The sequence below is a fragment of the Perna viridis genome, chromosome 8 (assembly GCF_037379345.1).
Source record: "Perna viridis isolate PV_CMFRI_1.1 ecotype Kerala chromosome 8, ASM3737934v1, whole genome shotgun sequence".
NCBI classification, from domain to species: Eukaryota; Metazoa; Mollusca; class Bivalvia; order Mytilida; family Mytilidae; genus Perna; species Perna viridis.
Genome location: NC_142452.1, coordinates 48132976 through 48271403, shown reverse-complemented (window position 1 = coordinate 48271403; position 138428 = coordinate 48132976). Strand labels below are relative to the sequence as shown.

Sequence of the window (138428 nt, the reverse complement as noted above, 5' to 3'; positions counted from 1 at the left end):
ATAACAGTATTATCCAATGCTATACTGTATTTAAGTAGCACTCAAGTCAAGAATCATGCAAAATGTGATACAAGAGGGGCGGATCCATGCAGGATTTTATTAAGGGGAGGCGTAATTACGAAAATCAGTATAAAAGGAAATCAGATTATGACATGTTTAATGAATGAATATGATAAATTGCCATGTTCAATACAATACTAGTATTTCTCAAATTAAGAAAGTTTTTTTTCTTTGAAAAACAGGGGAAGTCCGCCCATTAGCCCTGACCTGGATCCGCCCCTGTCCACAGTTTGAAAGCCTCTAGGTCTATATCGATTATTTTTTTCGATACTTTGTTTAAAATGTTTTAGTAAACAGAAATTAAGATGTGCCTTTTTTATATCAATCTTGGTCTTATGAGATATGAATTATACAGATTGTATAGTAGAATAAAAATTAAGGTAGTCTAAGATATCGCTGCAAATGATACTAATACACATTAAAAACTATTGGATTTTTAGACGTGAATAAGACAAGACAAATTTGAATGAATAAAATAATATATTTCATCCTATAAACCCATAAAGCAACTTAATAAGGAAAATAAAAATGCACCCTTTTCTATGTATATTACATATTACGGAATTTGCATGATTCTTACAGAGACTGCTACTTAGTTATATTGCTGCTACATGTACCAGTCCTTGTGGCAGTTTCAAAAGGGGTTTGGGATTGGAAACGCCCGTTATATTGACAAATTTTGTTAATTTTGTGCGAACTTAATGCTCTTAAAATCATATAAATCGTAACTTATTTATTGGTTTCAAAGTACTTAAGCACGACACGAGAAAATCAACATGCTTGAATACATCAAACAGTTCAAACTTTGAGACGTTTATTTTCAACAGAAGACACACAATTAGCGTACATATATGCAAAGAGAACAAACTAACATATGATTAAAAGGGAGTGTCTCCGCGTACACAAGTTAATAATTATTGTGTACTCGGAGCCTTAGATTCTCCATGTACACAACCAATTAAAATACTGTGATTTCATTGGTCAAGAACACTTTGTTATATAATGCACATGACGACTTTGACAATTAACTGGATAATCAACAAAATTTCTAACATCGTAATATATGTCTGTATGTCTAGGGTAATACACAAAATATTTAAGTGTAAGTGTTTGAAAAAAATCAGGCAAAATTTAGAAAATCAGAATCATGCATGTCAAAACCCCATTGACCTGACAATATGATTTCACTCGAGGATGCTTTCTTTATTTGAACAGACCATTATTTGATCTCTGCATCACTGGATTCGCTGAAATTTTTTTTCAATAGAATCTTAGAAAAATGAGGTTTTTGACAGAGTTATCTGCCCTTGATATGTTCATTTTCAGTGCATTTCAATGAAATTATAACTCAATGGTCCAGCATGATATGGAAACTGATAGTGCAAATAGTCAAATTACACTATCAAAATGACGTTTTTTTCATATTATGTTTCACCGACTGCCTGTTCCTTACAATGTCTGACACTTAATTATCATATTGTAATGATCGCTTTATAACATCGATGCACACCCAAAATCGAACATTCTTTGAAATAAATGTCAGAAGCTCCCATCGAAAATCTTTCAAAAAGATAAAATTTAAAAAAACATATACAGACTTTCCATTTGACTATTGCCTAGAGTTTGCCAGTTTGTAAAGTTATCATGCAACATGCGTCTTTTCGCCAGGAAAGAGTGAACATGTTCTCAAATTCAGCTTCTCAGCAGTATTTTTCTTTCAAAACTTTTAATTTCGAAATTGACTGAATTCAGTTTATTTTCGACTTCGTTTACGCTAGTTCTTTTGATTTTACGCACGTGAATGTCAAACAGAGGTTAAAGGGTCACATGTTTAAAAAACATTTTTTTTTAAATTGCAGGTAAAAATTGCATAGTTGAAAAGGTCTGATGTCTTTGTACTGTTGCTTGATACAGAATGTTCAGTAATACTTTTTTAACAGTTAATTCTATAACAATTAAACGTGATTTTATTTAAAATTTTGTGGTTGAAATTGACCTAGGCATCACTCGAAATCTTGCTTTGTTAAGCAGATATCATATTTTATAGTAGCATTCACAAGCATCCGCGATCAAGTTTCTACGCACAGACCATGGTCAATGGAATGGAGTGAAACGTGAAATGGAAAGGATTAAAAATAACCATAAAATACAAGGTTTATCAAAACCAGCATGCAAGAGAAATTTCGCATCTTTCATTTCATTTAAAAGTCCGTATAATAAGTTCACACTATTGTACGACATGTTTCATTGTACTTTTTGATCACGTGGTGACAGTCGAACGGTCGCCAACCATCCCATGCGAATTAATTTCTTACGTGACCTTAGGAGAAAAGTAATCTCACTGGTTCCCAGCTGCAGGTTAATATCATAAGTGACCCTAGGATCGCTATATCTATATATGTTTGTGAGAAATTTGTGCAACAAAAATATTACTGGGTTGCCACTTTAAGGAGAAAAGTTGCTGACGCTGAACGGCACGCCATTCGGGAAACAGTTTTACTACTTGTTTAAAGGTGGGTAACTTCACTAAAGCATCTTCTAATGCACACATCATTGTTTCTTCATAAATCCTGTATGAAAAAGTTTTGATTATCTTTGATTAAGTTTTTTTTCTACACCTGTGGCCGTTAATTATAATTAGTACCATTGCATCCTTCACCTTCATCAGCACCATGTCAAGTTCTGATTTGTTTTTAATTTGCCGGATTATTCCAAGACGTAGATATTAAACATATGTTCTTGTGCAGAAACGTACCATTATTTCTGCGAAAATGTGATGCTAAATTGTGGAAATACGATGCAGCATATATGAATATAACAGGTTTTGTTTTATAATATACCATTTAAATAATTATCTACGTCTGTAAAAAAATGTCTACTTCATGAGTACTGTTACATGTATTTGATACTTTTGAACAAATTGTGCCATTTTTTTTTCAAATACCTTGAAAGAGAACATCAACTTAAAATCATATGTAATAATATGAAGTACATGTATTATTTCAGTCATTCTATATTTTAAATTGACTTGACTTGACTTTTTATGAGCAACTCGGCGGGTGTTTCTAGAAAAGCAGAGGATGCTTACTCTACCGGAGCACCTGGTCCATGCTCCCAGTTTTTAGTGGAGTCCGCTTTGCTCATTTACTTTTGTTACTTTGTATGTATGATTTTAGTTACTTTATGTTCTTTGTTGTGTATGTCTGTTTTCCATGTCTGGTCTTTGTCCCTGGATTACATTCTTTTGATTACCGCTATAACCTTGGTTCCCTTGATTACTCTTAAATCAGATTTAATTTATAAAATATTGTAATCATGGGAAACTTTTTGAATCGTCAATGTACAATAATTGTAGTGTTCTTTGCACCGAGTTACGTTATGATAAATAGATAAGAAACTATAATTAGCTATTTTCTGATGCTGTGTCCTTTTTTTTGCTATTTACAACATGATTATAGTCATGTTACTAACTTAAGAATGTTTGAATAACATCAAAAGTATAGATATTGTATGTCGTACATATGTACCAACAAATTCTTTTTTACATATTGTTACTTGTTAACAGTATCAAAATCATTGTACATGTAACAAGCTCAGTTTCAATAATTATATTCCTATTGTTATTTGTTATCTTAACACTTAAACACATAACAATTAACAACACCCGTTGAAAAATAATGTGCAACATATTAGTTCTTGTCTAAGTTGGTAAAGATTTTATTCACCAAAAGTCTTCAGTTTATATTCATTTGGTATATTTCACACCAATACAGTTAATTAGAATGGGACTTGCTAATTCTCTGATTTAGCCATCGAGTGTGTGGAATCCAAAAGTGCTGAAAGATACAAGCTGTTTTAATATCCTTTTGAGTCTCTCAGGACTGTTCCTTATTGGGATTCTGTTAGTAACTGTACTTAGTACTGTAGAGGTGGCAGAATCCAGCCTTTGGGTAATCGGATAGAACTCAGAATATGTCTATACTACTGGTTGGGCTGCTGTGTTGATGCTCTTGCCTGATTGTTCGGTCATTTCATCTATGGTAATTAGACAGCAAAAAGGGAAATTGACATGCTTTGACTGGATTCAATAGTTGTTAAGCTACAAAAGCCTACAATGCACTTATATGACTTTGGGAGAACCCTGATTTTAAAGCCTTTTAGACATACATGTAGTAAAATTTGGTTCATTCCTATGATAAGCAGAAGCAAATACTTTGTAGTGAAATTAGTGAAACAGAAAAAAAAACATGGGAGCTTGATTTAACATGTACATTTTTAAATGTGTATCATGAAATCTATGTGTCTGAAAAGTTGAAAAAGTTATGGATATTTTCTCTCCCATTTGTTTTGTCTAGGTGTCATGACTGCTCGGTTTATAACCTTCTTTGAAAAAAGCTTTGTGTCTCACAGAGTAAAAATTTCAGCAAACAATCTGTGAGAGATGGCTGGCTAGTGATATACCCGCTTTCAACCACGTTATAAGGAAAATAAACAAAGTCTTCGGTAAAAAGGAAGTTGTTGTCGAATTATTTGTTCAAAATGGATCCTATCATACAGTCAAAAGAGGAAAACAAAAAACAAAAAACAAAAAAAAAACAAACTCATTTGTAAACACGAAGATGTTGTCGAATATTCCCAAAAATGGATCCAAGTAGAAAGCACAACTACAGAAAAAAATGTGTTGCAGTTTCAAGCCACTGTGATGAGTAGTTGCCGAGAAAAGCGCGACAAAAATGTCAATTTTCAAAATATAAAGTCAAAAAGACAGTCCTCCATTAACAGGAAGTTGTCGATTTTTATCGTACCATATGGCATACCTAAGTACGAATACAATGTGCTTAAACCTCAAGCTACTGTGATTAGTAGTTGCTGAAAAAGTTCGACGAAAAAAATTCAACTTGCAAAATATAATGTTAAAATAAGCAAAGTCCTTGGTAGACAGGGATTTCTGAAAATAGATCCCACCATATGGAATAACTACAGGAAGAATATATTAAAATTCCAAGCCGCTGTGATGAGTAGATGCTTAGAAAAGTGCACCGAAAATTTCAACTTTCAAAATATAGTAAACAATAAACAAGAAATACGTACAAGGGTAAAACTGTATACCCCTTCTGATTCGAAACAGTTACTTTCCCTATCTAAATATTATACGATCTATTTGTAAAATATGAACAGAGCAAACTATGAAGGCCTTCATGGACTCAGTACTTCAGTACTTTGATTTACATACAGTAATATTGTATATGTTTTCTTAGTAGTATGCAGGATCTGACTTGATGTTTTTGATATACAGATTATCTAATACAAGACACTGTCATAAAATAACTCATGCCTTCAATGAACTTGGCATATTTTTTACCGACAAACTTTCCAAAGCTATTTACTTTTGTTTGTTTTGCAAGTAAGAAAAAAAAACGGAAAAATAAACAAGTCCCTTTCTTATGGAATGCAAGGTAAAGAAAATATTCGTCGCATAAATCAACAGTTACTGTAACATAGTCGAGTTGATATCCTAAACTCAAAGAAAAAGTATATGCGGACACAATTTTGGTTGATAGTAAATAAAATGTCACTAAGCGACATTTTTAAGGTCTCATCGGCGTTCAGATTTAGTCGTTATATGAGGTATTACAAATTGAAAAATATGCAATTTTCTTCTTTTAACATTTATTCTGAATTTATTGTATATTCTTTTTTTTTTCATTTTTCATTGTTTTCTATACATATTGTGTATAATTCAGTTTCATCTTATGTCATCAATAGTGCTGCTATTCTTTTGATTTGAACCGAAACATATTCATTTAATTATTTTATTTATATTCGTTTTGAAGAAATTATATTATCTACATATACACATAAATATTCAGTTTTTATGAACATTAATGGAAATTTTTAAACAGGAAATTTCTTGTTTACTATAACGAGAATGGACATGGAGAATATGTCAATAGAAAACAACTCCACCGGAATAAATTTGTCTGCTCAAGGCAAACCATCGGTCTTCAATGAAAGAAGAGGAAACCGTCACACCACGAGGCAGGCTATCATAATAAATAGCTGTATAATGTTGTTAAACATATTAATCTGTAAGTTATACAGAAGTATCGATACATGTTAACAATGTTTATGGTCGTTAGTGTTATATAACTACGATTTCATAAGTTAAAGTCTACAGTACATTAATGGAGGACTTTCAGTTTTATGAGAATTAGAGTGTGGTGGATCAGTGAGAAACCAAAGTGATTCATTTATAATTAACGAAATTCAATTATTTCAATAATTTACAGGAAAGGTAAATTTGAAATATTAAAATAAAAGTCGTCTCTTTTATCATAAATCTTAGTGTTGAGATGAATTCGAGATGTAGGTTCTAAAAGATGTAGAACAAGCTGTTTCTGTAGTCTCCTTTATTTCGAGCTCTGGTGGATATATCAAATGTAACCATTTAACAAAAAGAAGGGTTATTAATGGACAATATATCATTAATATATCTGTATGTGAATTGAATAATACTTTTTTGATACAAATGAAACATAACAGGATGTGCCTTTTCCCTTTATTTTTAAGACAGGTGTATTGAAAAGACTAAACTAATTCGAAGCCTTTTTCTACTTTGTTCTAAATTTCCACATCATTTCCACGAAAATAAAAAAAAAGTCAAAACTGCACAGTTTTCTGTTATGATAAGGGTAGCAGTTGCTGCGCATTGTTTGCAGCTATGCAAACCAAATGAAAACTAATTACAATAAGCATCATTTTAATCTTAACAGTTTCTCAATTGACAAAAATGGTGTTTTCTGATTAAAGGGAATATTGCTTCAATTCAATATTACTCTTCTTTTTTTATAAGTATTTATTAAAACACTCGCGTCTTTACAATAACGAGCTTAATTTTTCTAGCCGGTAGAACATAAAGATGGCAGAAATACATCAACATCCAAAATCTGATTGTTTGTCATGTTATCAATAATAATCACTAATTAACAAATTGTAATACCATCAAAAGTATACACTGCATGTAATTGTTTGTTTCTACAACAGACAAAGACACGGATTACTGCTCGTTATATTTTACAAAGCTAGAGAGGAACATGAGTAATAATTTAGACAAAGAGAAATTTCGTTTGAATAACAATCCTTTTGTTTTATACATGTGACCAATTGTGAGCGTTACCAAATGACGGACTTTGTTATTTTTCTGATGCTTATTGACATCAGTATAAAACACATACCAAAGGTCTGTATACTCCAATACATCAACGTTAACCAAAAAGTTCGTTTTCCACTTTTGCGAGCACGCTTCATAACCTCGTACGGATCGAATTTCTCATGTCATTATTTTCAAGTCTTTCATTGCTACAAGTACCATCGGCTTAGCCTCACAACTGACTAAAGAAAATTTATATTTGGAGCCTACCGTACTAAACAATTGCTAACATCATTGAGACATAATGATTATAAGACAGCTTTCTAGTTATATGCTATACTGTATAGTTGGTTGTGTGGGTAAGTATTTTTCTTTTGGCAAGTGTTTGATGAAAACGATTTTAAAAAAAATTTATTTTAACTTTTTTCATCTCTTTTTCATTTCTTACTGTATCATCATCATAATTACCATATAATTGTCATTTTCATATAAAAATATACTCATTGCCATTTACCATTTTTATTCTGACTTTTGAAGACGTTACTGTCGCCTAAATATAGACGGACTACTGGACTAAGGTTATACGTCGAGATCTCATACAGTGCCTAATTTTTGTTTTCGATATCCCTATCTAATTGAAAAATATTCTGATATGACAGACAGATTGAAAATGGCGGATTTTCATTATGCCTTTTAATTATTTTTTCTATTGGTTTTCTTTTAAATTTATTTCAGTTGGTAGGGGCTCAATTTGGAACAAATCACCGTTTACTTGTATCCTTGAAATGAATGAAGTCTCCGGAACACTCGTTTTTAAATCATTAATAGAGTGTGTATTTAGATGTACCATTGCCTCTTCCGGATGTCAGTCTGTAGGTACAGCAACATAAACCAAAAGTGCACGTTTCTTTCTTCGATTTATCAAGGTTAAGTCCATATTCTAAACGAGATGATATTATTCACTTCAGCACACAGAGTAGAGCAGATTAGTTTTTAATATGCATACTTGTTTTTTTCTCTCTTCCGTTCTTAATCGGTGATTGAAAATGCGCATGACATTTTAACCACCGGGTGATGATTAAGTTTCGGTAAGAGATTTCCAACCGTTTATATTTTCCTAGCTTACTACTTATTCCATGAGAGAAACTTATTCTCCTTCAGTTTATGTTTGTATGCCTGAAAATGAACTCTTGTACTGCAAATCGTAACCCTGTGGTAGGCTTACTCCTGTATAATCTTATCTGTATTAGAAGTCGTATGCATTGTATGAAGTGACCAGTGCAAAAATGTAGCCTAAACAAAATAAGATTAGGAACCGAAAAAAATGTTTTCAAGCAAAGGAGTATTGACTTTTTAGAGTATTTCGGGGATTAGAACAGGATTTTTTGGTGAGATAATCAACCCGCTTCCACATAGTGTTTTGGTATATTGCAATACGAACAGACACTACAAAATAACCATCGGCTTTACAAAGTTGGTAAAATCAGTAGTCAAAACAGTATAGAAGATTTATTAATAATATTATGGTCTTTTTTCTTTTAACACCAGTTTTCTGTAACAATAAGGGAGAAACATGGCATAGAAAAACCCACAATTTTAAAGTTTGACCATCAGAATCTGGAGAAAAGACAATATTTCCAATATCATTTTGGAAAATTGAGTTATAAATTAATTGAAATACATTGAAAATGATTTGCAGGGCTGATGCCTTTGTCAAAATCCTTCTTTTTCTAATATTCTATTGAAAAAAAAATCTGAGCCAATCTAGTGATGCAAAGATCAAATAGTAATCTTTTTTTTTTCAAATTGAGAAAGAATTCTTGAGTGAAAATATATTTTCAGATGGTCTTTTTGCATCATAATTCTAATTTTCCAATTTTTCCTAATTCTTACAAAAACATACACTTAATATAAAAAAAATCATATACTAGTAATTAAGTTTCAATTTTATTTTGGGGGAAATTTTAACATATTCGTTTATGTTTTCTTGTTTTAGTTATGTCATTGGATTTTAATTGTCATTCTTTTTCGTGCTGCATATTGTTTACTCATATATCACTATTTATATACGTATATAAAGCGGAAAAAATAAGTCCTATTTTAAACACCGATTCTACTATACATGATAAATATGTTGTCGTACCAGCAGACAAAGCTCAAAACAACATTGTTTTTGTCTGCAAAACGTTTTATATCCAATGTTTATTATCAGAGGTAGACGTAGAAAATAATAGCAGTGATAAGACCCACACTGCAACCACTCTCTCCAAAAAAGATTGTGGAAAACCATAAATCTGTGCTATCCTCTTTTGGTCTCTCTACCAAGGACGATGATTGTGATTTACCGTCTATGTACTGAATTCCTAAACTTCACAAGAATCCATACAAACAACGTTTCATAGCTGAATCTGCAAAATGTACCACCAAACCTCTTTCAAAACTTTTAACTTCTATACTCACAACTGTCAAAGAGGGTCTACAGTCCTACCACAATACTTGTTACTCCCGTAGTGGTATTAATTCAATGTGGATCCTGAAAAAATTCGAAAGATCTTTTAGAGACAATCAGTTCAAGACAATTATCTGAATATAATAGCATTAAAACCTATGATTTTTCAACACTGTATACTTCTATTCCCCATACTCAGTCAAAATCCCGACTTAAAAACATTATACATCGTTGTTTTTCCAAAAAAAGATGGTACACCTAGATACAAATATATAGTTCTTGGTAGAGATTCCTCATACTTTGTAAGAAATAATTCCAAATCATCTTCCAAATATACAGGGGAAGATGTTTACAAAATGCTGGAATTTTTAATTGACAACATATTTGTCCAGTGTGGTGGATGTGTTTTTCAACAAACGGTCGGCATTCCAATGGGAACAAATTGTGCTCCTTTACTTGCTGACCTATTCCTTCACTATTATGGGGCTGACTTTATAGCTGATCTGATCAGAAAGAAAGAATACCGTTTGGCTAGATCCATCATTCTCAGTTTCCGCTATATAGATGACGTATTATCTTTAAACAATACTAATTTCGGGGATTTGATACATCGCATCTACCCAAAAGAACTTGAGATAAAGGGTACTACAGACACTGTGAAGTCAACCTCATATCTTGACCTACACGTAGAACTCGATGGTAAAGGAAAACTATTGACCAAACTTTACGACAAACGTGATGACTTTTCATTCAGAATCGTCAACTTTACTTTCATCTGTGGCAACATCCCTTCGGCTCCTGCGTATGAAGTGTTCATATCACAACTCATACGTTATGCCAGAGCTTGCCGAAACTACGCAGACTTTTTGTATCGCGCTAGAACTCTAACAAATAGGCTTCTGGAACAAGGTTTTGTTGCTACAAGATTGAAGTCATCACTACAGAAGTTTTATGGTCGTTATCATGAACTCGTTGATCGTTATGGTGTATCCATCAGCACCATGAGAACTGATTTGTTCAACGGGTCTTAGTTTTCCTTTCCTCGTTTGTCTACCCCGGACTTGACTTTTTATGAGCAACTCGGCGGGTGTTTCTGGAAAAGCAGAGGACGCTTACCCTACCGGTGCACCTGGTCCATGCTCCCAGTTTTTAGTGGAGTCCGAGTTGCTCATTTACTTTTGTTACTTTGTATGTATGATTTTAGTTACTTTATGTTCTTTGTTGTGTGTGTCTGTTTTCCACGTCTGGTCTTTGTCCCTGGATGACATTCTTTTGATTACCGCTATAACCTTGGTTCCCTTGATTACTCATTTTACAATGAATTCATAGATTATATGGATAACGTGTTAAGTGCAAGTTAGTATGATTTACGTCTTGAAACATATTTAGTCTAACAATTAATATTTTTTTAAAGAACATTCAATTTACATGAATCCGGGGAGAATTCAGAATTTAAGAGTGGATTCCAGAATTTTATTTCTGCTTATTTCCGCCCCAATTTTGCACAGACATTAACAAAATTGTGCCGGCGAAAGGATCGACGTTCAAAACCATTGACCCCTTTTTCCGAACAGCTCCCGATGATAAAGAAGAGTAATCAAGGGAACCAAGATACTAGAGGAAATCAAAAGAATGTAATCTAGGGACGTCACTTAAAACTAATAGCATTGACCAAATGCACCGGTAGTGTAAGCGTCCTTTGCTTTTCTAGAAACACCGGCGAGCAACTCATAAAAGAATCGAATTCAGCATCAAACATTGCAGATGATTGCATTTATATGGCAAACAAGTCAGATTCCTTGTATACAGCCAGGGCGTTGCGCGTATGCGTAATAACATGTGTTTAGAACGAAAGTCTACCCTCTTGCACGATGTATTTATCGAAACCAAACGATGCTTGTGTATCAGTAAAGATAAGAATGATTAATTTACAAATCATATATATAGTCATAATCATTCTGAAATATGATAAACAATTAATTGTCAAGAAAAGAACACATACGTATGATAATATACATGTACATGTATGTACATATAGAGGCTGCAAATTCAAAGTTTAGTTAATAATCTGAAATGGAATTGTACATTTTAAATGCAAATAAATATTTATTAAATCAAATTTAATAAAAACAACACATAAAATCTAATACAGACACACTTGTATTCGTCTCAGCTATATGCCTTAAAATACTGTAGCCCTGTAGTGGCATGATTACTGTGTAAAGTGTTAACGTATCAATTTCGGCGGTTGCTAATTTTCGTTTATTCTTTCAAGTTAACATATTCGCAGACATAATTTGTCCGGCTTCAAAAATGTTTAGCGTAATATAGCATTAAAATCTATTACATGGGTACTATTTTTGGCGGTTTTCTGTTCGACGCGAAAATAGCAAAAACTAGAACAACACGGAAATTAATACGTTAACAGTACCGTCATTTTTTTATTTATTAATATAGGGTAGGTATTGCCTAAACCAGCGAGCACTGTGACCTTTACCATATATATACCGTCTGTGCGAGACTCATAAAAATAATAAAGGAAATTACAATGGGGGAGGGGGGGGGGTCGACCCTGATGAAAATTTTGGCTTTGCAAGTGTAATATTCTTATTGACATTTAAGCAGCAAACAAAATCAATATTTCTATTTAAAAAAAACTGTCTTGTTAATTTATAGGGGAATTTTTTTTCAATAAATGAATAACTTGAACATTCCCCCCCCCCCCCCCCAAAAAAAAAAAAAAAAAATTCCAATCCCATACTCCCTTTCCCCTCGCTCTTAAAATGGTCAATAACTTTACAGCACTTCGCAATACTTTACATGTGTTATTCCTTAAGGGCACCTCTAGCAACTTCCATTTCAGTTTCAATCTTTACAAATATCGGAAATGTTACAGTTCTCCACGGATGGTGGGAATATTTTACATGTGACGTAAACAAAATTCAGACGAAAGCTGCAAATTCCAAACAAAAAAATGATTGCCTTTCCAACCTTTGAAAAGCTATGCTGCGATTTCCGAAGTTTTTTTTATAAACATAGCATTCACTTTCTTTAAATAATTAAAACAAAGTAGAAAAAGACTTGAAAACTATCAGAAAAGATGAATTTATTTTTACTGAAACGTAATCCTAACCCATATTTTTTTATTTGTTTGATTGAAGGAAATAATGTATTTTCTCCGCAAGGACAGTCACTTTTTGTTACTTCCGGGACATGACTTTTTTTCGTTAGTATATTGGGGAACCTTAAAGGAAATTAAGAAAGTACACGTAATAACCGTAGAGCTCACGCCGCTTCGCGCCGCTCGCTATAAAGAAAAATAATAATGTTCGTTTTAAGTTGATTATTATTATCATTGTTGTTGTTGTTGTTTACATCTTTCTGCAGAATTTTCCTGCATATAATCTTAAACTTATATTTACAGTAAAACAACAAAAATGTGGTCAGAAATAAATGTATACTTGTAGCAGTGTCAACTGACATAACGGTGTTTGATTAAATGAATCTCAGGTCGGTTCCCGAGATATTAATATTAAATTGTTTAACGATAAAGCTAATCGGTTTTTTGGTGTTAGCCAAAAAAAAAAAAAAAAAAAAAAACAACAACAAAAAACAAAAAACAAAAAAACAAAAAACTAAAAACAAAAACAAAAAAACAAAAACAAAAAAGAAACCAAAAACGTGGAAAGGTTTTAGGTGGTCAATCATATGCGCTTGTCTGACCATGTTTTTTTTTTCAAGTAGACGGGATGACACTTATATTAACATACATACTTTTGATAATGAAAATATATTTTGTCCACTTTGTAATTTAATTGGTTAACCACAATTGTCTTAAATATCGGCTGCATGCCACTTCCATTTGCATGTTTCCGCCATTTTCCTTCATTGCGATTCTCGGTTTAATTGGTCGAAAGAAGAGATTAAAATTAATACAATTTTGTTATTGAGACAAATGATTTGAAAATGTATTGTTTTCTGAGAAATAGTATTCAAATTAAGTATTATCGATTCATAGTTACTAATTCGAATCTTTTCAGAACCGACCTCAGTTTAGTTTTAATGATATGGATAGGTAAAGTGCTCATAGTGTGCACCGCGAACACAAGTGCCCGACAAACGTTGTGCAGTTGCAGAGGGAACGAATTTTAAATAAAGCTTCGGTTTTGTACTCAATTTTATCACTGACCATAACTTCACATATGCAGCGGGTTAATTGGAAAGAGCAACTGTGTTGAAATTACTGCGCACTTGACAATAAATTGATAGTTCACGGTTAACTTGAACTTTTTTTAGAAATTAAACTAAAGTGTTCAACACTATTTAACTACGATTTTATCAAAACGGAAACGAAACTTTATAGAGCTTTTATCAATATAATATCAACGTGTTATTTGTAACCTGAAAGATATGATTTAAGATGAGGGGACTTGACTAAGCTAAGGTTTGCTTTCAAACAAAACTTTACGACAAACGTGATGACTTTTCATTCAGAATTGTCAACTTTCCTTTCATCTGTGGCAACATCCCTTCGACTCCTGCGTATGGAGTGTTCATATAACAACTCATACATTATGCCAGAGCTTGCCGAAACTACGCAGACTTTTTGTATCGCACTAGAACTCTAACAAATAGGCTTCTGGAACAGGGTTATGTTGCTACAAGATTGAAGTTACCACTACAGAAGTTTTACGGTCGTCATCATGAAGTCGTGGATCGTTATGATGTATCCATCTGCACCATGAAAACTGCCAAAGCCAAACTAACACGTTTATTCACAGACTCTTTAGTCCTTACAGATCCATTTTTACTGTCTATCACTGACGTATGCCCTGCATTCACCGTCTTTTTAATAGGTTAAGGACCATATAATTCATTTCTGATTTTTTAATTTTGCATGTAGTATCTACTTGAAATATGGACGCACCATTCCTTCCGACACAATTGTGACACCTTTTATATGAAACGTTTGTAATTCTGGAACAAGGTTATGTTGCTACAAGATTGAAGTCATTACTACAGAAGTTTTATGGTCGTCATCATGAACTCGTGGATCGTTATGATGTATCCATCGGCATCATGAAAACTAATTTATTCAACGGGTCATAGTTTGCCTTTCCTCGTTTGTCTACCCCGGACTTGACATTTTATGAGCAACTCGGCGGGTGTTTCTAGAAAAGCAGAGGACGCTTACCCTACCGGTGCACCTGGTCCATGCTCCCAGTTTTTAGTGGATTCCGAGTTGCTCATTTACTTCTGTTACTTTGTATGTATGATTTTAGTTACTTTATGTTCTTTGTTGTGTGTGTCTGTTTTCCATGTCTGGTCTTTGTCCCTGGATTATATTCTTTTGATTACCGCTATAACCTTAGTTCCATTGATTACTCTTTGAAGACTTACAGCAGTTCAGAGATCAGTAATATCTCATGAGATAGACAGCTCCGTTTATTTAGTCAAATGGCCAGTAAATCCAAATACGTTTCCAATGGGTGATATATACCGAGAATTAGATAACAACTTAACATAATACTATGAGAGTATGGAACGCTGGGTGTTCGTACGCATTGAGTTTCATTTATGCATTTTACTTAACCTTATATCTCAACAGCGAAGGAGAAAATAAAGTGCAAATCCAAACCATTCATTCGTACTGATATACATGTATCTTTTGCTTAGAAGTGTTAAAGGAGAATCAAATGCAGTAGAGGTTATTTATTTGTTTAATTTTGTTTATTAATGTGTGTGTATATCATGAACTCACTTTACGAAATTTTATTATTAAACTTCAGGTAAATCATATCCATTGATTTTGCAAATTGTTTCCTTCAATGTTCATAACAAAAGAATAATCTTTTTGTACTTTTTCGTCATTTTCTTATCAAATACTAGGCTAATGATGAATGCAAGTGCATTGTTCTTTATCTCTCTTGGATGTAAATGTACATACATACATGTCGACTTATTTCTTGTCCAGTGGGACACAATACAGCTCCACTCCTCCTTTATGATATTCATGGCTTTGTGGTTAAACCTATGTTTACATGTCTAGGTATATTCTTTTTAGCTCTTAATGCAAATTACTAATTATACTGGTTTACATAATGCATACTTTGTTAGTTAGTCAATTCTTAAGCATTGAAGCAATCGTAAACAAGGGGCTTTTTAATTTTTAATGCTTTTCATAAAGAGCCCCTTGTTATACTGGAGGCAATGCACCAAAATTATCAAAACTGTTTTCAAACAGCTTAGATAGAAATCCTGAATTTAGTGTATTCTTGTCACAACAAACTTTTTTTAAGGCTCTGAAACATATAGCATAATACATATGAAAAGTTGTTATCCTAGTTTTATTTAACTGTAGTCCTTTCTGTACAATTATTTAAATAACATATGCTACACAATCCTTATACAGTTTTAAACACAAAAATGTAACTACCAAATGACAAACTAAAATTGGCTATATGTGATCCCTAACAGTGATATAATATATATACACATATAAAAAGAACGGTTTGGTGGTCATATCAACATGCATAAATCACCTTCTGTCTGATTTTTAAAACGGGCCTGTAATTGATTTATTTTGTCAAAATTAAGACATACCTCGGCCGTGGTGAATCCATTAGGGGGATTCCAGGGGTTGAAACAAAATTGTCAATTAATAGAATAGTCTTAACCGTATATTGTTTTTACTTCAAGTAAATACATTGTGATTGTCTATATCTACTGTTTGATCAATGCCATGTTTTATAGTTGACTATTATGCAAGCAATATAATTCAAATAGATACTAGCACTTTTTCCACTTAATGCATTATTTCAGACCGAAACCCGATTTTTATATCTTCGTTTTTGCCAATACAATCTATGTATTTAACCTGAATATATATTTGTTTTCTCCGTTGTTGCATGAACAAATTGCAGTTGAACTTTCATTAAATTTAGATTCGTTCAATAATAACAATAGTGGTTAGAGTTATGTGCTCGAAATAATGGTTTTCATGGAATCATTACATGCACTTTCGATTTCATATCGCATTGAGACAGTCTTACAAACGAGTTGAAAATAATTACCCCGCAGAGGGGTCTGGCGCGCTGTGAAGGCAATATCAGTGACCACTATGAGACTATAGCATGCGAATGTTATTTAATCACCAACGGTATATTTACGCCGCTATGGACGAGGGGGATTAGCGCGTTGTCCAACCTAGATTAAATACACCATTTCGTTTGAAATGCCTGTACCAAATTAGGACCATTGCGGTATCAGATACTCTGGTGGTGTAATATCTATTTTGTCAGAATTAATTTGGACTTGACTTGATTATAAATCAGATAAGCGTTCGGTAATTTTGTTGTTACCCTATTTGTATTAATCCAATATATATTATTTATAGAATCAAATTATATAAAATAAGCAAATCAAATAATAAAAATAAATGCAAATACAATAAAAAAAACTTATCAAAAAGCAGCATTTAACATTCATTGATTATAATTTCAATCGATAGAGCTGTATTGACTTCATATGATTATGAACTGCTATCGTTACTGTAATGTCATAGAAACAAAATGCTAGAATAACGGTTTTTGAAGTTTTCTGAGAAAATAGCTCCATGAAGATGTTCGTTTCTACTATTCCTACTGACCGCTGATGCCTTCCTATTGTACATTCGATAACGTCGCTATTGCTAGGAGTAAACAAATGGTCAGCCCATGGTAAACAATGATAAAATGGAGTTTTCGTGATTTATTTCGAACCTTCATTCATCATCAAATGAGAAAAAAATATCTAAAGCCTTCGCCTTGATAGATTCACATGACTGCTTAACAAGATCAGATAGTCACTGAACTCATTGACAAACCCTATCGTGACGACTCTATTCGCTACACTGCTTCATCGGATCAAATTGATAGAGGGAAGATAACGTAAACTTATAGTAGGGTCTGAAAAATTCCCAAAGATGTTAGACCCGTCAAATTTGGAAGCAAGGTTTTGGTCGTTCCCTCCGCGGGACTCGAACTCGTACCGATGTGACAGACAACACCGCCTGTACAGTGCTACCATGTACGTATGTAAGTGGTTTTACGGAATATAATATAACATTTCTAAAACAAAACTTTTAATATTTTATGAACTGAATTCGATGTTCATTCACCTACTGAAAGAGTAATCAAGGGAACCAAGGTTATAGTGGTAATCAAAAGAATGTAATCCAGGGACAAAGACCAGACATGGAAAATAGACATACACAACGAAGAACATAAAGTAACTAAAATCATACATACAAAGCAACAAAAGCAAATGAGCAACTCGGACTCCACTAAAAACCGGGAGCATGGACCAGGTGCACCGGTAGGGTAAGCGTCCTCTGCTTTTTAGAAACACCCACCGAGTTACTCATAAAAAGTCCGGGATAGACAACGAAGAAAGGAAAACCATGACTCGTTGAATAAATCAGTTTTCATGGTGCAGATGGATACACCATAACGATCCACGAGTTCATGATGATGACCATAAAACTTCTGTAGTGATGATTTCGATCTTGTAGCAACATGTTCCAGAAGCCTATTTGTTAGAGTTCTAGCGCGATATAAAAAGTCTGCATAGTTTTGGCAAGCTCTTGCATAACGTATGAGTTGTGATATGAACACTCCATAAGCAGGTGCTGAAGGGTGTTGCCACAGATGAAAGAAAAGTCGACAATTCTGAATGAAAAGTCATCACGTTTGTCGTAAATTTTGGTCAATAGTTTTTTTACTATCGATTTCTAAGTGTAGGTCAAGATATGAGGCTGACTTCACAGTGTCTGTAGTATCATTAGTATTATTATGTATTAATTTCAGAACATACTCATTCCCACTTCTGGGCAAAATAATGAGTCAAAAAGCAATACACGTTATGTAAAACAGGTTTCAAAATCACACCCTTATTTTTTTTAAAACTTGTACAAAATACCGAGATAGCTTAATGTTTTAATCAGATTGATATTTTGTATTTGTTATGAACAAAAATGCGTAAAAAATGTAAAATTAATTGGTTATCAGAAGAAAAAAAATAATATCAGGATTATTTTTTCTATTCAAACGCTGGTTAAAAAAGTTTTGATTTCGTCCATGAGAATTTTTTTTACGAACTATGATGAATGGTGTTCTACCAATTTTCATAGATAATATTAAAATGTTTGAATAGAGGTCTGAGAGTATGTGAATAAAACCTTCTGTCCAGTGGTAATAACCGGTTTCATTATAGTTTTGATAATTTTTCTTGCATTTTTATTGCGCATTATCGCAATTGGGGTAAGTATAAGGAAAATATCAAACAGGGACGTTAAACGCTATTTTTTTTATTTCGCTTTTCGGTATTAAGTACATGTATTAACGATATCTGTCGTGGTACATGAAATATAAAAAGAAATCAATACTTCTAGTATTTAGGGAAATGCTGGTATTACATTCAGTGTAAAGCTTATTGATATGGTATATCCTGTGTGATATTAATAGTTGTTGCTTTGTTTTCTTTAAAAAACATGCTTTATGATTTTATCATGAATAAAAACAATTGGACGTGATTTTCACAAAATCCAATATTTTATTTTATATTGAACATATTTCACTTTCGCAAGGATTAAAACACCTAGATTATAGAATGGAAATAAAATGAAAAATTATTTGATATACTCACATACGTTTAAAAGGAATTCAAAGTTGTTTGTTTGAATTTGTTTTTAATCTTTGTTTTTTGTTTTGTTTTGTTGTTTTGCTTATGCTGTTTAATAAAACTCCAATAACATAACTTTAGAACATATTGTTAACGATTATCTGCCCATACGGTTTAGAAAACAATGTTGCCATCATTTAGGATATTGGTTTCCACAGACTCTTTAAACCAGTTTGTGTGAAAAGTCGAGATGAAGAAAAACGATCATTCCTTCCACTACGGTTTGTCAACAAATGTGTAGATGCAATTAATTTGACTAACATCCTCTATCACAAAAACGTTACCAACAAAATTCCCTCATATTTCAAAGACAATTCCATACCAATCATTTCATATTCCTACCCATTGCATCCAAAATTTTTAATTATAAAAGGCTATTACAGAACCTCAAGATTGAAAACTTCAAGGCAGGCTAAACCACCTGACTGTTCTTGCAAAAACTCTCCATTCAAATATGATCTTTTTGGTTACGTCGTTACGGGAGATTTATCCATTATCGAAAACGAATCTCTGCGTAATATCCTTTGTAAAGGTCCCAAGTACCGTGAACCACGCTCCATAAATTAGAATTATAACTTTAAAGTTCTTATGGATGCCGTGGAGGACTATGCAAGAAAATGGATAAAACGAGAACAAGAAGACCCTGATTCACTGTCAGCCTGGTTAAAGGCCGCGAGGTCATTAATTTTGAAACGAAGTTTTAAGTAGGTCAATGAGTGCCAATACTACATCAGTTTTCAAAGACCAAGATGTAGTAAAAACATTTTCTACTATACATGACAAATATGTTGTCGTACCAGCAGACAAAGCCCACAACAACATTGTTTTTGTCTGTAAAACGTTTCAAACCTAATGTTTATCATCAGAAATAATAGAAAATACAAAATAATAGCAGTGATAAGACATATACTGATACCACACTCTCCAAAGAAGAGATTGTGAAAAACCATAAATATGTGCTATCCTCTTTTGGTCTCTCTACCAAGGACGATGATTGTGATTTACCGTCTATGTAGTGGATTTCTAAACTTCACAAGAATCCATACGAACAACGTTTCATAGCTGGATCTGCAAAATGTACCACCAAACCTCTTTTAAAACTTTTAAATATTGTACTCACAACTGTCAAAGAGGGTGTGCAATCCAATCACAACACTTGTTACTCCCGTAGTGGTATTAATTCAATGTGTATCCTGAAAAATTCGAAAGATCTTTTGAAGACAATCAGTTCAAGACTATCATCAGAACATAACAGCATTCAAACCAATGACTTTTCAACACTGCATACTTCTATTCCCTATACTCAGTTAAAATCCCGGCTTAAAAACATTATGCATCGTTGTTTTTTCCCCAAAAAGATAGTACACCTAGATACAAATATAGAGTCCTTGGTAGAGATTCCTCATACTTTGTAAGAAATAATTCCAAATCATCTTCCAAATATACAGGGGAAGATGTTTACAAAATGCTGGAATTTTTAATTGACAACATATTTGTCCAGTGTGGTGGACGTATTTTTCAACAAACGGTCGGCATTCCAATGGGAACAAATTGTGCTCCTTTACTTGCTGACCTATTCCTTTACTCTTATGAGGCTGATATTATAGGTGATCTGATCCGAAAAGAAAGAATATCGTTTGGCCAGATCCTTTAATCTCAGTTTCCGCCATATAGATGACGTATTATCTTTAAACAATCCTAATTTTGGGGATTTGATACATCGTATCTATCCCAAGGAACACTGTAAAGTCAGCCTCATATCTTGACCTACACTTAGAATTCGATGATAAAGGAAACTATTGACCAAAATTTACGACAAACGTGATGACTTTTCATTCAAAATTATCAAGTTTTCTTTCATCTCTAGCAACATCCCTTCAGCACCTGCGTATAGAGTGTTCATATCACAGCTTGCGGAAAATACTTTTTGTATCGCGCTAGAATTCTAACAAATAGGCTTCTGGAACAGAGTTATGTTGCTACATGATTGAAGTCTTCGCTACAGAAGTTTTATGGTCGTCATCTTGAACTCTACGGTATATCCATCTGCACCATGAAAACTGATTTATTCAATGTGTCATAGTTTTTCTTTACTCTTTCGTCTACCCCGTACTTGACTTTTTATGAGCAACTCGGTGGGTGTTTCTAGAAAAGCAGAAGACGCTTACCCTAACAGTGCACCTGGTCAACGCTCCCAGTTTAGTGGACTCCGAGTTGCTCATTTGCTTTTGTTACTTTGTATGTATGATTATAGTTACTTTATGTTCTTGGTTGTGTATGTCTGTTTTCCATGTCTGGTCTTTGTCCTTGGATTACATTCTTTTGATTACCGCTATAACCTTCGTTCCCTTGATTACTCTTTAATCTCCCAAATTACATGTGTCAATAATAACTCAAGAAATATTTGGACATTAGGAATTAAATATTGAAACAACAAATTTGTAATTGAAATTAACATATATTTTTTGTACTTAAAGATCTGTCTTCAAAGCTATTGCGGTAATTGGGTAATTGCAAAATATTTTCTGCATCGATCATAGATTCAAAGTTACTTGCGATGATTAAAAATCTTTTTTTTTCTTACTACTACTTTTAGTTACGAATTTTGTAAGAATTATGAATTATGTATAAGATTTAAATCCATCATGCACAATTTAGAACATTTGTATCCATGAAATACAAACAAGTGTATTATATATTTAGAATATTTTTTTTTAATGAGCAGTAAATGTTCTTCAATGAATTATATCTTTTCACCTGGTTAAGAATGATCTGGAAACATTAGGAAGAGACTATTGCAGTAGTTGTACGACCTATTGTCTTTTTTTTATTATTTCAGTTGGTCGGAGCTCAGAATGGAACAAATCTCCGTTCACTGGTACCCAGCAAATAAGTTAAATCACAGAAACACTCGTTGTTAGATCATTACTACAGTGTGTTGCTAGGTGTACCAGTGCCTTTTCCAGTTGCCAGTCTGTACAATACAACACAATAACCAATGAATGCACGTTTCTTTCCTTGATTAATCAGGACAAAGGCCCATATGTAAAACGAGATGATATCATTCATTATAGCACATAGGGTAGGTAATCAGGGAATTGTATCTATATGTATGATTTTTAATTTGTTCCTCTAACTTTTAATGAACTTTATCGAATAGACCCGTTGAGTAAAAGTTAAAAAATTAAGTAAGAGCTTCTGTAGTAATCTTATTCTTGAAGTACTCATACCTGGAAATTCAATCAAGAAACACTTTTACTCGTATCCTGAAAATAAAAACAAATTCTAATATGACGTCTTTAACAGGCGTTGAGACCACAACTGTGATCGATTTTCGATTGCAACAGATGTCACAGCGGAACGACCAAACATTTGCATCGCAAATTTGACAGTTCTAACATCGTTGGGAATTTTGCAGACCTTTCTCTCCCTCTCTATACTGATCCACGTTTGTCATTCTGTTTGATTCTATATCATTTTCGCCGATTTACCTTTTTTGTATATAAAATTTGCTATAATTAACTTTTTGCATTCAATTTACTCTGTATTTGTTTCAATGTGTCCACATGGATATGATCATCTGACTATTAGCAATAACTGTGTCAAGTTATTTACCTGGCCAGGAAATTATTTATCATGGCATGACAGTTTGACAGCATGCCAAAATGACGGAGGAGATTTACCTATTTTAGACCCTGACTCATTTTATAATGAATTCATACATTATATGGACAACGTGATAGTTGCAAGTTAGTATGATTTACGTCTCGAAACGCGTTTGACTGAATAGTTAATTATTTTGAAGTTACATTCAATTTACATGAAACAGGGAAAGATCTATACTTTTTTAAAATGGGATTCCAGGTAAAATGCAAACAAAAATGAAGGGGGTTCCAAACTTCTGACCCCCCCAATTTTGAACCGCTACTGATGATAGGTAAATACAATATGGTACGCTCATTTATAAAAATCTATACCAAAACATTAATGTAGTAAACAAAAATTAAAATTCAGTTAAAATACAAACGTTAAACCGTTATGGATATCCCTATTTATTTTTCCCCCTTCAACGATCGAGAGCTTCAGAGAGAAGCATGGTAGGTGCCTTTTACGAAACAAATACTTCTTACTTTTCCAAATCCTTCAAAAGTATCTGGGTTCATTACTTTTTTAGTAAGAGAAACAAATACAGTGAAACCTGTCTAAATTGAACTCTGAAAATTTAAACTACTGTCTAAACTGAACCAGTTTCAAAGTTATACAGCAGTTTGTATTGTACCGGTTTTGTATTTAAAATTATATTTTCTCAAACTAGTTCATTTTATTGTCACACTTTAGAAAAATGTCTTTCTGATAAAGAGTGGCAGTACACGCACGTATTATAAACAACAAACCAATTTGGGGTACCAGTGGGGTTGTTGATGCTACAAAATTTTGTGATGATAATCCAGATACCACTCCAAACACCCCTGATGTTTGCATTTATATGGCACACAAATCAGAATCCTGGTGTAACTCTGGGTCAAGTAATAGGCTTGACGATAAACTCTGCAGTGATGATATTTTGCGCATATGTGCAATCACATTATGATGAAAACAAGTTTCCGGACAAAATCTGACTTCATGTACAATGGGTATATTAACAAAAGAACGTTCAACCAATCGCCTCGGCTAAATGGCTTCAAATACTTACTCATAAGTTAATTTGACGGGATGATGTGTATATTCATATAACAGTTTAACACAGAAATCTGAAGGAATATTTAAGGTTGTTCATACATATTATACGAATCTTGCAAATAAACAAAAAAGGAATGTGTTTTAGTAGCATTCTTTGTAAGAAACATCCATGCAAAATCTTTGATATGTTATACGTCCTATGTTTATTTTTTAATTATATAGCTTTGTGAGGTCTATGTGATAAATATATAATTATTCTTTCCAATTTGTCTGAGTGTGGAATGGTACTTAAAAATCAACTGTGCTTGGTATATTTTTTTTTCGTGTAAATCATTTCAAAAGGATGTTTGATATAACACTGCATATATATATATATATATATATATATATATGTCTGAAAAATTCCCAACTTTGTTAGAACTGTCAAATTTGCGATGCAAATGTTTGGTCGTTCCCTCCGCGGGACTCGAACTCGTACCGCTGTGACATCCATGGCAACACCGCCTGCACAAAGTCCAGCGCCCTAGACCACTCGGCCAGCTAGGCTATATAAAATATAGCTTTCGCTGGCCGGGTCATTCCTCCTCGTAGAATTAATCTAGGGCTGTAACTTAGTACACGATGTATGGTAGTACGGGACAGTTTATTTTTAGATGTTATTATGTAGGGTAGAGGATCAAATTAATGATGCATGTAACAACAAATCAATATTATACAAACGTCTCAGAATGTGACGACTTTATTCACTACACCGCTCCATCGGATCAAATTGATAATGGACTTTGTGCAGGCGGTGTTGCCATAAATGTCACAGCGGTACGAGTTCGAATCCCGCGGAAGGAACGACCAAAAATTTGCATCGAAAATTTGACAGTTCTGACATCGTTGGGAATTTTTCAGACCTTTCTTCACGTTTACTTTATCTTCCCTGCATCAATTTGATCCGATGGACATTCTGAGACGTTGTATATATATATATATATATATATATATACAACATCTCAGAATGTGACGATTCTATTCACTACACTGCTCCATCGGATCAAATTGATGCAGGGAAATGGAAAAATAAATCAATGTAGTGTTTGAATTTCGTACTTATCAAAGTGAAAGCTAGTTGGAATTAATTATAGGAGGGCTCGAAGATCGATCACCCCAAAACACTTCAAGTGATTGAAGTACGATCGTGCATTGTAGGTAATTGAAAACAGGTAACATGTAACGATCACGTGTATACGATTCCAAAACTGTAAAAAACAGCTGGACAATATATAATATTGGTTGCATTATAGTACATTTTCAATGATTGAGAGATAATAAATAAGACACCATAGAATGTTACAATGTATATATAAATATTTTATACTAAATAACGAATGAATAAACACAACGTTCTTGAATCGATCTGCAACATGAGCTTTGCCAAATGAGTTTGAAGTTGCAAACTTTCACATTATGTATATATTCTGAAGTTTCGCTATAACTTAAGTTCTTTTTAAAAATACGTGTGGATAGATACTACTGCTTGATTAACATACATTTGAATTGTCTATATAGCGATAATAGAAATAGTGAATATGTCAGAGACAACAATCTGATCGGCTAAAGGACACCCTCACACCACAGGCTACACATTATACACAGGTACTGGGAAATAGTTACACCTATGCACTCCAACAACAAGGAAGTAAAGTGAAAGTGAAAACGAGTCAATACATAATAGGTCAGAAATTCCTGGGATAAATGCTTGTGTTCACCCTTATAAGTATGAACAAATTCTCATGAAAAGGTAAATCGGCCTGCAACGTTCTAAAAAACAATACAAACGAATAAGAACGAACGCAAAATTAATGTTTTGCATAGTGCAAGCAAACTTGTGCTTTCGGAAGAAAATGAAACAAATATAGTGAAACCACATATTAATAAAAATGCACCCTCGTATCACCTTTATAAATACAGTAAATACTTTCATAGATCACCAAAATGTCTTCAGTAAGTGTAAACCAATCTTCAATTTAGCTCTGACAACAAAAGTAGTAAAATCCACGGTAACAGAACGAATACACTTTTCAAAATAAACTAAAAAGTTACAATAAAAACAAACGATAATACATTAATGACGAACACTGCTTTTAACTGAGCGCTTAACATCATTTCAGGTCGTCTAAGTTTGTTGGCCAATTCGTTATAGTATAAGAGCCCCTTCAGATGTGGGTGTTTAATATTTCTAGTTGTAACCTATTGCCATTTGATTGGACAAATGTGACAAAGAAATAGTGTTGACTTTTTATAAGGAACTCAGTGGATGTTTCTAGAAAGAAGAGGACGCCTACTCTAACGGTGCACCTGGTCCATGCTCCCAGTTTTTAGTGGAGTCCGAGTTGCTCATTACTTTTGTTACTTTGTATATATTATTTTATTTACTTTATGTTCTTTATTGTGTTTGTCTGTTTTCTATGTCTGGTCTCTGTCTCTGGATTACAGTCTTTTGATTTCCGCTAGAATCTTGATTCCTTGATTATTCTTTGTTCCCGGATTACATTTGTTTTTAATTTCCGCTAGAATCTTGGTTCCCTTGGTTACTCTTGAAGACATTTAGATAATCTAAGAATACTGGCAGACTCAAATACTATTATTGTTCTTTCTTACAACTTCATTGGTATTTTCACGTATTGCTTTCATTTTTGCAAGTAAAAAAAAAAAAAAACAAAATACGCATTAATTCGGTAAGGAATTGATTTATTGAACAATACCATGTACTAGACCACTTAAGTCCTTTGATCCAGTGATGAGACTATATAATCCTTCTAGTTTGATGCCAGTCTTTCAATTATGCAGAATAAATGTAATAGTAGTGATCGTGAAATCATTAAGTATAAGATGTCATGATCATGCTGATGTGACTCCATATAAACTATACAAATAAAATGGGAAACAGACTGTTTATAAAATCATTTAGTGAATTTGTAGTGTTAAATATTCCATGATCATTCTGCGATGATATGATGATATGATCGTCTCGATTATGTAAACTACACATTTAATGAGATCTTTTATCAGAATTTTGTAGAAATCAATAGCATGCCATTCTAGCTGTAACTTTATTAAAAATGTCGGTACTGTAAATGCACTGTTATTTAAAAGTGAATTGTACCTCATTTTTTAAAGTCGACATTGGTTATTTCTTATTTGATTATATGAAACGCTATTATAGGGTCACTAGATCTTTCTATAGTAGAAAGAGTAACCAAGGGAACCAAGGTTACAGGGTCACTAGATCTTTCTATAGTAGAAAGAGTAACAAGGGAACCAAGGTTATAGGGTCACTAGATCTTTCTATAGTAGAAAGAGTAATCAAGGGAACCAAGGTTATAGCGGTAATCAAAAGACTATAATACAGGGACAAAGACCAGACATGGAAAACAGACATTCACAACAAAGAACATAAAGTAACTGAAATCCTACATACAAAGTAACAAAAGTAAATGAGCAACTCCGACTCCATTAAAACTGGGAGCATGGACCAGGTGCACCATTAGGGTAAGCGTAGAAAGTATGCAAGTATGAAGACGACAGACACACATCACAATGACGTTATATTACCAAAATAACATCTACAAAGAAACAAAAGCAAATAGGCATCTAGGACTCCACCAAAAATTGGTAACAAAGACCAAGTGCTCTGGTAGGGTAAGTTAAATGAAATTTTTAAATGCCCCTCTTCGCAATATGGTTTCAAAGAATTCATTCATTTGAATGAGCAAGGTTTTTTTATCAGTTTTCTTTTGGATAAACAAAAAGGGGGGTACTCTTTCGAGGTAAATACAGCGTGTTGTTTTTTATCCTATTTCCAAATTGAACAGACTTTTATAATTCATTTTATTGTATTTTCCCACCATTGCCCCAGGGTAGGGGAGGTTTGACCGCTCACAAACAAGTTTAATCCCGCCACATACTTAATATACTTGTCCCAAGCCGGGAACTTGCAGTCCAGTGGGTGTCGTTGTTTTTAATGTTCATTGTTATACTTTTGATGGATGACTCTCTCATTGGTAATCATAACACATCTCTTATTTTTATGTACACTTTTTTATATGACGTTTTATTTCATTATATACTTAGCAGAAGAAACGCATCACATCGCACCCTGTCTTATAAAAACAATATTCAATATGATTATTTGAAATAAAGTCATATTCTAATAGTCTGCTTTACTCCAACACGCATATATTGTGGGATTTGTTGTTGCAACGTAAATCTTTTGTCGTGGCAAAATGGGCTTTTACCTAAAAAAAAGTTCAGATCAAGTCCGATCTAACTTTTTTAAATGAATGGCTATAAATATTGATGTTCTCCAAGCTTCTTAAAGAAATGATGTTGATAATGGTAAGCGGACAAATATAACCTCAAATTTGGCATACTATATACAACAATAAATTAGCAATTCAGACCTCACTTAAAAATGAGATGATACATCAAAATACAATATTTTAATTCAATAGGCATAAAATTAACTCTTAGGGAGACATCGAACGTTATTTGATTGATTTATACAAATAAAAATGGAAATGTTCATACTTACAGGATACTCATCAATCTTTGAGAAATGCATGGTCATTTCGTTAGTCAACATAGCTTAAGCAAACTGCATAAAAAACCCTAAGAAGTACATATGTCACAAAACAAATCAACAGTGTCGAACTTTAACATCCATAAACCGATGGTCTATATCTATATTTGATATTAGTTGGAACCTTAAAATCGTGGTTTAGCTCTTCCACCGGAAGCACTATTAGTACCGTACGAAAAATGATACGTTCAGTGTATGACAAATGTGTGGTGTGTTAATTTGACACGAATATTGTAAATTTTCCGTTGTGTCTATTACAATTGACTTTAATCTTATTTTATTTTAATAATCACATTGAATACGACATCAAATTGTTTATTGTTTTTCAATTCAACTGGCAGTTTGACCATTACTAAAGTAGCTTAAGCGGTTACTGGTCCAAGAAGCCGGAGGGGCGGAACTTCCCTGTTCTGTAGGAAAATTTTTCTATTTCGAGCAAAATGTGACCCAAAAATAATAAAAGCCTACCCGTAACCTCTCAAACTGTGTCCGGCGCAGTGAAGATATATTATATGAAATGAAAAGACTTGGAAATACTATCATCCAACAGGATCATCTACCACGGACGCGATATTTATAGAACAACTCGGTGGGTGTTTCTAGAAAAGCAGAGGACGTTTACCCTGCCGTTGCAGCTGTGCTCCCATATTTAAGTGGAGTCCGGGTTGCTTATTACTTTTTTCTTTGTACGCATTAATTTTTTGTTATTTCATTTTCTTTGTAGTGTATGGCTGTTTTTCCAGTCTAGTCGTTATCCCTGGAATATATCATTTTGATTTCCGCTCGAATCTTGAATCTCGAACCCTAGATTACTCTGAACCATGTTCCTGGTATTCAGAAAGTGCATTACGCTTTTGTACTGAATATTTTCTGAACGATTATTTAAAAAGTTTTACGTATATTACCTTAAATTAACAATGTCGATTCCACTTCTTTGAGCTGACTTTATTGGATCATACGAAGTGAAATATAAATAACCATCATTTGAAAGTTTTTTTTTTTTCTAAGCACAGTTGACGGAGACCGTCTACGAGTGAACATGGATTTAATTTTATAAAACGAATATTTTAAAGTACCTCAACTTTGTGGAAAAGATGTTTGTTAAAGGGATATTTGTTATCTGTTTATTCTGTCTCTTAAATAGTGTGGGTAAGTTATTTTATTTAACAACAATTTTATATTGCATTGGCAAATAACTCAGTCCACGAATTACCAGTCTACTGTACATTTAGCAGTCATAAACGGACCCAATGGTACTCCGTTGCCTGAGGAAATTGGCTTCTTTTACAATATGTCAAAATTTAATGTTAAAACATTGGCGGATACTCAAAATTCAAAACAATTCAATGAATCAATTTCGTTAATGGTCAATCACTGGATTTTGAACACCGTTTTTACAATGCACACACTGTGTCTTAAAAATATTTGGGGTATAATTTTGGGCTTCGGGTTTCTATCCCTTTTTGTAAATTTATGGAACCGCGACTGATAGTTATTGTGTTGTGTAAAGAAAAAATACTATTATTTGAATAATTTCGCCTTTATCATGAGTTACCTACTGGACAATAAAGAACAGTGAAGATTTAATTTGCATTAAGGTTCGTCAATATGTTATATAATTTCTTATAAGGAAGGATTTTTTAGCATAGAGGGTTCTAACAAAATTCCGAACTGATATTACGCAAGGCCGATTAATGCGAGGCTTTTTTTTCCAACCTGACATGTCTCACTTCCAAGTTGACATTTTGCAGTTTCAACTTGACATTACACAGTTCAAAGTTGACATTTCACAGTTCAAAGTTAGAATTGAGAAATATATCATCTTGGAATTGAGAATTGACAACTTAAAAGTTTAAAATGTCACATAACATTGGAACTGAGAAATGGCTTTTATCGATTGGGACATGTGAAATAGTTCAAAGCTCTACCATTCTAGCGTATGATAAAATATTGGTAATAGTCAAAAGTGAAATCCACATGACAACTTGCAATATCTGGTTAAAACTGAAATCCATGGCATATGATGTTTTTCATAAAATTTTACGTTAATCTTAAAGACAAATACCATAGTTAAATTCAAGATTAATTTTGCGTTGAGAATACTTGTACAGAAAAAAAGTACTCAAGAGAGCCAAGATCCAAAGGGCGGAAATCGGAAAAAATGTAATCCAGGGAGACCAGACATGGCAAAAAGACTCTCACAATTAACAAAAAACATACAATAACCAAAATAATACATACAAAGTAACAAAAGTAAATGAGCAACTCGGACTCCACTAAAATTGGGAGCATGGACCAGGTGCACCGGTTGGGTAAAAATCCTCTTCTTTTCTAGAAACACCCGCCAATAAAAAGTCAAGTCCAGGTTAGAAAGAGAAAGAAGAAGTATGACACGTTGAACAAATACGTTTTCATGGCACAAATGGTAATAAAAATATTACTGAACTGATTTTCAAACGCAAGTAAAAATAAATAGTCTACGCAACATATGGAAAAAAATCAGTACAGAAGATTTATTGATGATATATTATGAAAATCCAACGTCCATAAAAGTTTCGTCAGAAACAGAATATTTCTTAACAAGGTCTGCATTATGGAAATAATTTTTTTTTCAGACAGGGCATAGGACGTATTTTTATAATCTTGACTCAGAAGCCTGTCTCGTATGCAATGATGGCGCACTGAATACTAGTCCATAGAATTCATACACTGCATATATAAGAGGTGATTCATGGTGTCGAAAAACCTACCGAACAAATGAAACTTCTTGGGTCTACAGATGCTATAGTTTTACGTAACAATAGCATCGTCTACCAATTCAAAAACTATAACTTCTCAAAGTTTCACTTTCATACAAAATCTATGTATATATATATATATTATACCAAAATGCTTAACTAAGACTACTTACACGGCATGTAAGTGTTTCTGATTTAGAAATAAAAGTAAATTCGATACGTTTTGACATGCATAAATCACCTATTTCCTGATTTATATAGACTGCTTCTTAAGTATGGTTCTGCCTTAAAACCAGTCAGAGAGTGATTCCTCGTAGTCAGTTAATCTGTTCAAATATATTTGTTAAGTCCTAAAAAGACTCTTTCTATGTTCATTGCCATGGAACTGCTACATATATATATTTTTTTTTTTTTTTGACTGATTATAACGGAAAAATATTTACAATATTTGGAAATAAAAAAGTTTCATATGCTTCTGCTTGGTTTTAAGGCAAATCTGAAGAAAAAAAAGGTTTAAATTAATATTACATTTAATGATGCATATACTAACAAATGAGTGAATTCGTTTATATCAGCTTCCGACCCTGTTTAAGAAGCTGTCCATGTAAAAATGAGGCAGATCCTTTGATATGGGTGGCATATATATATATATTACATACAACGTCTCAGAATGTGATGACTCTATTCTCTACACTGCTTCATCGGATCAAATTGATACAGGGAAGACAACGTAAACTTATAGAAGGGTCTAAAAAATTCACAACGATGATAGATGTGTCAAATTTGCAAAGCAAATTTTTGGTTGTTCCCCACGCGGGACTCGAACTCGTACCGCTGTGACATCTATGGCAACACCGCCTGCACAAAGTCCAGCGCCCTAGACCACTCGACCAGCTAGGCTTTATAAAAATATAGCTTTTGCTGACCGGGTCATTCCTCCTCGTAGGATTAATCTAGGGCTGTAACGTAGTACACGATGTATGGTAGTACGGGACAGTTCATCTAGGTGTTATTATGTAGGATAGAGGATCAAATTAATGATGTATGTCACAACAAATCAATATTATACAACGTCTCAGAATGTGACGACTCAATTCTCTACACTGCTACGAGCCAAAACTCCCTCAACCATTGCGGTGGAAATATACTGGTGATGATTAAATAACACTTGCATTATATAGCGTTATAATCAGTTAATCAGTGGTCACTTTTCTATATAGAACAATACTTTTTAGGATGTCGTTTTAAACACCTTTCAGTGGGGGACGTTTAAATGATGATGCTGATCAGCCTTTAACTTTGGTGTACTTGATCCTTTCTAAATATTCCAATTTTTTTCATTATTTTAGTTTCAATTAACTCAAAATGGAACCTATCGCCGTTCACTGGCTCTCAGGAAACGAACGAGGTCAAGAAAGCATTAGTTGTCAGATCTTTGATAGTGTGTGTTTATATGTGTACCATTGCTTCACCGGAGTGCCAGTCTGTGCAGTATCGGAAAGAAAATAAGGAATGTACATTGTTGACCTTGACATATCAGGGTAAAGGTCCCTATACAAAACGTGATGACGTTTTCCACTTCAGCACCAGCGAAAAAACAGGTATTATTATTAGTACATTGAAATGTATGTATTTACAGGGTTGTCACGTTATTCAGAATTCAGAAACATGTATTTAAAATCACCGTTCTGACAGCATAATTTCACTCAAGGATGCTTTATTTAATTGAAAATTATTTAATTTTTGCATCTCTCGATTTGCTCAAAATTTCTTTAATACAATGTTTGAAAAATGAGGTTTTTAACAGAGTTATCTGCCCTTGAAACGTTCATTGACATTGTATTTCAATGCAATTATTACTCAATTTATCAAAATGATATGAAAAATCCTTTTCTTGATACTGATGGTGCAAATAGTCAAATTAAACTTTCAAAATGGTATTTTTTCCATACCATGTTTCACCCACTGCCTGATTCTTACAGACTGCCATTTAACAGAACTTAAACTGCAATCTGAGATGATGTTTCTTGTTCCAATATTCTATTTTCTTTTGTCATTTTGTTTCGTCCCCGAATTTACTTTTAATACGGATTTGGTTTATTGTGACAACGCTATATATGTACAAATGTACCACTTGGTTAAACAAATCTTCAGAAATATAGGTCAGTGTTTATGTGTATAATTATACCATTGCATTTGTAGAATTTTGATATACATACAAAGTTTTTTAAAATCTAATGAAAATCAAATTAATTGTTTCAATCAGTCGATGCAAGCAAGATATAACAACCATTTTGTAACTTTGTGTTCAGAAAACATTTCTGATTTAATCTGAACAAAGTCCAGCTTTCATAATTATAATACTCGAGAATTATCGGCAAGTCATCTGAACATTTAGACTGAGGTTTTAAACATTTGGTTTGGTTTTTACGAAAACCTTAAATTATTCATGAGAAAGCTATATTATCTGCAGTATTATCTCAAGTCGAAAATTGTCATATGTTTATTTCATCTTTTTAGTATGTCCCCACGGATATACTTACCTGAACAACAGTAAGACCTGTGCGAAATTGTTTTCCGGATCTATGCCTTACTTACAATGGAACACTAGTTTGGAAGCTTGCCAAAATGAGGGTGGAGATTTGCCTATTTTAAACAATGACATGTTATTCGCTGAATTCCAAGAATATATGGATATCACGATCAATGCAAGTTAGTATTCACGTAACTCTGCTCTGGTCGTTTTAGGGGAAGGTGCTCATCAAATTAAAAAAAAAAGAACAAAACAAAACAAAACAAAAAACGGGCATAAGTTACATCAATATTCTTGTGTTATGCCTTTATGTAAAAATAGCAAGATTTAAAGTCAATATAAATATAAACAAATCCGCCAAATAATTTTGTAAATGTCGCAATTCATGGATTTTTATACGATCGTTAAGATTCTTATTTAACTTCTGATTCTGGTTAAATAAAACAAAATACTGTAAAATAGTTCCCCCTTCGCGAAGTTCGAAAGTTTCATGATTTGTACGTCAAGTTAAACCATAAATTTTGATTCTCAATGAATCGATGCAACGAAATACCTGTATCTTACTTACATCAAAACTAAAGTAAAATTTACAAACGATGCAACTGATCTTCTCAAATAAAAGTACCTCATAATTCTCGAAGTTCAAACATTTGAATTTTCAGGTAACAGAGTGGCAGTTAATGCACGTCTTATTAACAACGTACCCACCTGGGGTAATGGTGTTCCTGTTGACAGCACGAAATTTTGTGAATGGACTCCTGATTTATTAAATACTCCAAATGTTTGTATTTATATGGCTCACAAGTCAGAAGATTGGTGTAACGCTGGAGCTTCGGCTAATCGGCTTGACGATGCACTCTGTAGTGAATGGAGTCTACGAATCTGCGTGATCAAATTATAATGATGTTATTGTGCAATTAAAAAAAATGACGTCATAACTTACGATTGTACTTTTTAAAAAGGTGTCTATGAAATAAATCTGTCCTATTAGAACCGAAATACATCACGGAAACTCCATTTTATCATTGTTTTACCACGGGCTAGCCATTTAAGTCGTTATTCAAGCCATCGCTATCGCTTGGGGTGAAATAATGCGACATAAATGGACAGCCCGTTGTAAAACAATGATAAAATGGAGTTTCCATGATTTATTTCTGAAATATTTTGCTTAACTGTATTGCAAAATAAATAGAAAGATAAACAAAGAGAGTGATTTATACGTTCAGAAACCATCCAAGAAACCCCCAGCAAACACTGTGAAACCTGTCTAAACCAAACCGTAGTTTGTCTGTCTAATTCCAGTTGAGAAAGGTTTTTGGTTTTCCGAGGTTCAAAATACATTTAGATTTATACGAAAGTACTTCAGAGGTGTCTGGTAAAGACATGTTCTCGGTTTATCCAGGGTTCGGTTTAGTTAGTAATGGTTAATGTTAATTGCTTTTCTTGTTTCTTTAAGATACAATTTACCGATTCAATTAGTTTTAAGATCAATATCCTTTCAACAAAGTTGAACCTTTTTTATTCCTATCATTTGTTTATCAATTATAATTAAGTAAAAATTCTACTTTAAAAACGAATCTTCTAAATTATGTCGGCAAGTCTCCAAATCTTTATAATTATCGAAATCTTTCATTCTCTTTGATGTTATCGCATCAAAAGAGAATTTAATTGATTTAAACAAAAGAATTAGTAACTTCAATTTTGTTAATACAAAAAAAAAATATGTACAATATCAAATTTGGAATTGTCGTGATTTTGAAGGCCAAACGTCTGAAAGATATTTTCGTGGTTTTTTTCCCCGGTCTAAAGAGGTGTCAAAAAATATTTTCACGGGTGAAGTCCTATGTATGCTTAATTTTTACCATTGTTTCAAAAATATTAGAGTCTGAAGGAAGCTTCATAGGATTTTTTTTTCATACCACGTACGGTACTTTCTGCCAATTTGGGAAACTTTCCTGAGAACTTCCTAATGGAAGCAACCAGACCATTCTGCGAACAATATTTTCCAATTTACGTCCCACGTTTTGTTAAGGCTGGAGTTTTAGTCGAACTTTTACTTGCATTTTTTGACGGACTTCCAATCATTTCAATGACTAATTCATTTGCGTTCTTTAAAGCACTGGGTCCTACTATATCGGCCAATTCAGATTTTTCTGAAGGTACAATGTTTTTGGGTTTGAAAAAATTCAGAATACTCATTTTCGATTACTGGTATCCTAAACACATAACGTTCGTTTGAAAACAAATTGGTGATTAAAATTTACAAAAGTATAATGGATGAGATCGAATGAACAAATGAGAAATACTCACTTCTTAAATTTACTAATTAATCTCATTAATCTATCGTTAATACAGGAAATTAAAAGGTTTGTTTGTTTGTTTGTTTGTTTGTTTGTTTGTTTGTTGGGGTTTAACGTCCGAGCAGCAATATTTCAGCTATATTCAGACAATGAGGATGAAATGAATGATAAAATGAACATGAAATGAAAAAAAAAAGGATGGGTCACAAGGAAAATAGGATCGACAAATTTTGACTGCCACTGCAAAAAGAGGGGATGGGTAAGGTCGGGCAGTTTAGCCTCCTGTGGAGGAGCGCAAAGTTTCCTACTCCTATCAAATACCACAGTAGTGTTCTTTAACGTGCGAGGAACGTGGCATCTTTCCCAACACGGTGCACCACTATGGTTTGCGGTCAGGTTTTCCATATTATAGCCTGACAACCCCAGCATGCAACACGCCAGGGGTACCCCATTCCAACACCTGGGGCACACATCCCAGTTGCTCTATGGGCAGAGCGCCCTAGCCCCCGGCTAGGGTTCTGAGCACTATTTAGTCGCTTTTTACGACAAGCTTAGCGCTGCTGCAGGCCTATTCTTTTAACACCCGGACCGGCACGGGGCGAAATTAAAAGGAAAGTGTCCCTGTAAAGTACCGAAGTATCGTATTAAGAAATGACCGTTACGTTGGCAAAAAAATTTCGCGGGTTTTAGTTTCGCGGTTGTTGCCGATCTGCGAAAACAAGCGAAAATTAAACCACCGCGAAAATAACCCGCTATACGGTATACCATGCATTTCAGAACAAGTACCAGGGATTATCCTGCGATGGGCCTTTTAAATGATAAAGAATTAAACTGGTCATTTATTTGGCTGGCCAAAATAAACCGTTTATTGTCCCTTATGACAGTATTAAAAAAATTCTTGCCCATTGAAATAAATTCTAAATATTTCAATAGGAACCTATACATAAAATGGGCCCAAAATGGTCTAAAGCCACGAAAACCCCTGGAAAACTTTGATCAATCAAACACATCTTGGTTTTTATTGTGCTAAAACAAGGAAGTAACAGCCCGCGCGAAGCCCATCGTATCATATTATTCCATCTCCCTTGCTAACCAGTGCTTACTCCAACTGCGTGCTTACACTTAACTAAGACGAAGAAAATTTCAATTTTAAAATCATAGTTATGAAAAAGCCAATGATTAAGTCAACGATCTACCGCCTACATGGGACACAGAGGCAGTAACAGACATAACCAAGTCAATTTAATTTTCAAATGGCGTTTTCTTCTCTTCTCTTTTTTATTTAATTTTGTATTCATTTATTTATATATTTATCAATTTTCTTGAATACCCAAAGCTGATCTCATAATTATAAAAGTGATGGGTGTATTTTGTATATTCATCATCTGTGTTTTTCATATTACAATCCAAAAAACATGTTAACACGAGAGTTAACATTGATCACGTGGTAGTAGTGGTAAATGGTTTGTTTGACAATTTCCAGTCAAATATGGAATTTATTTTGACGATTGATCAGAGACGTTAATGCCATTTTAAAACTGGTTGTCGTTCGATAAGCGAAATATATTCCAATAGCGTTTTACTTCCGATGAAAAAAAAAAACACACAATCAATTATAACGCAAGAATATTTTAGAAACATCACATGCATTTAAAGCGTTCTACTTTTCGAAGGTTAAGAATGGAACTTAAAGCCCATTTATGCTTCCCTTATGTTAAATCATTATAATCAATATTGATAATAAATTTTTCATGTATACTTCTCGGATATAAGTTTTTAGAGTTTCCGTTTTTTTGGCAAACCAAGTATTTAGTCGCCTGTGTGCCTACTACAATCATATCGTCTCAATCAATGATCATCGGAATCATTGGTGTAGTAATCAATAAGAAATAGAGTTTTTTTCAGTAACAAATTAAAAAATAATTATTTTTGAATAATCTACTCTTCTCTTGATATATCAATAACAATAGTTCTTTGAAAGAAATTTAGAGAGCTATGCTGCATATTCCCCTTTTAATAGTGTTGTAAGGTCAATATACCACGTTTCGTTCACCAACTGTTTCTAAAAAAATGAAAGTTTATATCCGAAATAGGCTTGATTGATGGCACCACACAGATGACAAGGACTTTTGTATTGAAACAACAAAAACCTTTATTTTCAATAGTGTGGATGGTGTAAGATACGGTTCCGATCCCACCATTTTATAAAATGGATGGGTCTAAGCTCTGGTTTGCTCGCTTTGTGCTCAAATTGTTCACATAATTTAAATAAAAAAAAACTAACAATTGGCGAATTCGAACCACTGAACACGCAGTAAATTTTTATTTTAGATTCAAAGGAATAAATAGGCTGATGGCATTACGGTGTATTTATCTGCCTTATGAAAACTGAGTTGTTCAAATGTCCCTTTCCCCTTTCGTCTATCCTGGAATTGACTTTTTAGGAGCAACTCGGCATGTGTTTTGTGTTTGTTTTGACTTTTGTATTGTATCACAATCTTGAAAATTCATATCAACCCAAAAGATTAACATCGATTACTTGGCGTCAGTTACATGGAATATTCTATAAAATTTCCAGGCTAACACAGAATCTAATTTGACGAGTGAAATCTATGCATGGCGGGAATCATTTCTATGACTCATACGTCAATTTTTAAATTTTTTATATTTGTTTACGTTCATGCCATTCTAAATCCGGTTGCCGTTCGATAGGTGAGACTAGAAAGCTACCAAAAAGCGTTCTACTTCCGATAAAAAAACCACACACACAATCAATAATTATGCAATATTGTTTTAGATACAGGACTTGCATTTAAAAGTATATTTATATTTATATGGGCTAAGCTGGAAATTTCCCAGATTTTGAACACATTTAAGCATTTCGCATTTTTAAAATACAATACAATCAATATTGATGTGAAATTTGCATGTATACCTCTGTGATAGAGTAATCAAGGGAACAAAGATTCTGGCGGAAATCAAAAATATAATCCTGGGACAAAGATTAGACATGGAAAACAGACAGCAGAATAATACGTACAAAGAAACAATAGCAAATGAGCACACGCTCGGACTCCACTGAAAAGTGGTAACATGGACCAGAAGCATTGGTAGGGTAAACATCCTCTGCTTATATATATATATATAAATCGCCGAATGTGGAAGAACAGTTTTGTTTTATTTGGTAAATACATTTCTGGAATTTTCTTCATTGTTCGCAAACCACATATTTGAATTTCCTACGACGAGAATTTTAACAGACATGGACATCAGTGAAATATAATCGATTTTCTAATAACTACACACATTTTTATTCAGCACGAAATTGGGTACAAATGAGATTAAGTTCATTCACGGTAGTGAAAAATTGTATAAATTTTTTTTAAATTTATTTTACGTAATCGTACAAACAAGAATGGAAGTGTTTACTGTACGTTTTAATTTTCGCGGATTCTGCCAAGGGAACATATTCGTGGTTTCCAAAAAAATATAAGCGTTACTAAGTTTTGAAAATAAATTTCGCGAATATTATTTTTCGCGTTTTTCCATGCATTGTGAAAATAGCGAAAATTAGTACAGTGCAGAAAATTAACAAGTTTCGGTAGTTTCTTGTCTGTCTGCTTCAATCACATCGTCTCAATCTATTGATTATCGGTGATTTTGTGTACACTCAAATTTACGAACGACAAATATAAGCATTTAAGGAGTTAAACCTAGCGTAAGGGACATAACTCTAAACATCAGTGATACGTTTGTATCATATTCAACTTCACTAAAGCTTATCAAGATTTCATTTGAAACAAAATGAAATCAATCCAAGTTTCTTAGATGTTTACATGAGATTAATGTAAAATGCGGAATACAAACGTTTCAATGATTTGTAAGAGTTGTGTCCCGTACCTTAGGTCAACCTCCTGAAGGATATTTGTTTAACCTTTCAACTACCTTGACTGAATACTAAAACGAATTAGTTCAGATAAATGCAACTTTAAGTTTTTGGATCACATAAGAATTTCCTTAGGAGCAATAAGTTTGTAGTGTAAATTTTTTTTACAACTTATAGGATTTATATCTTTATAAAAGGTATCGCACAATGACTTTATAAAAGTGAAATACAATCATGTTATAAATGTTAAAAATAATCACGTTGTAAAAGTGAAAGATAATCACGTTATCAAAAATTGGTAATAATCATTGAAAATAAAGAGTTTTCCAGTACTAAATTAGGAAAATAAGTATCTTTAACAGAATTATCTACCCTTCAAAAGTCAGTCAGTTTGAATAAAAAAATTAGAGAGCAATGCTGTGTAGTCCTACTTAATAATATCGCCAGGTCAATTCACCACGTTTCATTCACCAACTGTTTCTTGGAAAAAAATGAAAGTTTATATCCGAAAAACTACACAGAGAGGGTAAGAAGATTTGTGTTGAAACAAAAAGAAAACTTTATTTCCGATAGAGTTGTAGAAGTAAGATACGGTTCCGATCCAATCACTTTATAAAATAGACGAGTCTAAGCTTTGCTCAGTTATTGTCAAAATTGATGCATAGTGCGAATAAAAAACATGTTTAAATTGCAGGAAACAATCCTTCATACACCCCTAGCGTCAAATTGCAAAAGGACGTAGGTGTATAGTTGATCCTAATTAATGACCCGTAATAGCATTGTGACGTCGTGACATACCATTAATTTCACACGACTTTTTTTATGAAATGGACCACTGAAGTATACATATGTTAATGTTAGTTGTTTCATTGTTTCAATGAATATGATCTTCTGATTCAACAAGCATTAAGATCATTTCACTTTCAACACATTTTTAGCAAATTAACTTTTTTTGTATTCTGTGAATTGATTGTTAATCAATTGTAATTACGTGAAAGTTTAATCTTGGAAGCAAATTTTATTTATGTCCTCAAGGCTTCAATCATCGGAATCAGAATCTTCCATTTTATTTGATGATATTGCATTAAAAGAGTAATCAAGGGAACCAAGGTTATAGCGGTAATAAAAAAATGTAATCCAGGGACAAAGACCAGACATGGAAAACAGAAATACACAACAAAGAACATTAAGTAACTAAAATCATACATGCAAAGTAACGAAAGCAAATGACTCCACTAAAAACTGTGAGCATGGACCAGGTGCACCGATAGGATAAGCGTCCTTTGCTTTTCTAGAAACACCCGCCGAGTTGCTCATAAAAAGTCAAGTCCGGGGTAAAAAAGAATATTTAACTGATTTAAACAAAACAATATGAAACGTCAAGATTGTTAAAGAGCTTAGAGTTTAAATGTTTAATTTTATTCATTGTGCCAACCAACCTTGAAATTGATTCCGATATTTTTTGTTATTTTATAGACATGTAACACACAGAAACATTTGATTTAATTTTTGAATTGATGTTAAAGGCACAGTCAAAGATATATCATTCATTCAAGGACAAAAGCGTTTGACAACCCACCAAAACCTGCTACAAACTAGAAACAATGATTTACAACAATTTATATTACCTTACTTAGACAGATTAGTCTGATTTCAAGCCAACCAGTCGTCAGTCTTACTCCTGGATACCAGGTGTTTGCAAAGACCAAGTAATTTGTAATTTTGAATTCTTACGTATGGATAGGCAGGTGACCGAAATAATAAATATAAAAACTCGAGGCGGCTTGCCTTCATGGACCACCGAGACGTTAACAGACAGAATCGAGTAAAATTTTAACTAAGTTTTCGAATGATTTCGTTGGTATACACCTATCCTTTCTGGTAGATTAATGGGAAAATATAATTATCATCTGTGTTTTCCCTATGACACACCCGAAAAAAAATATCAACCCAGCAGCTTAACATACTTTTCGTGACCTTATTTACAAGGGGCGTGTAATATAAGCTCAGGAGTTAAATTCAAAATTAAGCTTTACGAGTTTTTACGAGTATCCTACAACCTACACACGGAATTGGGGAGGGGGTGGTGCTTTTTGTTGTTTTTTTTTCTTGGGAGTAGTGATATTTATGCTTAACAATAAAATTGATCAGCTGTGGTAATGGCATTTAGAAGTTTGCTAAATGCGACTTTAAGATCTATAGAAATTGTTTTACTTAACGTAAAAATCCACATTCAATAATTACACAATACTGCTTAAACAACAGGGTATGCATATAAAAGTAGTTTATTTATTTTTCCGTGAGTAAAGCTTGAAAATTAACAGATTTAGAGTACATTTTAACATCTTTTTGGCATTATACAATCATATCGGTATTATTGATATTTAAATATCCGGGTTTATTACTGTAGAACTGTCAAATACCAGTTTTCAATCTTTAATGGGAAAATCACAAATAAGAATTCACAATAAAGTGTAAATTTTATTATGAAAATAAAGATGCCTTAAAACTTCTTCAACTCGCTTCGAAATATAAGTCTGATGTGACCTGTACATTACCCTTTGTCTAGAATTTATCCGTTTGGTCCTTTTGTGAATAACCTTCATATGGTACGGAATATCAGTACCTTCAAGGTAATGAAAAACCATGCTATGATGCATTTCTTTGCTTAATTGTATAAGATGGATTGGAATTTTAGTCTCTGTCTATCTGCTATCAAATATACTGTTAATAGGAAAATTTTTGATGTATATTTATTTTTCGCCAAAATTAAACGCTCCTACTTGGTGAGAAAACCACCGAAATAACTCGACGTCAAACCACAATTTACAGTGAGCCTTCTTCATTTTATCATTGATCTTTTGATGTACATTCACAGTAAAGACATAGATTTGTTTTAGGGCACTATATCCTCAATAACCCCGATTTGACTGAATATCATCGATCAATAACCCCGATTGGACTGAATATCATCGGTCAATAACCCCATATGTATAAACCTTCCATAAGTTACGATGAGGTCAAAACTTTTAAGTTACAATTTTCTTAGACGCCATCATTTTGTAGTGTTATAGTGTATAAAATTGTATTCACAACTGGTAGAAAACGTAATCAAGGGAACCAAGGTTATAGCGGTAATCAAAAGAATGTAATCCAGGGACAAAGACCAGACATGGAAAACAGACATACACAACAAATAGTAACTAAAATCATTTAAAATAAAGTAACAAAAGCAAATGAGCAACTCGGATTCCACTAAAAACTGGGAGCATTGTCCAGGTGTACTGGTAGGCTGAGCGTCCTCTGCTTTTCTAGAAACACCCACCGAGTTGTTCATAAAAAGTCAAGTCCGGGGTAGACGAAAGAGGAAAGGAAAACTATGACATGTTGAACAAATCAGTTTTCATGGTGCAGATGGATACGCCGTAACGATCCACGAGTTCATGATGATGACTATAAAACTTTTGTAGTGATGACTTCAATCTTGTAGCCCTAACATAACCCTGCTTCAGAAGCCTATTTGTTAGAATTCTAGCGATACAAAAAGTCTGCGTAGTTTTGGCAAGCTATGTTATAACGTATGAGTTGTGATATGAATACTCCATAAGCAGGTGCTGAAGAGATGTTGCCACAGATGAAAGGAAAGATGACAATTCTGAATGAAAAGTCATCACGTTTGTTGTAAAGTTTACTCAATAGTTTTCCTTTACCATCGATTTCTAAGTGTAGGTCAAGATTTCAGACTGACTCCACAGTGTCTGTGGGATCCTTTATCTCACGTTCTTTGGGGTAGATGCGATGTATCAAATTCCCAAAATTAGGATTGTTTAAAGATAATACGTCATCTATATAGCGGAAACTGAGATTAAAGGATCTAGCCAAACGGATCAGATCTGCTATAAAGTCAGCCTCATAAGAGTGAAGGAATAGGTCAGCAAGTAGAGGAACTCAATTTGTTCCCATTGGAATGCCGACTGTTTGTTGAAAAACTCGTTCTCCACACTGGCCAAATATGTTGTCGATTAAAAATTCCAGCATTTTGTATATTTAAAAGATGATGTGGAATTATGTCTTACAAAGTATGGGGAATCTCTACCAAGACCTATATATTTATATCTTTTTAGGTGTACCATCGTTTTTGGAAAAACAACGATGCATATTGTTTTTTATTCGAGTATGTGGAATGGAAGTATACAGAGTTGAAAAGGCATAGGTTTTATAGCTATTATATTTTGATAATAATCTTGAACTGATTGTCTCCAAAAGAACTTTTGAATTTTTCAGGATCCACATTGAATTAAAACCACTACGGGTAGTTAATAAGTCTATGAAAAAACTTTATGAAATAATGAAAATCATGATGTGATAAAAGACTAGTGATAATCACGTTTTCTCTAATTTTCAATCGATTGACCGAAGTAGAAAAAAAATATTTATCGTCATTATAGGTTCCAGTTTTCAGACGCTGATTGGTCAAAAGACAGAGGGGTTAATAGTTGATGTGTGATTGTGTCGCATTGTCCATAAAATGCCATTGATCGAAAGTGACCCTGTGATTTTTCTTACGTCATTCCCCCGTAACAATTGGTGACGTCATAGGCAGACAGAATCACGCCTTCATTTCGAAAAATTACGAAAAACAGACTATACTTTAATTCGTTGATTTTTAATCAACTCGCTATCGTAGATTCTATATATCAAAGATTGATAAAATTTGCATCGTCTAAGATTACTTATAATTTCGTTATAATAGATAACTATCACCTCATAAAAAATATAATAATTACGTTTTAAAAAATGACAATTATCAAATAATCAAATATTGGTAATAATCTCGTGATAAAAGATAGGTTATAAATAAGTACGTTATAAAATATTGAATTTTTTCAAAGAAAAAAATTTTAAAAGACTATTCTAAAATTGCATTCCACATTAAAAAAAAGTTTTCAAAGGTTGGACTATTTCGGTTGTTTCCAAATTTTCAGCTTTTGTCTTGATATTGCCGTTTGGTATATGAGCTTTCCTATTTTATTCTTTTCAACGGTTTCTCAGTTCGAAAATTGTGTTATACTCAAATTTACCTTTCCGGTGCATCTGGTCCATGTTCCAGTTTTTAGTGGAGTCTGAGTTGCTCATTACTTTTGTTACTTTGTATGTATGATTTTAGTTACTTTATGTTCTTTGTTGTGTATGTCTGTTTTCCATGTCTGGTCTTTGTCCCTGGATTACATTCTTTTGATTGCCGCTATAACCTTGGTTCCCTTGATTACTCTTTTAATGCAATATCATCAAATAAAATGGAAGATTCTGATTCCGATGAATGAAGCCTTGAGGACATAAATAAAATTCGCTGCCAAGATTAAACTTTCACGTAATTACAATTGATTAACAATCAATTCACAGAATACAAAAAAAAGTTAATTTGCTAAAAATGTGTTGAAAGTGAAATGATCTTAATGCTTGTTGAATCAGAAGATCATATTCATTAAAACAATGAAACAACTAACATTAACATATAACTTTGCAAGTACTATTTTGGTAATTTTACTTTATTTGTTATGCGTGTGTGTGTCTGTTTTCTTCGTCTGGTCTTTGTCCCTGGATGATATTCTGTTGATTTCCTCTAGAATCTTGGTTCTCGTGATTACTCCTTGTCAATATATTTGAAGTATCTCGCTATGCAACATTGATCTCTACTACTGTTCTTGTAAATATATCTTAATTTTTCCAATCTTATTAGCATTTTTGTGTATTATGTTAAGTCCACCTTTTACGAGCTAAGCGATGACAGTTTTCACAACAGTGTTCATACCATGTGGATATCGTAAACACCATATTTACTATTTCTTTGATAAAAAAGAATTAAAACCGTCTAGAGCTTAAAAAAGTTACCTGCTGCTTTAATCCATTCATTCTGGGCATTGTATATTTAAAATAAGAACAATTTTTGAAGGTATTCAGTTTTCAGTGGTCCGATTTAACACATCGATAAATTCTCGAAATTCTCGAGTTAATCCTATAAAAGACTAGAAAGGTATTAGTGTGAAGAGGGTATCATATAACAAAATAATCTAAGTCGAAACCTGCAGTGATTAATAGGTGCATTTACAATGCTGCCCACCACAATGAAAACATTCTGCAAATATTGGCGAAACAATTTCCGACGCGTCTGCACTTGGATATTTCCTAATACTTCACATGGTAGAACCTTTCGGTTCTTGACTTGACTTTCAATTTTGAAAGTTTTGGTTTAAGTACCTCTTTTATACAATTATTTTTTGGATTCAGATCTTCCTACATATTTGCAATATATATGATTGGTATTTTTGTACTTAATAACCACTGGGTCGATGCCACTGCTGGTGGATGAAGGTCCCTGAGGGTATTCACCAACCAAGTAGTCAGACTTGTCAGACCCCGAATTAAGTCATATTTTATTTATCATATTTATCCAAATTATCAGTATGGCAAGTTTGAAAAAGACGCCACTAAAAATGTTACAATTAAGCAATTTGGTTTCAAATACGTTAAACACAGCAAACAAACTTGATCTACATGTACAAAGTAGCGAACCCAATAAAATTAGATAACACATACAAACTGAAGAGAAGGAAAACAATATATCACATAAAAATGAGGCATTAGCAATATGGACATACACAAAAATACCAAGAGTTTCATTAGGTGTTCGGAAGGGTTGCCAGCGCAACCCGTCATACTGAAATTGAGTAGAATCCGGTAATAGACTTGATACAGTAATGCAATTGTCCATGGGTTCTCGAGAAAAAAGATAGACACAGATTGGGCAACAAACAGATTGGCTTATGGCACAAGATTATGTTACAACCCCAAAACTGTTATGCTGAAAGTTTCCCTGAAAAAAAAATGTGGCTAAAAAATTACACAATAAATCCTCATAGGTGTTCTTTACTTACAACGAGATCGAGGCTACCACAATACTTAATTAAATGGCATAAATATTGTTTTGATGTCATAAAAGATGAGGTTAATTTGCTTTAGAAATCGGTAACTAAATGTCTTGGGATTGAAAGTACTTGAACTGTATATACATAGCATTTGTATGAAGTTTTATCAGGGCTTAACAATACATTTGAGTATATCATTGTTCCCGTATTAAATTTTATGTGTTGTTTTTATTAAATTTGATTTAATATATATTTATTTGCATTTGAAATGTACAATTCCATTTCAGATTATTAACAAACTTTGAATTTGCAGCCTCTATATGTATATACATGAACATGTATATATTATCATACATATGTGTTCTTTTCTTAACAATTAATTGTTTTATCATATTTCAGAACGATTATGATTATTACATATGATTTGTAAATTAATCATTCTTATCTTTATTTCAGCAATCTAATTACTTTATTATTTTATATCACATAGATAATTAATACTACATTTAATTGCAGGTAAACTTGGTCGTAGATGACTGAGTTAGTGAGCAGTTTTCATCCTTGTTTTTCACTTTGTATGTTTAGTGTTATTCCAATTAGAACACTTTAACCTGTCTTCTGTTTATCCTTATTTGGGAATACTTTTTGGCTATTTTGATAAACCTCAAGGTTATAACCATATATAGACATGGTCAATTTTCTAATTTTAATATTAAGACATTTTGAGTAGTCTTATGTCAAATATCTAGTTCTATCTGGTTTTTGTATTTGCTTTATAAACTGCAACTTGTATCAGTGCCTTTTTTGGATCTGTTTGATAAGTACTATTTTCTGGAATATACTGTTACTGTGATTGCAAGTACTTATTTTGAACTTTTGTAACTTTTGTAACTTTATTGTAAAGTAATTTCTGGATTTTAAATTAGGAAGATAAATGCTTTATGTATTTCAATAGTAATGTCTGAAGTTCTTATGTAGTACTTTGTATAAATATTGCTACTGAATATAAAGTGTTAATGTTTATTTAGTCTGAATTGTTTATTCTGTAAATGCTTGTTTTGTTTAACAGTAAGACATAGGATTTCTTTTATATAGGATTATATTGGATCTGTGTATTTAGAGATGATGTAAATCCATGACGCATCTATTACGCTAATTCACTTCGTCACACTGACGCTACGACATGTTTTATATTATTCCTTATCTTATTGTTTTAAATGAATATCGTATAGCATGTATAATTGTAATATCAGAAGATCTGTAAATTTCCATTAGAATTTACAAGTATTTGTTGTAACTGAAATGGTTTCATATTTCATTTTTAAAGTTTGATATAATTTGATATAATTTATACCTAATGTCTATGTATTATGACAATATATGAATACATGCTTATATTTATATATATTTTTATTTCTTTGTAGTTGGTGTTTAGATGTAGCATTCAATAAATAATTAAAGAATCCTAGAAACGACTTCCGTATTTGTGTCGAAAGCCTGACACATCATGATTAAAATAAAGATTACATTAGTTTATTAGACTGTAAGTGATATTCGAGAATAAAGACACAAAATCAAACAAATTCCAAACCAACCTCAAACAAACTAAATCAAATGCATCAATCTTACATAAACTAAAACTTCACCCACATCATTCCTTTTTAATCATTTGTCAAACTACCTTGATAACTTCGAGAACAATTTTGTTTTTTGTTATGTTTTAATGTTATTAAAACAAAACAAAACAGAGAACAAATTACTGTTTTATACTTGTACAAAGGTACTTTTTAAAAATAAATGCACCATGCCAACAAAGAAGACAAAAAATGAAAAACCCATTCGGTTTGCACCTTCTCTTCGGCTGCAGTTGTTTTGAGATTTATTGGTTGATTCATTAATGGGAAAATATTGTTCGTTAGTACGTGTTAAGAATATATATTTCAATCTGATTGTTTAACGTAGTTACTTAAATAAGATAACTATTACGCTTAAGTAGTTAAACTCCAGGTTCTAATATATGGTCAGGTCTACAAAACAATGACCTTGTGGACTTGTGAATATGTCAAAGAGACAACAACCCCACCGGATGAAAAATGTCAGGTAAAGGCAACCCATCGGTCTTTAATGAACGACTTGGAAACCCTCACACCGTTGGGCTGACTACAGCTGGACCAAAAAGAATGTTATACACATGTACAGCGAAGTTGCCCCTATAAAATTCAGCAACATAGAAGTAAACTGAAAGTGAACACGAAACAGTACATACAGAGGCCAGAAAATCCTGACTTGGAACAGAGGCAAAAAATATGCGGCGAGATTAAAGTACTTTGGCGTGATCACAACTCTCCCACTTTTAAATCTGGCCAATGTGGAAAAATATTATGCAATAAAACACTGCTAAAATCAGTTCAAAAAGGTCTTAGTCCCTTTTTAAAACAGAAATAAAGAAACTGATCATACGTACACAAAAACACAAACAAAGGACCAGTTTTTTTGTACAGGCTGTTAACTGACATACTAGCTCAAGACCAGTTTTAACCTACAAAAAGGTATGTCCTTTTCGAATGTAAAATCATTCTAATTCATCCCATACGGGTTCAGAACCACAGTATATCATAGTCATACAATAAAGGACACAACCCAAGTCATGCCGAATTAAATAAAGTTTGTTTTTTTTAGTTTCTATGTAAAGATCCTATGAGCGAATCAATGTTAATACCCACAAAGCAAATCATACCTATATCACTTTATCAGGTGCACCTGGTCCATGCTCCCAGTTTTTAGTGGAGTCCGAGTTGCTCATTTACTTTTCTTACTTTGTATGTATGATTTTAGTTACTTTATGTTCTTTGTTGTGAATGTCTGTTTTCCATGTCTGGTCTTTGTCCCTGAATTACATTCTTTTGATTACCGCCATAACCTTGGATCCCTTGATTACTCTATCACGTACCTTACGATTAGCTAATTAAATGGTTAAGTAAACTTATTGGGTAAGTATTGAGCATTCTGTGTTATTCATGTCGATAGTCATGTTTTTTACCTTTAGGCATACGTTCTTATAATTCGATGTCCCGGATTTGTCTTACTATTTACGTTTCGGTATTTTTGTCGGTATTTTTGCGATAAGTATAGGACATATATGAGGATTTATTGCTTTCTTTATGACAGAAACTTCGACCACGATTTTGATTTGATATATTGCTGTCACTACATTGAAGTCCTCAAATCTGTATCGATTGTCAGGACGTTCCTGGAAACAATATTTACTGAATGATAATACAATATTAAAATTTAAATGGTTATAAATTCTCACCTAAAATAAAGAATAAAAAATTTGTTATCCATTTATATCATTTATTCGGCGAACGATTTATATTTATATCGATACGGCTATTACATGATCTTGGAAAACTAGTGTTATTTTATATTATATTAAAATCATTTGATATTGAAATTCTACTGAAAGAAATAACATAATAAGAATTACACCTACATTCCAACTGCCAAATTTTTTTAAGGTAAAATTTTTTACCAAACGCAAACTCGTCGCTACTTCTTTACAAGCTACGCCCTATAGCATAAAAGTTCCTATAACATAAGGGCTTCCCAAACTTAACAAATCTACTTAGATAGTAATTTATTCTCTCTTCAAGTCATTGCCCTACAAGCAGACTGTCTATTTTACATACTATTGCGCTCCATACCATACAAAATTGAATTATATTTTTTTTGTAACAAAGCTTATGAAAAAAGTGGAATTAACTATTTTCGTTAAAAATTGCTTGAAATGCTTGATAAATAGCGTGCCCATATAGGATCTTTCAAATCTGTTCAAAGTGTGATACTTCTACCCTATACATTACACAGCCACATTACAAAAACATAAAAAAAACTACGCTAATTGGACTTTTTTTGATATGCTTACTGACCTCTATTTCCCGATAGACACATTTTCATTTTCAACGGCATGTAATTGGTGTTTTCATGGGAACCAATTGTACACCGCTTACTGTGAACCTTTTTTGTGTATTATTACAAATCATGATCAATGGCTAGAATAAATAAAGCCCCTTCCAAACAACGTTTGGTAGAAAAACTTAATAACACCTTTAGATATTTGGACTACATTTTGGCTCTCAACAAATTCAAGACGTATATGGTGCATATGGTCCATGCTCCCAGTTTTTAGTGGGGTCAGAGTTGCTCATTTACTTTTGTTACCTTGTATGTATCATTTTGGTTATTTTATGTTCTTTGTTGTGTGTGCCTGTTTTCTACGTCTGGTCTTTGTCCTTGGATTACATTTCCGCTAAATCTCGGTTCCCTTGATTAGTCTTATACTAAAGTATGTCTCTGTATGTCTTGTTTCGTTTTCTCTTTCAGTTTTCATGTTGCTTGAGGGTAACTCTTTTGCTGTGCCTGTGTTTCATATTGGTTTTGGGTCAGCCTCAGTCTGCCCCGTGGGTTTCCTCATAGTTCATTGAAGCTCCATGTGTGGCATGGAGCTAATATTTTTCATCTCGGTGGGCTTGTTGTCTCTCTGACATATTCACCATTTCCATTGTCGTTTCATTGTATTAAATTATTGTATATATCAATATTTTCACACATTGTTTTATTTCCTTTTTTAGTACCTAGCAATTGTTATTTCTCCGCTTCGTGGTGGTCTACAGGCTAGAAACCACTAATTCCACTTCCCATAGGCTTCTATGCAAATTTCACAATATCCAATGGCTTCTCTGGACTTTACATTAACTTTAACCTGCAGAGGACTATATATCAGCATGATTCTACATATGTCAGCTCACAATCCTCAGAATGGCATGTGGGGTTAGCAGACTTGCAGTGCAGTACTGGTCACCGGAAGTGAAGTGTCTATAAATAGCATGGGAAATCCCAGTGTTTTCACAAGATAGGGGTATATTTAGAAATCATTATGGAGATTAGGCTTCACATCACAAGAAGCAAAATGCACCTATAAAATGTACAGAAATGTTTTTCCTCTCAGAAACTGTTTAAATTTTTTAAATAAGATGAGAACTTTTTTCACAGCACTATGAGGAACAGGGGTAATTTCTGCGTAGGACTATTTTTGTGTACGTTCCAAATGCTCATTGGTTGAATTGGTGGTCTGTAACCTATATTGAAAGGATGTCCGTCCATACTTCCGTCCGTACTTTCTTCCTTCTTTCCTTCAGTGACGCAGAAGTGTGGCCACCTCATATCCATCTTAATCATTTTACACAACTGAATGGAATTAAATGAAACTTTCAAACAATCTAAATTACATATTCTCCTATTTTTAGATTTAGGACGTATTTCATCAAATAGCGTAGTGGGGTGTCAAGACTGTGAGAAATGAACATTCTTTTTTTATGATTCTAAATCTAATAAAAATCAATTTTACGTGTTAAGTTAAATCACATTATATTTGTTCAAACTGGAGATATGTATTTACCTAATGAGAACATATATGCAACACTTACATGTTCAGTTACAGTGACTAAGGACACATTATAAACTATAAGGTCAATATGGTACTGTATCTGCAAAATTAAGAGAGTGTCATTGCAAAGACCAGGCAGCGGGTGGCACATGGTTTATTTGGTTTGAAAAAAATTTTCATCTATTTCATATTATGCAGGTGAGTAATGGTTTTTGATGCTACGATAAAAGAGAAATGAATTGCATAGAAAACTTTAAAATTCTTTGATACAGGAAGAAAGATAACTCTTTATTTTGTGAACAATATGCGTAGCAGGTTATTTTCAAGGCTGATGGTGTTTCAGTCATATAACAATATTTGGTCAATGAAATGACAGACAAATTTTCATCCAATCATAAAAGAGTAATCAAGGGAACCAAGGTTATAGCGGTAATCAAAAGAATGTAATCCAGAGACAAAGACCAGACATGTAAAACAGACATACACAACAAAGAACATTAATAACTAAAATCATACATACAAAGTAACAAAAGTCAATGAGCAACTCGAACGACACTATAAACTGGGAACATGGACCAGGAGCACCGGTAGGGTATTAAACGTTATGCATCAGAAGTTTAATTATTACATTGGAACCAATATTTCAGTGGGACAAAAAATACGTGGTACAACCAATATCATAGGATTTTTCAGATTTTCACATTGAAAGCAACTATTAAACATTAATTTAAAAAAACCTCATTTCGAGTTTAAGACGCATTTGGAATAATATCTATTCAAAAACCAGCAGCAGGAAAAATGTATATCAAAAAAAGCAAAATTAAAATTGCATTTTATAAATTATTTATATTAGTTTAGATATTTATCATACATATTTTTTTTTGTATATAATGGCTTGAATACATTAACCACTGCATTTTACAATATACAATGGAAAAACAATTTTATTGTTTAAAAGGACTTAGTAATATATTGAAAATTTAAATTGATTAAATTAACTATCAAACTTTTGCTTGTGTTTTATGCGATGGGTTACTTTTCAGACAAAATATCCAATTTTCAATATATCACTGTTAATCGCATGCCTCTTTTTGGGGAAAATATGCTTAAAATTCAATGAAGAAGCATTCTACTAAAGAAAATTCGAGTTCTCAAAATCTTACATTTGTTGATATATTATAAGTGAAGTGTGTCACGGCTCTCAAAATCTCGTCTTGAAAGACATTTAAATATCAACTATGCTACGTTATGACACTTATATATTTGATAAAAGAGCAAATCATAAAAAATGATTACGTAAATTATTATTTACTTGTCATTTGTTGGCTCAATTCATTTTCCATTGCGGAAATGATTTTTTCAAACGTGTCTCAAATTGTATTGAAATCAAAACAGCTGGAATCGTTTTGGCTGAATAGATAAAAGTAAATGTTAAGTTCAGATGCTGTTATACTCGATGTACTCAATACATAAGAATAAGTTTAATATTTATTAAATACGCCTCTGCAGGATAAATCAAAAATGTTTATTAAAACAACTATTGCTACAATCGAAGCAAGTCCCATACCAACAACGAATCTAGACGTTCATTCTTCTAATTTCTTTATATTTTTCTTATAAAATGAGATAACTGCATTTAAAAATGAATTTAAAAAATAAAAGAATTGTCACAGTCCAGATCTATATTTTAAAAAAATCAGGGTGTTTAATTTTGTGATCAATCTATCCCTCTAAAAACTAAATATTCACATAAACACAATAATTTACCAAGAGGGTCTATACAGGAGTTTCAAAATATATGGGAAACCAAGACTAAATACTGGGAGAATGGACCTAAACACCAAAATGGTTAGTACCATGTTAGCACCGGCATGAATTGTCCCTAACTACCATACATCGTGTACTAAGTTATAGCCCTAGATTAATCCTACGAGGAGGAATAACCCGGCCAGCAAAAATTATATTTTATAGCCCAGCTGACCGAGTGGTCTACGGCCCTGGACATAGTGCAGGCGATATTGCCATAGATGTCACAGCGGTATACGAGTTCGAGTCCCGCGGAAGGAACGACCAAAAATTTGCTTCGCAACTTTGACAGTTCTGACATCGTTGGAAATTTTTCAGGCCCTTCTATGCTTATATTATTTTCCCTGGATATATATACCTGCCTTTCTGACCATTTTATAACGACCTACATTGTATATTTAAACTTATTTCGATATATTATTGTGGGAAACATGATTTTTCATTTAGCAAGAATGTTGACATTTTGGTATAATTAAATCAAACCAATTGTTCGATTAATAAGAACATATACTGTTTTCTCTACGGGATTATAAATAGGTATCGACATATGTGTTGTATCTCTGCAGGTCGTTTCCGGTTAAGGTATAATTATATAAGCACAATAACTCCATGTAAAAATCAGGCAGTGATTTTTAAGCACACTTCGCTTTAAACGGCTAATTAATATTACATTTTTTTCGGATTTATTTATAAAAAAAAATAGGAGATGGGTATAACCATGATGATTGCCAATGAGGTAGTCATCCACCATATGTAAAGCAACGAACAATTTATTCATTTGTATGTTATGAAAAATACTAATCATATATTCAAAACCAACGCTATCGAAATAGAAAGCCAAAATACCTCCCTATATGTCATACTAGGAATGAAGCCTCGGTGTTTCATTTATTTTGAAATTCCTGATACTGCAATTTTTTAAGATATGATACATAAAATCTGATATAATTTGGGATCAGACAAGTCTGGCAGCTGGATTTGTGAATTCCGTCGGGGACTGTAAGTTCACCAGCAATGACTTCTTGGCAAATGGAGTAGCAATATTGAATGTTCAAACAATAACATATCCGTGACAAAGACAGATACAGATAATGGACGAGACAAAATAGCCCACTCAATCTTGATCGAACCCAAATAAAATCAAGAAGTGAACTCATGAGTTCCAGAACGGTGAATGCATGACATGTGTTGTGTAATCGTATAAATACAATAGCTGTAATTTTTGGTCATTCCTCTCATACATCATCACAAAGCATTTGAGGTTATCCTGGTTTTCTGAATTTCAAAATGTCATTTTAAGAATGTACATCAAATCCTTCCGTAAAAAATCCGATAAGTCGGAATTGAGATAAAAAGACTGACTTATGAAAAACATCAATTCATAGAACCAATGCCTAGTTCTGTCATTGTTACAGGCGCAATAATCGTTTTGAAATCCATAGCGATGAATGACTGTAAAATATCATTTTTATACAAAAGGTGTGCTGTGTGATTTTTCAGTAACAGTCTTTAAAAGAGTAATCAAGGGAGCCAAGTTGCTTGCGAAAATAAAACAAATGTAATCCAGGGACAAAGACCATACATAGAAGACAGAAAAACTCAACAAAGAACAAAAAGTAACTAAAATCATACAAACAAAGTAACAAAAGTAAATGAGCAACTCGGACTCCACTAAAAACTGGGAACACGGACCGGGTGCACCGGTAGGGTAAGGGTCCTCTGCTTTTCTAGAAACACCCGCCGAGCAGTTCATAAAAAGTTTAGTCCGGGGTTGACAAACGAGGAAAGGAAGACTTTGACACGTTGAACAAATCAGTTTTCATGGTGCAGATGGATACACCATAACGATCCACGAATTCATGATGACGACCATAAAACTTCTGTAGTGATGACTTCAATCTTGTAGCAACATAACCCTGTTCAAGGAGCCTATTTGTTAGAGTTCTAGCGCGACAGGGGGCAACTATTTAATTCTATCTTGTAGGATAAATGTTTGCGTCATTTTCGGTCCTGATACTTCATTATTACTTTGAAAAAAGGATTAAATCAATGGCTTATCTGCCTGCTTGTTCTAGCTTTTTACTAGGTTGAAGTTCTGCCTTTCAACAAATAGAGCTTACTCGGCCATTTCCACTACACTAAAAAAAAAATCTGAAAAAGAATGATTAGTTCCGATTAAAGTCGATCCTAAACCTACTGTAAATTGAAACAGGTGTTCCCTCATGTAGTAAAAGAAATTAAACACAGACAAAGATTATCACACTTGCTTTTACTAAAGTTCCTTTTATCATAACAAAGCAAATTTCCTGAGCTCACATTTTAACACATACAGATTTGTGAATACGATTATATACAATATAATACTACATACTGAATACTCCTTTATGTAATTTTTGTGTATCATCCAGCTGCCTAGTCACAATACAAAATAATATTATACACAGGAAATGTTACAGCCAACAACATTAACTTCAGGGAAAAGAGTTCGTTTTCTCTTTATTGATTGATTGATCATTGCCTGTTGAATTTCTTTATGCAGTTAACTGGGTAATTGACAAGGAAAGTAACGGTTATTTAAAGTACATATTTTTAAATATATGTCTGAAAAAGTACAAAAAGAAAGAAAGACCAACTCTAACTCTTTGAAGTTGACTATTTCACTCGCTATAATTTACACTGCAAACAGGGGGAGTGATTAACAATTCATTTACCTAGCTAAGAAGGCAGCATACATTTAAGTGTTAATTTCACATACATTTTCACCATTAAAATTTTAAAAAATCTCATTGTACCTTTGAATTAGAAACATACTTTCAAGTGTCCAAAAAAAGGAGGCATATTGAGCACTTTCGTTAAAATTAAACAGCATGCAAGCACATGTGTACATATCTGCTAAAATATTTACTGTTTTTGCACTCATATGACAACTAAAATATGTATAATACACAAGTATTCCTTAAAAACTAATCAAAGCTTGAACAATTATTATCTGCATATATGGTGTTTGATTTGTGAATATCGGATCAAGGTGTTGTGCATCAGAACATGGACCTGTCTTACTGTAAGTTAGTAAGCTAAACAATGGCAATAGTGTGAAGGATATTCATTTTCGTAGATACCAATTTACAGGGTATGTCAAAATTTGGTTGCTTATGAATTTTTTTTAAATCATAACGAATTCACAATTATAACTTATCCACAAATATCACATTGGTTGCCCACAGAACGACCATCAAAGATTTTAAAGAAAGTTGAACAGAACTTTTCTGTTTAGAAGTGACAACAATGAAGTATCATTACCATAGATATACAGAGACAATGAAGTATCATTACCATAGATATCTGACGATGTTCACTGCTCATCTTCAGCAATTCTTGTCAGATTTTTTTACTCCTGTATCCATTTCATAGCATTAATATTTCCTGCCCATTGATCCACACTTTTCGTATCATAATTTAATTAAACACACCTTAATATATATAAGTTTTGTCAACATCTTTGTAACGTTTTTCCAGTTTTTTTTGTTATTAATAAAACCTACGAAGACAAAACCTATGGAAAATCAAGATAAATCATTTTCCGGTAAAAAAAAATTAAAATGATTATTTCTCATAAAGGAGTACACTGACCCATATATATATTTTTTCTACTTATACTGTTCTAGCATGAAAGATCTTTAAAGATTTCACAACCCTATGGAAATCCTTGTTATTCTTAAACAGAACAGTGATCATCTTTAAACAGAGCAATGATCATCCTTAAACAGAGCAGTGATCATCCTTAAACAGAGCAGTGATCATCCTTAAACTCTCCAAAAATTGTTCATTAAATATTGTTTTAAACCGCAGTTACAAAGAGACAGATTCACTTACACAAATTCTTTAAAGGTACTATTTTCATAAGAATGACAAGGCAAAACTATAGATATCTACGAAACATAGGTACAGTAAAACCAGTCTAAACCACTCCATGAATTCTGTCTAAACCAGACATTTTAGAAATTACTCTAGTTTAGTTTAAATGTATTTTGAACCTGTGTAAAACAAAAACCTGAATAAACCAAACAAATTTCTCAGATCAAAAGATATTTAGTTTAGACAGGTTTCATTGCATTAATGAATTTGACAAAAATACACTTATCCTCTAATGTAATTAAAGTCCCTTTTCAACAATATGCTTAATTTTCAATTCTTGCTAACATTTGTTTATGCTGCAAACTAATGAATTACACTCATAAAATATTTTTTCCTCAATAAAATCACACATTTAACAAGTAAATAATGATCATTTCAATTAAATTTGAATTGCAAACGTACTTTATTAAGAGCTGATTTTGATCCTCATTTATCCAATCCTTTAAGAAGACTGTCCATATAGAAACCAGGCAGTTCCTATAAAATGAAGGGCACATGATTAATATTATCCCACATAAGTTTTTGTTCCTATGTGATGTTTATATCATATGTATGTAAAGTAGTACAAAGACTTTTTTTTCAAATTGGCAATGGATAGTTCAGAAAATGATTTCAATGAATTAAAGTGCTCTCTACGTATTTTTCTTTTTAACCATTAAGCTAATTAAAAAACAATTTTCAAAGGATGACTTTGTGAGATGATATGAATCCGAATCTTTCTAGAAAAAAAATTGTCATGTGCCACCCACTGCCTGATTTTTGTATGGACTCCCTCTTAAAGCTGCATCAAGGTAAATTTGATTGGTGAAGGTGCAAAAAAATCCCTAGATTACCATTATAATAATAAGCAAAATATTTCTGAATCCAAATATTGATATTGTATAAAGTCTGATCTCCACAGACCATGCACACAGAAAATAGAAAATAAAAACAATAAATACAATCTACAAAACTAAATTCTATTTTCTACATAAAAATTCTGATATTTAACAAAAGTTTTACCATCAAGGGAAATAACTCATAGAAGTTATTAACATAATAAAGATCTGAAAACTTCACTATAATGCCCAATACAGTACACAGATAAAAACGAATCATATGTTTTCAGGTTTGATAAACATATGGTAACATATACTTGGAACAAGCATGGAAATATGTGGTCTTCTGCATTAAAACAGTAGCAGATCCATAGACTTAAAAAGAGGATGGTCCAGAAGTGTCCAACAAAAAGGGGGGGATAACTTCATTATGTGCTCAATTTTGCACGAAATCAACAAAATATTTCAACGAAAAGGGGGAGTTTCTGACCCAACGAACCTCCTGGATCCCAAATTGTAAAACACATAAAAATGTGTCCAAAGCCATGTTTACTCAAATGCCTATAACTGAAGAAACCAATTTAAAAAGGTAATACTAGGGTAAGGGACTTAACTAATGAAATCAATGATATATTTGTACCATATTCAATTTCACCAAAGCATATCAAGCTTTCATTTGAAACAGAATGCAATCAGTCCAAGTTACTTTGATGCTTACATTAGATTGATGTAAAATGTTGAATACAAAAGTTTTTACAAATGATTTGTAAGAGTTATTTCCCTTTCCCTAAATCTACCTCCTTTAGAATGCCATATGGGAAACAATTGTTTACAGAATATTTATGGACAGTTTTTCAGGTGTTATTTTTTCATAAGTTTATATGACATATGGAAATCATGTGTTTCATTTTTTCCTGTGTATCAATAATCATATTATTATTATTATAGGATCAGGAATTTCTTGATACAAATAAACAAATTTAAAATCTAAAGGTGACAGTTAAAATAAAGCATTGTTATTAAACAATTCCTCTACTCAGTGGCAACTTTAACTTCTGTAGTATATGTAGCAAGAATAATTCAATGTCAATGTTTGAATTTCCTTATGATTACGATTTTATAATAATACATCACTGAATCTATAAAATTCATGTTTTGGCAATATGAACTATCTTTTTACAACATTTTAGTGACATGTTTAATTGTATTGTTTGTTATATGTTCTCTCTTTTTTTGGAAAATAGTTGATTTTTTTTTACTAAAAACTAATTTGACAAAAAAGTGTAAAAAAGTGTCAGTCTCTGTAAAAATCAGGCAGAGGAAGAAACATGGTATGAAATGACTCACCACTTGAACACACCAGAAATTGTAGCACAAAGGACTGGAAATGGCACTAAGAACCAAAAGATACATACAATGAACCCAGAGCTATCAGTCCTGGTAAATTCTAACCCAATGGCTCTTGAGTAAATAAATAATACTCTACTATCTGTGGTATAAAAATTTACCAAGATTGTCAGCTTGGTATTTGCTTTTTCTATTCTGGTTTCAGGGGCAGATACATGATCTCAGGTTGGGGGAGGATGTGCGTAAATAGAAGTAAAGAAAATTTTGTGGGTAAAATTTGTGAAAAATGAAGATTGTATGCACACAAATTTTTTTTCTCAATTCTAGAATGGGGGGGGGGGGTGGGGGGCATACATCCACATGCCTGTCCTTGAATTGGTACCTGGGTTTGTTGTGTCATGATAATGGCATACACCAATGAAATCAAGGTATGACAATATAATTATCTATATTACTTTTTTGGTGAAATGAGTTATAATTTCATAAACAAGTGCTTCAAATGAATATCTAGGGTAGATAAAACTAAAACAATTACATATTTGCAACCAATACAGTAAGTTCAAATTGCATTCATATTGAAGAGCTTCATTTTAGCTATTCAACACGTTTTTTAATGAATATTTGCAGTCAAATAATTTAAAAGATATATAAATTTGTAGTGCAAACATTTTAATGTACCTCAGAAGACCAGCTTCAGTATAAACAAGAATAAAATACCATATATCTCTACATAAAGCAAATTATAACAGGAGAGCCACATCAAACAAAGAAATCTTTAATATTGGCCTAGTTATTTTAAAAGAAAAATTCCACTTTAGACCAGTGGAAATTGTAAAGAGAACATCGGGTGCAGTGTATTTAAACATAAGTTCAAACAGAACAAAAAATGATCTAAATATCTGCCAAATGTTTTTTGAATAAGTTACTAACAAATGATTAAATGCATCAAACCGGCATCATGAGAAATGGAACAGACCAACTGACCACAGAATACCAAAACACCTGAGTCAAAAGTGAAGCCATAAAAAAAAATCACTACTACAACAAACTTTCTAGGAGAACAAACATCAAATTTAAACAACAAATCAACAATTTTCTTTTCAATCTAGAAAGTTTGACTTCCAATTACAAAATTATACAATATCTGCGTAATTTTCATTATAAGGCTATATATCTAAGCAGACCAGCTGCTCAATAACAACTATATACATTTACAAGGCATTTAGAAACAGTGAAACCTATTTGAGGAGGTAGACCTTGGGTAAGGGACACAACTCTCACAAATCATTGGAACGTTTGTATTCAGCATTTGAAATCAATCTCTTGTAAGCATCAAAGAATTCTGTTTCATATATAAGCTTGTTAGGGCTTTGGTAAAATTGAATATGATAGATACAAAGATATCACTGATTTCAAGAGTTAAGTACCTTACCCTTGATCTACCTCCTTACACTGAACTCTAGACAAATAGATCACCATTCTAAAACCAGACATCATAAACTGGTTTTGGCACCCCATAAACCAAATAACAGACCTATTAAAATACCATTCTGTGTAAGAATCATGCAATGGAAGGTAAATTATTTTTCTCAATTTTGTCTTGTTTGCCTAAATATATTTGATACATCCAGAAAACAATGTAAGACTTATTTCAGTGTAATCAAGGGAACCAAGATACTAGCAGAAATCAAAAGAATGTAATCCTGGGACAAAGACCAGACATGGAAAAAACAGACACACACACACACACACACACACACAAAAAAAAACCCATAAAATTATCAAAATAATAATACAAAGCAACAAAAGTAATTAAGCAACTCAGATTTATTGATATATTACAAAGAAAATTTTCGTCCCCATTTTTTTGCAAAGTGTATTTCAACTAAATCTGACATATCAATACCATAAAATGGCAATCTTACAAACACTTTGATGATTTATTTCTGGACGTTATGAGGAATAAATACTTGGATAAAGCAATAAAATCTCTTTCTTACATGATGTGCCATACCTTGTACACAATTTGCCTGATTTTTAGACAGAGAAGTACTATTGCCTGATTATTAAACAGAGCAATACTTTTGCCTGATTCTTAGACAGAGAAGTACTGAAAGGAGGTTTAGTTTTGTAAGGTTACACTGTAATATCACAACCATTAATACACAAAGAAACAGCACAGATTATTTCAATACACAGGGAAACAACTCAGGTTATTTCAATACACTGGGAAACAGCACAGGTTATTTCAATACACAGGGAAACAGCACAGGTTATTTCAATACACAGGGAAACAGCACAGGTTATTTCAATACATGTTCAAATGAAAGCATAACTGTAAAGACTCCTGATGCTATTACAGCAAAAAAAAAAATAGATAACTTCAAGAGAAAGATTTGGTATAACTTTGACTGAATTACAATTCTTTGATGAAATGTCTTATGAAAATAACTGGAAAATTGAGAAGGAAATTAAAACTTCCTATAATTCTATGTGTATTTGAATGAACATTGAACATCTGAAAATTAAAATCTTCTTGCCAATTTTCCATTTCACATCTTAGTAAGTTCATCAGTTGATGGTCATTCTATCATTGGAAGATAACTGTGTCATCCTAAGTTTACTTTTTTACTCACTGTAAGAAAACCTGGCAAGAAGTAAAGAATTATAAAATCAATATATTTTTTTAATATAATTTCCTGTATTTTTGTACTTGACTAACAATAAACCAATTGGAGTAAGAGAGTTGCTCCCCTAAGGCTCTGCTTATTTGCTTACAAATAAGCTAGAAGGATAATAACAATTTTATCCTGAATAATGAAATAATTGATCACATCACAAATGAAAAATACCAATAATTGAGAGATCTTCTAACATGTTATCACATTAAAACATCAAGAATCTCAACATCTATAAGTCACATGATCACTTCTTAATATAGTCATGTCACATGACCACTTTCAAATATGGCAAAAAAATTAACATGATCACTACCATATATAGTCTCAAGATTTTTTTCTGTCATAATCTTAAAAATTTGATCAATACGTTCACAATAAAGTAATGGTAATAATTTCTAGAAATGACAATACAGAAATTAGATTTTAAGACTATAGAAAGATAGAGTTGCTCTATTAAACTATGTTTGTATTAAAAATAAAGCAAAAGCAGACAAAGAAAAACAACAAGTCATAGTCTAAAATCTTTACATCCGTATTAAACAGTCTATGAGCAAATTAGAACCCGCATCTTCTATAAAGGCCACAGATATTGATTTTTTAAGATTTCAGAGATCCTTCTCATCACTTAAGATCTCTTAGGATTGTCATAAAGGCAAATAAAACGGCTATTCATAATACACATTCAACCTGAAACTCTCAATATCAATGATTTAAGATGTACCACATGGTCTATGGGGGGATAAGCTAGAGTTGATGGGGATGTCTTCCTTAAATTAAAAGTCTTTAAGGAAGTAGACCTAGGGTGAAGGACATAACTGTTGAAATCAATGATATGTTTGTGTCATATTCAATTTCACCAAAGCCTTTCAAGTTTTTATTTCAAACAGAATGAAATCAGTCCAAGTTACCTTGATGCTTACATGAGTTCAATATAAAATGCTGCATACAAATTGTAAGATTTGTGTCCCTTACCATAGGCCTACCTCCGTAAGTATGTTATCATTCACCAGTGACTAAGTTCTCATGAAAAAATACAGGTCCACCTATTTAGTATGCAATCAATCACATATTTGAGTAAAGAAAATTGAGCCTTTGAGGCCAATTACATTCTGAGTATATGCTGAAATCATTTAACCTTGAAAGGCAAAAACATATTTGACAAAGACAATTTTCTAAATGCCATGTTCTACGGTCAATAATCTTATCAATATCCATTTCAAGTACTGAATCAATCATTTTGCTTCATCAACAATAGTGTACTTACAGTACTGTGATATACTGAAACTGACTGTCACAGTTGTTAACAGAATAAAATACACTGAAACCAACTGTTATAGTTGTTTACAGTGTTGAAATACACTGAAACAAATACCTTGTAACAGTCACAATGGTTTACGAATTGCTGTAAAATATCTATTAACATCAACAATGTAAAGGATAGCACTTTTTGCACCAATTTCCTCATTTCCCTTTCATTTCAAAGCTGGAATTCTTATGCACAATTAACTGCCTTCATAACAGTATTCATTCTGTAATAGCCATCTGATGCACTAGATGAAGTTTATAGAGATTTGATAGAAGGCCTCTGTTCTTTGAGTCCTACAGATCATTACTGTGGCTTTCCTCTACAATGACTGGTAAATTATTGAAATCAATAGGACTACTGAGTCCAGTATAAAGCCCAAGTTTTTGAGATCTCCTGATCATTACAATGGCTTCCCTCTATAAAGGCCAAGGTAAATCATTGAAATCAATAGGGCCACCAAGTCCAGCATCTGCTTCTAATAAACTCATAATAATAGACATAGCAGCCTCATCGTTGCCGTCATTGCCAGCGATATTGAGATCTTCAAAGCCTTGCTGCTCTGCTATGACATTTTCCAGTAAGTTTGTCTCTGCCGGTGTTCCACCTGATGTTGAGGAGGCTGCTGGAATGCAGAATATAAACATTAAAGAAAATCAAAACCTAGAATTTTGTTATGGGTATTAACAACCACAATCAATTTTAGATTAACAAGAAACTGTGTATTAAGTAGTTTAATTTGGGGTATCAAATTTTGTGTTTTAGGAAGTCAGTTCAAAGATTATTTGACAACTCTATTAACATATAATGGGTAATTTTCTCAGGTGAAAAATTTTGTAATTAGTTTTCACACTTTTTTTTTATTTTTCGTGTGTATATATACAGTATACAGGATTTAATTGTGAAATATCGGGACTAAAATTTGGCGAGCATTCATAAATTTTACAATACTATGGACTTGGTGAATACAGTAAATATTAGAATCTTGTGAAAGTTTCCAATTTAGCATAACAATAACATATCAACAAATGGAAACTTACATTCAGTATGGTTGGTCAAACCAAAAAAAAAAAAGATCGAAAATAGGAACCCAAAAAAAAAAACTTATATTTTCACAGTACTTAGTCACAATAATGGAATTAGATGAGGTAGAAAAGAAAATTTATTAAATCTATGTATTTAAATTTTACAATTTTTATTTTTGGGTATTAATTTTACCAGTGAAAATTAGAGAATGAAGTACCTAACAAAATTTAGCAGTATCAGATCAAAGAATATGAGCAAACACAACAGAGAAATGATGGACAAAAAATCTGATGGTAAGATTTCAAGTTACTGAATGAGGTGAAAACTTTGAAAATTTAAAGTAAAACCTTTTGCATGAGGTGTCTATAAATCATGCCTGTCATTTATCACAGACTTTAAAATTGGAAGATAGTACTAACCTGTCTGAGGAGGATGTGTAAGGCCATTACGTGGTACTGTCCGAGGACTTGTTCTACCATTACCTGCAATTAAAAATAAATTATCTTATTATTTAGACAGCTGTGATCCATTAATTCTTCTAGTGTTATAAACACTGCTCATATGAGAAAGGCCAATGCATTGTTGTCATTTCAAATCATCCTGTATTGATCATGTGACCAACAAGAATACCTAAAATTAAGTCATGTTACAGGGAAATTTACTTTCAGCTCTGGGAACACTTACTCCAGCAATGCAAGAGTAATCAAGGGAACCAAGGTTATAAAGTGTCTGGAAAGCTATTTCTGGGATGAAAGGAGTTCTGACTTTTATGTTGTAGGTATACAAGTACACTAAATTTGACATCTTTAACATATTTACCAGCTATCCTGGTTTATTAAATTAATTTCTATAAATCTACCAACTTCGATATTTCACAGAATATCGTATCATTGAGATACAGAAGAAGTCTCTGAATAACAATTCACCAAAATCACATATTCTTTAAAAATAACAATAGATTAATATAAACCACTCTTCTGCAGACCCATGGTAAGCATGAAGGGGAATTCAAAGTAAAACAGAGCTGGCTTACTGGGCCACCAAATTTTTTTTTCAGTTCAAAATATCATAAGGGCAAGTGACCAAATACCGTTCCAACTTCAGGTTCATTGAAACTTTCAGGCCAGACTAGTAAGGTAAATTTTCTTATTTCTACTCCTGTAACCAATACATGATTCAATGACCTACACATATGTAGTTTTAAAAAAAGCATTTTCTTAGATATTTGACTTTGCGATGTCCATAAAATCTTTAACCCTTGTGCTGAGCCAAGATTTATCCAGACTTGGCCCTGTTTCCGCTTTATTGGTTCTGGCAGTGTTAAGTTTAGTTTAGGAAAACACAATTTGTTTCCATCTGTAAGCAGTGTGACTGTGCTTTAAAATGTGGCAATATTGTATAGAGTTTATTAAAAAAATAATGACTTGAGAGCTGAAAAAAAGGGGTCATGAGTTTCCACTGCCCAAAAAAAGAGAGATTTTTCAGGAGTACCGCTCATTTCTTGGCCCCTCGCCACAGCACAATTAATCTAAAGTGCTTTATTTTGCCTGGAATCTATATAACAATGATATCTCTTACCACCATTACTATGTCCACCTCTTGTATTAATTACTTTCGGTTTTAGGCCAAACTGAGGCCAAAAACTGGGAAAATCCTCATTTTTTCACACAAGTGATCCTTCAGGGGAATCCTGACATCCCACTCATACCTTTAACAAACCTTATATGGCTTCAGTGGCCTTCACAGGGTACAAGCTCTGGGATGAATGTGCTTAGGTTCCTGTCTTGCTACTGTTGAATCCTACATCTAGCAAAAAATGGCCAAAAACAGACGAAAATGACTATTTTCAAGTGACAGACCAATTTTACCACATCAGTCTACACACCAACCCACCTAGCCACCTTCATTACACCCCATGATCATCCGTCTTTTACTTATTTATAACAATCAGCAACAGTACCATTTTACAGCTAATTTGCATATAATTTGCATAAGTTTGCAAAATATTGAAAAGTAGACATTTTTTCAGAACAATTCAATTCAACCATTTATCTATGGTCTGGTTAAGACAGGTTTTTAGGTAATCTATGGCTTGGTTTAGAAAGGTTTTCAGGTTATCTACAGTTTGGTTTAGGCTGGTTTTCAGATTATCTATGTTTTAGTTTAGACAGGTTTTCAAGTTATCTAGTTTGGTTTAGACAGGTTTGCAGGTTATCTGTGGTTTGGTTTAGACAGGTTTTCAGGTTATCTATGGTTGGTTTAGACAGGTTTTTAGGTAATGTAAGGTTTGGTTTAGAAAGGTTTTACTGTACTTTTATAACTTACCAGCTGTTGATAAGGTATTTCGTGTCTTGGGCTGAAATATAGAAATGCATTTTTAAGTAAGTAGTAAAATACAAGCCTTTGTAAAGAGGCTGGCAGTGGTAAAGTGGTGACTGGCCTAAAAACTATTTTCAAGTCAAGTTTAATCTTGACATTATGTAAAATTCTGTAAAATAAAATAGCAAATTTACATGATAAAAATAGACCAATAGAGGTCATGTAGAATCTAATAGAACATGGTTTTAACCTAACGTTACATAAGTGCCTTGATACATGAAATAAGTTTAATTATAGTTTGGTTGATATTACATTTTTTTGGGTTGATAAATCATGATAATGATTTATATCAGTCATTAATAGCATGATAACAATTATTAAAAACATGGCCATAACTTAACCATTTATGTACTGGTCAATGAGTAGATTTCGCCGGCAAGTAATACTCACCAACAAATTTTTTTGTCCTCTCCTGTGAAACAAGTTCATGCCCAAAATTTAAGACAAAATGTCTAACAAATTGCTGATATACTTCTTTAAAAAATTAGCTATCTTACACTCATTTTCATTGAGGAATAAAACTTTGGTGAAGAGATTGGCAAGAATTGCTTCTGTCTTGAAAATGGCGAGATGTACTATCTGACCAGTAGTTTTCCATAGGATCCTGACAATTCAAGAAATTTCTACTTTCATTTTCACTTCATCAGTACCTGGTAACAGGGCTTGTGTCACAGGAGTCAAATAATAACCTACCATTTCAGGGACAGATGACTGTGTTGCACTATTTGTGCTGTCTGCCAGGGGAGAATTGGGAATTCTGAAAAATAATAATAAAAAAAACCATATATTATGATATGTTTGGTGTTGGTAAATAAATAACCAATTTTTACAAGAACTTTAAGTTAGCTTACAAAGTAATACCTCCTACTTTCTACATGAACAACTAACTATATGACTTGTTTAACCCTCCCTATCTGAACTTGCAAAACAAACTGCAAAAATTTGAATTTCAAAGGGAGATTACTCAAGCAGCATAAATTCATTAATGTTGACTATAAAATTTGTCCAAGAGATTCATAAAAGTAGCATTTGGTATTATTCTTATCAAAATTGAAATTGGTTTAGAAATTGGATAAATATCTGCAAAAAAATATACTGAAGCATGAACAATGAGCCAATTCAAATTGGCAAAATTCAAATACATGGCCAGAACCAAGGCTCCAGAAACAGTCAAAATATCCAACTGACTAGTTGATTACATAATTATATTTTCAGAATATATGTCTTTGTAAAGCAAGCACCACTACATATACAAATGAATCCAAGTGACTCGGGAATTTTAATACATTTATTATTTGATTTATAAAATTCAGAAAAAGATTTACAAGAATTTTACACACTCAAACATTTTTCAAGTCGAGTGGTAATGAAAGCACATGACCTTGAAACCATATGCAACATATTACAAATCAGTCTGAGTTTGTAATTAATGTATCAATTGAATCATATTAACACAGACTTCAACAACCCATTTGAAACAAATATTCTGAATTTTCTTTTATTTACCAACATTTTTCACATCACTCAGAACTTCTCAGCTGTCCCCTGACGTGATGAAAAAGTCCAAGTGATACAAGGTAGGGTTTACTTGTTTTTCCTTTAGAAAGTCCATGTGTGGTTTAACTGACCTCATTCATTCTGATATTTTGTTAGAGACATAGTATGTGATGAAATAACACAAATTCCAATATTTATCTTTAAATTACATAGAAACAGACAGATTCTGTGGTTCAAGTGGAACAAACTGCAAAATGGAAAGCATGTCACATAAAAATACCTTTGCATATCTATAATTTCTTCTGCTATCTGCCGTCCAATTCTGGCCGGGGCTAATCTAATACTGGCAGGTAATGTTTTCTTCCTTTCTTTTCTCTCTGATGATTCCATGCAGGCTATAAAAGATAAATGATTTTAACTCAATAGTTACCATAGCATCAGAGTTTTGTAAATAATAAAGACTTATCTCAGCTACTTTTAGTTTCCTCATTGTTCTTGCTGTCAGATACTTTCTACTTCAGGCTACCACCATGATAGTATCCAATAATAGCATTACATCAGAATGATTCCACAAAACATCACATATTGACCTATTGGGACTGATTGTGATTTTATTCTATCTCAACTTCTTTAATGCTGTATGTATAAGATAAAACTGTTTCTGTTTGTTTTTAATTTAAATTTGATTCTAGCTCTTTAGAAAAAAGTTAAATAAATATAGGTTTGTTTTAAAAACATGCCAATAATTGAAAGGTTGTTTATTAAAATTCTGTCAACTGAAATTAAATTTTAGAATTAATCCTTTATTCATCCAAATATTATAAGCTTACACTATACCCTTCTTAATCTTCCTCCAGTATAAGATTGAGTATTGATTTTCAACACACATGCTTAACTTACAATCAGTATCCTCCCAAGCATCATTGACTGTTTCCACGGAAACAGCACCTGCATCTGCTGCCTGACCTGAACTACTAACTTCCTGTTGACTGAAAAAAAAAACAAAAAACAAAACCATTTGAGTTGGTAAAACCAGGTATTTCAAGAGGAAGTCAAAAATATTTACTCTTGCAAAAAAAGGAAGAATTTAAAAACAAACAAAATAATACAGAAATTTTAATAAAAACCTTTCTAACATGTAGATCCTTTGATGTACATTGGTAGAATTTATCGCTGATAGATTTGGATTCCTATGTCAATATTTTTGGTTTTAGTACTTCTTGTATGTTCATTTTTTTCAATCTTACCCTGCCTAAGGATATAGTTCTAATACTGCTGAAGAAAGTTTATTCCTTAAAACAAGTGTACAGAATACCATTTTGGCAATAGTCATATAAGACTGGTATTTTTTGCATTTATCAGTTGATCAGATTTCAGTTTTTGTGATTCTAAGGAAAAATTTGATGGCTTAAGAAATTGTCATCAAAAGAGAGAGCGAGTTCAAAGAAGTGTTGTCAGTTCCTACAAGCAGTGACTGTATGGATCAATTAAAAGGTACCACTTTAACAAGTATGGAACAATTGGAAGGTACCATTTTAACAAAACTGATTCGGATAAAACCTGTTTCACTTTCACTCGAAGTGCTGGAATTTGTAAGAATTAGGCTTAAAACAACACACTAATTTGAAAATGTTGGCACACAGTTTATGGACTGTTGAAGAGGAATTAACAGTTCATTTGTCTTAAAAATGACCGAGGCTGCAGAAAAAGTTTAAAGTTACCAAAGAATGATAGAGGAAAAGTGAGTTATCTCCCTTCGCACATAATTCATACCTCAAATCACTAACTAAAAAGAAATGAAAGCCATTCCAGCATTTCAGATCTCATTTCAAATAAAATATCATGGGAAAACTTGTGTGATTTTTTTCACCATGATTCACCCACTGCCTGATTCTTACAGAGAATAGCATCTATTTGTACTTACGGAACTATAGTATTGTTACTGACTATATATTCTACATCTTTGGTCCAAGGATTTACAAAGCTAAATATATCTGATCGTAGATGAAGATATGTTCCATTTTTGGCTTTAAATCTGTACACATTTGTTGATGTTTTTTCTTTGGTCTTCAATACTATAAAAAAAAAAAAGAAAAGTCTTAATGTACCTCTCAAAATGTAGAGTAAATTATTACAGTAAATCCTAATCAAACAGAACCTCATTAAGTCTGTAGAATTAGATAGGCTTAGGTATGTGGTTGGTTTACCCAGGTTCAAATGTATTTAACCTGATATAAAGGGGCATAAAAAGCAAATATTGAATTTTTATTAGAACAATATGTCATCACTTTACCATGACAAATGTAAAGTATTACTGATGAGAGTTATTCTGAAGAGCAGAAATGCAATGTTTCTGAGTGTGAAAGGCAATTAATTGATAATCTGTACATTTGACAAATATTTTTTCTATCTCTTGTATATGACAAGATATCTCAAAATATCTGTCAAAACATTGGGAGTGATTGTGATGGCATTAGACCTTGTTTAGTTTTTTAATCAAAAAGAAGTCAAGCGCCACTAGATTTTTTGCTAAAAGTACATTAAAATGACAAAAAATATAAGATTTAACGATTAACAAAATAATAATTACTTTTGATACTGATACTGACAGTATCTTGTGGAACATCTCAACTCGTAGTCACACCATGATCAAGATGTTTCACTTAATATTATATCAAACTAGAGAGTAACTATTATTTTATATAAATCTTCAATTATGAATGCAATATAATACACCATACACCAAAGTAACCATGCTCAAAAACTGTCAAAAGTATTCAGGATTTGTTTTATTCAAACATCCTCAAGATACCAAAAGTGTGACGGACAACTGAGAAAGATGAATAGACAAGAGATTCACAATTAATTTTGTTGAACGAGGGGAAAATTACGCAAACCATTTTACAAAATATGGCAGTGTCCTTATTTTAATTGTTTTATTTGAAAAAAAAAAAAAAAAAAGTTTTTTAACTTTTTGGTTGACTAACATTGCCCTGTTTACTTATAGATCAATACACAACCTTTTTAATATATGTATTGCTGTTGTTATCTCTCTGTGACCTTGACATCATCCCTGACGAATAATATCAATACAGGGCTGATAACCAGAAAGATTCAAAAAGATAAGTGTTTTCATCTTCTTATGACAAATTCTTAAGAAGTGAGGTTTTATTTTCCAATTGCAAATTTCTAAAATATGACTTTGCACAGTGCTAAAAGCATAATCATTCTCCATGATGTCAGCAGACGATTGTTTACAATGTTGTGGAAGTAACCTCAATGGTGCTTACATGAGGGCAGATTACACTATTCGCCATCTTCAAATGTTATTGCCCTGGGAGTAGACAGCATACAGAAAACAATGCTTTTACATATGCAAAATCCTCATGTAAGTGTTACATTGAATTTCAATAAATTATGTGATAAATACCTTGTCTGTGGACTTCCGCCATTTCTGACATGTCATCCTGATGATAATACTCATAAACAGATGTACCTAATAATTCCTGTGGTAGGTACCCTATCAATTCTGTTGCTCTACAAAAAAATGGTATAAAACAAGAATAAAATCAAAAGGAAAAGTAGTTCTAAGGATGAGAGTAGTGTTTACACTTACAGAAGACCTTTTAGTTGTCTCTGTCAGAATTTACTATTATCAAAAAGGTCATATGATGGCGCATTGGTTGCGTTTCATCTTATATGTCCTTTTTTCTCTTCTAATCAAAATGTCATTCATTGAATGGACAAAGGGAGATAATACACTTAGTTTCGAGTTTGAAAAATAGGAAACTCAAACTTTCATGGATTCCTCTGTAGACATACAACTGCTACCTATATTAACTACATATTACTTTGCTAGCTTATAGACTCTATTTGAATATGAACATTTCACAAGGCATGAGCATTACTCATTTTATATCTGTGTAGCTGGTTTCAGTGTACTCTACCAATATGCATAAAGAGGAAGGGATCAGTAAATTGTATACTATTTAACCAGAATGGGAATGATGAATGTGTCAAAGAGATTTCTACCCCACTGGGATAAAAATTGTCAGCTAAAGGCCACCCATGGGTCTTCAATGGTTGAAATGTGCCAGTTTGAGGGGTATAAGTAAATGATCATACCCTTGATCAACATAAGTAAACTTCCCATCTAGGCTATGCCTGGATACATATCGTACAGGCCGTACATCAATACTCTCATCGTCTTTTACAATTTGTTGTTTACAACCACTTTTTACACGACCTACAGCCACTAAACAACTTAAATTACAATCGTCAGAGTCCTCTTGCTCGTTGAGATCCATTTTTGACGTGGGCCATGACTTCAGGTATCCAGTACAGTGTATCACAGCAAATGATTTTCTATCTGTAACTAAAAGGAGGTGATATGTTAAGTAAAACAAAATGGCCTTGTTATATGATAACTAAAAGGAATTGATGTGTTAAGTAAACTTAAAAGGTCATTTTGCAAGGTACAGAATTTCTCAATAAAATTTTAACTGTCCATAACTAAAGGAAAATGGTAAGACAGAATAACCAAATGTACCTTCTATAATGTTGCATCTTTTTATTAATATAATCTTCATGTTATATTTAGAAGTTAAAATAATTTATCAGTTTGCTCTGACACATGCCATTTTGAGCATTTAGTAAAAAAATCTATCATTTTGGTGGTTAATAATTGACTAATGAGCACTAATGTAGCACAAAAGATTTCAGTTTCAGACCCATCAAGTGGTCTAATATCGTTTTTGTGTAATTAGAAATGTGTTTATATAACCAGTTAAGAGTAAAATAACCAATTAATTGTGATAAAAAGTGGTTGAATGGTGATAATAATCCCCTAATTGACCTTAATTGACCTCAGATAACTTCATCTGTCAAGGTTGTAAATTACAATTTAGTGTCAATCAATGACATTGTAAAGATATTGCAATATTATGATGTAAGAACATCTGTTGTCAGCTGATGATGATTAAGCATTCTTTTCATACCAATCTATTTTTAGATCTGCTAATCATTGTTTCTACCAAGATATATCAACAGTTTCTGCTGTTTAAATTTACCATAACTGATTAAATAAAATAAATAAATAATAATAATAATAATAACATTTATATATTGCCTTATCTAAAAATGCTCTAAAGTGCTTTACATCATGCTAAAAAGACATAAATATAAAAAAACACAACCTTTAAATATTGAAACAAAACTATACAATAAAGAAAGTCATAACAAATACATGTATAAAAAAAAACATGATCAACAGAAATGCATACAATGATTAAAATATAATTTCAAGTCATGATTAATAGCTCACTTTAACTGTATATTTATACAAATACAAACCAAACATTTTTGTATAGATAAAAAAGCTGATTTTTCTGTAATTTAAACTTCATTAGACAATTACAGACAATAGATTACTCTGCAAATATCTCCTTCATAAAAGAAAAACATTTTAGCTGAAATATTATTGGAATATATTGATGCTCAGTAATAAAGGTAGGAACTACAATAATTCTGGTTTATCAGGATTCAGGTTATATAGGTAGGAACTACAATAATTCAGGCTTATCAGGATTCAGAAGAATCAGGCAGTGGGTGAATCATGGTGGAAAATAACACAAAAGTCATTCCATGAAATCTTATTCAAAATGTATCTGAAATGCAGAAATGACATTCATTTCTTTTTTTTAAGTTTCAGTAATTTGAGGTATAAATGATATGAAACGCATTGCAAGTTCATCATCAAAAGGAATTAACTAATTCATTATCAAAGGGAAATAACTCACTTTTCCCCTTTCGCACTAATGTAACTTTGAACTCACATTTCTGGATCCATTGTCACTAGTAAGACAAACAAACTGAATATTCACCTTCAATAGACCATGAACTATGCGTCCAATTTGTAAAATTTGCGTCATTTTTTTTTTTTTTTATTAATTTTTTAATTCTGCCTGATTCTTTCCAAAGTATTTAATACTGACCAGATTTCTTTTTTCTTGACACCATATCAGACTCATCTTTATCTAGTTTCATTTGAGAACACATTTCAACTTTATTCCCCGATTTCATGCGACAGAAAAACGATCGTCTAGCACCAGAACACAAATGAGTTGGTCGTTGAAGGAGCTCTGTTTTCACCGGCATCATAGCTGTAAAAATAGGATTAAGTATTAATTCTTACAAGTCCAGCTGACCCATCCAAAGTTAATTACTTGCTTCTCAGACCATTTCATAGGTGACTGAAGGATCTCAGTATTCAACAACAAATCATAGCTGTTAAAAAGAGGTTTGTTTATGTGTTGTTTTACTTATTATGCTTTAAAGGAGTGTGTTAATGCTAACATCATCTCTTATTGCAGTATTATATTTTAATCATTGTATGCACTGATGTTGATCATCATTTTTGTTATGAGTTTCTTTAGTGTTTAATTTTGTTTCCAAATTAATCAGTTTAATTATTATTATTAAATGAGGGAGTTGGGGTATCAAGTTAATGAGCATCACTGGAAGTTTACTTCAATATATAAATATTATATTGCAACTGTTCTTGGGAAATTTGTGTAGCAAATTTTGGATAAATCACCTATTAAAATAATATATTGTAGAGCAAACATTTTCTAATTTCTTGGAAACTAATTATTTCATTCTTAGTTCTCATGATCTTTATATTTCATACTGAGTCTAAGTTCTAAATAATAATTGAAGTGCTTTGAAACCTACTAAGACAGGATATCACTATGTTGCCCTATATTTTTCCATTTTATGTAAGCTACTTCAATTAACAGTATATACACAATGTCACGTTTTATTACCCTTTTCATTGATATCTAAGGGATTCTGTAGTTTTAAGTACCAGTCCATATAAAATTCAGACAGTGTTCATAATAAAGTGATTCATGGTGAAGAAAACCTATCGAACAAACAATGCTTTTTAATCTACAAATTAGTCAGTGGGTGGTATAATAAAATTCTGTACTAAACTGCCAATGACATAATTTTTTATGTAAAAATACACTATGGTAGTTCAAAATTTTTTTTCAGTTTTACAATCGGATGATATTGGGTGGTGATAACTGTGACTCACAACTAATGGTGGATGTGACCTTAAAAAATTTTGGTTTTTGGCAGGTTTGCAGTTATGATTTTCATTTGAATTTATGTGGCTAATTATTTCCCCTTCTCAAAATAAATGTTTTCTTTTTTATAAGTTTTTCATCATCTGGTCAATTACATCAATCTTACACAATACTGGTACCTACTCCGAGAGTCTATAAATCGTTCCCTTGGTGACATATCTGAAGAAGATAGTTGTTCCTTAACTTTATTCATGTCTCTGGGATGCAAATAATCAAACAAGCTTTGTCCAATCAAATCATTCTACAAAATAAACAAACAAATAAAAAAATAAATCTAAAACCTTCATTTTCACATGAAAATATAGTGCACACAAAATAAATGCTATTACCACATGAAATCTACCTCAAATGATTTCATGTGAAAAAGCAGATGAACTCAGAACAAGAAAATATAAACTCAGTTCTGGTGAAGATCAAGACAATTTTACATGAAAAGTATATGAAATTCTAATATGACCTGCTTCAAATGAAGGATAATAACAAAATTACAGAAGTTGAGAACTGATCAAATCTTAGCAATAGTCGAAATCAAAGCCCATATAATAAATAGCAATATCAGAGTAAAAAATGGTAAAAAACCAGTGCAGTTGTCCTGACTTGGTAAAGGACCACAGCCATGGTAAGACCAATGCAATTGTCCTGACTTGGTAAAGGACCACAGCCATGGTAAAACATGACCAATGTAAGAGAGACATAACTTCAGAGTTTTACTCAATTTTACAACAAAATTTAGCTCAATAACTGTTGCCATTCTGTGCAACAAATGATTAAGGCTGCAAGTTATAAAAAATATGAAGAAACTAGTCCTATTAGAATCAAAATAAATTTCATAAACTCCATTTTATCATTGTTTTACCATGGGCTGGCCATTTATGTCAATACTGTAAATAATGCAACATAAATGGCCAGCCTATAGTAATTAGAGTTGGAGAGGGATTTGAGGCAAATCTCAATTTGAATGTAACAGGTTCCAAAATAGTAAGGACAAGGGTAAAACAGTATATTCCCCTCTCCTTCACAGCATAGGTATGAAAGTCAGTCCACTTTTTGCCGATCACTGCAATAAGGGGGATGAATATTTACTGACTGTAAATTAGATATGGCAGATGAGACAATTGATTTGTCCTCATACTTGTAGATGAAAAGAACTGCTTTCAATAATAGTGGAATTATGATCAACTTAAAGTGCAGATTATTTCAGTGTATTTAGCCGATATTTATGAAATAATCCTAAATTTCCCCAGGGAAACATAAGCTGAGACGGAATAATTCCTAATATTTTATTGACCACTTAAAGGTATTGTCTACAGAGGATAGTAAAGTGCTTTGCACATGACATTTATCAATAAATGTTAAAAGAATTTATGTCACCGAATTTTTCATATCTTTGCTTCTTTTTTTTCTACTTTTCACTATTCGGGTATATTTTTTTTAAACTGGACTATCTTTAAATACTTCAAACCTAGTATTGAGACATGAGACATGCAAGGAAAAATATACACCCATCTGAGACTGAGAGAAAGAAAAAGATTTACTTTGACATTCAATCTTAAAAAAATAGGCCGTACAAAAAAAATTTATTATTTTAGCATGTTCAGCTTGAGAAAAACAGGCCAGACTTATACAGTTCTATGATGTTAGATTGAGAAAAATAGGCAAGACTTATACAGTTCTGTGACGTTAGATTGAGAAAAATAGGCCAGACTTATATAGTTCTGTGACGTCAGGTTGTGAAAAATAGGCCAGACTTATATAGTTCTATGATGTCAGATTGAGAAAAATTAGCCAGACTTGTACATTTCTGTGATGTTAGATTAAGAAAAATAGGCAAGACTTATACAGTTCTGTGACGTTAGATTGAGAAAAATAGGCCAGACTTATATAGTTCTGTGACGTCAGGTTGTGAAAAATAGGCCAGACTTATATAGTTCTATGATGTCAGATTGAGAAAAATTGGCCAGACTTACACAGTTCTGTGACGTTAGGTTGAGAAAAATAGGCCAGACTTATACAGTTCTATGATGTCCGATTGTGAAAAATAGGCCCGACTTATACAGTTCTGTGAAGTTGGATTGAGAAAATAGGCCAGACTTATACAGTTCTGTGATGTCAGGTTGAGAAAAATAGGCCAGACTTATACAGTTCTATAATGTCAAACTGAGAAAAATAGGCCAGACTAATACAGTTCTATGATGTCTATGTTATATTGAGAAAAATGGGCAAGAAAAAAATAGTTCTGGGAATTCAAAATGAGAAAAATAGGCCAAATGATTATAATTACGATTTAAACTATGAACAAATAAAATCCTTATCTATAGAATCAGAACATAAAAATGTTACTGAGGATTAATGCTATAATTCATGTTTTTTTATTACAGAATAAAAGAGAAAATTGCACCATATTTACATTATACAAGATTGCATAAATTTACAGGGAGATGTAAAGGGAATTAAATTAAACATATCTAGTGAAGTTTCAAAGAATAATGAGAAAATAAAATCAACTTGAGGAATGCAAAGAAGCAAACATTTGCATAAAGCCTAAATAGTAGATGTACATGTGAAGTCTAATCCCATATCAAATTTAAAATCTAGGAAAACAGTGAGATCATTTGGTGATACCCCTCGCTCTACTCCCCAGAAACCACATATTAAAATCCATAAGTGATATAAAAAAAAAACGAATAAGAGGTGCAAAGTCGATTCACATAGTAAAGAATTTGTTATGGTTTCATCAAATTTCACTCAACAGTTTCAGTCAAGTTACAGATTAGAAGATGGTTTTCTTGGTACAACAATGACCAAGTCCATATTTTGCAGTAGGAAACCCCAATAATCATTCAGATGGACAAAATAAAACATGAGGTTCACACTAGCATAGAAAAATAATCTTAAACGTTTCATCAAATCCATTCAGCTGTTTCAGAGGAGTGGACAAACAGATGGATGGACAGACACCAAGATCACTGTATACCTCCCTCTTTTCAATCTTTTTTTTTGGGGGGTGAGGGGGTGGGGGGGTGGTAGCTGTGGGGAATAATAATCCACCAAATGGCAGTCAAAATAATCGCAACAAAATTCAAATGGTTGGACAGTGGGATAATTACAGTATACAATCCACTGGTTGAACAGGGAATATAACTAGTCTGTCTTCATAGTAGAGCTTACACATGAATTTCATGATAGCTGAGAGTTACTATCATATGAGCTGAGTGTGATTATCATGTGAGCTGATAATGAATGTCATATGAGCTAAATGTAAATGTCATGTGAGCTGACAGTAAATGTTATGTGAGCTAAAAGTAAATGTCATGTAAGCTGAAAGTAAATATCATGTGAGCTGAAAGTCAATGTCATGTGAGCTGAAAGTAAGTGTCATGTGAGCTGAAAGTCAATGTCATGTGAGCTGAAAGTAAGTGTCATGTGAGCTGAAAGTAAGTGTCATGTGAGCTGAAAGTCAATGTCATGTGAGCTGAAAGTAAGTGTCATGTGAGCTGAAAGTCAATGTCATGTGAGCTGAAAGTAAGTGTCATGTGAGCTGAAAGTAAACCACAAATCAAAATCAAAGTTAGCTGAATCTGAATTTAAGTGAAATTAAAATATGACTTCACATGACTCTTATAAAACTATGATTATCAGATTTTCCCATTCATTATTCAACTCCACTCAGGTGCAACTTAAACTTACTCTGAAGTAACTGAGTATATCTCTGACAGACTAAGATAATTACCTCATAGTTACTGAATATATCTCTGACAGACTAAGATAATTACCTCATAGTTACCGAGTATATCTCTGACAGACTAAGATAAATACCTCACAGTTACTGAGTAAATCCCTGACAAACTTGGATAATAACTCCATAGTAACTGAGTATATCTCTGACAGACTAAGATAATTACTCATGAGTAACTGAGTTTATCCCTGATAGACTTGGATACTTACTCACAAGTAACTGTGTAATATCTCTGACTGATTTAGATACTTACACTAAAGCAACTGAGTACATCTATGAAAAACTCAAATAATTACTCTCGAGCAACTGAGCACATCTCTGAGAGGCTTGCATACTTACTCTGGAGTAACTGAGCACATCTCTGACAGGATTGCATACTTACTCTAGAGTAACTGAGTATATCTCTGACTGACTCAGACACATATAAAATTCTGGCTCTATCACAGCTTACAACAAATAAAAAACCTTCTGCCACCTGTAAAAGAAACAAGTTTGATAGATTGGTTAATTACTTATAATTGATCATGATAATGTTACTTCTTTGGGATTTGTCAAATGGCTCAAAAGAAATTGTAAATATTAGCTTTATATACACAATTAAAGGCTGATTATATAACCAACCTCTACAATTCACTCTCAACCCCTCCCCAAAAAACCCTAAACCATTCATCACTGTATCTCACATATTCAACATGCCTGGTACAGAACCAGATTGTTGGTATGTATTGGCCAGCAACTGAACCTGCAAACTACCACACTCACAATACATGCTAGCATAAGACCACTTAGGTTGTTAAATCCATTAGATATTTAGTACATACCTTTAATATGTAACCATAAATTTCAGGTTCAAATTTACTAGACGGCTTTGTAGACAAATTAAAAAATTTTATTACTAAAAGAGTTGGGGCCTAAGGTAATGGATACCAGTAAACCCTGTTCCCGATCACGAAGTTGAAGCAGGCAGATAATAAAGACTGAAATTTTGTAATATAGAAATGAAATCATCCTACTTCTTTTAAACCTTACAAACCAAAACAAAATTCCATAAATCACAAATGTCTTCATTTTTACAAAATTAATTTCCCTCTGGTTATTAACAATATTGAATGTCTTCGTCATCCCTAAATGTTGACCAATATAAATGTAATTCTACGAATCTGACTGTCGCAAGGTCCAATCAACAGCTACATTACATAAACTAAACAACAAATCTATTTCAGTATTAAATGTCTCATGTTGGTATGAGATTGCACTCCTAAAAATAAAATATTGAAATTTTGCGACATTTAAACTATTTTCCATAGTTACGTAGGATGACAAAGACTTATTAAATTGTTTTATTCAGAATTTATTGCTGGAAATTTCTATGTCTACAATCTTACCAAGTTCAATGGCAGCCGTGGGAGAAAGTACAAGGAAATATGGAGATTAAGAAAAGATTAAATTTTTAATCTTCCAACAGAAAAGCATTCTGTACTTGGAATTTATCTGCTTTCTGCAAGCTTGGAAAGATTTAATATATCATTACAACAATCAAAATTGATTCTTGAAGATTCTGTAACGTTAAATTTACAAATAATCAAAGTTTGATAATTATTACCAATACTCTTTGGTACAAAAGGTACTGACTGTTCAATTTTGCATGGTTTACAAAAGGCTGTCAATATATAATAAAATGCTTCACAGCTTGATACGATCACAGATGTCAAACCCTGAACTGCAGTTGGGGCTAGTACGGACACCATTCAAACTTGATACAGATATGAATTTTGATTCAGATTAGACATTTGATACAGGATTATAATTTGATCAGAATCTAAGAGGCCTTTTATTCCTAAGTGGTTCCAGTAAAAACCTCCAAATCAATCCCAACCTTCCACTGGGATAGGGGGTAAAGTACCTTGTGGTACAATTTCAAAGTGATCCATTCCTTTTACTCAAGTCGTCATAAAGAAATCAGAAAAAAAACCTGTTTCTGGTACCTTAGTGGACCTTCATTGTCAAGTTAGTCCAAACAAAAATAAATCCCAGTCCTCCATTTGCTGGTATGGTATCTTGTAGTGAAATTTATATGAGAACCATTCACTTTTCTCAATTACTGTTCACACATAAGGTAAATATTGGTTTCTGGCCACTCATTAGCCCGTAATTCCTAACAGGTTCAAGTTAAAACCCACAAAATTAATCCAAGCCTTCCTTCGGTGTAATACAGAGCCAGAGAGATAAATTCACTTATGGACAAGGCATTGTTCGGACATCAGGGAAACAGAAATTTCTGGACCCCCTTCTTTACCCCTTTATTTCTACAAAGTTCAATTCTTAACCCCCAAAACCAATCCCAGTCAGACCAATATAGTGTGGAACAATATCAGTGATATCCATATGCTTTTACTAGAGGTATATAGTTAATTTCCATGAAACGCTCCTTTTTAGTCACTTTTTGGACTCTAATCCTAAAAAAGTGAGGCCATTACCCCCAAAAATAATACCAACTTTCCTTTGATGGTGAAGAACCTTGCTATAAAATTTAAAAGACATCAAACAGCCAATGGTCAAGTTATTGTATGCAAATCTAGTGACTACAGATGCCAACTAGGACAACAACGCCAACTAAGATGACAACAATACTAACTCGGATGACAACAATGCCAACTCACATGACAACAATGCCAACTCAGATGACAACAATACTAACTCGGATGACAACAAGGCTAACTTGGATAACAACAATGCCAACTCAGATAACAACAATGCTAACTCGGTTGACAACAATGCCAACTCAGATTACAACAATAATGCCAACTCGGATAACAACAATGCTAAATCGGATGACAACAATGCCAACTCAGATGACAACAATGCTAACTCAGATGACAACAATGCCAACTCAAATGACAACAACAATGCCAACTCGGATAACAACAATGCTAACTCGGATTACAACAATGCCAACTCAGATGATAACAATGCTAACTCGGATGACAACAATGCTAACTTGGATTACAACAATGCCAACTCAGATGACAACAACAATGCCAACTCGGATGACAACAATGCTAACTTGGATTACAACAATGCCAACTCAGATGACAACAACAACGCCAACTCGGATGAAAACAAAGGTAACTTGGATGACATCAACAATGCCAACTCTAATGACAACAACATTACCAACTCAGACGACAACAATGTCATTATAATTTTTTTTGCAGGTTAACACTCAATGGTTTTGATTCTTGTGAACACTGGCAATTTCAAAGATTATCTAATGTTAAATAAAACTGTAATCATAAATTTGCATTTCTCATATAATTATAAACTGTTGTTTTTTTAAATGCTTATACTGAATATTAATCTTTAATACTTATTTCAGCAATACACATAACTGATTACCTTAGGAACAGTTCATGTGGGAGATTTTTACATAAAAGGAAATTTTTTTATGTAAAATTGAATCATTTCATATTTTTCACAGAAAATATGCTAATTTTAACCAAAAAACATTCCACAGATTTTACATTTCTATTTGTCAATTTTATCACTGAACTGGTGAGAATTCTTGAAGGATTAAAACCCCAAAACGGATAAAAAGATTCTATAGAATGATAACAAAAAAAACAAAAACTACATAAAAAAAGTATGAATATGGTAAAAAGTAACAAATGCATCAGCATATAACCTTAACAGAGATCATCAAAAGGTCTTCAACAAGTTAACACCATTAAGTAGGTCTAAAAAATTCCCCAACAACAAAAGTAATAAAAATGACACAATCTTCAAAATAAAACTAAAAATAACAACACAGACACATTATTGACCAAAGTCTCCTGACAGTGGGCAGGCACATACCCACAGTCAGGGGTTAAACTACTTTTTTAAGGTGTAAACCATCCCTCTTTAATATAAGGTCTATATTAAACTATATTAACTTGAAAACAACAATTTCTGGCCAATTTGATGGAGTAGTGATCTAGTACAGTGATGACGAAATGTTCCTGATTGTGTTCTAGGCATTATGATGGTGTAGTGTTCCAGTACTTTGATGATGAAGTGTTCCTGATTGTGTTCTAGGCATTTTGATGGTGTAATGTTCCAGTACTTTGATGATGAAGCGTTCCTGATTGTGTTCTAGACATTTTGATGGTGTAGTGTTCCAGTACTTTGATGATGAAGTGTTCCTGATTGTGTTCTAGGCATTTTGATGGTGTAGTGTTCTAGTACTTTGATGATGAAGTGTTCCTGATTGTGTTCTAGGCATTTTGATGGTGTAGTTTTCCAGTACTTTGTTGATGAAGTGTTCCTGATTGTGTTCTAGGCATTTTGATGATGCCACATGCTAGGTTACCAGGTATTTTGAAATTTTAAATGATCATTACAATTTTAAACAGTAAATCCACTTTCCTACTGTTAATATCTGTCTTCAGAAAATGAAAAATCCTTTTCGTAATCTGTTTGACCTTCCATAGGGAAAGAGGAGCATAGTATATAACTTTCACTTTTCAGAATATATTTGCTTTTGTAAGAGGAAACTGGACTGGGAGTACACTGTAATGAAATGTCATCATCCTGACTGCTACATTATTTCTCAGTTTGGAAGGTCTAGACAGACAGTATCATCACTATTTCTCATCTCGCCAAATTAGGCTGGCTTGATGATACTGATGGTAATTTAAGAGACTGTCCATGTAGAAACCAAGTAGATTCAATGATAGCTATTATACTATGGTGGCACAGGCTAAATTCAATCCCACCATATTTTTTTGTTCTAATTTAATGCTTAAGTCATTATGATGACAGGAAGAACACAGTTTTTTTCTGCATTAAAAGTGGATGATAAAGAATATTTGTTCAAAGTTCCTTTACAATTTTTTTTTATTATGTATAGATCAAAGAGTTATTCCCCTTTATTCTAAATATCATAGTGCTTTCTCTGTAGTTTATTTCATTCTTATCATTTTGGTAAATTACAAAACATCATCATTATTTATAGAAAAAAACCATGGAATCAATGACACCTCATCCCCCCCCCCCAAAAAAAAAAAAACAAAAACAAAAACAAATATAAAAACAACCTAAAACTATTTAAATTCAGCTTTAAGTAACTAACATCAAGAAACTGAATCTTGTAAACAACAAACCTTGTAAGAGTATATAGAGTACCAACTCATTTTTATGAGAAATTTATTTTGACTAATTCAGAAAAAAAATCAAGAAAATAAACTGTTTTGCATATGACTTTTGCATCTCATAATAATAAGACTGTTAGTTGGAAAAATAAAACAAAAGTATCAAAATCCAATTGATATCCCATAATGTGAAAAATAACTGTGAAAAAAAAATGGTTTACAGTTTGAAGAATTATGGGAATATATTAAATATATTAAAAAAACAATGAAAAAAAAATACAATAAAAGACAAAACATAACAACAATGTTATATTTGGATGATATACACAAACAATGATTTAAAAACTGCTGACTTTTCCGAACTCCACATCAAAAATGACATAAGCATCATTTCATGTCCATGCCAAGTTTTGTTTAATTAAATCAAATAAAAACCCATCCCTAGAAATGGTTTTAACAACAAACTTGTCAAATTAGAAATAACTGCCAATTCAAACCTATGATTTACACATAGAACAAAGACATGAAAACAGCATTAATTAAAATTTTATCTCTTTGATCTAAATGAGTCGTGCCTACGACAGCTTATGGATATAATATTTAGGTTTTCACCAACAAATATGAAATTTACATCTGTTTTCACATCGACTAAGTTAGTAACAATATACGACTTAAATCAGTAACAATATACGGCAAAATGCAATGGCCGTGCTGGAAATAGCAGCTGAGAATTACAGCAAGTGAAATAATGAATTTCAGGAGTCTTCTTGTGATAGAATGACCATAACCTGTTGAACTGCCTTAGGTAATAAACTGGAGAATTGACAAGAAGATTTAAATTTTCTAGACATTGGATATGTAACAAAAAGTTATATCTCCTTTTGAGTAGTCCATTTAACAAAAACAGTTACTCAGGTAATGGAGATTTGATCAAGGGTAGACCAACTCAAACATCTGAATTTAACTATTTCACTTGCTATAAATGATTTTAAATTACAACGGTTCTACCTGAGTCAAAACACACATGAGTTTTAAAATTTTCTGTCACTGAATGAATGAAAACTTTTGCTGTGACATCACAAATGTTATGTTGTTTTGAAAAAGTAATCAAGGGAACCAAGATTCTGGTGGATATCAAAAGAATGTAATTCAGGGACAGAGACCAGACATGGAAGAGTAATCAAGGGAACCAAGATTCTGGTGGAAATCAAAAGAATGTAATCCAGGGACAGAGACCAGACATGGAAGAGTAATTAAGGGAACCAAAATTCTGGTGGAAATCAAAAGAATGTAATCCAGGGACAAAGACCAGACATGGAAGAGTAATCAAGGGAACCAAGATTCTAGTGGAAATCAAAAGAATGTAATCCAGGGACAAAGACCAGACATGGAAAACAAACATACACAGCAAAGAACATGATTTAATCAAAATAATACATACAAAGTAACAAGAAGATTTATACTTTCTATCAATAGTTAAATCATTGTTTTCCTGGCTTTAAACCTTACAAGTCTTCAAATTAGTTGCAATATAAAAACAACAGGACATCATTGAAATGGATTCTATCTCTGTGGGCAATGCTGTAGTAAAAATACTGTACATCTGCCACATGTAAAAATCATTTTAAGTCAAAGTTCAAAGTCAAAAGTCCCCAACCATGATACCTGACACATCTCCTCCAGCTGATCAACCCTCAAGCATGGTTATATGCCTCACTAAAATTTCAGTTTGATGTCAAGTCAATGCACTGTCAATAAATCAGGGTACATATATCTGTATATTGAAACAGATATGTTTGTTTCACAGTCCATTTTCATATATTCATGGTATATTTATTGGCATTTTAGAAGATCAATAATGAGCTGCAGACGGTCACTGATTCCCAAAGCAAAAATGTGCCTAGGAGGTATATAGCTACATCACCAGTAAATGTCAAAAGAATTAATTGAAGAGGTATTTAAATACCATACTTACTTAAACGAAAAATTGTAGAGTTTTCTGTTATTATGCATGGAATAAAGGAGTGGTGGAAGACGCAATCAATCCCTTAACACTTTTACAGCCAGTAAAACAGTGAACTTCAATGAATAAAGTTGGTTTTCCCTTGACTGAATCACCACTACCTAATGAAATGTCTAAGGTAGTTCATTAGATGGCTAACAAAGAGATTTAAACTTTCTATCACTTAATGGGTATTTTATTCTAAGTTTGGTTGAATCCCCTTCCCAATAGTCTATATAACTACCGAAGAAATGTTATTAAATCAAGAGAGAACCAACTCAATGAAATGAACTTCATCATTGTATGTGCTGTAAAAAATATAACATATGAAACTTGTCTAAACCATACTGCTATCGGACTTAAGTGTCAGGTCCTGTAAGAATCAGGCAGTAGGTGAAACATGGTATGAAAAAACCCATCATTTTGATAGTATAATTTGACTATTTGCACCACCAGAATCAAGGAAAACAGACAAGATTTTTCATATTATGCTGGACCATTGAGTTACAATTTCATCAAAATGCACTGTAAATAAACATTTCAAGGGCAGACAACTGTCAAAAACCTCATTTTTATAACATTCTATTTAAAAATTTCTGAGCATATCACGTGATGCAGAAATCAATAACGGTCTTTTCAAATGGAAAAAGCATCCTTGAGTGAAATTATATAGTCAAATCAGTGGATTTTTGACATGCAGGTTTCTTATTTTTCTCATTTTGCCTGATTCTTACAAATACTTACACTTATAAGTGTGTTCAGTATAGACAAATATCCCTTTTTTCGTTTTTTTTAAAATACATTTTAACTGATCTAAAGGAAGTTTAAAAAGAGACTGCATAAGAAAGGTTTTCAGGGTTTGGTTTGCATAGGTTTTACAGTATAATCAATACCTCACTTTATTGGTGTTGGAAATCAGTTGAAATGTTAAGATAATAATTTCAAAATTTTAGAAATAATCAAAAGAATTCTTTTCAACAAAAATTGAATTGTTCATCAATAAACAAAAATGTCAACAAAAATGGTTGTCGTTTAGTGCATTTTCAAATAAATTAGAAATGAAAAATCCCAAGATATTTTGCATTGTATAAGAGGCAAAATAAAACCAACTTTCTAAATATGATCTGCTATGACAGAGTTGCACACTGAAATGAAGTTACATATTTGACATATTCTACAGAGATATATGTGAAAAGTATAAGTTGACAGCATAAATCTTATTAACATCCATCGATGAGAAAATGAACTGATATAAAGAGTTATCTCCCCTCAATTGAAACTGCCGATGCATCAAATCGTAATTGTTTCAGCTATTAGATTAAAGAAGGATAATTTAAGTACTTTGAAGCATAACTAATATTTAAAAATATGTAACCTTTATATATATATATATATATATATATATATGAGGACAAGAATATTACAAGTACTTTTGTTAGTAGGGTACCAATTTTCGTGGTTTTCAAGGGTAGACCAAACCACAAAAATTAGTTCCCAATGAAAAGGAGATTCCCATTGATGTATATCCCAAAAACCATGAATTCGAGAATCCACAAACTTGTGTTTCCTCCATTATCCATGAATTAAAGTACTTTCACAGTAGACTCATTTGTAAATGACAGGTGTTGCTGGTGGAGCAGGAAATGCATACTTTTCTGGATTACCCGATGTCCTTCCAGGTTTTTTGCAGTTTATACTGATATTGATATAGTCTTTGTGTGACATCTTGTTTTCCTAATCTTCAATTTTTATGTGTAATTAATTTTTTTGGTTCGTTACATGGTGTATGTAGACAGTCTTCCAGTTCACGCCATGTTTTGGGATTTTCAATGTACAATATATGAATAATCCCACTCAAGATTCGTCAGGAATTTTTGCCAATATTCTTAATAAAAGCCTCAATGAAGACCATTACAGCTTCCAGGGTATTGAATTTGATATAGTAAAGTGGGTACAGGATTTTGTACATCTCACAAATCTTTGTTTTAATCATGTACAAATCATGATAAGATGTTCAAAAACACAGTTGGAAATTTCATTGGTGAAATTTGGAAAACTTTGAGCATATTTCTCTTTGGGAATGGGGGCCAAATTTGGTCCTAAAATAAGGGTTGGACAATCACTGCTCTTAGGTGAACATAAACTTTGAAAATTATACTCACATCTAAGATAAGACTTTTGAGTACATCTTCAGACAGAAATGAAGGTCGCTGACTGGCTTCTGTAATCGTTGTTGTTGCTCCTGAAAAAAAAAACACAACAAATGGTAACCATGCATAAGAAGCTAAAAACATTTTATTTGTTTCTGCACTATTTTTATTTTTCCTTAGGATTCAGGTCCTGTCTCTTTCTTCTAAATTTTGATCCTATTTAATGAATTGTATGGGATTCCAAAGAACATGACAAAGATGAAGTATTGCTTGAAGATGTCACTTTTTGATAGTGCTTTCTAATGATAAAAACCCAGTATATTAGGATTCCTCCCCAAAAAAACAAATCATTGAATCTTTAACCATGATATTAAAATACACAGGTAATCAATTCAAGTGTTTTTTGCCCTTGTCAATAGAAAATAGCAATTAGGCCTGAAATGTTTATAATAGGGCAGTGGAGGACTTATTCACAGACCAAAATTGGAGTGGTAAATAGGACTGCATTTAATAAAAAGAAATAACAAGTACCTCTGAGTGACTTAAGGTGTTGTACTGCCATTCGTAGTACAGTTAATTTATCCAGCTTACGATTCATAGCATTACACATTGGCAGTAGGGAAGATAACTCTGTAATATAGGCATTCATCTTGTCTCGTCGTCTCTTTTCAATTTCACTGTGATTTTGTCTGAAATATAATTCTGTTATTAGAACTAATGCAAGTAATGAATGAGAGAGGGGTCCAAATGGTAAAATAATGCAGGTCATGAATAGGGAAGAGTCCAAATGATAAAATCACCCCCTTCCCCCCAACACACATATAAAAGAATAATCAAGGGAACTCAGATTTTAGCAGAAATCAAAAGAATGTAATCAAGGGACAAAGACCAGAAATGGAAAACAGACACACACAACAAAGAACAAAGAACATAAAACAACGAAAATTATACATACAGAGAAACAAAAGTAAATGAGCAACTCATACTCCACAAAATACTGGGACCAGGTGCACCGGTAGGGTAACCATCCTCTGCTTTTCTACCATCGAGTTGCACATAAAAATTCAAGTCCAGGGTAGAAAAAAGAGGAAGGGAAAACTATGACACAATGAACAAATCAGTTGGTAACCCAACCATATGGTCAAAATATAAAGGAAGTTGACTAACAGAAAGTTGATGTGACTTCAGTCTGAAATCAAATCCAACAATATAGCACAACTATATAAAGCATCTGCAAAAAAAATATCAAGTTGCTGAGATGAGAATGGCAAAGAAAAACTAAAAAGTCATTGTGGACAGACAAAAGGATGAATGAATTGATGCTATATATCTCTGCAAAGTGGGGTCTATAAAAACCATGGTAAGTCCTGTATGATATAAACAAATTTTATTGACCAACATTAGTCAAGTGCCATTAATTCCCGACTTGGAATTATATATTGTCTTATCAAAAGCATTCCTGTTTTATCAAAAGGATAGTGTTTCATAAAAACCATTCCTGCTTTACCATGTTTAGCAAAATGAGTGTTCCGTCAAAACAATTCCTGTTTTACCATGTTTATCAAAATGAGTGTTGCATTAAAACCATTCCTGCTTTATCAAAACCATCCATGTTTTATTATATTTTTCAAAATGATTGTTTTATCAAAACCATCCCTCTTTCATCAACACCATCCCTGTTTTATTATGTTTATCAAAATGATTGTTTCATCAAAATCATCCCTGTTTTATTATATTTATCAAAATGACTTTCATCAAAACCATCCCTGTTTTATTATATTTATCAAAATGACTGTTTCATTAAAACCACCCCTGTGTATTACATTTATCAAAATGATTGTTTCATCAAAACCATCCCTGTTTTATTATATTTATCAAAATGATTGTTTCATCAATACCATCCATGTTTCATTATATTTATCAAAATGATTGTTTCATCAAAAACATCCCTGTTTTATTACATTTATCAAAATGATTGTTTCATCAAAACCATTCCTGTTTTATCAAAACCATCCATGTTTTATTATGTTTATCAAAATGACTGTTTCATCAAAACCATTCCTGTTTTATTATACTTATCAAAATGAATGTTTCATCAAAACCATCCCTGTTTTATTATATTTATCAAAATGACTGTTTCATCAAAACCACCCCTGTTTATTACATTTATCAAAATGATTGTTTCATCAAAACCATTCCTGTTTTATCAAAACCATCCCTGTTTTATTACGTTTATCAAAATGACTGTTTCATCAAAACCATCCCTGTTTTATTATATTTATCAAAATGAATGTTTCATCAAAACCATCCCTGTTTTATTATATTTATCAAAATGACTGTTTCATCAAAAACCATCCCTGTTTTATTATATTTATCAAAATGATTGTTTCATCAAAACCATCCCTGTTTTATTACGTTTATCAAAATGATTGTTTCATCAAAGCCATCCCTGTTTTATCCCAATAATAGTGTTTTATCAAAACCATTCCTGTTTATCCCATCAAAACACATGAGATTCACTGAAATAACTGTTTCATCATATAAACCCTTGTATTTCTATAAAACCATTGTTTTGTAAAATTTATTGTATTTCAATATAAAACAACAACAGTGCAATAGAAATCTATTAGAAATCTTTGTTCCAAGTAATTTCAACATCAATATTACATTGTAAATTATTTCAAAATAGAGCAAAAACTCGTGAACTTGGATCAATATAAAAAAAAAAACAATTTGATGACACTAAGACTTATCATCCTCTCTTGCTAAATAACTAATGGCAATAGTTTTCTCAAAGGATTTTCATTTAGGAGTGAGTCTTATTCAATTATAAGCTCCGGAGACATTTGATTTAAGTAGCGAGTCATGATCTTGTGTTGTAATTAGATTATAAAGCACTGATGACTTCTAGTAAAAATGGCTTTAGTTAAACCCTTTTACATTGTTCATGTAAAAATAGTAAAATATGCCATTTCAATATTCTACAACTATACCTTATTTTTTTAATAGAATGTTAGAAAAATGAGGCTTTTGACTGAGTTATCTGCCCAGATATGTTCATTATCAGTGCATTTCAATGAAAATATAACTCAATTTACTGAAGTGATATCGAAATATCTTTCCTTTTTTCTACAGTACAAAAGAAATTTTGCTCGACCCAGAACAGCAACAAAGTTCATCTCAGGATTTTAGTGAGTTTTGTGAGGTTTGTATTTTCATGCTTTTTAATTTCCTCTCTGATGTATGAAAGGTTTTTGTCCGTTGTCTTTTCTATGATTCCAAAGTTGTCCCTGTCAATGCATTTCCCCTACATTTGTAACTCTCATATGGCTACTTTGATAAAGTAGGTGAGGGCCTAATCTAAAGGGAGAAAAAATCTTCTCATTCCCTTTGCTCACTTCTCCCATTTCTCTTTGACAGGGAGAAGTTTTATAATAAATTACATAGACAAAAATATCAATATCATTATTTTCAAAGGACTTTAATACTTAAACTTCTCCTTATCACTGAAGCCTAGATTAGGCCTTGTAGGTTTTAAGTACTTCTCCATCTAAAAATCAGGTAAAATGTGTATAAGGTGTGGCACATGAAGGGAAAAAACACAGAGATTTTATTGCATTAACCAAGTTTTTATACCTGATAACCTCCAGAAATAACCATGAAAATGTTTGTAAAATTTGCTTTTTTAAGATATTGATAGGTCATATTTAGTTGAAATGCACTATGGAAAAATGGTAGGAAAATTTTCCTGCACTTGTTCCTTATATAGGCAATCAAAAAATATCTATGTCACTGATGCTTCAGGATAAATTAAAATAGCTTTTCAGTTGTTCTCTAAATGTATTGAATACATTTGTGGCAAAAAAGACCAAATTGAGAAATATAATGTGCCACCCATTGCCTGATTCTTACACAGAATGGTACTTAAGTGTATAAAAAGTTCAGTCAGATTTGAAGTTAGACACATATAACTTTCTTCTAGAGCGCTGTATGAGGTTTAAGTTAGTGAGAAATTATATCGTGTAATACAGACATTTTCATCAAGAACAGAGGTTTAAGTCTTTATTTAAAACTCTACATGATTAAGTAATGGGTGATACTTAATACTAACTTTTTTCTGTCCAAAGCCAAGTAAAATAATTTTTTGAGCTGAAATTTACCATAAGTCCTTTTTTTTTTAAATTGACTGAGTACTGAAAGTTTACTATACCATCTATACTGGATAGTGTGTGCATATTATGTTTTCATAGAATTCCTATTTGGTTTGATTTAGACTTTTATCATGACTTCTATATCAATTATTCGCATGGATAAATGCCAATAGTTGTCCTTCCTGTACAACATGATGGTTAAATGCCAATAGTTGTCCTTCCTCTACAACGTGATGGATAAATGTCAATAGTTGTCCTTCCTCTACAACGTGATGGATAAATGTCAATAGTTGTCCTTCCTCTACAACGTGATGGATAAATGTCAATAGTTGTCCTTCCTCTACAATGTGATGGATAAATGCCAATAGTTGTCCTTCCTGTACAACATGATGGTTAAAACATAAAATGATGCTGTATGGACAATCATTAAAATTGAGCAATTCTTGCCAGATACAGTATAACCAAACAAAACAAAACCTCTTTTGTACATATGTATTTGTTTGATTAAAGCAGGTGTTTGCTTTAAACAGGTTTAAAAGGTATTAAAACTTTATAATTGGACTTTGGAAGATATCTGGTTTACACAGATTACAAGTACATCCTTGGTTCATTTCATACAGGTTAAACTGTAAATATTAATGAGTCACTGTATTCTAAAGCTTTTACTCATTATTTTATAAGCTCTGTTAATTAATGATGTTGATGATTTTTTTGTTACTATTAATAGATTGAGAGTTAAGTTGTCTAAAAAAAGAAATTGAGCAGATTACATAGAAGACTGTAATTAAGTTTCTTTGTATAAATGAATCACAATGAATTAGTGACATCTTTCTGGGAAAAATAAAGCTGATTTTCATATTTCCATAATCTACACACTGTTTTACATCATCTTAAAATTGGGAAATGGAAATACTAAATAAATTCCCCCCACTCTAATCACAAGTTTGATAACATGCACATTTTGACCTAAAAAATGATTAGTATCAAAATCTAAAAAAGGAGGTGCAGGATTAAAGGTAAGATTTAGGTACTCCCATGTCACCATATTCATAATGACAAAGCCCATGTTTTCCTTTGTGAAACTCCCAAATTGAATTGGTTCAAAATCTAAAATAGGAGGTGCACAATGGGTATATGTCATACAGAATCTGAAAGTTTCATAAATTCCATTTAGTGGTGTAAGAGGAGTAACACATGGGTCATCCCCTAAGTAATAAAAGGACTGAAGGAAGGAGACAGACAGACACTATATTTCTGCTACATTGCAAGTGGGGTATAATGAGAGTGGATGGTCACAGAACAATACTGAAAGTACAGGTCAAAATAAGAATCAGCCAGAGATGTTTTTGTTAACTTTCTTAACAGAGCAAAATCAACAGATATGGTGAAATGTAACAAGTTCACCAATTTGGAAATGTTTTGGGCATGCACATGGTTATTTTCAATTAAGAAAATGTTAATTTGTGATCCTCTGATAAACCACTTAGATGAAACACATAAGAAGATTACATTATTAATTATTCCCGTAAAATTTGTCTATCATTTGGAAAATATTGCTGAAAGTTAATTAACCATTATTTTTCATACTCACATCATCAATATGCAGTTAGGGTGATACTGAGAAATATTTCTACTTCTTTTTAAGAAAATAAAATATAGGAATATCTTGAGACACTTAAAGAACACCAAGACTTTATATGAACTAAGAAGTTTTAGTTAGATTGTTCATGTAAAGAATCAAGTTAGGATGATGGCTCACACGTGATACACCCGCTTTCCATCCTAATTGCAAATAAACAATATGGGGAGAGGCAGGCAGGATGTTTAGACATCAATAAAACCACACAGACTGTAATTTTCAAGGGTTGAAAATTTTTGCTATCTGATATTGGAAAAATTGCAAAATTTGTCATTTTCCAAGCCTTAATAAAAAAAAATCATTTTTTCAGCAAACAGGAAGTAGATGTCATTTGAGTACAAAATCTCATCCCACAATGCAACATTCCTATAGGAAGCTTAGTACATAATACTACTGTGCAAGGAAAATTCAAGTTCTTTCAGGCAAACAGGAAGCAGATGTCATACGAGTACGAAAATGCATTCCACAATTCAGTATACCCATACAAAGATTTGTATAAGATATCAATAGCCTATGGTTTACAGACACTGACAATGTAAAAACAAATGTGTTACAAAATGATGGACAAAGATAAATCAGCATACTGCCCTCTCCTATACAAAAATTTGTTATCTTAAACTTGTTTCATATTACTTTAAATAATTATCTTGCTCCTTCCCAGAAATAAGTACTAATGCACCCAAACAGAACCTGTCAAAACTGAACTATTTTATGAGTTATTTGATTTACACAGGTTAAAAACCACTGAAAATAATAAAAAAAGAACTTCAGTGCATGTTTGGTTTAGACAGGTTTCTGGTGAAAGAACTTCAGGCTGTGTCTGGTTTAGAGAGGTTTCTGGTATAAGAACTTCAGTTCATGTCTGGTTTAGACAGGTTCTTGATGAAAGAACTTTAGGCTTTGTATGGTTTAGACAGGTTTCTGGTGAAAAAACTTTAGGCTGTGTCTGGTTTAGACAGGTTTCTAGTAAAAGAACTTCAGTTAATGTCTGGTTTAGACAGGTTCCTGAGGCTATGTCTGGTTTAGACAGGTTTCTGGTGAAAGAACTCTAGGCTGTGTCTGGCTTAGACAGGTTTCTGGTGAAAGAACTTCAGTTCATGTCTGGTTTAGTTTTTTTGGGGGGAATGAACTTCAGACTGTCTGGTTTAGACAGGTTTCTGATGAAAGAACTTCAGTCCGTCTGGTTTAGACAGGTTTCTGTGGAATGAACTTCAGACTGTGTCTGGTTTAGACAGGTTTCTGGTGAAAGAACTTTAGGCTGTATCTGGTTTAGACAGGTTTCTGGTAAATGAACTTCAGGCTGTGTTTGATTTAGACAGTTTTTGGGGTGAAAGAACTTCAGGCTGTGTCTGGTTTAGACAGGTTTCTGGAGAAAGAACTTCAGGCTGTGTATGGTTTAGACAGGTTTCTGGTGAAAGAACTTCAGGCTGTTTCTGATTTAGACAGTTTTTTGGTGAAAGAACTTCAGGTTGTGTCTGGTTTGACACATTTCTGGTGAAAGAACTTTAGTCATGTCTGGCTTAGACAGGTTTCTGGTGAAAGAACTCTAGGCTGTGTCTGGTTTAGACAGGTTTCTGGTGAAAGAAACTTTTGTTCATGTCTGGTTTAGACAGGTTTTTTGAGGAATGAACTTCAGACTGTCTGGTTTAGACAGGTTTCTGGTGAAAGAACTTGTTCATGTCTGGTTTAGACAGGTTTCTGTGGAATGAACTTCAGACTGTGTCTGGTTTAGACAGGTTTCTGGTGAAAGAACTTTAGGCTGTATCTGGTTTAGACAGGTTTCTGGTAAATGAACTTCAGGCTGTGTTTGATTTAGAAAGTTTTTGGGGTGAAAGAACTTCAGGCTGTGTCTGGTTTAGACAGGTTTCTGGAGAAAGAACTTTAGTCATGTCTGCTTGATACAGGTTTCTGGTGAAAGAACTTCAAGTTGTGTCTGGTGTGGACAGGTTTCTGGTGAAAGGACTTTAGGTCATGTCTGGTTCAGACAGGTTTCTTGTGAAAGAACTTTAGGTCATGTCTGGTTTAGACAGTTTTCTGGTGAAAGAACTTCAGGCTGTGTCTGGTTTAGACGGGTTCTAGTGAAATAACTTCAGGCTGTGTTTGGTTTAGACAGGTTTCTGGTGAAGTAACTTCAGGTCATGTTTGGTTTAGACAGGTTTTTGGTGAAAGAACTTCAGGCTGTGTCTGGCTTAGACAAGTTTCTGGTGAAAGAACTTCAGGTCATGTCTTGTTCGCACAGATTTCTGGTGAAAGGACTTTAGGTCATGTCTGGTTTAGACAGGTTTCTAGTGAAAGAACTTCAGGTCATGTCTTGTTTTCTGGTTAACCTGAATTCACTTAAAGCAAGTTTCACTGCTTAAATTTCCAATCCATCCTCAACTTCAACAGGGACCGCCATTTGTCCAACATTTCTCATCTGTAGGTTCTAACATTATGAATTGATGATAAACCACAGACTCCTACATCAAGCCGTTGGGTTGAGAAATAATGCTGATCTTCAGATACAAAGACTAATTTGTCACCCTATATTATCACATATATCTTGAGGGTGAAAATTGCAGAAAATAACGTAATTTCTTAATCTATTATTAACATAAGTTCCATATCTGTAATATAAAATAGTAATTATTTTTAAGTTTCATTTCTAGGTATATATACAGCTATTAAAAGTCACCAATGTTTAGGTGAGTGACTTTAGCATGACCCAAGCTTTTATGGTCAGAATTTACTGCCTGATTTGTATATCAGCCTACTTCCATGAAACTAACAAATATTGTCAATTACCCAATACAATATGATGTCAAATCCATTGTAATGCTGCAGATAATCAGAAAAATCTTAAGTTTCTCATCAGAACATCCCATTTAGGCCCAATCAGGTCTGCTGTGATATTTTTTGTCTCAACTATACACAACATTTCCAACTGACAATGTGTGTACAACATCCCCTACTGACAGTATCTGTACAACACCCCCAACTGACAATGTGTGTACATCATTTCCTACTGACAATGTGTGTACAACATCCCCTATTGACAAAGTATGGACAACATCTGCTACTGACAATGTGTGTTCAACATTCCCTACTGACAATGTGTGTACAACATCCACTACTGACAATGTGTGTACAACATCCCCACTGACAATGTATGTATAACATCCCCTACTGATAATGTGACATCATTTTCATTCTTGCTATTGTTTTGAATATGTCTATGACACAGCCATGTTTTAAAACATTTCATTGGCTAAGAGAACAAGTTAAGACAAGCACTTGACCTAATCTTACACAGGTCGTCTCTACTTGGAATGGGTCATTTCAAAAACAAACTAAGAATCTAGTTTGAAAAGCTGGTACATTTGCTCTCATCTTGAACTTAGAATGACATCCTTCTCTTATTCATGTAAGGCTTCAAGAAAAATGAGATTTATTTCTATAAAGGATGCCATACATTCATTGAACAATATTAACTTTGACATCTTAACTTTCTGTGTGAGTGGAATAAAAGAAAAGCATTATATCAGTAGGTAATTGATTGCATAGTTTGTGTAATTCATACCCGTTACATTTGCAGGAATCTAATCTGATTGGTTGCTATTCAAACAGTCATTGCTTAAAGATTATCAAATTCAGATATTGCTGAAATAATTATTATGTCATGTGTCCCCTGGTAACTTGAATCAGTGTGACATGAACAAAATTTGAATAAAAGAAATTTTGATTTTATAGCAAGGCCTCGTGTAACCATAACAACTGGATATCCTTCGTCAAGACCCTCATTTTGTCATTTCATAAAACAATCAAGAAATCAGACATGGACTAAGCTTCTATAAATCAAAACAAGAAATGCTTTGCGCTATCTCACAAGGATATATCCTGGTTCAAAACAAGAAATGCTTTGTGCTATCTCACATGAATATATACTGGTTCAAAACAAGAAATGCTTTGTGCTATCTCACATGAATATATACTGGTTCAAAACAAGAAATGCTTTGTGCTATCTCACAAGGGGATTATACTAGTTCAAAACAAGAAATGCTTTGTGCTATCTCACAAGGGGATTATACTAGTTCAAAACAAGAAGTGCTTTGAGCTATCTCACAAGGGGATTATACTAGTTCAAAACAAGAAATGCTTTGTGCTATCTCACAAGGGGATTATACTAGTTCAAAACAAAAAAATGCTTTGTGCTATCTCACAAGGGGATTATACTAGTTCAAATGAAGTTAAATGAAGTCCTCCGACAATACTCATCATTTTTCATGCACATCATGTTCTTCAGCCAAATAAATTTAATTATTAGATTTTCATACCCTCCCACCCTAAAAAAATTGACAAAAATTAAAATGAACTGTTATCAAAGAGATAAGTCTTGCCTGTTCAGTAATGGTGTGTTTGTTAAATATCATTTTTTGTGTTGCTTTCATATTTTGTACAATAATATGAAATTACAAAATTATTATTTTTATTTTACAATTACAAAATGCACTCTGCGACAGATGGATGAACAAACTTCATTGAGATCAATTAAGTTCCCTTTTTAGTTTCCTCCAAACAAAAGTAAATGCAAAGAAAGGAGAACCAGAAAAGAACGAAGAATCAGTGAACAAATAATACAGTGTATTCTGGTTACATCACCATGGTTTGGACAAGCTTTAATTATGGCAGTACCAGAGGTTGGGGATATATCAAGGCAATAAATTGTAAACAATCTATATAACTTTAGGAAAAGCCGACTTAAGAAATTTATGGCAATAAAAGAGGGAACACCATTAAAGAGGGGCTTATAGGGAGGGAGCACTGTAAATCGCTTCGACTCATACAGTGGATGGAATTTAAATAAAAATGTCTACATGAACTATAAGAAACCTTAATGTTAAATTTTAACATTAAATTCTCTAAGTCAACAAACAAAGGCTGTAGGGGTATATGCATGAAATTGGCATGAATTTGTGATGCAATGATGGTAATGCATCTGTACACCAAATAACATTGACTAAGCAAAAGGGGTTCATATTTAAATGAACTTATCAGAAAAATTATCATTTAACTTCAACATTTAATTTTCTAAGTAAACAGACCATGACTGTGGAGGGGGTATATGTGTAAAATTGGCATGAATGTGTGATGCAATGATGGTTATGCATCTGTACACAATATATCATTGACGTAGCACAAGGGGTTCATCTTGAAATGAAATTATCAGAAAACTTAACATTTAACTTAAACATTAAATTTTCTAAGTTAATAGACCACGACTGCAGGGGTATATGTGTAGTGATGCAATGATGGTAATGCATCTGTACACCAAATATCATTGACCTAGCATAAAAGGTACATGTTTATATGAACTTGTCAGAAAACTTAACATCAAGTTTCTGGACACTGTCGCTGCCGTCGGAAAAGCAAAACCTTAGGTGACAATTTCAAAATCTGGATTTTTTTCGCATTAGTTTCTAGTTTCTAGTTTAAGTATTGAGGTATTATACAAATACATACAAATCTTTCATTTCTTGGTGACTACAATGATGTGTTCTCTCTGAAACTGATGTTGCTATGGATTAAGACCATAGCTATAATTCAAATAGCTAAAATCAGGCTAGCACAATCTGGTATTTTTTTTTTTTAATTAAATAAATCCTCCCACATGTCCAATACCTGTTGTGAAGGTTGAATCAAAATCTACCATTTGAATTGACTTGTATAACAATCCATAAAATTTCAACAAAATCCCTTGAGCAGATTAGGAGGAGTTGCATCTCAATGAATTGTGGTAAGCTTGACTGAGTGTATGCTGAGCAAAACTTAGTATGAAAAAAGGGGCTATAAAAAAGACCTGTAATCCTAACTTAATTATGTTTATTTATGTGACAGTAAGCAATTTCATACAGTTGGATGGAGAGATATTTGGACAGTGAAGTTATATATTACAGAGATTTAGCGATCATCATTTTCACCATTTACTACAGGATTTCATAAATGACGAAAATGTTTTAGATCATTTTGGTCACTTAAAATGTGAAAAGTGTATAAAAAAAAATCCATTCAAAAAGTATTTCAGATAAATTTTCATCACCTTAAATAAAAATGTTGTTAAAAACTGTCAATCAAAAGTTAGATAATTTCACCTGGCCTTACGCTCTGACAAGTTTATGACACCAAGCTTGATAATTATCTGGTCAACCAGGTGTGAAATACATTCTATTGTTATTAACTTGGCATCCCTGATATGTGCATCATTAATAATCCTTTAAAATAACAACAAGTTATCAATCCTTTGATCATTAGGACCACAAAGATATCCCAAGGTTCTCATTCAACTTAAGCTGGTCGTTTTCAACCGCCGAAAAAAGCTTCGAGTTGACTCAAGACATTTCTGCTTTTAAGTACGTTTAAAATATAACTTATATATGTATCCTTATTTTAAAAACAAACCCTTCAAGAACCTCACAACATATATCCAGCCATCTATTTTTTTAAATTTAAATGCACACAAAAACTGCCTCCGATGTGTGACTGGTCATCTCATGGATTTCAATTAATCTTAACACAACAGTGGACAGTTAGGAAGTATAAATCAACGATAAATTTTTATTTTACAGTTCTCTTTTCTTCTTGAAACGAAATCAAATAATTACGACATCTTCAATTCTACTCATGATCTGGGATCAAAGGTCACTAAAAAATTACTACCCAGTTGTAAGATATCACGCAGCAACCGCTTAAAGAGTGCAACATTCTACAGTTGGCTATGCCAATGTGGCCAATCTTCTTTCTATCTGTCTACACAGGCAAATGTGCCACACATGAGAATCATATGGTTTGCATCATATGATTATCATATGAATCGAGCACCATATGATAATCATATGTTTCATATAACATGATAATCACATGGTTATCATGTGATAATCACATGCTTTTCACAAACAAATGATTATCATATGTTTTCAAGCCATATTATCATATGAGAATCATATGATAAACATATGACTACCACATGATAAATATCAAATGATTTTCATATGATTATCATATGAATCGAGCACCATATGATTATCATATGTGGCACATTTGGTTGTGTAGTTTCTGTGTTATCTTCTGGTGACTGAGAGGGGATTTAGTAGGTACTGTCTGATGAAGACCTACCTTAGGACAGGCTCAAGGTTTCATCAATCAATTCTCTTCTAAGATCTGTTTCCATCCTTCTGATTTGAGGAGTTTTAGGTTGAAGAGGGCTTTTGAGGTGTGGTGTTTGGCAACGGACAGGAGGATTTTCTCTTATTTGTTGAGTGTCAGGTCATACCATAATAGCTTTTGTCAAATAGTAGCTATTTTTAAACTGAATGCATTGAAGCTTTGTTATGATGTAAAAAAGTTTTCTATTTTACTATTTTTCTAATAGTAACTATTTTATTTTGTTAAGTAACACACGGTTTCTTATAGAAAATAACAGTTATTTTATTGTAACATTTATTATATTTATTGTTATGTCTGTATCTGTAAACTTAAAATAAAAAAAAATATATTAAGAGTATTTATGTCTTTAGTTTATGATACTATTGACTATTTACAAAATTCTGCTGCCCATAATATGTCATTCGTGCTTTATCCAAAAGTGACTAAAGCCCTCAAAATCCTAGCTAAAACCCTGTATATAAGCATTCACATTAGCAAAGGACAATTTATTTCTTAAATAAACTCAACTGTAGGCAATTAAGACAGTTGTTTTAAAGAAACAAATTGTCATGCGCTTCTTAAAGGTGTTCAATTCAGACTTATATTTTAATTCCAATTTAGTTTACAAGCTTCACAATCTATACATCTATTTCTTCTTTTATTTACTGTATATTTTAATTAAATTTCTCTCTGTTATAACATTTATAAGGAAGACAATTTCAGAATGCTATTAGCCAATCCTTCCTTATTAAACAAATGAAGAAAGTTCATATCACATTGCCAAATAACACAGTAAGAAAATACATTTTGTAGAAAAATATGCAGAATAAACTTTAATCTAGCAGGCTGATATCATCATGGAGTCATACTTATGATATTAAATGAGACATTCCAATGCATCTCCTGTGTACGGAGAAATTGGAAGTGGTGTTCCATTACTTAATGGAACCTTACAACTGTCACGACAACACGAGAGATGTCTTATCTTAATTTGTCAGTAACACATATCAAATATCAAGCCAATTTACAGTGAAAAAAGATCATATAAGTGAACAAACTTCATGGCAGAAAATAGGGCATAAATGAATCATACTATGATACTCCGTCAATTAATGATGAAAAAAGGGGGATGGCAAAATGTTAAAAAAATGTCTTCACTCGAAAACTACACTTTGAATTTTATTGAAAACTGAACTCGATTTGTATTTTATGGTACTAAACAACTGTGCAAAAAAAAAAATTGATTCGTTCTCAAGATATCATCTGGGAACAGAAAGACAGAAAGAAAGAAGAACAGACACAGTACATTTTGAGGGCTATCAAATAATATCTCAGCACTTTGTGTGTCAGGTTATAAAAGTAACTTTGTGATAACCAAGAAGTGGTGTGTTGAATTAATGATTTATTTCACGACATTACAGATACAAACTTAACATTTTGATGAACTTCAAGGGATAGGAGGGGGTCCGTACAGGACTGTTTAAGGCCCTCTACATCTTGGGATGTCTCCTGAATTCTATTGTCTTTTCCAAGATTTCCACATATTCTTCTTATGGTGTGACTTCATATGATTGGTTAATCGAATTCAAATTAACTGAGCTATTATGTAACAGTAAATTCATATGCTCATTTACCCAGAGAAAATATTTCTAAATAACCAAAACAATATACAAAATGCCTAGGACTAACTCTTATAAGAAAATTTTAATATGCAAAGAAGACAGTTGATACAAATGTTGAATTAACAATCATGGTTCAAAAAATGTTAACTGAAGGCATTTACAAGGTGTCACCTCAATATCCCAAAATTTCGAATTGCCTTTGTGTTTCAAAAAGAAGAAAAAATACCATTATCAACACTCACCTTGAAAATCTGGCATCTCCCGAATCTATCAATTCCTCTTCTTCCTCAAAATCACGGAACGATGAACTACAAAAAAAGTTTAAATCGGAGATAAAAAAAATATACTTATGTATATTTTGTGACACAAGGAACAAAAATGGTTGATTTCAAATTTTCAAAAACCTTAAAATTGATAAAAAAAAAGGTGTAAAAACAATTAAAATTACCCAACAGATAATCGCTAGGCAAAGTCAAGGGCAATAGGCAAAAAGGTAAGTCAATATAACCAATGGCATTATCAAGGCAAAGGTCAGAAAGTTGGAAACAACCACAAAGGTCCTAATGAGGCATTTCTAATGGTTACAGTGGTTAAACCAGGTTTTAAAGTGTTAAACCTTCCACTTTCATTAAAGTCAATTGCTTCCCATATATTGCAACACAAACAGGCAGCTTAAAATTGCCATAAGGCAAAGTTTAAAATTCTACACTATTATTACAGACCAACATTTTAAACCTTCCAATTTCTCAGTACAGGTTTAATTTTTCAAAGAATACTTACTCTGAAACTAGTGAGCAGTTCTTCCGTTTCTTGGCTGGTATGTGAGTTGCTATCTCCATGTCGGGAGGGTATAGTTCAGAGGTCAGTGGTGAAGGTAACACAATATTGTTGTCAAACAGGTTGTAGTCTACAAAAAAGGAAGAGCAATAGTATATATGTGTTTTTATAAATGGGATCACTGCCAGGGATAGTCTTAAAACAATGCTCAACTTGAAATACTTCAAAAACACCTTAGTCCAGGACCTCAACCGATCCATGCACCTAAAATGTTGATTGATCATTGATCCCAGTTTCTGATCAGTAATCAATCTGTCAAAATGATCTATTATACCAGGTAATCACATCATGTGACCACAGAGTGGTCAATTCATTTTAAGGATTCCATTGTTTTGTCTGTCAATTTTTACATGCAACAGACATAAACATTAAATTTTATTTTACATTTTTTTTATTTTTAAACAAAATACAATATGTGGATTTAATATCTTAACTTAAAGATAAGTTTCATATGGTAGTATATTGGTTTCATTCCAGTGGAGATTAACAAGAACCAATCATATCCGTCATTATACATAACAAAACTGTGATCAGATCGGTCACTGGTCATCGGTTATCGGTCCGTCAATGATCGATCAGTCAGTGGTCATCAAAAATAAAATAGTTGTGTGGATTGCAGGGGTTGCTCTGGCTTCCAAAATTCTGTCACCAGAAAAATCACCAGCTGCCAATTCTTTTCACCAATTTTCAGAAATTAAAACCAAAATTGGTGCCAAACAATTTTAAAATAAAAAAAATACCAGTTTTATATATTGTAGATTTCAATATGCTGTACGTGTGTTTCAAGGAGTAACCTCTCATCAGCAGCATTAAAATCAAATATGTAGGAAGATCATAATCAAAATATTAGTTGTATACAAGAAGTACTCATAACTCATAAAAATTATTCTATTTTTTTTTAAATATGACAGTATTGAGTCCACTGATGAGTTTCTTTATCAATTCATCAAAATAACCCCTTCATTCATGACATGTACCCAAGAGTCACTCTTGATGCAGGTATAATGCTGGTTTTTAGGTCAAGTCTTAGTTAGAATCTAAAACCATTAGTCACTTTTTAAAATAATAAAGTACAACATGTACTCAAGAAACAGGTGTTTTATTTATCAAGTTGACCTTTGTCCTTTATGGTTTAATTATATTTATCCTAAATATTTCAATATTTCATTTATAAATTTTTCAACAAATTTGATTCTTTTTTCAAGTGATAAAATTTCTAGCACACCAGTCACCATTAATTGTGTCCTTTTTTTAATTATTTCTTGATCTTTTGTACTCTTGCTTGATCTGAATATTATGACTTAATGCCTTTAGTATTTCCTTTTTATTAGATTTTGGGAATCCCCATTTGTTTAATGATTTTCCCGCCAAAAAAGCCACATGGCAAAGGTGTAAACAAATGTCATCTATTCTTGCATTTGGGAGTTCTTATGACACTTCCTGTTGGGATAATCATTGTTAATTGGATTTAATTTCTTCCATTATAAGGTAAATCTGTTTCTGAATGTATCATATGGATTAACGGGGCTGTGAAGCTTGTATGCAGCCACGTGCAAATGGTCACAATTGTGTTTCCTTTGACAAGATGATGAGAGTTTTGTTTGGCTCAAAAATATATTTACATCTAATTGACACCTCCCATGAGGATATTGTGTGTCACGGTCACCTGGTCTGATTATATCTAATTGGCTTCAATCATAAATTGGTTATGGTCAATTAACTCTGACCAGGTGTCAACATAATTGTTTAATTGGAGAGAATATCCATTACAGACAAACTTCCTGTCAATTAACCTAGGCACCAAGATAATTTTTGTTGCCAGATCAAATACAAAATCGCAAATGGCAACATTGGCGAAGCCCAGCACAATCCCTGGATTGCTTCAGAAACTGTACACCACAGTTCGTATCACCTTGAATTAGGGAAAAGTATTCACAGAATACTTGACCATGCCGTATTGTAATGGCAATTCAGGCCCAACTATCTGCTCCTTATGTGTAGTATGGTCCCTTGAAATGAGCCTTGATCATGTTTACTGTAAATACCAGACTTCGCAAAAAACTTATTGCCCAATTTGGTCCTTCAAAAAAAAAAAAAAATCCTGTCAGTCCCATCTCTTTCTCTATCTATTGAAAAAATTCAAAAATATTGTTGGGCCTGAACAAATCATGCAAGACAATTGTCAGACAGGACCAACTATTTATATGAACTTCCATTAAATACATAGATTTTCTTTCAGTCTTTCAGGGATTACAAAATTTCTCCACTCAACATACTTAAATTATAGATTTCAACCACTGAGCTTCATGGAGTGGGTTGCATCTTAAATTTTACTGTCAAAAGTGGAGAAATGTTGTAATATCCCTGAAAGCATTGGACGAGAATATATTTCTCCCATTAAATCTGTAGGAAGCTGAAAACACACATTTTTAATCACAAGCTTAAAATGGAAAAAATTATATTACATCTGTCTGTTAATTTGTACATTTTGTCATGTACCATTTCGACTCCACTGAGTTCAACACATAGAGGTACAACTGTAACATTATATGGACCAGCTGATACATTTTGTACATAAAAAAATTAAACAAATAAAAATCGCATTGCAATAGCCATCATGTTATATATACGTGTAAGTGTTTTTAAGAATCAGGCAAAATGGGAAAAATAAGAAAATGCATGTCAAAAACCCACCAATCTAACAATGTAATATCACTCAAGGATACTTAATCTATTTAAAAATAACACTTTAATCTCTACATCACTGGCTTTGCTCAGATATTTTCCAATAGAATGTTGGAAAAATGAGGTTTTTGACAGTGTTTTCTGTCTTAATATGTACATTTTCAGTGCATTTCAATGAAATTGTAACTCAATGGTCCAGCATGATATGGAAAATATTGTCTGTTTTTCTTGATTCAGATGGTACAAACAGTAAAATTATACTCTCAAAATGACAGGTTTTTTTCATACCATATTTCACCCACTGCCTGATTCTTACAGGAACTGACAATTAAATAGACTCTTGGTTTAATTTTCCATAGACCACCATCCTAATATTTCTGGTTATCTCTGTTATCAAAATGCAAAGCAATTCACAAAAAAAATCTAAATTTGTTCGGAATTTCGATAGCTTATTTTGTCAGGGCATCAGTTTGACAGAATAAAGACTGTTACATTTAAGAATTTTATGCATGCATCACATTTTTTTTAAGGTTTCATGAATCATTTAACGTAAGAATGGGACAACTGTAAACAACTGTATTTGAAGATTTAGAGTCATCAAATTTTATAAGAAAGGCAGACAAAGGTAACTGTTTACAGATTCAATTGAGGACTGAGGTTAAACTGAGGTTAGACTGAGGTTAATCACATCCACAATTGACACCTCAAGATAACAAGGAGTCATCCTATAACTCTGATGACCCATTGGATTTTAGTACGCCATTTCTTCAAATAAAACTTTTTTTTTTCATCAATCATAGTTTCTGAGATATTGCACAAAGTTGCAATTTATTGCCTTTCAAGGACAATAACTCAAATTTGATTAGAGATGCAGGTAACTGTTAACAGACACTATTGAGGACAGTCACCAGTAAACTTTAAAATCGTTCATCAAAAACTGACTCCTCAAGATCATTGATGTTTATTACCATGTAGTTCATATCAGTAGTAGTGAAGAATGGATGACCCATCTGCCTCATTTTTTTCACATTTAAAGAATCTTTGGTAAGTACTATTCAGCCAGTAGCAAGGGAAGAATAAAGTCGGCTAACTTAATGAATTTTAATTCAATATTTAATAAGCCATTGTATGACTGATTAAACTTTCTACGTTAGAGTGGAGTATCAGATAAATAAATCCTGATATTTTCAGCTTTTCGTGTCATTTAACTATCTAAATCAGAGAAATCTGATAAATCATGACTTAAAATGTAAAACACACTTTTTCTAATTTCTTCCAACAACAAAATTGAACTAGAGGCTCCCTTGAGCCTCAATCGCTCACCAGGTTCAATTTTTACCCTTCAAGAACAAAAACTCTAACAAAGAGTCATCTTACAATTTTGATGACCCATTGGGCTTTAGTAGGCATTATCATCAGAATTATTTCATCAAATAAAAGTTGTTTTTTTCATATATCATAGTTTCGAAGATACTGGCCAAAAAGTGCAATTTTAGGTCTTTCAAGGGCAATAACTCTAACAAGGAGTCACCTGACAACTTCCATCTAAAGAATCTTTTGTAGGCCTTATGATAAAGATCATTTGATCAAATGACTTTTTATAACAATTATAGTTTTCATGCTCCCAGTTTTTAGTGGTTTTTGAGTTGCTCATTTACTTTTGTAACTTTGTATATATTATTTGGTTATTTAATGTTCTTTGTTGTGCATGTCTGTTTTCCATGTCAGGTCCCTTTGTCTTTGTCCCTTGATTACAGTCTTTTGATTTCTTCTAGAACTAGATTCCCCTGATTACTGTTTCAAGATACATGTATTGGCTGAAAACTGCAAAAACCATCATTTTCACCTTTCAAGGGTAAGAACTGACACAAATAGTCGTTAGACAATTTCGACTAGATGGAGACTTAAGTAGACCATATCATAAGAATCATTTCATCAACAGAAAGTTTTTTTCCTAGTTATTATAGTTTTCAAGATGTTAGTTGCAAAAAAATTTTTCACCTTTCAAGGGCAATAACTCTAATAATGAGTCATGAAACAACTTCAAACCGAAGGTGACTTTTGTAGGCCTCATCATAAGAATCATTTCATCAATTGAATGTTTTTCCTATCTACTGCAGTTTTCAAGATATTAGCTGAAAACTGGAAAAACCATCATTTTTCACCATTCAAGGGCAATAACTCTAACAAGAAGTTGTCAGACAATTTTGACTTGATGGATAATTTTGTAGACCTTATCATAAAGATAATGACATCAACACAGTGATTTAGCTAGCACTGGTCATTTCATAAATGGTGAAATTTTTTTAAATCATTTACATCACTTCAAATTTGAAAAGTGTATAAAAAAAAATCCATACAAAAAGTATTTCAGATCAATTTTCATCACCTTGAATATAAATAATGATGAAAACTGTCAATTGAAAATCACATTTTCACCTGGCCTTACACTCTGACAAGTTTACAACCCTACACTTGGTAATTACCTGGTCAACCAGGTGTGAAATACATTCTATTGTTGTTAACCTGGCATCCCTGATAAATGCATCATTAATAATCCTTTAAAATAACAATTTATTAATCTTCTGATCATTAGGAACACAAAAGATAATATAATCACCAATCATTTTAATCATTGTCCATTTCGGAAATATCAAAGTTTGCTTGGATTATGAGCAAGAGTACACTGCTCAATTAAATAAACAACTCCACTTAATTAAGATTGCAGTAGTTGACATAAATAACCAGCCAAATGTATTGGTTTTCATTCTTGAAATGATATCACAATGATTACCAACTTTGACTAATGATCAAAGGTTACTATGATATTAACAACCAGCAGTCAGACATCACAGAGCAACCACTTACAGATTTCAAAATTCTAAAGTTGACTATGCCAATGTGGCCAAGTTACTTTCTATCAGTCTAGTTTCTGCTGGTGACTGAGAGGGGATTTAGTAGGTACAATCTGATCAAGACCTACCTTAGGAACAGGCTCAAGGTTTCATCAGTCTATTCTCTTCTAAAGATCTGTCTCTATCCTTCTGATTTGAGGAGTTTTAGGTTGAAGAGGGCTTTTGAGGTGTGGTGTTTGGCAAAGGACAGGAGGATTTTCTCTTATTAGTTGAGTGTCAGATCATACCATAATAGTAGCTTATGTCAAATAGTAGCTATTTTCAAACTGAATGCATCAAAGTTTTGTCACGATGTAAAAAATCTATTTTTCTAATAGTAACTATTTTATTTTCTTATGTAACACATGTTTTGTTATAGAAAATAACGGTTATTTTGTTGGAACATTTATTGTATTTTTTGTTATGCCTGTATCTGTAAACTTAAAATGAATATGTTAAGCGTGTTTATGTCTTTAGTTTATGATACTATTGACTATTTACAAAATTCTGCTGCCAATAATATGTCGTTCATGTTTTATCCAAAAGTGGCTAAAGCCCTCAAAATCCTAGCTAAAACCCTGCAACAAACAATTTTTTCCTATCTACTAGTATTATAGTTTTCAGAATGTCAGTTGAAAACTGCAAAAATCATTATTTTTCACCTTTAAAGGGCAATTACTCTAATAATGAGTCATCAAACAACTTCTACCTGATGTAGACCTTATCATAAAGATCAATTCATCAATAGACAGTTTTTTCTTATGTAATATAGTTTCCAAGATATCAGCTAAAAACTGCAAAAACCGTCATTTTCACCTTTCAAGGGCAATAACAAGGAGTAGTCTGACAACCAATAATGACTTTTGAAGAGCTATTCAAGGTGAAGAAGGAAAGTCATATTAATTTTCAGAATTCTATCAAACCTAAAACAACTTCTGGCATAAGTTGCCAGTAGGGTACTAATAACCAAATCATTTATTTACTGGGAACAAAATATATTGCCAATTCACACCCACAACTCTCTTATCAGTAAGGCAAATAACTGAAAATGGCCTATTAAAAATATAAAAGGATAATTGCCCTAGAATTCATTTGTAGTCTATAACATTCTGCTTGTATATAGTTTTATGACCTTTATTGCCTTTATTAATTCATATTATCAGACATTTCTTAAGCAGGGCATCTTACTAATATATGGATGCATGAACAGATGTTTTTTTATTTATATTTTCAAGGCAATTGAGCTAAAAAAAAAAGACATGCTCAACTTGACTAACAGCTAAAGGGAAAACAAAAATTCCTTTCTTACTTTAAAAAACAGTGTACTGACTAGAAATAAAAACAACATACATGTAGTTGAATTCTAAATGGACATATTTATTACATTTCTTTCCCTCTAGCTAGTGGTCCCCCAAAATGTGATGTTACTAAAAACAGATTAAACAAACCAATCCACGGTGTTCTGCAGTAAAATTTGTCAAAGCCAAACCCTGAATAATTCAAATACCTGTCTAAACCAGACAATATTTTAAAGTCTCGTAATTTCAGTTTGAACCTGAGTAAAACAAACACCTGTCTAAACCAGACACTTTTTTAAAGTCTCGTCATTTCAGTTTAAACCTGGGTAAAACAAGCATCTGTCTAAACCAGACAAACTCTACAGTCCAAAATGTATTTGGTTTACACAGGATTCAATGTTCATACTGTCAGTGACAATATATCATCAACATATATTTGCAGTAAATGCATTTTGGTTGCTCAAACAGAACGTAAAAAAAATTAAATTTAGGCAATCATTACAAAGTTCTGAGATTCTCATCCATCATTTTTTAAAATTAGGGGCTGGCAGGCAAATTTTATTTTTTATTTCTTATCAATTTAAGTAAAAAATGCTGTCAATTTGAAAAGAAAATGACCTAATTCGGTAGAATAAATCAAATAAAAAATTTCAGGAAGGATGAAAAAATTGGGTAATGAGGAGGATGAGAATCTAAGATATTTTTTTTTATTTTGGCCTTATCTATTCTTACTCGGAAATCATTTTAAAAAAATGCCTATTCAATATCAATCTATTTAAAAGACTGTCCTAAAAACATGTAATGTTTGTGAAATAGGTGGCAAAGACAAAATCTCATCCCATCAATTGTTTTGTTCCAATGTAATATTAACTCATTATGTTTCAAAGAGATTTATGTGTATCAAAGTGAGGGACTCAGAATATATGTTAAAAGTTTCCTCCCAAATCAGCTATGTTATAAGAGTTATTCTCCTTCATATAATATTTCTAATGCTTTTTATATATTTCTTTTTCATTTTTACTGTTTCAGTAAATAACAAACCGAACATTATATACTAAAGTAAACAATGAGTTGGTGAATTCTACTGGATAAAAAAAAAAAACTGGGGAAAAAAATCTGGCAAGAGTCACTAACTCCTTTAAGTCACTACATATAACTTAAAAAAACATACATAACATTCTAACTTCCATTCAGATGTCAACTTTAACTTAAATTTTGGCTTTGTAACCTACAGCTTATATTCTGGAAACTAATGTATAGTTCTTTACAATCACAGAAGAAATTGTAGTAGCCCAAATCAAATGTTACGGGCCATTATTAAGTGGGCCCCTGCTCAGTCAAACCTTTAGACAATCTTTTTGATAACCCAATCAAATTTTTTTTCAAAGATTTTGAAGGAGAAATTGTTATACTAAAAGATCTAACCACAAGGGTAGTCATGAGGGACATTAAAACAAAAAACTCAGTTACAAAAAAAATTTGAAAAGTTCATCTGAAAATGTGTGTCAAATGTTGCAGTTAATATGCCATTGTTATGTGGACAAATACCAGCACATAAAAGCAACAGTTCAACCTATTTGCCCAACACAATGCAAGCCTTGAAGCTAAGAATGGGAGAATATTTGAAATTTTGGTCAGGACCTGAAAAAGTAATCAAGGGAACCAAGGTTCTAGCAGAAATCAGAAGAATGTAATCCAGGGACAAAGACCAGACATGGAAGAGTAATCAAGGGAACCAAGATTCTAGAGGAAATCAAAAGAATGTAATCCAGAGACAAAGACCAGATATGAAAAACAGACAATTACAACAAAGAACATAAAGTAAGTAAAACAATACATACAAAGTAACAAAAGTAAATAAGCAACTCGGACTCCACTAAAAACAGGGAGCATGAAAACCACAAAACAGGAGGTTTCCAACCAACATATTTTCTGCATATCCAGCATTTTAATAGTGACACTCAACTTACTTTAAATGTCAAAAGGTCGTGATGATGGGAGTGTTTTTTTTAAGGACAAATTTTTGAAATTCACCAATACTGTTTCTTTACAAGTTATGTAGTAGTTTTTTTAAGAATCATAAAAATTCTGTAATATGTTATAAAGGCTACAAATTTTTATTCTTATTATTAAATTGTTTTTAGGTCTATATAAAGAGATGTATAATTACTCTGTCTGCTCTTAGGAGATAATCTAACAGTTTCTATAGCATTTTAGTGTCATTTACAGAGTTGTCTCCCTTAATTTGGATTCTACAGAACATATACTATATAATTATTATCTGCTAAAAGCTGGGGTTATAGGTAGAACGGTACTATTTCTCATTATTTTAGGTTGGCCTTTTGTGTACCCTACTTAAGTAAATACTTCCAACACAGTGATTGGACAAATTGTGCTGATATCCAATATGTCTTATTAATTCCAGGCTCTAACATTATTATACTTTTAAAAAATTGCATTATATTTTTTGAAAACCATTTTATATAAAAATTATGAATTTTTTTAAAATTTCTGTGCCATTCGAAGAAAAAGGGGAAACTACCACCCAAACATCATCTGCTTAAAATACCAAAGAATCGAGACGGTTTTGCTATGACTTTGATCACAATTTTAGTCAGAGAAATGAAGATATTACTGGAAAAAAGTCAATTTATAGCTCCGTCATTGTTTTAAAGATGTGAATTTTTCAAAAGTTTCACTATTGTCACCTATGGAAAAAAAATAGTAACTATTATATGAAAAGCCACATGTTAATATCTGTTTACAATAACAATTTAAACAAAATATCAAAAATAGAAATATGTAGGCTTTCCATTTATCACATTTATCACATTTTGCATGATTCTTAACTAGAAAGAAACTTAAAAACAGGAATTGGATCTCTCAAAGGGGTGCACACCTAATGAACCAAATAACAGGGTAAAAATTGTAGAAATTGTTAGTATCCAACTCTCTATTAACTTCTATGATGATTCTTAAAATCACACATGTCCAGTTTACATTAAAAAAAATCTCAGAACCAGGATTTCCTGATTCTATTACATAACAAAAAAAACTTAACACCTAATTTGATGGGTAGTTAATGTCCAACACTTTACATTATATACAATGCCTCAAAGATAAATTAAATACCCAATGCCCCAAATATGTACATGTAATACCTATGCCAAAAACATACATATGTAATGCCCACTGCCCAAAACATACATATGCAATACCCACTGTCTGAAACATACCAAATGCCCAAAGCATAATACCTACTTAATTACATGCACTGCGTTAGACCTACTGCCTAAGCATAATACCCACTACCCCTAATGAAACAAAACCAGAATAGAACAATGACTTTTTTATTGGCCTATTGGCCAGAAATGTTTTTTTTTTTTTAAACAATTACATAAACTAAATCAGAAAAAAAATCTGGACATTAATTACAGGTCAGAAAATAAGAAAAATACCAGAATCAATGTAAATTAACTGTTTCATTTCTTACCCAAATAACTAGCTCTGTACGGATCCATGGCAGTAAGACTGAAATCACGATCAACCATTGCTGTCGTATTTAATTAACACTTAATCTCCATGCATGATCCTCTTACAGGCCAGGTAAAAATCTCTCCCCCATCAAGTCTTTTTACGCCTTTCAATCAATATTCACAATGTTTTGTCGCAAAATTATTTTTTTCGTCAAATTGATTGTAATCCGGTGACAGCAATGTAAGTAAGTATATAACATTATATTTCATTGTATACAGTAAATTCCACTTTATTTTGGCTTTTTGCTATTCATTCCTTTTATTTCAGTTCATTTTATCCTTACAGCACCCAACAACTTATTGATTATTTTCGACTTTAAATATTCTTTCTTGAAATAATAGAAATTAAAGAAGTAATTTATCGCTTAAAAATTCCCCTTGTTCAAAAATTAAATTTTACATAGTCTTTCAGACCTTTCTAGGGAAAATAAACAACTAATGATTGAAACGTAGAATATATGTAAGTTATAATTTGTGTGGGTGAACCGAGCCTTTCTGAGAATAACGATCCAACATTTAAGGGCAGGTGAAAGTCTGATATAATGAAATATATAGAAAACTTTAAACAAATGTTATATTTCATTATAAATCTTAATTTCATAACTTTTTCAACATTTCAACGACATTTTATTTTCTTAAAACGACTTAATATATTTCTATTTAATTTGTGTTTTGTTTGCCTGTTTAATTAAGTAACAGTCAAAACTGACATTCCGAGGGAGAGCAAAGTAATGGTCACATAAGACAGGTGGTCTTTATATGCAGGTTAATTTTACATAGAATACACTCCACAGGGGTATTTCAATAATCGTCTTTTTAGACAAGTTATTGCTGAATATAGGTGGTGATTGACTGTATGTTTTGGGTTATTTACTTACACTGCTCTCCAATCTGTACTATTCTATATATGCAATTATCCATTCCATAACACTTCCATTTCAACTTGATCTCATCAATTTTTAAATTAATTTCCATTACATGGACATCAAAAATTGTGTTTAATTACATTTAATTATGCTTGTTGATTTTCATTAATCCCTGCAAGATCTAAAGATTAACTTGAAGGTCAATAATGAGGACAAGAGTACTTAAAATGTACAAACATCATCACACACATAAAAATAAAGAATTATCCATGAATAAAAACAGAAATATCCTGAGGGACTGACAGATGCCATATATATGTAAATAAACAAATTAGACACTCCGGTCATTCTAAAGGATTAGATATCATTGCCTTGGTCATTTTCCCAATAACACATCAAAGAAAGTAAATAGTATGGCTAGAATCACAGCAGTTGTTTTCAAGAGGCAATGTGATAGCTACCACAAGCTTTTATAATAGGTGAGATCAAGAAAGTAAAAGACCCATGCTACAATTGGCCTTAGGGGTGAAAAGCTAGATCAGTGACACATTTCTCTACCAATAATATCCATTTTTTAAATTGTACTGAGTGATACACTCTCCAAAATCTATACTTTTGACACTTTTGATGATCAAGGACTGCTGCAGATTCATTTTTGACTTTATTAACTATACTACAGGAAATTTGGCATAAACCAAGCCCAATAATTCCCCATCAAACATTCATGACGCACGGTTGTGAAGAATTCATACTCGCCCATAGCATGCCCAGAAGTTGCTTTTCCCGCGTTCATAGTGTCGACAATGTTCTTAGTGTAAAAAGTGTCCAAATATCCAGCAAGTGACATAAGGATACCTAACACTTCTTCAGTAATCATAAGATAAAATACCTATTCTTATATAATGTGCTTCAAAGGTCTTTAGACAACAGCCATGGTAAAACTTTGATACATACATGACTAATGTAATAGACATTCCAAAGTCATAGACAAGTTTGACCCAATATACATGTACAAACATCACAAAATAATTTTGCGTCATATTGGTCCACATAGACTGTGTCTTAGAATTGAAGTAAATCATCTTGACTGGATTTCCTTATTGTTTTACCACTAGCTGGCTATCATGTTGATATCTATGTGACTGAAATTGGGACAAAACAATGATACAATTGAACTTCTATGATTTATTTCTTACTGTAAATAAAAAAAAACTGAAAAAAATCTCATCTCATGAGAAAGGGCTATAAAATATATAGGTATAGACTCATCATATTTATTGACATTTGAGAGAGCTCCCCATTGTAGTTAAAATAAAGTTTTAATATGAGCCATGGTAAAAAAGTGATAAACACATGACCAACATTTGGTGCAAGATATGTGTCTCGGTACCTCTCCGGGTAAAACAATGCCACATAAATGGCCAACTCGTGGTAAAACAATGATAAAATGAAGTTTCCATTATATATTTCTTGAAGTCTTTATGATAATTTTCAGACCATACTTGTTTTTCTAATCAAATTAATACAAAAGGCTCCAATGAGCCAGAATTCCTCACCTTCACCTCAGCATCATTTTTATTAATTTGAAGCTATTGCAGTCTTTAATATTTCTTCAAAATTTACATTTAAACACTTTCTCACTATAGGCTATGTTTTTGAGTTCCGGGCAAAACTGTCAATAGATACTTTTGTGTTAAGCTGACGAATAAGCATGACATACACTACCATGAGGTAGAGCTCCAGCAGAACAAACAAATTTTTCCCCATGGCCAGGGCCTGTGACCCAAACGTTTTTTCAAGAGGTTGAAAAGACTATCATATACCATAAACATTCCCTGAGGAATTTAAATTAAACACAATAAGTTTACAAATTACACAATCAATCATAACATTGTTACCATTTGGGTGGTATGATTCTTACATGGAATTGTACTTAATAATTTGACAATATGAGTTTTGCCTAGCTGTAATTATGTTTGTACCACCTGAAAAGGAAAACAAACTCTGCAAAGGGGAGATAAATCATGCAAACTGAAAGTAGGAAAAAAATCTCTTTTTTGTTTTTAAACTATACACATGAAATATATACCATTGTCCATTTGCTTGACTTGCAGATTATCAGTTCCACTTAAGCTCAGTTGGAAGAGCTACCAACTGTGTAAAAGAACCATGTCAACCTAGACCAATTCTAGGCTTCTGATATGTCAAGGAATCAGCACACAGCTGATTTTTTGTTATTTGTTGTACAGTACTTGAGGAGTCACTATTGCTCCACCAATAAATTGTCACCAAACTGAAAAACCCACAGCAACAAATAAGGTAATCTATTGTTATAACTACAGACAGCAAGGAATTAAGGCCTAAAAAAAAAATTCTGTGTTTCCGGTAACCTGATAGACCCTATTTTTTCCGTGCTGACCATATTTTTTTTCTCGTGTCAAAAAAAATTAACAAAAACAAAAAAGGAAGGGTTTCCAGCATTTCCGTCATTAATTTTTTACTAAAATTGCCTTGCTCTCCATTGCGGAGGTTCAAAATTTTAAAAAATTAAACAACATGGCCATTGCTATGAAAAGTCAGTATTCAGCAGTGCCGTAATAGAGGCAGCAAAACCAGTAGTTTTCGATGTACTGCATATCTTTAAATGATTTCATTAAAAAAAATTCAGAATTGCTTGCATTACCATTATGTGCAAACTTTAACAGAGGACAAAATCATTGTGTACATCTATAGAATTTCAATAGTAATGAACAAAGATTTCTTTCATATGTGTAATATGGACATATGTATTTCCTGCAGGTTTTTGAAAAAGATCAGGGTAATCCAGTTGAAAAGGACACTCCAGAACAGACGCAAATTTAAAGGCATAACATGCAACTATTAATATGTATTTTGGAAAATTTGACAAAGTAGTAGAGGGCACCTACACGACCCAACAATAAGGGCAGGGCCCCTTGCGCTCCGAAAACTTTCTGTAGGAATCACCATGACTAAAGATGTCCTTCACTTAGGCATGAGAAAATAATAAGTCTGTTCAAGGTTACCCTACATATCCTATTTTTCTGCCTACCCTAGCACATTTTATTGGTATTTTTTATGAAATGCCACTAAACTACAATTTTGTAGTTGAGCATTATTACAGTAAAAATAAAATCCTCCCATAAGGGTCTAAATAGAATAATTTGAAATATTTAAATTACTTTACCTATAGCTACCTACCTTATTTTTTTACCCAATTTAACCTTAACAGACATATAATTTTTTTTCTTGGCCTCATATAAAACAAAGTTTTAATGTCTATCATTTTTTATCTATTTTGTACTGATAAAACCATCACAATAGTAAAAACAATGCACTAACAAAAGAAAAGTATTGGAAAGATTGAATATAATCAAAATATGACAAAGAACATCAAGATAAATGGGTCAAATCTAAAAGAATTTTCGTAAAGCTTTGAAATTCATATTTCAGTTATTCACAATTACCAATTTATAATCAATAGATTATCTTATTCATAATATAGATTTTTTTTCAATAACTGATTACTATTTCCAAATAAATTGTATGTTCGATTTATATCAAATTCGTACCTGAAAATAATCAGATCAATATAGATATTGCTTAAATCCAGTAAAAGATGTGCTTAGTTAGACATCAAAACTTTTGTTTGCTCTTTAACCACGATTGTTCTAAATGTTCTGAATAACAATCATGGCAAGTTTTGTAGCCATCCATCTAGTAGTTTCAAAGGAGAAGATTTTCAAAGTTGGAAATGAAAAATTCTGTATTTTGACCACTATGGTCTATTTTCAGGAACAGCAGTCGTGTTTTTTGCCAGATCAAAAATCTCCACATAAGGATTGTTAAAAGTACCCTAAAGGAATATTCATGCAAAGTTTACATTCTATCAAGTAGTTTCAGAGGAGAAGATGTTAGAAAAAGTCCATCGACGACAGATGACGGACACATAGTGATGCCAATAGCTCACGTCCTTTGCACTGTGAGCTGAAAAACCCACAAACCTCCAAATTCCTTCAGAAATTATTGTTCCATAGAAATGTGATGTCATCTTGACACATTAATGATGTACCAACTCAAAAAAATTTCTCTGTCTGGGTTAAGTTCTCTATTTAATACCAAAATATACTATAAGTCTATTCAGATATTTGGCCAAGCTTTTCACTAAATAACAGGGTTGGAAACTAGCATAATAAATGAATTTTACTTTTTTATGAATGACATGAAACACGGTTTGAGAAAACCCATCATTTTGATAGAGTAGTTTGACTATTTGCACCATCAGAATCAAGGAAATAGGAGAATGATTTCCATATTATGTTGGTAAGATGAGTCATAATTTTATTGAAATGCACTGAAAATGAACTTTTAAAGGACGATATTTACTCTGTCAAAAAAAACTCATTTTTATTTTTAATTTTAATTTCTAGGCAAAACCAATGATGCAGAGATTTAATAATGGACTTTTCAATCAGAGAAAGTATCCTTGAGTGGTATTACATCGTCAGATCGGTGGGTTTTTGACATGCATGTTTCTGATTTTTCCCATTTTGCCTGATTCTTACAAACACTTACACTTAACAAGCTAAAGTTATAGATCCTGTTTTATTTTGATTTTTCAAAACAAAAAAAATCCAATTGTAAATTCTCCCAACATCGTCAGTCTGTGAAGCCACCAGTTGTTTTGGGAGAACAATGGAAGAAACTTCGCAATGTCACTTTCGACCAATGATATCTTATAGACAATGCTACACAATCACTCAACAACCAATCTCCCCTTAGTATTTAGATCAATCAGCATGGGAGATCGTGAATCTCTCCTATAAAGACAAGAAGTTTTTTTCCCTCATTGGTCAGAAAGTGTGAAAATCAAAATATCAGAGACAGACCTAGGGTAAGGGAAATAACTCTTGAAATCAATGATATGTTTGTATCATATTCAATTTCAAGCTTTCCTTTGAAACAGAATGAAAGCTGTCAAAGTTACTTGGATGCTTACATAAGAATGATGTAAAATGCTGAATACAAATGCTCCAATGATTTGTAAGAGTTGTGTCCCTTACCCTAGGTCTACCTCCTTGAAATTCAAAAAATATTTGATAATTCACTGCTACCTATTTGATAAAACAAATATATAATTTACTTCAATACTAGATTCTAGTTTCATCTCCCTTCAGTAACCATATTAAATCTACTATCCTTTAACATAGCACTGAGTCTTCTCATTTTGATTAAGTTTTTTCGTCTATTTTTTAGCCTTGGTCCATTTTCTGGATCTACAATAATAAATAAGTGTTGGTGATCAAATAGACCCTCTAATGTGTCTGAATTGCTCACCTGGAGAATATGAAATTATGTGGTCATGTCATTTTATTCAGTAGAACAAAATGTTTATCAATCAAAGCAGTCCTATATTTGTACTGATATCACTCCTGCCACCCACTGAACCACCTGAGCCACACATGAAGTGGATGATATGTAGAGAGAATTGAGATCAACAAACCTATGAAGTTTCAAAATATTGGCGTCTTGAGTTTTCCAAGAGTTGATCTTTGAAAATTCACCAATCAAAAGCTTAAATAACCTTTGGCCATCTTGTTCAATCAAGGGAAACCAGAAATTTGTCACATGTAGAATTCCTCCTTTTCATTATTTCTTCCATGTTTAGTCACCTGCATTGGCTCTGCCACTATAAGCAGAGATACATGTATGGACTAAAATGTGTTCCCCATAAATTGAGCTCTCAAACAGGAAGTTGTTGTCACCCAAACCTGAATTGAAATCCTGCCATATGATACACTTATATGATCATGTGACCGTGACAAGTAGCTACTGAAAAAACTGTAGCGAAAATAAAATGAGACAGAGGAATGAGGGTGTAACAGTATGCCTACTTCAGAATGAGGATAAAAAATGTGTTATCTTTAAAGCAGATGAAAATATGTTTAACAATGACACAATCACAATAAATTATGCCCAAAATAATTTGTGTGTAACTGTACAGTACATATATTTTTTTTAAGTATTACATAAATCAAATATCACAACAGATTCTGGTAAAATTTGGAGAACTACATGAATACATGTATGTACATGTAGATATTCAAATTTACTGCAGCCTGACCTATATTTTATTTACATGTACCTTTAAGCACTTATATAGCTGACAACAAGAGTAAACAGATACTGCACCATATCAACCACCAACCTGAAAAAAAAACAGATATTAAATTTATTAACATAAACATGTCCTTGTAAAAGTTATGCAGTTTGTTCTTAAATACATCCAAAAAAGCAGATTTTTTTTTCAACACTTCTAGAAAAATCTCTAGAACCAAACCATGCCAGTGAAGACAAGCTAACTAGCATTCAAAAACTCTGATTTTATGCAATTAACCAAAAAATCATCAGCATTCATATAAAAAATTCGAAACAGATACATGTCCAAGAGCATACAAAAATTGGGGAAAGGGGAATAACTCTAGATAACTAGCGTTTGAAATGTACTGTACTGGACTTTCCTCAGTATCAACATTTCATTTCTACTAAATGATGATTTTTTTTTTATTGTTTTATTGGACCTGCCTACCACTTACATTGGTCTGTAAATACAAATTTAAATTGATAATAACATGGCCTAGATGTGATAAGTTTTCAAAACTTTTAATAATTGATTCCATTTTTATCAATAGTAAATTGTTTTTTTGAAGTTAATCTCAACAAAAATTAAATATTGACATATTGGACAAAAAACAAGCAGCCAATGAAAATCAAACTGAAATTATGTTTTTATTAGAGTTCATGTACATATAGTATTCTACACTATGGTTCAGGTTTAATGTTTTCTTTCCACAGGACAAAGATGGCAAGAAGTACAAGCCTGCACAATCAGAAACAAATATACTGTGTACAGCATAAGAAAAATCATGGTAAAATCAGATTTGAAACAGGATCAGGATTCTTTTATCTAATGGCAGAAAATCATGCCTGAAAGCCACATAATATACCTAACACAACATATTATAATACATAATGCATTGACAAGTGGAAATTGGCGGAGACGCAAGGAGAAGTTAGAGACACATTGAAATGCATAGAGATGCATTCAGTGTCCTAGCAAGGGCAAAATGGAGGGGTGCCGCACCCTGTCCCTATCACATCCACGCCCCTCTGCCCCTATTGAATTGCCCCTTAGTGCCCATTTACAATTAACAGAATGTCCCTTTAATATTATACTCAAGTTTATAAATTATCAGTACTCCAAGCCAATTAAGAAGTGTCATTTTCATTACCTAAATCCTGTCCTAATTAGACCTCAGGTAAACCTCAAGTGATTATCGGTCATAAATCAGCTGATCAAGGTTACCAGATGATGATTGACAAATAGAAAATGTGTCCCTATTGGACCTATCACCATTTTATGGACAGCCAATCACTGGTTAATAATTAATTTCTACTGCACAATTAATATCACAAAAATTTTTCAGTTATTAAGTCCAAATTTTGTAGAACCATGGTTGTAAACAATTGCATGTTGCACGTGTCAGTTTATTCAAAATGTCAATTACCTCCCTTATAATTTCAATATTTTAAAAACATTACTATATCTTCAACAGTATCTGACCGGGGCAAAGTTCTGTGTCCGCCGGATGAGGGGCATGATGCAGGGCTGGTGCCTATTTGATTAAGTTTGTGCCTCCTCATCCTGGGTCAGATTAGTCCTTAAAGGTCGATGGGGGAATCTAGCTCATGGTGAATAGTTTAATGTAGTAAGTTTCTTTGATCAGACACATAACCAGTAATAGTTAATAATAGTTTAATACTACGTACAAATTAATTAACAAATATCTATATGTACAAGTCCAGAAATATGGGAAAACTGTGAGAACATGTTTATGCTGCAATCCTTATATGACATTCATTGGCAAAATACATGTTGCCTGTTCAAAGGCTAAAACTGAACTCTCCTTTCTTATCCCTGACAACTGGGATTAACTAAATACCAATAAATTATAAAAAGATAGTTATGTTACCATTTAGAAATTAGCAGCTTTATGAAATTTAATTATAATCTTGACACCTACGTAAAAAATCTGTTAAAACCAGTTAATTGACCATTGGCATCAAACACTTTGCTCAAATGAGATTATCACATCCCTGGACAAACATGTAAAAAGTATATCTAGCAATTAATAAGTCTGAATCCTAATCCTTATTGTCTAGAAAATGCTTAATATTTTGAAACTGTGGAAAAGTGAAAAGTACTAAATAATATCAATATGTTTAAATATTTACATAAATTAACATAGCAATATGCAGTCAACAAGATCAAAAACCAAAGGAAAACAATTTCCATAATTTTTCTAAAATGCAAAATATAAGATATTTTGCATGGATGATATTCGGACTGTTACATAGGATTGTACAGGCCAATGTTCACTATAAGGAAATATTGCTGCTTGGACATTAAACCCCAACAATAATCAATCAATCACTATACGAAAATCAAAAGATGCAAAAAAAAGTCTTTGTCCAAAACTGCATGAAATTCAAAGGATATAATCAATCAGTCTGTTCTGTATTTTACAGTCAACAATGTTGGTCTTTCCTATGATTTTCCACAAATGTTCCTGGAAATTCCAGACAGAGAGAAGGTATTGTATCATCTTTTTTTCTCACTTTTACATTAACCTTCCTTACATTTAATTTATTTTAGCATGTTTAAGAAAGTCAAATTTGAGTCATGTTACAAAAAGAGTCTAATGATCTTTGCCATGTCTTTAATTTTCATTTTTATACCCCCTACACTAGCATGTTTTTTTTTTGTTTGGTGAGGTCTGCCCCCTCCCTCCCCAGAATCACCAACCTAGATCTCCTGCTGCCACACATCTTGTAAATATATGGAGATGTGTATGAAGACATTTAGTGTTTGAATATACTTGTGACTGGAGATAATTTAGATTCATCCTCAACTCCTTTGAATCTACTGAATGGAATTTGATGAAACTTTCACAGAATCCTATAACATAATGCCATTGTGCACCTTCCATTTTGTTTTTCAATTGAATGACTTTTGGAGTTTCCTGATGCAACTTAAGACTGTCATTTGTCGCCCAAGGGGGTACCCACTTTTTATCCATAACTCCTCTGAAACCGCTGAATTGAATTTGATGAAAATTCCACAGATTCTTTACTACATGATGTCATTGTGCACATCATATGTTTTTTCTATCTGAATGCCTTTGGGGTTTCCTGATACAAAATATGGACTTTATCATTTGTCAACCAAGAATGGACTTTCTTCTAATCTGCAACTCCTCTGAAACTGCTGAATGGAATTCAATGAAATTTTCACAGATTTTTAATTACATGATTCCATTGTGCAATTCCTATTTTGCTTTCCCATCTGAATGCCTAAATCACTTATGGGATATCCTAAATGATTAATTTTTCTGAGGGAAGCAGTGATCAGTTTTTCTAATTTTGATGAAATTTAATATAAACCTAAGGTTTTAATTGTTCACTGCCTGCTATTTAGGGTGTTCCACTCTTTGACAATCTAATACACATTCTTGTCTTGTGATCCTTTTTCTTGGGTTGGGTTGTTCATAAGAAAGGGGGTTTTCACAGTTTTGGGACTATAACTCAGTAGTGGTTGCACCCATTACAGTAATACTATTGATTCTTCAATTGTTTTGAATTTCTGATTTTTCCTTTTTGTTTTTTGGACTTTGTTCATAAAAAAAGGGGGGATTTCCAATACTTGCAAAATGACTTCTAAAGGCTTCAAGCAATTTTCATGAAAATTTGTTGTTTTTATTTGCTCAGCTTGCCTGAAGTGCTATGTGAAAATGCAAAAAAAATTGAAACATCAACTAGTTAGTATTTACCTAAGTTAACATATCAAAATGCAGTCAATAAAATCAGAAACCCAAGGGAGACAATTTCCATCATTTTTCTATAATGCAAAATATAAGCTATTTTGCATGGGTGATATGTACAAGATATTTTCCAAAAGTTCTGATTGCAATAGTTATAGGAAATAATAGTTCTCTTAATTATGTATGACTTTGAAATTCAATTGGAGCAACATCAAATATTTGTTATATTTCATGCAACATTTCACCTTATAATGTGTCATAAATGTACAGAATAACTAACCCATAATCAGCAGAAACACAGTTAGAAATGAAATGCAGAATATCTCTATAAACAATGTTCAAAATCATCCACATGTCAATCTTTACAGATGAGAATCCTGTAGGATCACAACTGATTAATGGAGGTTAACTTTGAAAGAGTAATCAAGGGAACCAAGGTTATAGTGGTAATCCAAGGACAAAGACCCGACATGGAAAACAAACATACACAACAAAGAACATAAAGTAACTAAAATCATACATACTAAGTAACAAAAGTAAATGACCAACTCGGACTCCACTAAAAACTGAACTTTAGTAATTCAATTCTAGTTAATATACATGTACTTCTACAAGTATATATTTACACAAGGCATTAGGTCAATTCAATTGAGAAACTTTTATAATACAATAAGGGTGTCATGCATATATTAATGCAGTAAACCTTATTCAGTTTGCAAAATATGATGCAACATTGTCCATTCACACATTGTCCTACTTTCATTTTCAAAAGTGGGCAGGTATGTAATAAGGATACAAACATACAAGAAAAGAAAAAAATGAAGGAAGATATTTCTGCCGTAATGCAAACATAAATCTTAAAAAAACTAAGATCAATGTCCCTTTTTGATTAAAAAAAAAACATGCTACACATTTAAGTGCCCTCTTCCCTACGCCCCTCTATTTTCAAAAACTAGCTAGACCACTGAGCATGGAAACACTTGAAAATGTAAGAAGGCACATGGAGATGTATGGAGACACATGGAGATGTATGGAGATGCATGGAAATGTATAGAGACACATGGAGATGTATAGAGATGCATGGAGATGTATGGAGACACATGGAAATGTATAGAAACACATAACACATGTAGATGTATGGAGACACATGGAAATGTACAGAGATGCACTGATCTGTGAACGATTCTTCAATGTTTTGATGCATACAACAGAACAGGTTTTTTCTTCACTGATCTCAAAGAAGATGATTTCCATTCCACTTATCATTGAGGAATACATTATAATTTCATACATTGTACATCATAGTTTTTTACTTAAACATATTAAATGCCAAAATATTTATTTTGCAAAAGACTAAGACCACCTCTCGCAACTTAAGTTATCTGTCCCTTACTAAACTAAGCAAGCATGTGCTTTCTGTAACAATCACAAAAGGTTGAGAGCTTCAATTTTTATTCACTTCTTTTTTTCAGGTAAGAAATTTTGGAATGGTTACGAAACATTCAATCCTAACAGAACATTTTTGTAACAAAAATAATAATAAGTTACAAAATAAATTCAGGAATGATCACAGAAGTTGATTTTTTTTGTTCTTGCGAGACTGTTGCTTCTAAGTCTTTACTGAACAAATTGCACATCATACATGGGCATTTTAAGAAAAAAAATGATGCTTCAAATTTACCAAATTTTGGTATATCAAAATGTTACCATTGCAATCGTCAAGGCAAGAAAGTAAAACCGTATAAACTTGTGTTAAATTAATAATTCATAACTTTGCAAATATGTGAATATAGAGATCTCTGCAGACTAAATGAAAAAAGGAGTACCCAATACGTATATGAGGTTCATGAATGACCATTTCAAAATAAAAGAGCAAAAAATGAGTGAAATTTGTTTTGTCTACATTTGTTTTTTACAAATGATTGAAAAAATGGTACTTTTACCTCTGTAAACAAGACACCACTTATAGCATGATCATTTTCGCACCATATGCTCGTATTACATAGATTAACTAAACATGCTAAATAGTCATCCAAATCAGAACAATTTACTTACATGTATGCTACCCAACATTTTTCTCAAGATATGACCATAAATTAACCAACACCAGTGTTCGAAAAAACCATGAATCTGGTGTTGAAACCATAAAACCTGTGTTAGGGGCTAGACACAGTATCACTTAATCTCTTTTTAAGAAAGGTGTGTTAAAAATGTATGTTTTTATATTTGGTCTGAAGCTCCTTAGAGCTTGTGATTGTATTTGAATGATATGCCAAATCAAAATCAAGTTTCCTTACCTTATTTTTAGTGTTTTATTTGTTTGGTTAATTACATGTTTAGGCACATATGCATAAATAATCCTGCAGGATAATGAAGTGATAATATCTAATTCAAAACGGCGGTGTCAAACGGCCGGAAGTTATGAGGCCGTATTGGCCCTGGTTTGATCCATATTGGCCCCGTATAGATGCCCGGTTTGAATTCATATCAATTGGTCAGTTTTAGACATATTTTAACGTATTTTGGGTAGTTGGTTAATAATGGTCAATACTAGTCAACTGGATAGGAACATGTAAACAATGGTTTCAAAAATGGGTGATTTTTTTGTTTATGTGTACTAAACTATTTACTGCGAAGTGACTTTTAATAATTCTTTTATTTTGCAAATAGATATCTACATCTACAATATAATTTTTTTGTTAAAATATGATTACATTATTAAAATATGATTACATTATTACAATTTTAAAGATTAAGTAGAGACAATATGATGAATGAATGTTTTTACTAGTGTCTTAATCAATGGTGCAGAAGTTCCAATAGGGTCTTAGGCCAAACAAAAAACTATTGTTAGTTTCCCCTAAACCATCATTTTCAAACAAATAAAATGAAAAGTTGTTCTACATGGTTCTTTTTTTGGCTAAAAAATGTAATGCCTTATTAATGTTAAATCTTATTTCAGTTACTTACATTGTCAAATAGAAATTACAAACTGCTACTATCAGGAAAATAAGGAGATAATCAAACTGATTAAATTTCATCATATTTTATCAAATAAAAAAATATAAAAAATAATTTTCCTGCCTGTCAGGTCTTTTTTAAAGATTCAATGATAACCATCGGGTACATAGAAGATGTCATAAGAAATACTAGTCAGAGAGAAGATACATTTGTATCACCATTTTGAAGACAGATGCAATTCTCGATAACTTGCTCAACAAAAATCTTATTCCTCAATGAAAATTGTTGTATGATAGCTCATTTTTGAAAGCAAAATATCAGCAATCTAATAGACATCTGTCTTAAATTTTTGGCGTGAACTTGTTTCACAGGTGAGGATGAAAAATCAGTTGGTGAGAATTATTTGCTGCCAAGAACTATTCCTTGACCAGTATACAAAGTACATCCCTGGCAAATGTTCCATTTCCTATAAACAGAAGAATTTTGTCTGGTATATGAAAGGATTTTAAAAACATTTATTGTTTTATACTTTCTTTCAAGCCACTTTATAGTCTCCCTGGTAACAAGAGGATTGTTTTAGTAATTAAGGTTGTTTACTGACCACCTGTCAACCAGGTGAAAAACATATTGAAATTACCTGTGATTTACATGTAAGTGTACCTGCAATTATCACTTGGAAACAAAGAAATGTTCATGAATTAAAGTTTGATTTATTATCAAGCTATGAATTAATATGAATTATTTTGAGATAAGATATTTTGACAGGGAAATGTATCTTTTTTTCTTAAATAAATAAGCTGAAAGTAGATATTTTAAGGCAGTGGCTATTTTGGCCACTCCGGCAAAATAGCTTCCTAGAGACTATTTTACCTGCTCTAGCAAAATAGCCTCCTAGGAGCTATTTTACCATCTCCACCAAAATAGCCAATTTATTAAGGCTTTGCTATTTTGCAGGTCCTTAATAAAATGAAAAAGATATTATTATCTAAAAGTAAGCTTTTCATCCATAACCTTTTAGTGACTAAAATGCTTATGGGGTTTGGTATCTTCACTTTTGGTGAACTTCACTCTTGTATATTTTGTTCATATAGTTTGGTCATTGGTGATCAAAATGGAAGCAGAAACGTTGAAAAAAATCATCTTAGATGCTACATGTAAGTTTGACTTTAAAGAAGAACTTGAATAAGTTTTGAAGAATTTGAAAAGAAAAAATTGTGCAATAAAGGAAAGGGATTCTAGGGTAGTCAAGTGCAAACTTGGGCTTCAAATACAAGCTTCCAGAAAGATCTTGTTTAAGATGCAATAAAGTAATGCTGTGCACGTTTATGGCGACAGAGATCTCAAACCATCATCCACTGGTAAGTTCATTTGTTCTCTTAACATTGATAATCCAGTTGAAAGAAAAATACATTTATGCATTTTAATATATTTTTGTATTGACATACACAGTAACTAAAACAAAAAAGCCTTAAAAAAACTACCATTTGACTGACAAAATAAAATGAAAGTACATGCTTAATTTTATTGTACTGTCAACTTTCTGAAATGACAGACATCGAAAAACATCTATAACAACAAAAATATGTCCTAAAAATACCACACGTGTTTGACCTAAATAAATACACTTTAGTGAAAAATATCTTCTTAAACGGCTATCATATCTGAAAAATTAGTAGAACTCTAATTTCAATTTTTTTACGCAAGAAATAGGAGATAACGTAGTGTGGGAACTAATTTTCGTGGGCAGATCAGTTGTCAACACCAGAAATATTCAGAAAGGGTTAGGGTTGTTACTTCGCCGTGTCATCTTTTCCCCGGAATGTCGATCATTTAATTTAGAATGCATTGTCTTTATACTTACATAAATTGATAGAAAAGCATGAAAATCCCAGAATAATCAAACAGGATTTATCGAATTTCAGTAATTATACAGTCAGGTGCCCGATTACTATATAACTTGAATTATCTCCCCTATTCTCGTTCTACTCTTATGTAACTGTTTATCTACGTCACAATTGAGGCCGTTCACGGGTCATGCCCGGTCATTGAACACATCCGGGTCATGTGATGCGGGTTACTGTGTCATTTTGTTTATAACTGTAATGTGTTCGTGTGAATCACGATCCCCGAGAATGAGGACAGTGATGCAACTGATTCGACAATATATTTTAGTTTCCTAAATTCGGGAGGACTGAACGCCCAAGATAAGAAGTTCCCACATCGTGTATACTCGTTACCGGACATGACCTTAAAAAGCATAGCGGGTGTCTTGTAGGAAGCAGAAATTTACTCACCACTGCGTGTTTTTTTTTTTTTTTTTTGTTTGTTTATGTTTTTTTATACTTCATTTAATTTATTTTTGTGTAATAATTGTGTTTTGTGTGTGTTTGTGTGTGTGTGTGCGTGGTTTTTTTTTAATGTTTGGGGGTGAAAAAGGGAAGAAATCGTGCTGATCTTGTCATTCTGATGTTTTTCTTTCTTGGAGTTTCTCATTAAGACTAAATTATTCTGTATATAGTCAGAAAGCCTATTTAACATTCTGTATTAATCTTTTACTGATTTGAGTTGCAAAAAAATATCAGATATTGATATATTCAGATTTTCAGTAATGGTTGGTTTAATATAGATTTCCCTTCAGTCTCGGTGGTGGGGGGGGGGATGGGATCTCCACTCTCGATAGTTGAATTTTAGATTTCAACCCACGAGCTTCAGCTTCATCTTTCGTTTACCCCTTACTTGACTTTTTAGCAATTAACTTGGCTGGTGTTTCGATAAAGCAGAAGATACTTTAATAGCCTACCGGTTCACCTGGTCCATGCTCCCAGCTTTTGTGGAGTCCGCGTTGCTTATTTACTTTTGTTGCTTTGTACGTGTTATTTTGGTTGTTTATATACTCTGTTATGTATGTCTGTTTACCCCGTCTGGTCTTTGTCCCTGGATTACATTCTTTTGATTTCCGATAGAACCTTGGTTCCCTTGATTACTCTTTCGATATGCTCGCTTTTATTGGAAGGATTCACATCCCGTCGATCACATTTTTTCTCGACAACCATGCATAATCCTGCAACTCCCAAAGAGGGACTACGGTCGGAATGATCTATGTCCCAAGGGTCCACACTTCATTTCAAAATTTGATTCTAATACATATACAAGCTTAAATCGAGTGGTCAGTTGCTCGATCCATCCTGATTTCTTTTCTGATAAAAAAAAAGCCGATTCATTTGACATGTAACACTAGTATGCAGTACCAGAAATTCACCTTCAGCCCAATTCGTCAATCAAAATTACAGGTCTGTGCTGGGATGTAATATAAAGTTTTTGATTTCGCTGATCACGAATTAAAGTGATGGGTTTGTATAGAAAGAAACAGAAAAGCTTTAACAGACCTTTTTACATTTTTTTAAAGTGATTTAATACATGATACCAATAATATTGCAAACTCCGACATGCTGCACACGTGTTTGAAGAAGTAACCTCTCATCAGCAGCATTATAATCAAATACAAAAAAAGAAAGGCGTAGTGATCCTCTTGGACTACAAAATGTCATTAATAGCATATATATTTATAGATTAAGTTCCTGTAGTTTGTTTCAACCCTACCCTTTGTGTCATTCTATTTTGTTTTGACAAATCTGGGTTGTACATCTTTGTTTTTGTTGTTTTTTGTTTGTTTGTTTTTGTTTGTTTTTTTGTTTTTGTTGTTGTTGTTTTTGTTGTCGTTTTTTTTATTTTGTCACAGTTTTTATACCTCATCACAAGAAGTGGCGAAGTATTACATGTGTACATGATACCCTCCGAAAGGCTGCGCGTCCGTCCGTCCGTCCGTCCCCGACGATTTCCAGATGAAAATGATGCATTTTCTTTTTTAAAGTTTACACAATTGTTAAGTACCATAAAATGTAGATTAAGTTAAATTTAAAGCAAAATAAAACAATGTTGCTATAGTACCAGTGTTCAAATTAGGTTAATTTGTACATTTTGCCGTCCCCTCTTTTTACCATTACGTGGTGGGATATCACTTTATGTTCCATTAACGTCCTATTTTCTTTGGGATTTTTGTTTGCTTGTTCTTTTTTATTTGTAATGGTATGTTTTGTTTTATAGTTTTACTTTTAGTTTTTGGTGTTTTTGGTGTTTTTTTGTTGTTGATGTTGTTGTTGTTGTTGTTGTTGTTGTTTTTAGGTTTTTTAACTGTTTGCATGGTTTTTACAATTTTAGGTTAGTTTAAGAAAAAAAATAGTTGACCCCAACAAGCAAAAATCCCCATTTCCTTTGTATCTTAGAAACAAATCAAAGAATCCATCTCGTTAATAATTAATTTCTCCGAATTCTGAACCCTCCCCGATATAAATGCAGTCGATCCTGACATCCCTGCAGAAAAAAATGCTGATTCAATAATGTCCTCATTACTTAACAATATAGATTTTCTAATAAAATTTTTAACTCTGGCATCTGCTTAAAAGAATGAATTCGCAACATCAAATCGCAGTCCCCCATCCCTAGAAGAAAATGGTCTATGCCTTAGCTATATTTGCTTTGAAATAATATTTTAACAAGATCAGTTTTGTTATTGGCATTAATTCCATCCCCGATCATATGTTAACAAACGTTTGTTTTCATGTTCATGTGTAATCTTAAAATCAAGTACCGTGAGTCCATATAAAATTCTGACACCGTCAACGGTACATTTGTGCGATTCAACACTCACTGAACATTCCATTTTTTGTTTATTTTTTCTCTTTTTTTTAGAAAATCATACAAAATCAGACCAAAAATAAAAAAGACAACTTTTTGGGAAGTAGCCACATTAACCCTCTATAAAACCGTAACAAATGTCTGATATCTAGTTGAAAACCACAGGCAAGGATTTTCATAAAGAATCCAATAAAAGAGATAAAAAATCGGACCAAAAATTTTAAAAAGTAGATTTTTTGGGGTGTGGCCACTTCGACCCATTATAACTCGAAAATCATGGACGTTTTCTTTTTGCGCCACAACCCTTTTACCGCCGGTAGTCATTTTGCGCCAGTTTACTTTTCGATTTCCGTAGTTAAATTTCGCCAATAAACAAATGATTCTTTTCCACCAGAACACAGATTATTGTTTTAGTGCTACATTAGATGCGTGGTGGGGTTATTTTATGTTATCAGGTTCGGATAACAAATTTTAGATTTTCTTATTTAAGAATTTGCAATAATAAAAATTTTGTCTTGAAATTTTTTTATTACTGCCAATTCTTATAAATTAATTTTATAACGTATCTTTATCTTTAAACATGAGAAAAATAGCTCTAGATTTAACTGAATAGGGGCGTGTCAATATTTTTTATCCATTGAGATATTACAAAATTATTTTAACCAATCAGATTACAGTATTTATCTCAAATTAATTTATTCAAGAATAATAAAATTAAATAAAAAAGTAATTATGATAAATAATTTATACTTGGTTTTTCTTCCGGACACATTTTTAAAATATATATATGTATTTCTTTATGTATCTTATCTTTAGTTTATTCATTTCTAACTCATTTTCTTTATTTTATGATCGTTTTACTTTAGATTTTTACCTTTTTGCTATTTAAATTTCCTTATTTGTATATGGCGGAAAAGGTACTCTTTTTCTGGCGGAAAAGGAATATATGGGAAAAAATTTGGCACAATTTAACTACGATTTTTCATCCAATTGGCACAAAAGGACGATGCCCAAAACCGTAAGAGATATCTGAAATCAGATTGATTAATTCAGGCAGAGATTTGCAAAATGAATCCAATAAGCATTGTCATTTCAAATTCGAACCAGATTTTTAAATGCCGGGATTTGTTTTGTTGTGTTTTTCAGGACAGAAAGAAAAATTCGGACCAAAAATAAATATATATTGATACAAACAAAAAAAAAAGAAGACATCTACATAAATATCGCTCCCCAATATATACAAGAGTAACAAAGGGAACCAAGGTTATAGCGGCAATCAAAAGAATGCAATCCAGGGACAAACACCAGAAATGGAAAACAGACATACATAACAAAGAACATAAAGTAACTATAATCATACACACAAAGCAACAAAAGCAAACGAGCAACCCGAACTCCACCAAAAACTGGAAGCATGGACCAGGTGCACCGACAGGGCAAGAGTCCTCTGCTTTTCTAGGAACACCCGCCGAGTTGCTCATAAAAAGTCAAGTCCGGGGTAGACAAACGAGGAAAGGAAAAATATGACCCGTTGAATAAAGCAGTTTTCATGGTGCTGATGGATACACCATAACGATCCACGAGTTCATGATGACGACCATAAAACTTCTTTAGTGATGACTTCAATCTTGTAGCAACATTAATAATTAAAATATTAATTAAAATTAAACTTGCTACACAAGGTCTAACGCGGATCTTTCATCGAATGGTTTCTCTGTAAAGTAACGCAATAGAATATCGACATTAACACCTCATACACCGGGTAAACTGTCGCTTCCAAGACGATGCACATCGCAAATACGGTTGATAAACAAGTTTCTTCTGAAAATGAACAATTTTAACTGAAAATGAACCACGGGGTCTCTTCTTTCCAGATACGCGTCACATTATTCTCCTATAAAAAGGTATTAAAATTAGCTAATGATTCGAATATTTTTTAAAATTTATATATTTAAAATTTAAACAAAATATTACTGTTACTTGTATTTGATATTCCTCGGGCAGTTATAGCATCTTCGACGCCGCCCATTTTTAGTACCTCGGGCATGTTACAGGGCCAATATGAAAGAGAGTACTTAACTTTGAAAGTAAAATCCCTACTGTGAGATTATATTTTGCATATTTTTCTTATGTCTACATGGGATTGATAGAAGTTGATATCAATAAATACATTTTTGAAGTAAAATGGTACACAGATGTATATGTCCCACATGCTCATCAACTTCTCCACAGTTTACACGGAAGAGTCTATTAAAACTGCAGAAAAAATAAACTTTTGCAATTGTCAGTACAATTATTATATAGTGTTTTCGGCCTGTATCCCACGGGTAAACCTGTTCCTTCCAAAGCGGCGCTTATCGCAAATACGGTTGACAAACAAGTTAAAAATAGATCTGAAGTGAGTTAACAATATTGTTATATTCGATTAAATATGAAAAGTTTGAATTATTAGGCTACATCGTCTCCCAGTTAGAAGGCAAATGTTAAACTTCCAATAGTTTGATATATGCTGTAAATTTATAAGACGCGTGTGTAATTCTTTTTGTCCGAACATTACACTAATCTTGGCTTTTTTATATCATTCAAGATAAACATATTCTAACGCTTTTTTTTCACGGGGTCATTATACCTAGTATGGTATTCGATGTATGTATATCAGTTATTTATATTTTTATTTATATTATATTTATTTTTTTTTTAAAAGGAAGAGACTTTTTCGATGAAGTGGTGTTGCTTCTGCAGCAGTTGAATTACAATTGTGTGGTCGTAAAATGCGGTTGATATTATCGTCAACATAAAATGTGTTCGATGATAAATGTGCATAGGATAATTTTAAACCTGAATCACTTATTTTAGTCCATATCATTTAACGAAACATATCTAATCTAAAATTAAAATAATTTTCGATTAATTTCACGAATATCCTAAATGTGTAAAACATGTGTTTTCAAGTATTTTGGTTGTTTTTTCGTAATACAAGATATCAAACTGACTTTCATGTGTTGCATGTCTATCAATCTATACAAATTATTTCAACATTTGAAACGATTGGCTAATGAAAAACCTTTGACCAGGGAATGGCGTAAGGCTAAAAACAGTCACCACTTTCCATATGTAGGATTCATTTTTGTACTCCAAGTGTCAGTTTTCGCAGAGACTACATGATACTAGTAATATAAAGTCCCTGGTTTTCGTGAACTTGTTTTTCAACCGCATTTGCGATACGCACCGCTCGAAAGGAATGGATTTACCGAGATTCACCTCGTTGAGGATTCTTTTTCATAGACCATATGATAAACCACGGCATACTATGGCATTTTTTACGTTCTGTGTCTATTACAAGGCATATAGTTGAAGCAGAGACCTGTCATTAATTATTGGTCTATGGTTTCAGAGAAAAAAATAATGTATTCGTGAAGACAGTCGTGGCGCGTGCCGTGTATGGGGTTACCCTTGATTGGTAATATTGTTGTTTTTTTTTCTCGTTGAGAAGTGTGTAATAGACACCGTCCGTGCGAGACCCGACAGGGTAGCAATGGACGTAAAAATCCCCCCTCAGTATAATAAACCACGAACAGTAATTAACAGTTAATTAACCAATGATGAACTGTTCGGGCGGTCGACATCAATTTGCGCGGATTTAAAATCTGACGTGTTTGATTTAGTACGTGGGCTGAGATAACCCCCGTGCACCCAATACCACTCATCAACTCACATACGTTCTTCATTGGTCTATAATTTACGCAATGACGCAAAAACTATAAATTCCAGCACTTTCGTTGGAACTTTTGAGGCAAAGATCCCAAAGTTGTTCTTCATACTGCAGCATTCTACTAAACGATGTATTAATTCAACTTGAATAAATGTATCAGCATGTACCCCCCTCGTGTTCCACCTTTCTAAGACAGCACCAAGAAAGTTGCGTTCACATTTCGTGGTTTTTGAGGTACTCCTACCCATCGGAAAATCAAATAAGATCTTATAACTTTACAGTTCTTTTTTCTGAATAGCTTCATGCAACTTTCTTTTGATATTTCACAATAAAACATCTGTTCGGATGGCTCGACCCTGTAGTCCCCGTTGCTTCATTCGTCTGCAATACTACAATATGGTGCCATACATGTATGAGTCTGCTTAATTTCCCTAGTGCATTCTATACAAAATTCCTTTGATTAAAAAATACCCTACTTTTGGTAGTAACCCCTAACACCAGTCATTAATTTTCATGATTTTTTTTTACTAAAGTAACAAATATCAAGCATTTACTTTTTTCTTTGGATTATGATTTTATTAAAAAAAAAATTATTTTAACATGAAATTACAATCTACCTGAATATATCATGTGCATTTTATGGTTTATCTGCATTATGAGAACCTATATATTCACCGTGTCATAGCTTTCGTTTCCTCTTTGAAGTCGTATAATCCGGAAGTGACACTAATGAGGAATTCTAGCTGCGGGCGTTTCTAGAAAAGCAGAGGACGCTCAGCCCATGCTCCAAGTTGGGCATTTGGTTGCTCATTTACCCCAGTTTCTTTGTACGCATTATTTTGATTATTTGATATTCTTTGTTATGTGTGTTCACTTTCCCTGTCTAGTCTTTATTCTTGAAATATATTCTTTTGATTTCCTCTAGAATCTCGATTCCTTTGTTTACTTTTTGGTATATATTGAAAACAATTTTCTTCATTGATTTTAAAATCAAGTAAA

General features: G+C 32.6%; 2 protein-coding genes across 5 annotated transcripts; one reads left to right on the top strand and one right to left on the bottom strand.

Annotated features, from left to right (window-relative positions):
* The first annotated feature begins 29600 nt into the window (after positions 1-29600).
* On the top strand, positions 29601-35149 carry LOC148610795 (uncharacterized). Its single transcript, XM_088541919.1, has 4 exons — positions 29601-29838; positions 32777-33028; positions 33948-34139; positions 34623-35149. Exons 1-4 carry the CDS (start codon positions 29784-29786, stop codon positions 34859-34861), a joined length of 738 nt encoding a protein of 245 aa, XP_088398045.1. The 5' UTR covers positions 29601-29783; the 3' UTR covers positions 34862-35149.
* Positions 35150-56574: 21425 nt separating this feature from the next.
* LOC148610794 (protein cycle-like) lies at positions 56575-131021 on the bottom strand. 4 transcript variants are annotated; one of them, XM_088596166.1, is made up of 20 exons: positions 130884-131021; positions 122326-122388; positions 121324-121456; positions 118252-118455; positions 104827-104953; positions 104289-104354; positions 89987-90144; positions 89468-89547; positions 80557-80649; positions 76562-76679; positions 75284-75451; positions 73416-73665; positions 72721-72827; positions 71215-71365; positions 70191-70279; positions 69571-69685; positions 68487-68550; positions 67740-67770; positions 65834-65896; positions 56575-65013 (listed from the first exon to the last, which is right to left on the bottom strand). In XM_088596166.1, the coding sequence occupies exons 4-20, from the start codon at positions 118259-118261 to the stop codon at positions 64808-64810; spliced, it is 1896 nt and encodes a 631-aa protein (XP_088452292.1). In that variant the 5' UTR covers positions 118262-118455; positions 121324-121456; positions 122326-122388; positions 130884-131021; the 3' UTR covers positions 56575-64807. The 4 variants fall into 4 exon arrangements, with proteins under 4 accessions (XP_088452292.1, XP_088452293.1, XP_088452294.1 ...); XM_088596167.1 differs by having other exon boundaries at positions 73416-73659; XM_088596168.1 differs by lacking the exon at positions 118252-118455.
* Positions 131022-138428: the final 7407 nt, after the last annotated feature.

Bases quoted from the DNA above. Each gene is read 5' to 3' on its own strand.
- LOC148610795 (XM_088541919.1), top strand. From the start codon at position 29,784: ATGTTTGTTAAAGGGATATTTGTTATCTGTTTATTCTGTCTCTTAAAT. The intron at 29,839-32,776 runs GTAAGTTATTTT...TCATTATTTTAG, and splicing joins CTGTCTCTTAAATAGTGTGG to TTTCAATTAACTCAAAATGG. The intron at 34,140-34,622 runs GTTAGTATTCAC...TTGAATTTTCAG, and splicing joins GGATATCACGATCAATGCAA to GTAACAGAGTGGCAGTTAAT.
- LOC148610794 (XM_088596166.1), bottom strand. The intron at 68,551-69,570 runs GTATTTTTATGT...ATTATTTTTCAG, and splicing joins GAAATTATAGATATGCAAAG to AATTCCCAATTCTCCCCTGG. The intron at 65,897-67,739 runs GTAAGTTATAAA...TTTTAATTGCAG, and splicing joins AAATACCTTATCAACAGCTG to GTAATGGTAGAACAAGTCCT.